Raw genomic sequence first — 135,424 nt, 5'->3', positions numbered from 1 at the left:
CTCACCCACCCAATCCCCCTCTCCCTCTCACCCTCCCTCCCTCACCCACCCCCTCCCTCTCACCTCCCAATCCCCCTCCCTCACCACCCAATCTCCCTCACCCACCCAATCCCCCTCCCTCACCCACCCAATCCCCCTCACCCCCACAACCCACCTCTCTCCCTCTCACCTCAATCCCCCTCTCTCACACCCACCCAATCCCCCTCCCTCCCTCTTTCTCACCCACCCAATCCCCCTATCTCTCACCCACCCAATCCCCCTCTCTCCCTCACCCACCCAATCCCCCTCTCTCCTCTCACCCACCCAATCCCCCCTCTCCCTCTCACCCACCGCAATCCCCCTCCTCCCTCTCCCCCTCCCTCCCTCCCTCTCACCCTCCCTCTCCCCCTCCCTCCCTCTCATCCTCCCAATCCCCCTCCCTCTCACCCACCCAATCCCCTCCCTCTCACCCACCCAATCCCCCTCCTCTCACCCACCCAATCCCCCTCCTCCCTCTCACCCTCCCAATCCCACTCCTTCCCTCTCACTGACCCAATCCCCCTCTCACCCTCACACCCCTCCCACACCATCCCCATCCCCCACCCTCCCCTCCCTCCCAATCCCCCCTCCCTCCCTCACCCACCCAATCCCACCCTCCCTCTCACCCACCCACCCCCCTCCCTCTCACCCACCAACCCCCTCTCTCCCTCACCCACCCAACCCCCCTCTCTCCCACTCACCCCCCAATCACCCCTCCCCTCCCCACCCACCCACCCCCCAACCCCACCCACACACCCACCCCACCCCAACACCCACACCCCCCCCAACACCTACACACCCACCCTCCACCCCTCTCACCCACCCAAACCCCCCCACCCCCTCACACCCACCCAATCCCCCTCACCCTCCACCCACCCAATCCCCCTCTCCCACACACCCACCCCAACCCCCTCACACCCACACCCTCCCAATCCCCCTCTCTCCCTCTCACCCACCCAATCCCCCTCACTCCCTCTCACCCCCCAACCCCCCACTCCCACCACCCCCCATCCCCACCCTCCCACCCTCCCACCCCCCCCCACACCCCCCACCCCCACCCTCCACCCCCAACCCCCTCCCTCACCCACCCACCCCCCCCCCACCCACCCAACCCCCCCCCTCACCCACCCAATCCCCCCCCCTCACCCACCATCCCCCCCCACCCACCCAACCCCACCCACCCCCACCCACCAACCCCCTCCCCCCCCACCCACTCAACCCCCCCCTCACCCACCCAACCCCCTCCCCCCCTCACCACCACCAACCCCCCCCCCACCACCCACCCAACCCCCCTCCCCTCACCCCACACCAACCCCCCCCCACCCCTCACCCACCCAACCCCACCCTCCCCTCACCCACACCAACCCCCCCCACCCCTCACACCCAACCCCACCCCCCCCCACAACCCACTCCCCCCACCCCAATCCCCCACACTCCCACACCCCACCCAATCCCCTCTCACCCTCACACCCACCCAATCCCCACCCTCCCTCTCTCACCCACCCAATCCCCCTCCACCCCTCACACCCACCCAATCCCCCAACCTCCCCACCCACCCACCCATCCCCCCTCCCACCACACCCCACCCCAATCCCCCACCCCCACCCACCCACCCACCCCCTCCACCCCACCCCCACCCAACCACCCCCCCCCCACCCCAACCCCCCCCTCCCCACCCACCCCCCCCCCCAACCAACCCCCTCCCCCCACCCACCCCCCCCCCCCACCCAATCCCCCCTCCCACCCCAACATCCCCCCCCTCCCACCCAATCCCCCACCCTCCCAACCCACCCCCCCACCCCCCACCCACCCAATACCCCTCCCTCCCACCCAACCAATACCCCCCTCCCACCCACCCACCACCTACCCCTCCCTCCCACCCAACCAACCCCCCTCCCTCCCACCCAACCAATACCCCTCCCTCCCACCCAACCAACCCCCCTCCCTCCCACCCAACCAACCCCCTCCCTCCCAACCTCCCACCCAACCAATCCCCTCCCTCCCACCCAACCCATCCCCCTCCCTCCCACCCTCCCACCCAACCAATCCCCCTCCCACCCTCCCACCCAACCAATCCCCCTCCCACCCTCCCACCCAATCCCCCTCCCACCCTCCCACCCAATCCCCCTCCCACCTCCCACCCAATCCCCCTCCCTCCCACCCTCCCACCCAATCCCCCTCCCTCCCACCCTCCCACCCCAATCCCCCTCCAAATCCCCCTCCCTCCCACCCTCCCACCCAATCCCCCTCCCACCCTCCCACCCAATCCCCCTCCCTCCACCCTCCCACCCAATCCCCCTCCCACCCAATCCCCCTCCCTCCCACCCTCCCACCCAACCAATCCCCCTCCCACCCTCCCACCCAACCAATCCCTTTCCCTCTCTCCCTCTTTCTCACCCAACAATTCCCCTCCCTCTCTCCCTCTCACCCAACCAATCCCCCTCCTCTCTCCCTCTTTCTCACCCAACCAATCCCCCTCCCTCTCTCCCTCTTTCTCACCCAACCAATCCCCCTCCCTCTCTCCCTCCCTCTTTCTCACCCAACCAATCCCCCTCCCTCTCTCCCTCTTTCTCACCCAACCAATCCCCCTCCCTCTCTCCCTCTTTCTCTCCCAACCAATCCCCCTCCCTCTCTCCCTCCCTCTCTCCCTCCCTCTTTCTCACCCAACCAATCCCCCTCCCTCTCTCCCTCTTCTCACCCAACCAATCCCCCTCCCTCTCTCCCTCTCACCCAAGCAATCCCCCTCCCTCTCTCCCTCTCACCCAACCAATCCCCCTCCCTCTCTCCCTCTTTCTCACCCAACCAATCCCCTCCCTCTCTCCCTCTTTCTCACCCAACCAATCCCCCTCCCTCTCTCCCTCCCTCTTCTCACCCAACCAATCCCCCTCCCTCTCTCCCTCTTTCTCACCCAACCAATCCCCCTCCCTCTCTCCCTCTTTCTCACCCAACCAATCCCCCTCCCTCTCTCCCTCCCTCCCTCTTTCTCACCCAACCAATCCCCCTACCTCTCTCCCTCTTTCTCACCCAACCAATCCCCCTCCCTCTCTCCCTCTTTCTCACCCAACCAATCCCCTCCCTCTCTCCCTTTTTCTCACCCAACCAATCCCCCTCCCTCTCCCTCTTTCTCACCCAACCAATCCCCCTCCTCTCTCCCTCTTTCTCACCCAACCAATCCCCCTCCCTCCCTCTTTCTCACCCAACAATCCCCCTCCCTCTTCTCACCCAACCAATCCCCCTCCCTATCACCCAACCACTCCTCCTCCCTCTTTCTCACCCACCCAATCCCCTCCCCTCCCTCTTTCTCACCCACCCAATCCCCTCCCTCTTTCTCACCCACCCAATCCCCTCTCTCACCTAATTCCCCTCCTCTCTCACCTTTCCTCCCCTCTCACTCACCCACCCAATCCCTCTCCCACACTATAACCAACAAGCTTAAAAGGAGGCAGTTCCATCAAGGACAAAATGTGCTAATGCTGGTGACCTATTTAAGAGGGGATATCTGAATGATTGACATTGACACCTTTTTTGTTGTTATACAAAAATCGGACACCTATTAGGTATGTTTGTTTGTAAACATGTTGAGCGGAGACTTGGAAGGGCTTTGATCTCCTCTGGCTACTCCCTTCTGTCTAATGTCACTGTGTGTGTTCAACAAGATCTTGCAGGGTCAAAGCCCCCTCTCTCCCCTCCCTTTATCGTCTCTCTCTGATAAGGACAGGGTGAGCTAAGCATGAAGAATACACTTCATTGACAAAGGTTTCCCAATTCAGAGGCCCCTAAGAAATACAATTTGCAATTACTTTCCCAGAGAAACAAAAGAAGCCAAATCTTTGCTTTTACTCTGGTTAGATTAGTTCAGAATGTAGCAATCATATTGGCTTCCTCAAACGAAATGCTTTTTTCCCCCCTGGCCTGCTGCGTGGGATTGCACCTTTTTAATATGCTGATGTCTGCAGAAAGATAACTAGTGTCTCCCTCTCATTTCCCACAGGAGAAAACTCGGACACGAGGAGAGCATTGTGAAACTGAATCAAGAGGTAAGAACTCCTACTCACTGTCTAACCCTGGGGCGGCCAGCTCCACTCCTCAAGGGCCAGCACCAGGTCAGGTTTTAAGGATATCCCTGCTTCAGCACAGGTAGCTCAGTCGTTGGCGCAACCACCTGTGCTGAAGCAGGGATATCCTTAAAACCTGACCTGGTGCTGGCCCTTGAGGACAGGAGTTGAGCGCTCCTGCGAGTCGAACCTAATAAGTATTTGCAGGTTTTCTAGTGTGTGTTATACTATAAAACATTAGCACGTGCAACCATTTTCTTTTATTAACCTGTGAATTATATCCACAACCGTCATATTTTAGATGTGCAAAGTTGCATCACAAGATCAGAACAAACTTGCCTTGAGATGTTGCAAACCTTACATCCAACTTTGTGAAATTCACCGAAAGCCAAACTTTTTAGTCATGTTTTTTTTTTTCTCTCTTATCGACCCCCACATATTTGAGGGTAGATTCTTCTCTGGCGAAGTTTGGTCAAATTCACCCAAAAAAGTTTAGATGGAAAAACTTTTTTTAATTTGTAAAACGTTGGAGAGAGACGCAGGCAAGGCGAATATAGGATAGTATTGGGGTAGCAGTACTTTTGTTTGCAAATCCAAATGACTAACGTTTTTGAACAATTGTATTCATATTTAAAATAAGTAGGATAATAATGCAGAACATTAATAACTTAACCTTGAAGATATAGGATGAAATCTACAAACTAAATCTAGTATAAGTATATACATTTTGAATAACTACCAAATGTTGCCGAAATTAAAACTGCATTCCACAACTTTTGTAACTTAGTTACTGTAGTAAGGAATGCGATCTGAAAAACCCTTTTCTTTGAATGAATAGGTACATTGGGAAATGACCATTTCAATTATAATGTAACAAAAGGTTGAAAGAGTTGGCCTATTTTCTAACCTAATCTACTATGTTACTCTGTTAAAGCTGCAGACCAAGCAATAGCCTACGTGTGTTTAAAAAAAAAAAAAAAATCAGTTCTGTACTATAAAAAATACTTGTAGCATTTTTAAAAAAAAAAAAACTTTGAATGACGTTTTTAATGTATTATAATGTAACAAGCATTTTGTTTCTATAGCAACAATTTACAAAGTCACATCTCCTTCCCCTTCGGAAACAGGCTCTGGCACACCCATTTTTGAGCCCTGCCCTCTCTCTAGCAGTGCACCAATTGTATCTAGTGACTGCCTGGTCACATGATCTTCCCCACAGAACTTTGCTTCTTTGGTCCTCTTCTGCTGCACTGACAGCCATATAGTGAACCCCCGAGTCGAATCTTCGCCGATCGATCGGCAACTTAACTAATTACTTATTGTTTGGATTGTATTGATGCGCATATTAAAGTGGGAAAATGGCAGGTTGGACTGCTACTTTAAGTCAGGAGAGTTTCTCCCATCAATGATCAGTATTACAGTAGTATTTCAGGTTATAGAATTTCTTGTCTGGTCGCCTTCCAACGTGCTGACTTTTACCTTTGTACGGTCCCTTACTCTCAGATGACGAGCCTCTCCCAGCAAGTCACACAGCTGAGCAAGGACCTGAATGAGATGCTGCAGCTACTGAGGCCTGTGCTGCTTAACCAGGCCTTTATCCCATCACCCTCTGCTGGGCTCCTCACCCCCAGTCTCAACAACACTTATAGCAACAGCAGCGGTTTCTGCAGCGGCCTACAGTCCCAAGGAACTATCCCTAGCCTGGTTGGGCCTGCCTTCACCACGCAGACACCGGCAGGCGTGACAAAGTCCAGCAGCACGTGGTTGGAGGCCTTTTCTCAGCCCTCTCCACCTGCACAACCAGCTGAGTTACCAACCGGAACCCCGGGCAGCAAGAACGTCCACCCATCCCTCTCCTTGGACTCATTCCTCAGACATTCGTGTCACCACCACCTGCCCCACCGAAGTTGTGGCCCTGTGACTGTGAACCAAACTCTGTCCCCTTGCCATAGTTACTTACCCCAGATGCAACTCAACCACATGGGCCAGGTTCCCCACAGCAAGTCATCCCCAGTGATGGCTCCTCATCCCCCACCCGGGCGGCAGGATGAGGCCCGGGCCAGCCCTAATTTACCATCCACAAGGTCATTCTGCCGCCCTCCAGACTCTGATTCCTTAAAGGACAAAATGGCTGATTTCTTGGGACTGGTGTCAAGGGACTACAGAGAGACATCTTCTCCCGCTGCCCTGGAGCTTGTCCGGAGTACATCCGGCGACTCACAGGGCGACATCATCAGGTTTATTGATGACGAGGGTACCAACGTATAGGTTAGGGTAGGGATGGTGAAGCCAAAGCACTGAGAGATGGGATACAGTGTTTACCAAAGGGAACTTCTCCAATGCTGGACCATACTGTGACAAAACTGTAGGCCGATGACAAAATGTCTTGTTACTACCGGATTTCCATTCTCTCTGCCATAGCGTGACTTTATTAGCACCAGGAAATCCATCAATCTGTAACATTCCAGCACACACAGGAACTTGTTCATTCAAGTTGAAACCATTTTTTAGGTTTCTTAATCAAAAGTACTGACCCCCAATGCAAGGAAATTGAAGAAAATTGGTAGCAAAAGACACCCAAGTTTAAGCCATCCTATTAAGTTAGCCCACCCGGCCCCCGAAAGAGTTAAGGGGAACAAAAGCTATTGCTGTGTATTTTCAGAAGATTCTAAGCGCATGAAACATTATTTTTTTTTTTAGCATGATCTTAATATTACAAACCATTTTGGTGGAGAAAATACACAAATCGAGCCAAAAAAAAAAAAACTAAGTTTAAAAAGGGAACATTTCTGGATGGTTTAAATGTTTTTTTTTTCTTTTGCAGAAAAAAAGGATCTTATTTTTCTATATTTGCTACTTGAGGGTTTATACAAATCATTTTTTTTCCTTTTGTTAACAAAAAAAAGCAAACCGGTTTATTTAAGGATGAAATGAAGGATGGGTATCAACTTTATAGATGCATGCTGTGCGCTGCATGTAGCATTATCTGGGAAGAGGGATTCCTGGGCCGCTGGAAGAATCTGTTTTATTTTGCTTTAATAAAGAAAATGTATTAAAAAAAATGATGTTCCTGTAAAGAAACAACCTGCAGTAAAGTTACAGACACTTTAATTCTACAGACTAGGTGTTGTAGGAGCTTATTTTACGATATGGGAAGCCTGGGAGCATCCTAGTGCCACTGGACTTCCAGGATCACGACCTGTGATCGCGTCTGTGCCAATCAAACCCCCCCTGCTCCTCGGTGACCCAAGCGGAGGGGGCTCTACCTTCGTTCCAATTACCCTCGAGCGGTGAACACGATCTGCCCCTAGAAAACAAGCAAAAAGAGGCCCAAATGGCACAAGGGCCCTTGGCGACCATACCCTTCTGGGTACTTCATAAGCCAGTGAAAAGGTTAATATGCTGTGAAGCCACTTGTTCACTATGGAGAATATTTTAGTCCCATTCGTTTAAATGGGGCTGAACTCTTCTCAGCACAGGAAAGACATATTTATAGTTTATGGAATTGGAGTCGTAAAGTTTAGTATGAAAATTAGATTTAAAAATGGTTATAGAGGGCCACATTTACTAAACACTAAGGGGCCTATGCAGAGAGCAGCGCTATTTCGAAATTCGCCATTTTTTGGAGAAAATCGCGCAGAAAGCAGCAGAAAATGGCGAGTTCCGAAAAACGCGCCAATTTTTCTTTTCTATTTGTAAAACTCGCCTCGCGGCTGGCGAGAACCTCAATCTCGCCAGTTTTAAAAATATCCTAATGCAGAGAGGCGCGAACGGCATCTAGCGGCTGTTCGCGCCAATAAAATGGCGCGATTGTCTCCTTTTTGCCTCGCCAGAAAAAATTGGCAAGAAGCTGCCGCTCGCGGCCATTGCAAAGGGAAAAAAAAGGCGCGAATTTGTTTTTACACGTTTCTGAAGCGCGCATCTCGCCAATTTAAACTCGCCACACGCATCCATGTTAAACATAGCAGAATTCGCACTTTTCTGCATATGGAGAATAAAACTCTCCAAAAAAGCTACTTTTTAATAAATTCGCCAATTTTAAAATTCGCTGCTCTCTGCATAGGCCCCTTAGCAGTTAAACAGAATTAAATGGACTAAGCGTTAGCACCATTGAGCAAATCTAGGCTTGAGTGTGTTACATCAATAATGTTATGAAATCGGAACAACTGTGATTGTAAATGAATACAAATATCTATACGTAGAAGAGAATAACAAGGTGGCCTGTTCCTATTATAAATGCTCAATTCCACGTGGAGGCATTCAGCTAAACCCTGTAATTACAAGGAACTTCTTAAAAACGACTTGGCAAACTCCCTTCAGGGCAAATGCTCGCACGGCCTATGCTACTCTATTTTCCATACGTATCTTCTAGTGAGCCAAATGAGACCGAATGTACATGATACACTGCGATGGTAGCAAAATAGATTAACGACCAGAGAAAGGAAGCACTCACACTGTTGTAAGATAAGTGGTTACCTTTTTTTTTTTTTGGTTCAGGAACCATATTATAAACTTGTGAAATTCTGCAGGGAACCCCAACCCTCTCTAATAGCACGTCTGAGATCAGATGCATTGTAAGGAACCCCAACCCTCTCTAATAGCGCGTCTGAGATCAGATGCATTGTAAGGAACCCCAACCCTCTCTAATAGCGCGTCTGAGATCAGATGCATTGTAAGGAACCCCAACCCTCTCTAATAGCACGTCTGAGATCAGATGCATTGTAAGGAACCCCAACCCTCTCTAATAGCGCGTCTGAGATCAGATGCATTGTAAGGAACCCCAACCCTCTCTAATAGCACGTCTGAGATCAGATGCATTGTAAGGAACCCCAACCCTCTCTAATAGCGCGTCTGAGATCAGATACCTTGTAAATTCTTCAAATGACAAATTGCAAGGAACCCTGGTTGAAAAACATTGCTGTTGATATACTGCCACGGATGCATATCAAGATCAAATCCATAAGTCAGAAAAACATGTAAACATCGGGAAAAGATGTTTCGGACTTCAATTTTATGCAAAAAGAGCAACGTTTCCGCCCAACCACGGACCTTTGTATCTTGACCAAGGTCCGTGGTTGGGCGGAAATGTTGACCTTTTAAATAAAAATTTTTTTGCATTTAAGACACCTTTTAATGGGGCAGTCCCTCCCCCGGACAACAGGGAACTCATGGAACGTGGCATATTAAATAGGTTAAATCGAGACGAATTACAGCACTTCTTTCACCCCCAAAAAATTCAGACAAATATTTTTAGATTCATTTTTAATCGTTTCACATTCCCACGGTAAACAAAAGCTTTGAATGTTTTTTTTTTTTTTTTTTACAATTTCTAGCTACTGTTTTTTTGATAATAGGACTGTCATCAACGTGTTCTTGTTTTCAAAGTAATTATGAGGCCATCAGTATTCAAAGATAAAAATAGGTAACCGATGTGCTTCAATCCAGCAGGCCCAGGGAACAGCAAAATCATTCATTTGTCATAAGGCACAAACAAGGAAAACAGTTACTTCATAGGAGATTGAAGCCAAGGCAGATAATTACTCCAATGTTGTTTGAAAGAAATGTGTTGGATTTATCCGCTGCATGGTACAGCTCCTAGTAGCAATCTTGCATTCTAAGGCCTGGGACATAGTGGTGTGAGCCGTGCTGAGCCGCGCTCACACTCGGCACTGAGCTCCTGCAGCCGCAATGAGAGCGGCTTTAGCAGGGGCTCACGCACGCGTCCGCACGCTTGCAGAAGCGCGTCTCACCAAGTTTTCAAATTTGGCGCTCGCCGGTGCGCAGGGCCAGTCACGTGAGTGGTTCGCCCAATGAGGGCGAACCAGCTCCATGACGTCACTGGCCCGCCCCCAGACACGCCCACGGATGGCGCGCTGTGTAAGGCCAGGGAAAACACCGCTTTCCCTGAGCCTCAGCGCGCCTCCGCACGGACAAAATGACTATGTCCCAGGCCTTATGGTTAGGGATGGGAAGTAGGGGGTTTCAGGAGTTTAACTGTGTTCATTTCAGTTCCAGGGACCACCAGCTTCCCGAGATACCTCCCGTAGGGGGTGCCAGAAGCCGCTCCGGCTGGACTGTGTGGGGTTATCAAAATGGCGACTTAAATGTCCTATAGGCCAATAGGAAGCAGTGATGTCATCCCTTGCAGTTTCCTCTTGGCCCGCGTGACCAGGACCTTTAAACCTGTGGAACAGCTGCCGGCACCCCCTAAGTATCTCCCGGGGGCAGAGGGTCCCTGGGGCTGAAATTAATGGGGTTCAGCTACAGAGACCCCCTGCTTCCTAAGTATTTATAAAAAAATTGTTTTGCTTCTTTAAAGCAGAAATCTGTTGTGTACAACATCAATAGATCTCGTTCCCCCCCTCCCCCCCCTCCCCCCATTTTAAATGTTTTTTTCCCTGCTTTCCCCTCAAGGCGATGAGGCCCCCCTCAGACAGCAAAATACCCGATTGTTCCTAGGTTACCTTACTAAAGAAAATGCTGCACCGATCCCAACGACGCACGAGAGAACAGCTGCTAGAGCTACTTACCCTACCACCAACATACTATCCATTTACAACTGTGCAGCACCATGGGGTCCATTTCAGTGAGACCCCTGAAATTATTATTTCAGACGCTGGCTGTGTAATTCCCCTGAGACCCGGGCACAGGGGAGGCAGCGACCAGAACACACAAACAAAAAGAAAACATTTCTCATTAATCGGATTCATGCTTTTTGCCAGAGTAAGATGGGACTGGGCTTTTAAAGGGACTGATTCTGTCTGCCAAAGCGGATGACCTGGCCGTTTTCGGACGAAATTCCCCATTAACTCCAGTGGGGAATTTCAGCCAAAAATGGTTCGGTCTGCTGATAAAGAATAAACCCAGAAATGTTCAGAGAGGACAGAGGAACGTGATCTTGAACCCCCTCGCACTTTTTTTTTTTGTTGGAAAACGTACACATATTTGGCAGATCGTATATTGAATGAACATTTTCATGGCTATTTGTCCTAAAGAGAAATCACATCAAGATGGTCTACACCATGTCGCTCTTAGCGTATGATCCACGTTTAATGGCTTAGAGGTAACAGACATTGATCTGTGCCACGCTGCCCCTCCTCGTCTTTCAGAAACGGCTCCGACGGCGATTGCTCTTCTGCATGAGGTTAAAAACACTCAACCGTTCCCTCTGCTTATTGATCCCGTCCTTCCAGCACCACCTCCTCAAGCAGAGAGAGACCTTATTTCCTCCCGGCAATGTGAATCAAGCTTTTTCCAGAAGATTTATTTCTATTACGGAGACATGTTACCAGCAGGTCGACATGGAGATGTGCCTCTTGTTTTATAATAATTCCAAGGAGCCATAGGCATTTTGGCCATCACCATAACACAGGCAGGAATTAAACCTACAAAACGCGTATTTAAAGCGGCAATCCCGCCCCCCCCCCCCCCCCCCCGAAGCCCTTATGGGATTAACTCATTTTAATATCTTGCCCTCTGAGAATGTCCACTTTTTTTAAACTGTTAAAAATCATAACTTACATAGAGTCTCATAGTAACCTTCATTTTAACCTCCAGGACAATTAACCTCTTAAATAGAACACCAGGAGTTAAAAGATCTCCTCTTGCCCATTCAAACGCTTTATTTATTTTTAAAGTAAAATGCAGAAAAAAACAGCATGGACTGCTGCTTTAAGGCCAACATGTTATCAACAAAGCCACACTCCCTTCAAATCCCTAGACCAGGGGTGGCCAGCTCCAATTCTCAATGGTCATCAACAGGTCAGGTTTTAAGGATATCCCTGCTTCAGCACAGTTACTGACATCCACCAGAGCTGAAGCAGGGATATCGTTAAAACCTGAACTTTCGGTGGCTCTTGAGCACCGGAGTTGGTCATCCCTGCTCTAGATGCATTAAGGCCAACATATTAATCACGTGGTCACATTTCCTTCAACCCCTGGACATGGCTGAATTTAATTAACTGAATGTACACTTAAACATTAGTTTAGTTCACTCGATGGGGCAATAGACATGCAACAGCACAGTCTTTGAAATGGGGGAGCCTAGTTTTGAGAATCCGTATTCACTTCTCCTTAACACAGCAAAATGGATTGAGCCAAGCCGCCAGGATGAACCCGCCAGCTGATTGAGGCCAGGCGTCATTGTGCAAGTTACAGAGTGGTTGAACAAGTCACTTCTATTATTGCACTGGCAGTAGATGGAGCATGCTTTGTACAAGCAGAATACTCCATGTTTAAGAAGTTTTGTCAAACAACCACAGGGGATTTGCTGATCGTGAGAGAGTGTTAGGAATTCGTATCCATCAATGTGTTTCTGTGTTCCATAACTCGGCCGTCCCATGCTTGTCCACCGTGTAAACTGTGCACAAAACAGAGATCTGTCAGAGGTGCCTGCAATGCATTACAACGTCCCACTTTTCAACTATTACTTTTGGCAGGGAGCAGCTGAACGTGGGATATTTTAGGTGGCGATGCAGTAACCAGATGAAACTTGTGTGCAGAACACTTTGTAGTCCAAGGGTATTAACCAAATGTGTTTGTAATCCATTGGGAATTGAGGTTTTCCAGCTTGGGGCATCAGATGCTAGCTACATAGAGAAGCAAAGCTAAACAACTTATGAAAGCAACTGGCTTCCTTACAACAAAAACTGTATATAAAGTGAACATTGTACCCACCAAAAAGGCACAAAAAGATGTAAAGATCACAACCAACTAAATCATTTACATATAATAGAAATATAAAATGGAAGTGATATTAAATGCTTATACCCGTCTGCTTTTTATTAAGCTAATCACAGCTGTTTGATCTGCGCATCTCCATATGGTATTACTGCCATTAGTTTCAATTAATCCCACATAGGACTGCTTCTGTAACTGACAAAGCACTACATACAGCCACACACCTGTACATCAAGCAAATCAGCACTCTCCAAATTCACTTCCCTGGACATGTAGATTTCCTAATGTTTTTTGTCTGTCAAACGAGCTGGGAGAGGGAGCGGCTCAGTGAGTAACTGGCACCGAGTGTGAAGCAGGGGAACCTGGTTCAATTCCTGGTATCGGCTCCTTGTGACCTTGGGCAAGTCACTTTATCTCCAGGCACCAAAAACATAGATTGTAAGCTCCACGGGGCAGGGACCTCAGCCTGCAAAATGTCTCTGTAAAGCGCTACGTAAAACTTGCAGCGCTATATAAGAACATGCTATTATTATTATTATTTTATTAGACTAATATACAGGTAGAAGGAAAAGGGATTCTCCAGTGAAGCGACTGCTCCACCTACAGGTGACTAGGGGAAAAAATGATGGCGTACAATAGGGAGAGCAGGAAGACAGATCAGGATCTACTAAAAAGATATTGGGGACTTCAGCCTATAGCATAGAACCCAAAAAACTCCACGCACACAGTCATGGATACGTGTTAATCTCATCAATACAAATCATTTTATTGAGCTATGCCAGCCAGCGTTCTGATGAAATAATGCATCATCAGTCAGCTTTGCTGAAGATGCATTATTCCATCGAAACATTAACGGCTATTGCACAATTTAATGATCTGCTGGTGTGATTAAATATTCTTGGTTATTTGCGTTTTTATGGATTGTTTTTTTACCAATACGAGTAAAGCTCTGCTCCAGACATTGTGTCATCAACCACGAAGCAGTCATTGCAACTACACTGAAACCGAGGAAATAGAAGTCTTATTGCAGAACTGAAACACAAGAGCCATTGTAAAGCTGATTCAATCTTGACTCATCTGCCGCCATATTGTTTGAGGTCAATGGGGAGATGTGTACATACAAATGGTTTAGACAATGCCTCTGCATAGTAAATCCGGTGTACCCTTCTACTCCCAATGGATGTTTCCCAATGAAATAGAACGTGTAGAGTTATAATGTGTGATCATTGTTCAAGTCCAGTTAAACAGAGAGATACAAGACTGCAGGTGCTAAAGAAATTACAACGGCAAATACTTACAATTGTAAGTTCTAAAGATGGAAAAAGACCACAGAAAATAATGTTTGGTTTTGCCACATTTTACAAAATAATCCAGAAAAAGTATGTTAAAAAAATAATAATAATGTTTTACTGAATTCCACTTCCTTTTAACAGGCAATCACCTATAGATCTGTAGAAAAACAGGAATATATACAAGACTCACTGCAAAAATGCATATATTTTACTTACAAATATCCATACGCTCAAAAATTTAACATAAACTTTAGGGGCACTTTTTGCGCATGTGTATATATATATATATATTTATATTTATACATAGAGTTTTTTGTTTTTTTTTTAAATAACATTTTACAAACTGTATCGAACTTGCAGGTTTTTCCATGGTATAGATTCTTTGCCCGGGGAAACTTATAGAGGGGGAGGGGGAAAACAAAATGATTGCAGGTTCCACACGCTTGTGTATAAATCTCAGAGGTGGAAGTAAAAAGAAACACGGGGAGTTCGAGGTATGTAGCTACTCACACAAAGGAGCTTGCAGCGAGGGCGTACAAAATTCATAGTAGCTCCGAAAAAATCCATAAAATGTTAAAAAAAAAACAATTAATACTAATAACCCCTTCAGTGGTGGAGGGGTTATAAAAAAGTAGTCTTTTTAGTTTTCTGCGGTAGGCTTGAAGACTTTACAAAGTCCTCCTCCTTGCAGCTTATTTACTGCGCTAGACCGCCGTGTGGAGCAAAAACCGTCCAAGGTGACTTTGTGCAATTACTGGGAAACCAGGCGAACGTCCTGCTCTTCCGTAGCCAAAGTGATGGGGTGGTGGGAGGCGAGGATGGGGGAGGGAAGGTGATGTGGGAGGGGTCCATTGCATCTTTTCCCCCCCGAGATCATGCAAAATATTGCTGCAGTGCTGTTTTCGCCCTGGGAGGGGGAAGCAGGAGAAAAGAAAGGGTTTGGTTTCGCCGTATTTGGAACTCGCCATCTATTGTAACCATGCCCGAGCTAAGGCAGCAATCCCACCACAATGTTCATTTGATTTTTGCTTCCATAACAAAAACACAAAACCCTGGTTCCCGAGATACTTCCAGTTTTAGGTCCGTTATCCACATGGCCGCTACATCGGCCAATAGGAAGTAACTACTGATGACGTGGCAGGTTTCCTATTGGCCACAGGACCTGCACCATTTGGTGGCTATGTTGATTTCCCGGTTGGAGAGGAAAACACTGACACGGAAACCTTATTCCAGAACCGGTGGGTCTCCGGAGCAGAAAATGGCAGGGTTGTGCTCAGAGAAGCCCCCAGTTTCAATGATGTTAACACAAAAAGTCCAGGAGTGACTGTTGCTTTAACATTGTAATGTGTGTTATTATAGCACTGCACGCAAACACACAAGCCAGATAAAAACACCTTTGCCCAGCCCGTGTGCCCATTTTTCGCCCATGATGTGAAGCCTCAGATGTCATTTCAACTCTGGCTTATATTCCCCATACTGAAATGTGTCTATCCTACCCATTTTTCAAACTCCTCTGCTATACTGTGCCTCCATTAACGCTGCTGGGAAACCGTTCCATGCATCTACTACCCTTTCACTAAAGAGGGACTGTTTCAATTCCCCTCCAAACTGACTTTTCATGGACCCATGTTCTAGCAATTCTCCTCTGAATCATGCACGGCACAGATACCCTGAAGGTATCTGGAAGTCGCCTTCCATATCCCCCTTTGCTCCTAGACTATACACATCGATGCGCTTGCTTCCTACTCACTTGTCGCACAGGTTTGGATCTGCTGACTGGCTCAGTTTGTGTAGGATGTCCACGATCCCGATCTCCCGTAGCTTATCTTGACGCCCTTGTGAACCTTAGGAATCATGACACAATGTTGGGAAATGCACAGGGAATTCAGAGACTGAACAAAGCTAATCTCTACTGTCTATAACAGGGGTGGCCAACTCCAGTCCTCAAGGGCCACCAACCGGCCAGGTATTAGATATCCCTGCTTCAGCATAGACCGCTCAATCCGTGGCTCAGTGATTTTGATAGAGCCACCTGTGCTGAAGCAGGGACATACTTAAAGCCCTTGAGAACTGGCGTGGGACACCCCTGGTCTATAATGACACAGTGAGGCACAAGACACCACACTGCAGGAGCCTACAGCAATCGTCCCCATTTAGAATACAGTGGCTCCTATTCTACAATAGGAAGAGCGCTGATACATGAGCAGGAAATCCATTTGTTGGCCCCCACTGCAGAAATGGGATACAGGGTTATCTTCAGGTGTCTGGTTCCTATCTTATTGTTCCAATGAAGAGATCATTGTACAGATCCAGCCAACTTTCTTGCAACCCGTGGCATGCTGCAGCGGGACGTACACAACCCACAAGGGGGAGAAGCGGACGTTTTGAATCAGTCGCGTACGAGAAGGGGGCGGGGCTATTGCACTATTACACCCTCGGGAGCTCGCTATGGTTGCAATAACAATGGCTACATCTGACCAAAGATGATCCACTCGTCCCTTCCCTGCCAGAGAGGTCATAGAGAGGTCTTTGTTCTGTCCGTTTTGTTGGCACAGGCTGCAGTGTCTGCACATAATCCTCAAAATATGCCAAAAACCTACATCCCACTGGACCTCTGGCTCTGGTTCTTATTAACTGTTTCCACCTACCTATACCAAACATTGTTAAACTAGTCTGCTGTATTTAACTTGACAGATAAAGGAGGTTGCTTCAAGAATCTACTGCCCTACCATATCTCCCTCCACCTTCAATGAATGACCACTTGTGCTACAGGTGTGAAACAAGAGTTTTCACATTATTGTAGCTCCTAAATGCCATTTGACACTTTAGTTTAGTGGTTACACTGTGATGTGACCCAGGCAGAGCAGATACATACAGATATAGTAGTGCTAGAAATACCATAGGTGCAGCCAGTTCAGCTGCACCAGAGCTCACAACTGTTATAGACCCAATCCTCATACGTGCCGGAATGGCGTTCTGGCACTTATATGCACCGACGGCATTCCAGCAGTTCTACATGCCCCCCTCTCTCTCTCTCTACCCCCCTTGGCTCTGTGTCAGTCTGTGCCGTGCCAGAGGGGGCCAGCCCCGGCGGCCCAACACGGGAGGACCCACCGGAAATTTGTCCCAACTTCCGCAATCCCCACCTGGATGGGCTCCCTCAACTGCACTGCTCCATCGGTAGGGCCCGGAGGGGGTTATTATTTTTTTTTACTTGCACAGGGGCCCACAGACTTCTAGTTACACCTCAGCGATGTATTCAACGTTACTGCAACCAAAAGGCCATATTTTTGGATCAGCTGCAAGCAACACGTGCGCATGGATATCGCACCATTTTACTGCGGCAGCGCTCATGGGTCGCAATAATGTTGGCTGCAGTCTGTACTGCAGTGTGCATGAGATGGAGTGAGAAACCCCTTACCCTCATCTTCATTCCACGTGAGGTTTGCTATGCAGAACATTGCAGCCAGCTGGAGCTTCAGGTTACAATGACCCTGGAAGGGGAAACAAAATGACCGAAAGCGAAGACTGCAAATGCAAAGCCAAGACTGAGGTGGGCCAACATTGCCTTAAATGGGAGGGTTACTAAACAGGGACGCTTGGGTCCAAGTCCTTGGGGCAACACAGGACCCGACAGTGCAAAAATTAGATTGCAGGCTCTTTGGGGCATCTGCGTCACAGCATGAAACTGCGTGCACAGGCCGTTATATATCAAACTCTACTGTGGGAATGTCTGGCAGTAAGGCGGGCCCAGCAAAAAGGTACGATCAAGGATCCCCCATGAGTAAGACTTCTACTTTCAACAGAGGAGATGGATCAAAAACTCAAAGTGTTTGCATACCACATAATACTTTATTTTCTGCAGGATGTCATCGTTCGTCATGATAAGGTCTTTTGCCGTTGTTCCGTCTGCTATGTTAGCGAGGATGCACAGCGTCTGGGAGGTACAAAACAACAAATATTTGGAGACCACCCAGTCTAGCCCACCCAATTTGTCTATTTTCTACGTACTCTAAACCGTATATGCAGTACATGACCCTGGGAAATGCTACATAAGGCCAAAAGCAAACAGTTTATATCCAATACTACTGAACTACTACTACTTCTGCGCCTGGCTTCGCCACCTCTGCTGGGAAGCTGCTCCATGAATGCACCACTATATCAGTAACAAAGCACCAAATGGATGGTGTGAAATGGCTAAACGCTTTTCACTTCATTGTGGTCCCAACATATACTGTACGTTCCATGCGGGACCCAGGTGAACCACCGCAGATCTGGCGATGGGGAATATCTTGGTGACTGATCTCTTGTTTTTTTGGAAAGACAAGCATTTTTTTTTTTAAATTACTTTTGAAAATATCTTTTGCAAACGTTGTATTAAAAAAAAAAAAAGTAATAATTTTTCCCCCGCTCCTCTTAAGAGCCCATCCTTAAAAAGAAATACTTTCAAAATCAAAAATTATTTCAATGTCACGACTTTTTTCTTTACCTCTCTTTGTTACCAAGTGGAAGACACACACAGACCCCTCACGTCAGCCCTATTAAATATTCTCCATTGATTGGAAGTGCTATTCTGCTATTCGTTTGCACCTCCCTGGAAATGAAATGGCTACAAGCTGCCTGCCCAGTGCTACTTGGCCTTCTCCTCCAGGCCCATAAGGTCACCTCAATGCATTGTGGGTTTCCTCCAGCAGTGAAAGAGGTCACAAACCTACCTGCTCTTTGACTTCTATGTTATGTTCCCCTTCAAGGATGAAAGTCACTGCCTGCATGATCTGCTTCCCGTGGGTGCTCATTATCTGGTCTATGTGCTTCCAGGGCGAGAGGAGAAGAGGGTGAGAGAGAGAGGGGGGAGGTTACTGATAAAGCAGCAAAACGTGCGGAGCGCTGGTGTACGTGGATGGGAAGCAGAGTGGGTGTTTGGGTGCAGTAAAAGCAGAACGGCAAACGACAGAAATGTCGAATTACAGTGCCGATACAGAGTATCCTCCTTCACTTCTAAAGTGCTCTATACAAATACACTCATAGCCCAGTCGCTGCCAGAGGGGCCGGCGACGTATTGCCAGATAGTTAGAGCACCTGCCGTAGCTTGTACACATACATCCTGAGGTTGCCCTGCCGATTCTGCGAGGTGCCTCCTCCCGGATGCAGGTTACACCCACACCAACCACCATTGGGAGAGGGCAGTAAAGGGTTAAGTAGTCACACAAACAACCAGCGATTTGGCCTTTCACTTAAGTGGCCATCGGTCCCAATCCTACAGAGACTTTTAGCCTTAGTTATAGCCCACTGGTAGTCTTCACCATGCAAGAGGAGCCATTATATAGGAAGGCCCTTTTAGACATTGGCTTGGGCCGTCTCTCAACCTGGAGAGCCAAGGTGACTTAAGAAAAGGGTCCAGAGTGACCGGCAGGACATGTACACTGGGAGATATGGAAAGCGACAAAGAAAAAGGAGGACGGAGAATGACAATTACATAGAAGGCAGTTTCCTGGCATCATTTACCCAATTAAAATATTCCATTACGTTGAACAACAAGATAACATAATGAGAACGCATGTCACGTCACATTTGAGACTGTACATTGTATTCCTGGGTAAGTATCCCTCCCCCTCTCTCTGTATCACATTCTCAGTGCTGTATTCTTTATGGTGCGCCTCTTTAAAACATCTATACTGGGTGCACAAAACATGGCGAGACCAGGACACACCAGAACACACCAGGACACACCACAGTGCAGAATTCAGTGATTCTTCACTTTACTTCTCAGAATAAAACTTTTTCATATGATTGACACATGAGGCTCCCGAAAGCTGTACCAATAATTAATTCCAGTGGGATTCTTAGAAAACTGAACCACTTATTTAGTACACCGTGTTATAATTAATTACACGGATATAGCAATTGGACTCGTAAATGAAATGTGTAAAAAGTATCCTCATTTATTTACGTCTGCGCCCGAGAAGATAGTATGGTCTGTGTGTGCAGAGTCCCTCAGACGAGTCTCGCTCGATTTAGGGCGACCCGCTCCCATTTTACTTACCGGGCGTGTTGACAGCAAATTCCGGAGGAGCCCCAAAGTCTTCATTAACACGTTGACGTCGGAATCTGACAGCAGCCGGAACAGCTGCTCTGTGCTCAGACCTCTCAGTATATCCGTCTTTATCTTCTGCTCGGCCTGAAACGCCATGTTCTGTGAAGCGGAGGAACAGTGGCAAAGATGGGACAAGTATTAACCACGATACCATTTTTTTTTCCTGCGTCTAATCCAACTTCGTTGGCAGGAAGATGTAACCCTTTTGTTGCCAGAGGTACCTGCAACAAATTGTGCAGCAATGTAATGCACCGATTTGCTGCAGGTCTCCCAAGCGATTGTTAGCTCTGCGGGAGAGGAACTATGTAAGGATGCACTTTATCTGTATTTATAACGTGCCACCTATGTACGTAGCGCTTTACATCAGCAACGCACGCGGCAGAATAATAGGAGAAATAATGGGAATAACTGTTTCAGACATAAAAGCAAAGATAGAAATACCACTTGTGAGCACATTCACATGTCTCAGACAGACAGATCTCCAACACTGCTCTTCACCAAAAAAAAAAACAGATTGTAAGCTCCACGGGGCAGGGACCTGTGCCTGCAAAATGTCTCTGTAAAGCGCTACATAAAACTAGCAGCGCTATACAAGAACATGCTATTATTATCTCTTAGCATACAATGCTTCCAGCCAGGGAGGACATGTTTCAACCTTTTACATCTCATCAGTGTGAGGAAAAGGAGTTCCTGCCCCAAAAGCTTACAATCTAACCCTCACTCTGTTTCATCGATGTTCACATGTTGCGTTGTCCACATTACTGCTGTAACATGCAGTGTAGAGAGTTGGCAAATTATTAAAAATAATAAAGGGCTTTAACAGTATGCCAAACAAACATATGATAACGATACCCCTGGCACTTCTCACAGGCTGCCACTGATTTGGAAGTAGGCCACCAAAATTAAACTCGCAACTTTAACAAAACAGCCATGCCAATATTTTGCTGCAAGCTGGAGGCTTTGCTTTTCAAAAATGCATCCCAGCCAACTGCAGTCCTCAAGAGCTACCAACAGGTCAGGTTTTCAGGATATCCCTCATGCAGCACAGGTGGTTCAATCAGTGGCACAGTCAACGTTGAAGACTGAGCCACCTGTGCTGAAGCAGGGACTGATTGAGCTTCCTGTGCTGAAGCAGGGATATCCTGAAAACCCAAATTGCTGGTAGCTCTTGAGGGCTGCAGTTGGCCCCTCCTGCTCTAGATGGTTCCGGAACATTCCCAGCCCTGTTTTTAGACGGAGAGCTGACTCCGTGCGGTAACAGCACAGATACCTTTAACCCTCCCTGTGCCCGGGGCATGACATGGTACTGCAGAGCAAAGCGTGGAAGGCCTGTGTGGGACAAAGAGACAGATGGAACAAGCCCCCTAAATCTGCCAAGATCAGGAACTACAAGTCTGGGTCGCTGTCCTCATGTCGCCCATGAGCTAATAAGAGGGGTGTGAAAACAGTTTGCCCTTACAGTACTACAGCAGTGTTACAAGGCAACTCTCGGGTAAATGCCTACCATTAGAGCCCAGATCCCATTCACCCGCAGGGCAGGGTTTTCACTGAGGGTCAAACTACACAGCAGCTCTACAGCTCCCGATTCCAGAATAGGCTGCGGGGAAAGAGAGGCATGGAAACAGTCACAAAACCACGTTAAAACATGGCGTCCCGGCGACCCAGTCTGCTTTATTTACACGCGTGTAAAGCAGTCCATGGCCACTTCTACTAGCGTTATTCATTTCACAATGCTAGAACTAAAGGAAATCCCATCATAACATATACAAGCGAGGTGGCAAGGGAGAGGAAAGGCGATTAAAAAACAAAACAAAACACAGGACAGAAGTGGTAACCACATCAGGACGCCAAAAACGCAGATTATTTATAGGACTCGATTCGACTGCACCTTCCCAATAAGATGAGTGGAGAAATTGAAGGGGGGGGAATTCTTGTTACATTTTTTTATGACTTGAAACCTATTTTTTTTTTTACTGAAAAATACAAACGCTCTTAAAAAGGTTATTCTGCGACAATTAATTTTTTTTGGCGAGCTCAAGCTGCGTCAAAGTCTTTAGGTGGATATTTAATGTGAGGGTCCAGGTCCTGGCCCTCTCTCCGCACTCCCATCACACGGTGTCTTAGACTTGTAGTCAGCGACATTTTAATGCACAGACTGTGAAAAATGTTTTTTTCGCCTCTACCACAGCCCTTGTGTGAGCACCGGTCATACTGTCTCCCCTGTATTGGTTTTTCCTTTTTCGATTTCTGTACCCCATTGAAACGGCAAAATAGTTTTAAAAAAAAGAAATAAGATGACGCCGCCTGCACAGCACAACTCGTACAAAAGACACGCTCCGTGGCCTGCGCCCAAGCACTCGCGCGTTCGTCACACACGTACACTGGAACGTTCTAAATACGTGCCAGTGTAAGATACCGATTTGGCTGCCAAGCGGGTAAAGTAGCCAAGGACAAAATGAGCTGCGGGCAAAGGCATGTTTAACGTGGAAAAATAAAAACCATTGGAAAATCATTTTGAAATATTGTTGAAACATTTAAAACATGTGCTCAAGAGCAGGGGAACGTTTTGGCCCTGCGCCCCCCCTACCTGCTTAGCCTCCCAGTGCTCTCGCCTGGTATCTAGCGTCATTTGACGTCACGTCGCCATGGCAAAGCGGCGTCAAATGACGTGACGTCACATGATGACACGTTGCCCAAAGCCGTTGGAGAGAAGGTAAGTAATACAGAGGCCTCACACACTCCCCGGCATTTCATTTAACCGCTTGCGGAAAAGTGCAGGACCTCTGTTACCGCTGCGCGCCCCCCCCCCAACCCCAAAACACACACCCCTGCTCTAGAGGTTTTTTTATAGTTATAAGACGGTTTGCCAGTCTACAAAGCGCCAGGTAATTGCGCATAGTTGGTCCTATGGCAGAGGTCCCACAAGCAACACTGTCACGGGCAAATACTCTTTCATTCCTCTGATATCTAGATCGCAATAGCCATCTGCCCTGGAAGATGAGCAGCAAGCCCCTGACATGGCAATTATGACATGGGATCTGTGGGAGTCCCAGACCGCATGTCATGGGGGGTGACGCATTGGGGGAAATCACAGGGTTAATCTCCAATTCAATATGCTGTGAAACCCCTTACTTGGGAAAATGTAAGTCTCATTCAAATAAATAGGAGTTGAAGGTATGTATTCACTTAGAACCAACAATGCACACAAGCGCACCACAGATTAATATAAAATACGAGTATATATTAATATAAGGTCAAAAGACCACACACAAACACAAATGACAATTACACAAACACATCAAACGTTTAAAAATACATCCGGTCACTTTGTGTGTGGTCTTTTGACCTTAGATTAAAATATACTCGTATTTTACATGAATCCGTGGTGCGCTTGTGTGCATTGTTGTTTCTTTGTCTGTTGGAGGGCTCCTTAGGGAGATCCCCTTAGTTAGGAGCATTTGAGGAGTGGCTCCTTGCATACACAGCTGCCAACGGATTGTAATTAATATTAGAGGAGAGCGCGAGCGCAGAAACCTTTCTTCAGTCCATATTTACTTACTCGGAACAAACAAAAAATGTACAGCCATATTTATAATGCGGTGCTATTCTATTCAAATGAATGGGCCGTGTGGGGTCTTCCAGGATTGGAATGTCTTCTGGAATAGCACTGCTTTCCGAGGAGGGGGAAGATTTCTGCAGAACACACTATCACATCGCTGTGCCATCTCATTGAGGACACAGGTGGCGAGCAATGGGTACAGTTATACCAACCTCTTTACTGGGAGAGAACTCAAGAAGCAGGTTGCACAACGTTGATGAAGCCACCACCAGGATCTCATCGGGAGCATTCTGCAACACCTGAGAAGGTAGAGGACAACGGGATGATACTGTAAGTGAGACTCTCCCCAATTTTATAGCTCATCGCCCAATTCTTTATCGCCCAGCACCAACAAAGCAATTACAATTGTTTAAAAAAAAAAAAAAAGTAGATTATATCTAAGTTTAGGAATATTCTTAAGTGAGTCATACATGGAGATGCAACAGTTCTGAGCGAGGCGCCATTGCACGGTCACTCACACTTAAAGTCACTGGGAGTTTCCATAGGACAGTGCATCAATCTGCACTACTGCAGCTTAATGAGTAACTCCCTCAGAGTGTAGTTTAGGAAAAGGTTTCAAAGCTCTCAGGGTTGAAATAGCCTGTATGCCTAATTGGAAAGCCAGTCATACAAACATTTTAACTCAGAAGCAACAATAAATAAGGGCAGCAGAACAATACTATCAGATGAGGATATTTTGTACTTTTTAAAGGTTCCAATTGTTACTGTAAACCGCAATAAAAAGGGAAGGATACCGTATGTAGGTGCTGTACGCATTTTAAATGTCCACTGTTGCTCTAAACGCATTTGGAAATTAAATGCAAAATTGCTTCAAATATTGATGGATTTCTCCAAAAGGTTTTCACAAGAATACAGGGATCGGAGGAATTTGAATATACTGTAGGAAGGAATCTGATTGCCATTGCTGGGGTTAGGAATGGGTTTCCCCTTTTGAGACAAAGCACGTTTCACTGAGGTTTCTAGTTTGTTTCTTCTGGATTAATGACACTGTAAACATATGACAAGTATTTGGCTCTATTAGACTGTCACACAGGTTGGACGCGATGGGCATTGGTTACTGTGCAAGGGAGGGGTGCAATTCCGCGGCTTCCTGGTAGAATTTAAATAAAATGGAATAAAAACAGGAAGCCTGCCCCCCTAACCAAACCCAGGCTCCCTACCAAAAACTGAGATACCAAACGCACTTACCCGTCCTCACGTTCTGCATGTCTCCCAACACAACAATTACAGCGGAAGTGCTCAAGGAAGGAGGCCCAGTCCATATGTGTCTGCTCCTTGTACTATAATTGATGGGATCTACACAGTTGCATGCAGCACAATTGCTGCTAGAACAACAATACGGATAAGGACTGTTACCTTCATAAGGGGCTTCCATACAGTATGATCTTGAAAGCTGGTCCGGAGCTGCTGCACAGATCGGGACAAACTGTGTAAACATCTAGAAAGAACGACGTAATTAGGTAACCGGGCGGGAGACACTTGGTGATATGCGCTCTGATAACTAGACAGCAGAGATGGCACTCAGAAAAAACCAGCAGATGTCTGGGCACAGAGGTATATTGAACCCTTCCCATGTATTGCAGACACCTCCAGCAGCCCAGGGATTACACTGAAAGTCCAACTTTTTTTATTGAGGAACTCAAAACAATGCGACTTCTGCATTTCCTCTTTATGTTCATCACAGGCAACTAGGTACTAAAAAGCAATATCTTCATCATAAAATGAAATGCAGAATAGCACAGTTCTTTTGAACAAGGGCTACAAAGCGTTGTGGATGTCAGTAGCTTATAGTACATTTGTACGACAAGAACAAAGAAGGAGATGCGCTTTTTAAAAACAGATCTCAACACAAGTATGCTCGCTACCATCACACGTTTGACCACGTCACACGAACACACAAGAACGTACTGTACGATCCGTGTCTGGCTATCTCCTTAACATGTTCTGCTGCACGGAAATAATGAGCAAGGCTAAGCAGGACAGGCATTGCAATGCAGCTCCATCCCGTTAAAACGTGAGCACTCTGGAGAAAGGTCACAGCGGCTTCTTACTTCCATGGATAAGAGGGCACGGAGCATGCACTATCATTGCAATGATTACTTAATTACAAGGGGGCTACGTCGTTTTCAGCTCTTAATGGTCCGAGTGCGAAGGTAATGTTTCCTCGTCCCACAAACAAGTGGGCTAGAAAATAACAGGGCAGCACTCTCAGAACATTTCCCAAGGATGGTGGAGATCTTTCAGTTGCTTTATATATGTCAAGTGACATTACTGCATGATGTAAATATGTATTCATAGTCCTGCAGAGTTGTTTACTTCTTTAACTACTTGCAGTGCTGAAGGGGTCAGCAATAGACTCTTCCAGCACCGACGTTAAAGAAAAACCCTCAGTGAGAGAGATTGCTTTGCTTCTCCGGTAAAGAAGACAGGGGTGGTGGGGGGGGAGGGGAGGAGGCAGTGGGGAAAGATTGGACTATAAACTCATACCTGACTGCAGCTAACCGCACCTTGACACTAGTCTCAGACAAGCCATTCACAATCCGGTCCATCATATGCTCAGCCTCAATGATCTGGTGAGAAAGGTTAATGCTGCATAAATAACATCACGGAGCCCACGGCCACTTGCCTGATTCCTGCTTATAACAATAGTAATGCACATTATTTACCACTGAATACTGCAGAATATACGTCAAGTCTCCCTGCCCCAAAGGGCTTACACTCTAATGGTTCCGTTCCTAAGGATAGAGGGCATGACATAGCCTGGCATCTGCAAATGTCAGGTCAGTTAGTGTCGCTTGCCAGCTCACACTGATGACCATCAATAGGGATTTAAACATTTAAATACCTGAAGCAACAGATATTAAAATTTTCGCTTTTTGGAGGGGAAAAAAAGCCGATGGGAGATTAAACTAAACAGGTAGGCTATACAGTGTGTGTGTGTACACACACACACACGTATATATATAGCACACACATACATACGTGAATGCATTTTACAGATGATACATACAATTTCATTGTTCTATATGATATAGTGCAATGTTATACATTATAACATTGTAATTACTTTAATATTAGGCAATAGAATTATTTTGCACAGAGGGCGATAACAGCACAGGCGACAATTTAGTTGTAGATCAACGGTTCAGTACCAACATGACCCAGATCCATAAGACCATGCGAGTGCCGTTGTCATCATACTCCTAGACGTATGTGTAACCTGTGGCAGCCAACCCCACGGGTGCATAATCTGATCTATCCCAAAGTAAGATAATAATCATTGCAAAAGATTTTTTTAGATGCCAGGTCCTTAAATCAGGAAGCACTCCTCCTGTAAATGCCCTTACGTGACGTGGTCAGGGTAGTAGAGGTAAAGTGAATATTGGTCAAACTTGCAAAAGCATTACATGCTCGAACAGCGAGTGTTTGTAAAGCGAATCGTTGCAGCACCAGCAAAGATTCTAGAACAATAGGACTATTGCTGTAGTGTTAGATGAATGCTGGTTATCTTGCATAACATACCTGTCACACACCCGATTAAGACATCACAATGTCTTAACTTTGTACCGCAACCCCCCCCTCTCCCCTCCAAAAACCTATAAAACTTTTCCCTGTGCTTTGAAAATTGAGGAGATCTTGACACCTCCCCCCTCCCCCCTCCCTCCCTTTGCATGAGGGAAGTTCCTGAAATATCTTGTTCTGCAGACTCCCTTTCAGTGATGCTGTGGGTTCTCATGTACAGTAGTGGTCTGGTATCATTATTACATGGTACTGGAAGCCAAGTGTACAGGAGATTAGACATTTAGAGGCTTATTCTATACGGTTCTCAGCTGGCTTGAATGGCAGGTATCGGCTGATCACAGCGCGATTGGTCACTTCGGACTATATAGAATAGAATATAACAGTTATATAGAATAAGCCCCTTTGTTTCAAGGGGCTTCCAAAATGTTCCCAATATCACCGTTGTACTTTGCCGTCTTGTTGACTTTGGTAAAATAAATATGTGAGAAGCCTGGTTGGGCCATATTTACCAAGTGGTGCCAATCCGTAGGGTTTAGCATGGCTTAGCAAATGTGGCCCTTTTGCAGAGATGCGATAAGCTGTGATGCAGGGTCTCTCCCCGGGATCCTGCATTAACCGCCATAGACTTGAGCAGCAGTTAACACCGTGCCCGGGTGAGATACATCGCAACTCATTGAATCGCGGCCTGTGTGTACAACATGGTTTCCAAACATGTATGTTTTGCCTTCAATACAGAATCCGGAAAAAAACAAAAAACAAAACATCGTCTTTACAATATTCAGCTCTGTCTTTATTTGGAAAGTTATCCTGAGGAGAGAGGGGAAAAAAAAGGTACAGTACGATGCACATTTAAAAATCAATGCACAAAAATACAATTAATTTCTACAGGAAAAATTAGTCGTTATTGTTGACATTTTCCAAATTTTTTTTTTTTTTTAAATACAAGCAGAAATCCCATGGCGGCCACAGAATAAACAAGGAAATAACCATAAAATAGCTCGGTAAAAATACCATCAAGGGGAAAAATGGTTGACTGGCACTAAAATGTAGTCAGATTTGTGTTGGACTTTTGCAATACCAGAAAAACGTAAACTTTTGTGTCATTCTGTATTTTTATTTCAAAACAAACCCTGGCACCGTGACTGGGAACTTCTTTATAGGAATCTCCCCACTCCCATTTCTCCTCCCCACTCCCATCTCTCCTCCCCACCCCCATCTCTCCTCCCCACCCCCATTTCTCCTCCCCACCCCCATTTCTCCTCCCCACCCCCATTTCTCCTCCCCACCCCCATTTCTCCTCCCCACCCCCATTTCTCCTCCCCACCAGGTTCTTCTTGGACCAACAGTGTTTGGGCTAAATAAGCGACTGTGCCCAATTTCAAACGATTATTGTCCCTCGACATTACTGATCTCCAGAAGCAAAAAGGGCGTTCATTGAAAAATAAAGCACATTTTATTTCTAACACATGAGCTCGGCTTTCAGACGTATTCAAAATGAATATATATTTTTGGGAGGATAAATATTGCTAAATTTCCAACACTTTGGGGCTTATTCTGTAAGGTGTGATAAGCACAGATGACGCGAGATTGCATGAAAAGGCCTATTAAAGTCAATGGACTTTTCATGCGATAGCGCGTCATCCTGTGCTTATCACACCTTATAGAATAAGCCCCTTACTGTTTTACATCTCCCGTTCGGACTACATCAGTTACACATCAAATAAGAATGAACACAACTTTTTTTTAAAAAAATTAAATAAAATACAGCTGGGGAAAGGAAGAAATAAAATTAACGATTTCTAAAAAGCAAGAATTCGGAAACTCGGTAGCTTTCATGCGACTGTATTTTCAGTGTGTAATAAGGGAGGGGCGGGACAAAGCTAGATGCTGATCAGTGGGCATCTTTAGTAAATCAAGAAAAGTCATACTTACCTATCCTATTATTGGATGACAACTGTAAATGATATCTTGTAATAAACATGTAATTTACTTTTTTTTAATATATATCTATTATGAGCTAAAAATCTAAATGACCACATTGTCAAGACAAAAAAAAAAAAGATAGGAAGAAAATAAAAAAAATAAAACAATGGTTTATGTGCTAGCAAAATAGTCCACACAATCTATACTGTATACACTGCGGACAGGTGTTCGTAAAATTTTTTGGTCACTGAAGCTTTTTAAAATCCAATTTCAGCAGCTTTCTGCTGCGGAGCTTTGTACATGCTCCATCATTACTAAAGGCTGTATTTTTAGATAACTAGTATATAGATCTAGATATATACATACTGATGAACAGAGCTAAGTGTGTGTGCATGGTGGTCCTCCAAATGATTAACAATTAAGTGGTCCATGATGTGGAAACCTTCGACTACCCCTGCATTAAGGTACCATAAGACTTACAGTTAATACTTTGCCTGCCAGCAATGTGTTATGGGCCCAGAGCGGCTAAAGTGTTAACAGGAGAAGATTTCAGTAGTAGACTGAACATTTGAAACTACAGTACCATGACACAAATAAATATAACACCTTGGGGGTTATTTCTTCAACTGCAGTAGGGCCAATTGAGCCACCATAACATGGGAACCACCATTGATTGTCGCAATTTAATGAACCCCCTTTATTTTTTTACATTTGTAGAGACCTACATATATTTTTGGTCCACACAGTTTAAACAACGATAAGACCTGTGACGTATGGAAAGTTCTGTACACATTATTGCATTTATGAAGGTCCTTTTTGATTTTACATTAAAAAAAGGTATCAACCTACAATGAATAAAATCACGGATAGGGAGAAATATTCTAGGATAGATCGTGATGATATTTACACAGAAACAATTAGAGGTTCACCAAAGCCCCAAAACGAGTTATTGGATCACTATAGTGTGTGTTACCTGCCTTTGACTCGAAAGGCAGATCATTTGGGTTTGTAGGGTCATAACCTGTATCGGATTCATTAGTGAACCCATGACGTGTATGATGTCCACAAGCCATTTATGGATTGTGACTGGCTATGGATACCTGTGGGTTAGATGTGAGCCCAATTATTTATTTTTTACCAAAAAGCTCACAATAAAGAACCAGCAAAATGGAGTTAAGTCAACCAGATTCCATACGTCATTAGAAAAGCTGACCGATGCCAACTAGAAGTGAATCTGCTCTTTAAATACGGATTCCCTGTTCTCTCGAATGGAAAAATCGGACATTTCGTTGTCTCGTGACATCACTAGAAATAATTCACTGCAAGCTTGGCATTTCATTTTCAGGGTACAATAACCAATAACCATGTGTACAAACTGTAATCCATTCAAATGTGTAGATAGACGTAAGGTAATACTCTCAAATACATTCAGATCTCATGTTATAATGGCTTTACATTGGAGTCTCACGTCATTTTAATCAAATGAATGTTGTTCTTTCCATCAAAACACTTCTGCCTTCCTTTATGGAAAACCATTTATGGCATATTTCTGTCTCCCACAGGTCCAGCGGCTGTCAATGAATCTTTAAATGAATATACGGTCTTCTTGACTGGAATAATTGAGCTTCACTGTAGATTTTTTTTACAAGACTTCCCATCACATATGTAAGGTGAATTGGGCGAACAGATTTATCTTGTTTTTACCAAAATAAACTTGTTTGATTGTTTGGTTTCTTAAAATCAATTTTTTAACACAGTACTTACATCTTGGTTCTCTTTTTGTAACACGTTATATAATTTTGGTTTAGGTTAGAACAGGGGTTCTCAACGCCAGTCCTCGAGAACCCTGAACAGGTCAGGTTTTAAGGATATCCCAGCTTCAGCACAGGTGGCTCAATCAGTGGCTCAGTCCAAGAGTGAGCCACCTGTGCTGAAGCAGGGGTATCCCGAAAACCTGACCTACTGGGGGCTCTTGAGGACTGAAGTTGAGAACCCCTGGGTTAGAAATATAAGAGAATAGTAACCCTCTTGTATCTTCGCATAATGGTTATCTTTTAGCAGAACCCAAGGGCAAGAAAGCAAAGTTACATTGACATCAATTTAATGGAGAAACAACTCACAAGAGGAGCATTACCAACCATTCTGTCCCCAAGCATGCATGTTCTTGTGGTATGTTACACAATACACAGACATGAACTTGATTCTGTTGTTCACATTGGAAAGGGTATTAAAGTCATGGTATTTTCGGCCGCACTGTCCCTGGTTTGTAAGCTCCTTGGAGCGGTGTTGTCTGTACCTACTGTAGCAGTGTTAGAATGTAGTATTTTGTCTCATAGCCCATTGTATTGCACTACAGAATATGTCCACACGCTATAAATAAATATCACCTGTGAGCACATTCACATGTCTCAGATAGGTAGGCAACCATGCTGTTCCCCATTATCCCCTAGCATTAAGTACTTCCACTGCAGCAAGGGATTCTGGGAAATGACATGCAAATAAGCACACCGTGTCACCTTTTGCTTCAAATCCATGCTATACGGTGGAGTGTTTGTCATTTTTTTTTACCCACCATAACTTATTTAAGGTGCGGTTGAAACCTATCCCAGCTTCAAATTGCCACGCCAGTATAACCAGCCTCACCCTTATGAGACCCAAAAGGTTAAACCAGCGGTCTGTGAGCAGGTTTACCGGCTAACCAACCCAGGCTGTGCAATGATGCAGGCATAAGCTTATAGGGGGTCCGTGTCAAAATGAATTTGAATCAAAAGGTCACACTGCTTGTTTGCACGTCATTTCCCAGAATCCCTTGCTGCAGTGGAAGCACCGAATGCTAGGAGATAATGGGGAAAAGCAGGGTTGCAGACCTGTGAATGTGCTCACAAGTGATATTTTCATTTGCTGCATGCTGTATGTTGGAGGGTTTTTGTCACTTTTTTACCCACCATAACTTATTTAAGGTATGGTTGAAATAAATATTAGTAATTTACCTTCAAAGGACAGCACAGCCTCTAGAGCTACAAAGGATTTATTTGGCTGCTTGGCTAGCCTGTCTAATGGTACACACACATTCTGATCGTTACTTTTTTTTTTTTAATAGTGTATATTATTTTTTCCCTTTTTTTGTGTCATAAACCGATGGTTTGCAGTTTATCACCTCTTACAGTTTGCCTTATTTTGACATTTTTGAAAAATGAAATAAAATAGTCTTGGCTTAGAGCTGGATTCGAATGAACACGAAGGCCCCACAAAAAAATCTCCAACCTTTCCATCACTTTACAGCGCTTTTAAAACGAATTAGGCTGAAATGTACAATGCAATAAGGCTAGTCTTGTCATTCTGCTGCTCGGATTGCACTGCGAATGTTACCTGAATCAGATGGAATACTCCAATTCAATCGGAAAGGTTTACAGCAACTGACAAACATTTAGCAGACTTAAATCAATCAACCAACCATGCCACTTTCATCACTGGCTCCCAGAACACAAAGCAAGAGGCATAACATGTGATGTATATTTTAAGTGCCGAGTCTGAAATCTCATAACCACTTACCATCAAAACATCATTTACACAAAGCTTTATTCGCACATAAAATAATTAAAAAAACAGCACAATCCAGAACCAACCCGTGCCGAGCAGTTTACATTAAAACGTTGAGCTTTCTTAGCGCACATCACACAAAAAAAAAGCATTACCAGAAATGTATTTGACAGCACTGCTCAAATTGTACAAGGCCTTACATCTCACTGCTGGAGAGGTCTGCGAGCTATTGCATCGCAGACTCCTCCAGCTCTGAGGAGGATAAAGCTGCACTTTCATGTGTTGAGAACCAACCCTGCAAACAAAGTGAACATGAAGCGAATACTGTATACAACACCAATGAATATGGTTACATGCCACCAACTGTCCAAGGCTACATGTGCTTAGAGAACACACACAGATAGTATTACTGGAATCTTCCCTTTGCACCCCAAAAGCACAGCCATTGCTCATCACTTCCCACCATTAGCAATCTTCTGGTGACTATAGCATTGAGTTAGAGAACATCTTATCTGACGGAAACAAAATCAACATGATTGGAATGGGGGTTGTCTGTGTTTCCAAAATGCATGGTAAGCTATCACAGGCCGCACTCTCTTCCAGTCCATGGCTTATATATCCCTGCAAGGAGATCAGTATTGAAGGCTGATCTATAAGAGGCGACTTTTCAGAACTAAAAAGGAGGGGTGGAAGTATGCAGATGCTCAATTACATACGGTGCGGTGGCCAATCCAGCTGCCCCATAATCCACAGCAATATCCAACAGAAAGAACAGATTTTTCGATTGGCGTCTGGAGGTAGGCATTGCTGGTCACTGGCAAAGGGTTAAGAGTGGGTAGTGACTCGCCCACTGCAATAACTGGGAGCAAAGGTAAGCCATGTATATTATTCTCTGGGTCTCTATTCTCTAGTCATATGTAGTTTTGGACAGTTACAAAAGTTGTAGACATACTCACTATTACTTTATATTGCAGCACGTTGATATTTAAGGGTGGTGGGTTTCTGAACCTCTACATAAAGAGACTGCATTTGTTCAGAACTCATGCATACGGAATGTGCAGTACAAGAGCTGAACACAGGAAACGCCCGCGCGCGTTATTGGTCATCCTCTTACTGGCATGCTACGCTATGTTTCTAACGGCAAAAAAACAAAGCCAAAGCAGCGGCTCATTCAATCATTCTTCTGTTAACCTCGCTCAGTTTCTGCTTTGGCCTTTTAAACAAGACAGTCACGGTTAATTCTCTTCGTCGCGACTTTTTCAGGTGGGTGTCACTCCCTGTCTGCTGGCGGACAGGGCCGGGGGGCGACCCTCTCCCAGACTCACCTTCTTCCGGATGTCTTCGTCGTTGGCTCCCAGCGAGGCGTAGAGCTTGAAGGCGGCCTGGCGCAGCTCGTGGGCGTGCTTTAAATCGTGGTCAAGCTGGTGGGGGTCAAAAAAAGAAAAATGGAAGCTGCGAGCTCTGAGACAGAAGAGATTACATTCTCACAATGTTTGAGGATCTGATCAATGATAAAGCAAAAAAAGAGACAGGCTGATGGCCAAAGTGAACCCATTCCAGTGACAGGTTTAAGGAGTCCCATCTGTGTAACTCAGGGGAGTGCAATCTTTTCCCCCTGCGCCCCCGCCGGCTGTCCTGCTCTACGCGCGCCCCCCTCCCTCCCGCCTTACCGTGGTTCCCGGCGTCTGGGCGTCATAGCAATGAGACGTCACATTACCCCACGGCGTTATTTGACGCCACGTTGCCATGGCGACGCGTCTCCAGATGCCGGCTGAACCACGGTAAGTGAGGTTTACAGAGGCCTTCGCCGCTTCCCCGGCACTTCATTTAAGTGCCTTCGGGAAGTGCGCGGGACCTCTGTAACCCCCGCGCCCCCCGCAGTTAATCTCCCCCAGTTTGCGCACTGACAAATCTGACACCGATAAGTATCATTTTTTTTTTCCCCTTCGGGTGGGGAGACGGGAATCAAACCCCTCCCCAGTTTAACTTTGTTGGTTCTCTGATCAGGACAGGGTGAGATCAGGGTAAATAAAACATTTGATTGGCAAACACTTCCCCATTCAGTGGCTGCTAAGAAATGAAACTGGCCGAGTATGTGGGGTTGCACCTTTAGGAAGGTGGGGGAAAAATAAACGAACACGCCACTCGGCATGATATCCTCACCAGGGTGTGGGAGACGGTGCAACCGCGGCAGCTACACAGTGTCATTGGCTGTGCACCTATTTAACGCTGATACACCTTTAAGGCGAACGCAGCTTTAAGGCCCCTTTGCCTTCCTTCTCCTTACAGCAGGGGTGGCCAACCACAGTCCTCATGTGCCACCTGCAAGCCAGGTATTGGGGATACCCCTGCTTCAGCACAGGTAGCGCGGTCATTACGACAGCCACCTGTGCTGAAGCAGGGGTATCCCTAATACCTGGCCTGTTGGTAGCACTTGAGGACTGGAGTGGCCGCCCCAGGCTTACATATTTAAAGCATCATGTGTCTGACAGCAGTGTGTCTGTTTGTTAGGGATTGCAGGGGAAATACGTTCTGTATCTTTATACATCAGATTATAAAATGATTAGCAATTAGATGGAGCGGAAACACCAACATTTTTCTTAGGGTTCCGCCATCTTTTATACTGCAAAAATCCAGCGGTATGTACATGCAAACACACACACACACACACACACACACACACACACACCTAGAGAGTGATAAAACAATAATATGACAAAGATATCCTCACCTTCTCTTCAGAAGTCAGGAGGGAGCCGTGTTGTGTTTGCGATGTCATTAGAGACATTGGAAGAATTAGAGAGGCTGCAGTGCACTGGGATTCATCACTAGGCCCTCTGGGCTCTGCCTCTCCTGGACCAGCGTAAGCCTGTCCTGTTCCTCGGTGCTGCAGTGTAAAAACACCAGGGGAGGAAGAAGAGGGAGAAGAGGACAGGTTTGTGCTGATCTCAAAAGGAGCCCGAAGCCAAGGGGGGCGGGAGAGGAACCGCTATGCACTGCAGCCTCTGATATCAGAATTGCTTCATTGACATCATAAATCCAAGAGAGCTGCCTCCTGACCAGTCCATAGAAAATAAAGACCAGGGGATTCCCGACAACCTGGGTAAATCGACTCCTCAGGTGCAGTAATGGGGGGGAGGGGGGGTGGTAAGGGCTATAAACCAGCTCTTCTAAAATTCCTGCTGTGCTACATCACATAAGATGTCTACTGGTCTTTGGTGTAGGTTAATTTGGTCTGAAAGCCAGCACAACATTTTGACCTTTAAGCATAATCAATATCTCCCTGTGCCTCATGCACAACAAACATGTCCCGTTAAAAATAGCTGTGTAAGGCATTGTGTCGTCTGCACTATATATATATATATTACACACACAAGACTAGTTGCAGCTGTATATACACACACGTGCAGATCTAGCTCTATCTAAAACGTGTCATACACATACAATGGGGTTGGCAGTGCTGTGATCAGGGCAATAAGGGTGTGTTATACATAAAAGCCGTGTGCTGCTCGCGCGCGATATACACACCCTCTTGATGTCGGTGATGGCGCTGACCGAGCTGGGATACTTGAAGTAGTCGGCGAGCATGGCGATCAGGTGGTCGGTGATGCTTGCGATTCTCTGCAGCTCCACGTCGGGCTCTATCAGGTAAGCCAGGGTCTCGGCCCCTTCCACCCTCTCCTCCAGAAGCCGCTCCTTGTTGCACATGCGGACCAGGCATGGGAGGGTCTGATATAAGGGGGGGAGGGGAGAAATGAAGAGAGGGCAGTGTCTGCTCGACCTCCAAAAAAAAAAAAGGTCAGTCCCATTTATAACGGATTATGTTTGTAAGAATAAGGGAATGTTGGGGTCTCTCTGAAGACGAGAAGTGCATCCTTTCTACCAGGACGGGGGTCTTAAACTAGTTCTCCAAAAGGGTTGGATCACAAAACATTTTGCAATAGCAGTACATGTATCTATAAAGACGTTCTAATCATTTTAAAAAAAGACTTAAAAATGACTATATTTCAACATTTTACAAGCATTTAGAGACATATGTACCATATATATTTATGCATGACAAAGCAGCAATACAGGTTTCATTTATTGTTTTTTTTAATTATTATTATTATTATTACAGGATTGAAGCAGGGGGTCTCCAGAGCGGAACTGTGATAATTTTAGCTCCGTGGACCCCCTGCTTCCAGAGATACTTACATCCGTAGGGGGTGCCGGTATCAATGCAGGCAGGGAACGGTGTGCCTAACGCAATGGCGACTTTAAAAGCCCCGCTTGCCAATAATTGGCCCTCGTGACCGGGACATTTAAACTTCCCAGATAACGGCACCCCGTACGGACGTAAATACGTCCGGAAGCAGAGGGTCCCGGAGCTGAAATTAATGGGGGTTCAGCTCCAGACACCCCCTGCTTCAATCCTGTAATAAAAAATTTTTTTTTTTAAATTAAACCTGTATTGCTGCTTTAACTTACAAGTGAATTTCAGTGTGAAAAACAGCACTTTGCTGCCTAAGTCACTAGTATAAAATTAGCAGGAGCAGAGACTAAGGGCCACAGCAAGATCCTGCTCCTCTGGGCGCCAGCTGAAGAACCCTGCACTAGGGAATCATCACTGCTTTGCACACAGGTTCCTCCTCTTCTGGCTGACTTGGCTCCAAACCCATTGTGACACCCTTATACCGATATATAATCCTCCCTTGCTGTGAGGAGAAGACGAAAGGCACCTCGCCTTGGGATCCCAAGTCTACACACAGAAGGGCAGAGTCGAAGCTTGTGAAACCCCCTCACAGATTTCAGATGACAATGCTTACAATACTGAAACCCTGTTTAAAGACTAGTTCCATTGGTTTATTTAGGAACGCGTGGGTACTGCACTCAAGCCCCTTCATGACCTCGCCTACAAATGTACTGATCAGAATTATTCCTGCGGATCTGTGGGTGCTCAGGAGCCTTTAAATATATATTAGACTTAAAATGTAATATTTATTTATTGGGCCCTGTTGTGCCTTGAAACTCGTGATTCACTTGGGGTTGGCTAGGCCTACAACTATAGCTCTCCCATATACATATATAGCAAATACAGATGTATAACAAATTATGCCGCTTACTTTCAACACAATGCAGTTGTCATCAGTCCTAATAGATCCTGCTCTGCACATGTACGTTAAGCTACGACAAAGAAAACAGGGAATATTCATTAGCAGTGTAATATACACACACAGCGGAAGATCACGTTTACGGCCTGTAACCCAAGGGCTTTTGGAAACCGGAGTTATAAAAGTACCTGTACGTTTCAACAAATTCACACTGACTGCCAATTCTCTGAAGACTCACAAATATTGATTTCCATCACTATACGAAATGGACAAAGCGCGGGATCGTTTCACAATGAGCTCTGTGAATGCCATGTCAACAAGTGAAGGCAAAATAATGACTTGTTTACGGTTACTGAAACCGAGTCTCTTATTTAGTCGCCGGCTGGTGTTGAGAATATCATAGCTGCTCTTATGTGACAAGAGGAGCAAATTCTACAGCTTGTTGCCGCCTTCATTGCGGCTGTTAGCAGCAAAAGAGAGAGAAGGCGACATCAGAGCTCGATCACTGGTCATTTCAGAACATTGCTTGCTCTTTATGGAACCCAGCTGGGACACCAAGCTGCTGTTTAACAGGTGGTTTCAAAGTGAAAGAGACAGCAGTGACAGCTGTACATGGTCAGCTCACATCCCAGGGTCTCCTTCAATGTGACTCTTAGCAATCCTTTTTCTGTGTGTGAGAGAAATAGAACGGCTTTTAATTTATTTTTTTACGCTGCCTGCAATCGTGCCGACACTATGTATGTATGTCTATTTATATAGCGCCATTAATGTACATAGTGCTGTACAGCAGTAATACATGTGACAATCATATAAATAACAGATCATGGAAAGTTGTGCTTCAGCCATAAAAGTAACATTTAGAAAAAGGAGTCCCTGCTCCGAAGAGCTTACAATCTAATTGGTAGGAAGAATGTACAGAGACAGTAGGAGGGCGTTCAGGTAAGTGCGTCTGCAGGGGGCCAAGCTTTATGTATCGTGTATAGTATTAGCCACGATGCTACTCATTCTTCTTTAAGCAAGTGTGTTTTAAGGTGGGTCTTAAAGGTGGATAGAGAGGGTGCTAGTCGGGTATTGAGGGTAAGGGCATTCCAGAGGTGTGGGGCAGTCAGTGAGAAGGTTTTAAGGCGGGAGAGGGCTCTAGATACAAAGGGGGTAGAGAGAAGACATCCTTGAGCAGAACGCAAGAGTTGGGATGGTGCATAGCGAGAAATTAGAGCTGAGATGTAATAAGGGGCAGAAGAGTGTAAAGCTTTAAAAGTGAGGAGGAGAATTGAGTGAGAGATTTGATAGGAAGCCAGGAGAGGGATTTCAGCAGGGGAGACGCGGAGACAGATTTAGGAAAGAGTAGAGTGATTCTGGCAGCAGCATTTAGGATAGATTGTAGGGGAGACAGGTGAGAGGCAGGAAGGCCAGACAGCAGGAGGTTACAGTAATCAAGACGGGAGAGAATGAGGGCCCGAGTCAGAGATTTAGCAGTCGAGCAACAGAGGAAAGGGCGTATCTTTGTAATATTGCGAAGGAATACAGCGACAGGTTTTAGAAACGTTTTTGAATGTGAGAGAGGAGAAGAGTGTGACCCCTAAGCAGCATGCTTCGGCTACTGGGCGAATGACGGTACTTTCAATAGTAATGTGGAAGGAGGTAGAAGGGCCAGATTTGGGAGGAAGTATGAGGAGTTCTGTTTTTGCCATGTTGAGTTTAAGGCGGCGGAGGGCCATCCAGGATGATATAGCAGAGAGACATTCAGAAACTTTGGTTTGTACAGCAGGTGCAAGGTCAGGGTTGAAAAGTACATTTGTGTGTCGTCAGCATAGAGGTGATATTTAAACCCAAGAGATGTGGTTAGATCACCTAGAGTGTGTGTGTACAGAGAAAAGAGAAGAGGTCCAAGAACTGAGCCATGGGGTACCCCCACAGAGAGATTGATGGAGGAGGTGTTTGCAAAGGCACCGAAAGTACGATGGGTACTGAAAGTACGATGGGAGAGGTAAGAGGAGATCCAGGATAGAGCTTTGTTACAAATACCAAGAGTATGGAGAATGTGAAGGAGAAGAGGGTGGTCCACAGTATCAAATGCTGCAGAGGTGTTGAGTAATATGAGCAGAGTGTAATGACCTCCGTCTTTGGCAGCATGGAGGTCATTAGTTATTTTAGTGAGGGCTGTTTCAGTGGAGTGAGCAGTGCGGAAGCCAGATTGTAGAGGGTCCAGGAGAGAGTAGGTGTTGAGAAAATAGAGCAAGCGAGAGAATACAAGACATTCAAGATGTTTAGAGGCAAAAGGCAGGAGGGAGACAGGTCGATAGTTAAAAAGACAGGTAGTGTCAAGCTTGCTGTTTTTGAGTAATGGTATAACTGTTGCATGTTTGAAGGAGGAGGGAAAGGTACCAGAGTAGATGGAGGAGTTGAAAATGTGTGAACGTAGGGATTATAGTAGGAGCAAGAAGTTTTAGGAGATGGGAGGTATTGGGGTCAAAAGGACAAGTGGTAGAGGGAGAAGAGGAGATCAACAGTGACACATCCTCCTCTGAGACAGTGGAAAAAGAGTCAAGGAAGGCAGGAAGAGAGTTAGGAAGAGGTGTAGGATGGGAGGAAGAAACAGAGGGGATGTTCTGACGTATGGATTCCACCTTTTCCTTACAGGTGGCATCCTTAGTCCTTTCACACTAACTTTGTACTGTAGTGTAGATTTCTAGGGACAAGATACCTTAAAATAAAGAACATATATTGCTTTACGAAAGAACACTGGAAGAAACCTATGACGTTTTGAAAGCTCTGTACACCCTAATTTAATCTATAAATGTTGGTCTGCTAAAAGGTATCACAACCTACCGAACACACACACAATCTTTGTTTGGTGTAATTGGAGTCAAAGATAATGGACCAAATTTACTACAGTGATGCTATTCCAGAAGACACCTACAAGTCCATTAAATTGAATGGACCCTACAGTGTTTCGAGATGAAAGGTGTCTTATGTATAGCACCACTTAGTAATTACAGCCCAGGGGTCAGCAAGTCATAATAAAAGCTAACATTGCTTATTGCACGTAATCTGGGGTTTTATCATTTCATACTGTTATAGCGCGGACACTGTGCTTGAAATCCATAACCAATGAGAACACAGATAGCACATAGACACGAGAAATCAGCGTTATAATGCAGTGGTGCAGAACCCAAGGGGGTCAGCGGCAAATTTCTAGGGTTTGCCAAAACAGAGTATTAACCCTGCGGGGGTCCCAGCTTCTGAATGGGACCCCTGCAGCAGAAACGCACTTGTTCTACAGCAGCAGCAGTCTCTCTCCCGCCAGGTCTCCTTCAGCAGCAGTCTCTCTCCCGCCAGGTCTCCTTCAGCAGCAGTCTCTCTCCAGCCAGGTCTCCTTCAGCAGCAGTTTCTCTCCCGCCAGGCCTCCTTCAGCAGCATGTCTCTCCGGCTCTGTTCAGTCAGCCTGGATGACAGCGTGGATGCCAGGACTGCTGCTGCTGGGGGAGACACACACCAGAGACACTGGCTGCTGCTGGGGGAGACACACACCAGAGACACCGGCTGCTGCTGCTGGGGGAGACGGGGAGACACACACCAGAGACACTGGCTGCTGCTGGGGGAGACGGGGAGAGACACACCAGACACACCGGCTGCTGCTGCTGGGGGAGACGGGGAGAGACACACAAGACACACCGGCTGCTGCTGCTGGGGGAGACGGGGAGACACACACCAGACACACCGGCTGCTGCTGCTGGGGGAGACGGGGAGACACACCAGACACAACGGCTGCTGCTGCGGGGGGAGACGGGGAGAGACACCAGAGACACACCGGCTGCTGCTGCTGGGGGAGACGGGGAGAGACACACCAGACACACCGGCTGCTGCTGCTGCTGGGGGAGACGGGGAGAGACACACCAGACACACCGGCTGCTGCTGCTGCTGGGGGAGACGGGGAGAGACACACCAGACACACCGGCTGCTGCTGCTGGGGGAGACGGGGAGAGACACACCAGAGACACTGGCTGCTGCTGCTGGGGGAGACGGGGAGGGACACACCAGACACACCGGCTGCTGCTGCTGGGGGAGACGGGGAGGGACACACCAGACACACCAGCTGCTGCTGCTGGGGGAGACGGGGAGAGACACACCAGACACACCGGCTGCTGCTGCTGGGGGAGACGGGGAGAGACACACCAGACACACCGGCTGCTGCTGCTGGGGGAGACGGGGAGGGACACACCAGACACACCGGCTGCTGCTGCTGGGGGAGACGGGGAGAGACAGACCAGACACACCGGCTGCTGCTGCTGCTGGGGGAGACGGGGAGAGACAGACCAGACACACCGGCTGCTGCTGCTGCTGGGGGAGACGGGGAGGGACACACCAGACACACCGGCTGCTGCTGCTGGGGGAGACGGGGAGGGACACACCAGACACACCGGCTGCTGCTGCTGGGGGAGACGGGGAGAGACAGACCAGACACACCGGCTGCTGCTGCTGCTGGGGGAGACGGGGAGAGACAGACCAGACACACCGGCTGCTGCTGCTGCTGGGGGAGACGGGGAGGGACACACCAGACACACCGGCTGCTGCTGCTGCTGGGGGAGACGGGGAGGGACACACCAGACACACCGGCTGCTGCTGCTGGGGGAGACGGGGAGAGACACACCAGACACACCGGCTGCTGCTGCTGGGGGAGACGGGGAGAGACACACCAGACACACCGGCTGCTGCTGCTGGGGGAGACGGGGAGGGACACACCAGACACACCGGCTGCTGCTGCTGGGGGAGACGGGGAGAGACACACCAGAGACACTGGCTGCTGCTGCTGGGGGAGACGGGGAGAGACACACCAGACACACCGGCTGCTGCTGGGGGAGACGGGGAGACACACACCAGACACACCGGCTGCTGCTGCTGGGGGAGACGGGGAGAGACACACCAGACACACCGGCTGCTGCTGCGGGGGGAGACGGGGAGAGACACCAGACACACCGGCTGCTGCTGCTGGGGGAGACGGGGAGAGACACACCAGACACACCGGCTGCTGCTGCTGGGGGAGACGGGGAGAGACACACCAGACACACCGGCTGCTGCTGCTGGGGGAGACGGGGAGACACACACCAGACACACCGGCTGCTGCTGCTGGGGGAGACGGGGAGAGACACACCAGACACACCGGCTGCTGCTGCTGGGGGAGACACACCAGCCACACCGGCTGCTGCTGCTGGGGGAGACGGGGAGACACACACCAGACACAGCGGCTGCTGCTGCTGGGGGAGACGGGGAGAGACACACCAGACACACCGGCTGCTGTTGCCGGGGGAGACGGGGAGAGACACACCAGACACACCGGCTGCTGCTGCTGGGGGAGACGGGGAGGGACACACCAGACACACCGGCTGCTGCTGCTGCTGGGGGAGACGGGGAGAGACACACCACACACACCGGCTGCTGCTGCTGCTGCTGGGGGAGACGGGGAGAGACACAACAGACACAACGGCTGCTGCTGCGGGGGGAGACGGGGAGAGACACACCAGACACAGCGGCTGCTGCTGCTGGGGGAGACGGGGAGACACACACCAGACACACCGGCTGCTGCTGCTGGGGGAGACACACCAGACACACCGGCTGCTGCTGCTGGGGGAGACGGGGAGAGACACACCAGACACACCGGCTGCTGCTGCTGGGGGAGACGGGGAGACACACACCAGACACACCGGCTGCTGCTGCTGGGGGAGACGGGGAGGGACACACCAGACACACCGGCTGCTGCTGCTGGGGGAGACGGGGAGAGACACACCAGACACAACGGCTGCTGCTGCTGCTGGGGGTGACGGGGAGAGACACACCAGACACAACGGCTGCTGCTGCTGGGGGAGATGGGGAGAGACACACCAGACACACCGGCTGCTGCTGCTGGGGGAGACGGGGAGGGACACACCAGACACACCGGCTGCTGCTGCTGGGGGAGACGGGGAGAGACACACCAGACACACCGGCTGCTGCTGCTGGGGGAGACGGGGAGACACACACCAGACACACCGGCTGCTGCTGGGGGAGACGGGGAGACACACCAGACACAACGGCTGCTGCTGGGGGAGACGGGGAGAGACACACCAGACACACCGGCTGCTGCTGGGGGAGACGAGGAGACACACCAGACACAACGGCTGCTGCTGCGGGGGGAGACGGGGAGAGACACCAGACAAACCGGCTGCTGCTGCTGGGGGAGACGGGGAGAGACACACCGGCTGCTGCTGCTGGGGGAGACGGGGAGAGACACACCAGACACACCGGCTGCTGCTGCTGGGGGAGACGGGGAGAGACACACCAGACACACCGGCTGCTGCTGCTGGGGGAGACGGGGAGACGGGGAGACACACACCAGACACACCGGCTGCTGCTGCTGGGGGAGACGGGGAGAGACACACCAGACACACCGGCTGCTGCTGGGGGAGACGGGGAGAGACACACCAGACACACCGGCTGCTGCTGCTGGGGGAGACGGGGAGAGACACACCAGACACACCGGCTGCTGCTGCTGGGGGAGAGACACACCAGAAACACCGGCTGCTGCTGCTGGGGGAGACGGGGAGGGACACACCAGACACACCGGCTGCTGCTGCTGGGGGAGACGGGGAGAGACACACCAGACACACCGGCTGCTGCTGCTGGGGGAGACGGGGAGGGACACACCAGACACACCGGCTGCTGCTGCTGGGGGAGACGGGGAGAGACACACCAGACACACCGGCTGCTGCTGCTGCTGGGGGAGACGGGGAGAGACACACCAGACACACCGGCTGCTGCTGCTGGGGGAGACGGGGAGAGACACACCAGACACACCGGCTGCTGCTGCTGGGGGAGACGGGGAGGGACACACCAGACACACCGGCTGCTGCTGCTGGGGGAGACGGGGAGAGACACACCAGACACACCGGCTGCTGCTGCTGGGGGAGACGGGGAGGGACACACCAGACACACCGGCTGCTGCTGCTGGGGGAGACGGGGAGAGACACACCAGACACACCGGCTGCTGCTGCTGGGGGAGACGGGGAGACACACACCAGAATCACCGGCTGCTGCTGCTGGGGGAGACGGGGAGAGACACACCAGAGACACCGGCTGCTGCTGCTGGGGGAGACGGGGAGAGACACACCAGACACACCGGCTGCTGCTGCTGGGGGAGACGGGGAGGGACACACCAGACACACCGGCTGCTGCTGCTGCTGGGGGAGACGGGGAGACACACACCAGACACACCGGCTGCTGCTGCTGGGGGAGACGGGGAGGGACACACCAGACACACCGGCTGCTGCTGCTGGGGGAGACGGGGAGACACACACCAGACACACCGGCTGCTGCTGCTGGGGGAGACGGGGAGAGACACACCAGACACACCGGCTGCTGCTGCTGGGGGAGACACACCAGACACAGCGGCTGCTGCTGCTGGGGGAGACGGGGAGACACACACCAGACACAGCGGCTGCTGCTGCTGGGGGAGACGGGGAGACACACACCAGACAGACCGGCTGCTGCTGCTGGGGGAGACGGGGAGAGACACACCAGACACACCGGCTGCTGCTGCTGGGGGAGACGGGGAGAGACACACCAGACACACCGGCTGCTGCTGCTGGGGGAGACGGGGAGACACACACCAGACACACCGGCTGCTGCTGCTGGGGGAGACGGGGAGACACACACCAGACACACCGGCTGCTGCTGCTGGGGGAGACGGGGAGACACACACCAGACACACCGGCTGCTGCTGCTGGGGGAGACGGGGAGAGACACACCAGACACACCGGCTGCTGCTGCTGGGGGAGACGGGGAGACACACACCAGACACACCGGCTGCTGCTGCTGGGGGAGACGGGGAGAGACACACCAGACACACCGGCTGCTGCTGCTGGGGGAGACGGGGAGACACACACCAGACACAGCGGCTGCTGCTGCTGGGGGAGACGGGGAGACACACACCAGACACACCGGCTGCTGCTGCTGGGGGAGACGGGGAGGGACACCAGACACACCGGCTGCTGCTGCTGGGGGAGACGGGGAGGGACACACCAGACACACCGGCTGCTGCTGCCGGGGGAGACGGGGAGAGACACACCAGACACACCGGCAGCTGCTGCCGGGGGAGACGGGGAGAGACACACCAGACACACCGGCTGCTGCTGCTTGGGGAGACGGGGAGGGACACACCAGACACACCGGCTGCTGCTGCTGGGGGAGACGGGGAGAGACACACCAGACACACCGGCTGCTGCTGCTGGGGGAGACGGGGAGACACACACCAGACACACCGGCTGCTGCTGCTGGGGGAGACGGGGAGAGACACACCAGACACACCGGCTGCTGCTGGGGGAGACGGGGAGACACACACCAGACACACCGGCTGCTGCTGCTGGGGGAGACGGGGAGGGACACACCAGACACACCGGCTGCTGCTGCTGGGGGAGACACACCAGACACACCGGCTGCTGCTGCTGGGGGAGACGGGGAGAGACACACCAGACACACCGGCTGCTGCTGCTGGGGGAGACGGGGAGAGACACACCAGACACACCGGCTGCTGCTGCTGGGGGAGACGGGGAGAGACACACCAGACACACCGGCTACTGCTGCTGGGGGAGACGGGGAGGGACACACCAGACACACCGGCTGCTGCTGCTGCTGGGGGAGACGGGGAGACACACACCAGACACACCGGCTGCTGCTGCTGGGGGAGACTGGGAGGGACACCAGACACACCGGCTGCTGCTGCTGGGGGAGACGGGGAGACACACACCAGACACACCGGCTGCTGCTGCTGGGGGAGACGGGGAGGGACACACCAGACACACCGGCTGCTGCTGCTGGGGGAGACGGGGAGGGACACACCAGACACACCGGCTGCTGCTGCTGGGGGAGACACACCAGACACACCGGCTGCTGCTGCTGGGGGAGATGGGGAGACACACACCAGACACAGCGGCTGCTGCTGCTGGGGGAGACACACACCAGACACACCGGCTGCTGCTGCTGGGGGAGACGGGGAGACACACACCAGACACACCGGCTGCTGCTGCTGGGGGAGACGGGGAGAGACACACCAGACACACCGGCTGCTGCTGCTGGGGGAGACGGGGAGACACACACCAGACACACCGGCTGCTGCTGCTGGGGGAGACGGGGAGACACACACCAGACACACCGGCTGCTGCTGCTGGGGGAGACGGGGAGAGACACACCAGACACACCGGCTGCTGCTGCTGGGGGAGACGGGGAGACACACACCAGACACACCGGCTGCTGCTGCTGGGGGAGACGGGGAGAGACACACCAGACACACCGGCTGCTGCTGCTGGGGGAGACGGGGAGACAAACACCAGACACAACGGCTGCTGCTGCTGGGGGAGACGGGGAGAGACACACCAGACATACCGGCTGCTGCTGCTGGGGGAGACGGGGAGACACACACCAGACACAGCGGCTGCTGCTGCTGGGGGAGACGGGGAGACACACACCAGACACACCGGCTGCTGCTGCTGGGGGAGACACACACCAGACACACCGGCTGCTGCTGCTGGGGGAGACGGGGAGGGACACCAGACACACCGGCTGCTGCTGCTGGGGGAGACGGGGAGGGACACACCAGACACACCGGCTGCTGCTGCCGGGGGAGACGGGGAGAGACACACCAGACACACCGGCTGCTGCTGCCGGGGGAGACGGGGAGAGACACACCAGACACACCGGCTGCTGCTGCTGGGGGAGACGGGGAGGGACACACCAGACACACCGGCTGCTGCTGCTGGGGGAGACGGGGAGAGACACACCAGACACACCGGCTGCTGCTGCTGGGGGAGACGGGGAGGGACACACCAGACACACCGGCTGCTGCTGCTGGGGGAGACACACCAGACACACCGGCTGCTGCTGCTGGGGGAGACGGGGAGAGACACACCAAACACACCGGCTGCTGCTGCTGGGGGAGACGGGGAGAGACACACCAGACACACCGGCTACTGCTGCTGGGGGAGACGGGGAGGGACACACCAGACACACCGGCTGCTGCTGCTGGGGGAGACGGGGAGACACACACCAGACACACCGGCTGCTGCTGCTGGGGGAGACGGGGAGACACACACCAGACACACCGGCTGCTGCTGCTGGGGGAGACGGGGAGGGACACACCAGACACACCGGCTGCTGCTGCTGGGGGAGACGGGGAGAGACACACCAGACACACCGGCTGCTGCTGCTGGGGGAGACGGGGAGGGACACACCAGACACACCGGCTGCTGCTGCTGGGGGAGACGGGGAGGGACACACCAGACACACCGGCTGCTGCTGCTGGGGGAGACGGGGAGATACACACCAGACACACCGGCTGCTGCTGCTGCTGGGGGAGACAGGGAGAGACACACCAGACACACCGGCTGCTGCTGCTGGGGGAGACGGGGAGACACACCAGACACACCGGCTGCTGCTGCTGGGGGAGACGGGGAGACACACACCAGACACACCGGCTGTTGCTGCCGGGGGAGACGGGGAGAGACACACCAGACACACCGGCTGCTGCTGCCGGGGGAGACGGGGAGAGACACACCAGACACACCGGCTGCTGCTGCTGGGGGAGACGGGGAGACACACACCAGACACACCGGCTGCTGCTGGGGGAGACGGGGAGACACACCAGACACAACGGCTGCTGCTGGGGGAGACGGGGAGAGACACACCAGACACACCTGCTGCTGCTGGGGGAGACGGGGAGACACACCAGACACAACGGCTGCTGCTGCTGGGGGAGACGGGGAGAGACACACCAGACACACCGGCTGCTGCTGCTGGGGGAGACGGGGAGAGACACACCAGACACACCGGCTGCTGCTGCTGGGGGAGACGGGGAGAGACACACCAGACACACCGGCTGCTGCTGCTGGGGGAGACGGGGAGACACACACCAGACACACCGGCTGCTGCTGCTGGGGGAGACGGGGAGAGACACACCAGACACACCGGCTGCTGCTGCTGGGGGAGACGGGGAGAGACACACCAGACACACCGGCTGCTGCTGCTGCTGGGGGAGACGGGGAGAGACACACCAGACACACCGGCTGCTGCTGCTGGGGGAGACGGGGAGACACACACCAGACACACCGGCTGCTGCTGCTGGTGGAGACGGGGAGAGACACACCAGACACACCGGCTGCTGCTGCTGGGGGAGACACACCAGACACACCGGCTGCTGCTGCTGGGGGAGACGGGGAGACACACACCAGACACAGCGGCTGCTGCTGCTGCTGGGGGAGACGGGGAGACACACACCAGACACACCGGCTGCTGCTGCTGGGGGAGACGGGGAGACACACACCAGACACACCGGCTGCTGCTGCTGGGGGAGACGGGGAGGGACACACCAGACACACCGGCTGCTGCTGCTGGGGGAGACACACCAGACACACCGGCTGCTGCTGCTGGGGGAGACGGGGAGAGACACACCAAACACACCGGCTGCTGCTGCTGGGGGAGACGGGGAGAGACACACCAGACACACCGGCTACTGCTGCTGGGGGAGACGGGGAGGGACACACCAGACACACCGGCTGCTGCTGCTGGGGGAGACGGGGAGACACACACCAGACACACCGGCTGCTGCTGCTGGGGGAGACGGGGAGACACACACCAGACACACCGGCTGCTGCTGCTGGGGGAGACGGGGAGGGACACACCAGACACACCGGCTGCTGCTGCTGGGGGAGACGGGGAGAGACACACCAGACACACCGGCTGCTGCTGCTGGGGGAGACGGGGAGGGACACACCAGACACACCGGCTGCTGCTGCTGGGGGAGACGGGGAGGGACACACCAGACACACCGGCTGCTGCTGCTGGGGGAGACGGGGAGATACACACCAGACACACCGGCTGCTGCTGCTGCTGGGGGAGACAGGGAGAGACACACCAGACACACCGGCTGCTGCTGCTGGGGGAGACGGGGAGACACACCAGACACACCGGCTGCTGCTGCTGGGGGAGACGGGGAGACACACACCAGACACACCGGCTGTTGCTGCCGGGGGAGACGGGGAGAGACACACCAGACACACCGGCTGCTGCTGCCGGGGGAGACGGGGAGAGACACACCAGACACACCGGCTGCTGCTGCTGGGGGAGACGGGGAGACACACACCAGACACACCGGCTGCTGCTGGGGGAGACGGGGAGACACACCAGACACAACGGCTGCTGCTGGGGGAGACGGGGAGAGACACACCAGACACACCTGCTGCTGCTGGGGGAGACGGGGAGACACACCAGACACAACGGCTGCTGCTGCTGGGGGAGACGGGGAGAGACACACCAGACACACCGGCTGCTGCTGCTGGGGGAGACGGGGAGAGACACACCAGACACACCGGCTGCTGCTGCTGGGGGAGACGGGGAGAGACACACCAGACACACCGGCTGCTGCTGCTGGGGGAGACGGGGAGACACACACCAGACACACCGGCTGCTGCTGCTGGGGGAGACGGGGAGAGACACACCAGACACACCGGCTGCTGCTGCTGGGGGAGACGGGGAGAGACACACCAGACACACCGGCTGCTGCTGCTGCTGGGGGAGACGGGGAGAGACACACCAGACACACCGGCTGCTGCTGCTGGGGGAGACGGGGAGACACACACCAGACACACCGGCTGCTGCTGCTGGTGGAGACGGGGAGAGACACACCAGACACACCGGCTGCTGCTGCTGGGGGAGACACACCAGACACACCGGCTGCTGCTGCTGGGGGAGACGGGGAGACACACACCAGACACAGCGGCTGCTGCTGCTGCTGGGGGAGACGGGGAGACACACACCAGACACACCGGCTGCTGCTGCTGCTGCTGGGGGAGACGGGGAGAGACACACCAGACACACCGGCTGCTGCTGCTGGGGGAGACGGGGAGAGACACACCAGACACACCGGCTGCTGCTGCTGGGGGAGACGGGGAGACACACACCAGACACACCGGCTGCTGCTGCTGGGGGAGACGGGGAGACACACACCAGACACACCGGCTGCTGCTGCTGGGGGAGACGGGGAGAGACACACCAGACACACCGGCTGCTGCTGCTGGGGGAGACGGGGAGACACACACCAGACACACCGGCTGCTGCTGCTGGGGGAGACGGGGAGAGACACACCAGACACACCGGCTGCTGCTGCTGGGGGAGACGGGGAGACACACACCAGACACACCGGCTGCTGCTGCTGGGGGAGACGGGGAGAGACACACCAGACACACCGGCTGCTGCTGCTGCTGGGGGAGACGGGGAGACACACACCAGACACAGCGGCTGCTGCTGCTGGGGGAGACGGGGAGGGACACACCAGACACACCGGCTGCTGCTGCTGGGGGAGACGGGGAGAGACACACCAGACACACCGGCTGCTGCTGCTGGGGGAGACGGGGAGACACACACCAGACACACCGGCTGCTGCTGCTGGGGGAGACGGGGAGGGACACACCAGACACACCGGCTGCTGCTGCTGGGGGAGACGGGGAGAGACACACCGGCTGCTGCTGCTGGGGGAGACGGGGAGAGACACACCAGACACACCGGCTGCTGCTGCTGGGGGAGACGGGGAGAGACACACCAGACACACCGGCTGCTGCTGCTGGGGGAGACGGGGAGAGACACACCAGACACACCGGCTGCTGCTGCTGGGGGAGACGGGGAGACAAACACCAGACACAACGGCTGCTGCTGCTGGGGGAGACGGGGAGAGACACACCAGACATACCGGCTGCTGCTGCTGGGGGAGACGGGGAGACACACACCAGACACAGCGGCTGCTGCTGCTGGGGGAGACGGGGAGACACACACCAGACACACCGGCTGCTGCTGCTGGGGGAGACACACACCAGACACACCGGCTGCTGCTGCTGGGGGAGACGGGGAGGGACACCAGACACACCGGCTGCTGCTGCTGGGGGAGACGGGGAGGGACACACCAGACACACCGGCTGCTGCTGCCGGGGGAGACGGGGAGAGACACACCAGACACACCGGCTGCTGCTGCCGGGGGAGACGGGGAGAGACACACCAGACACACCGGCTGCTGCTGCTGGGGGAGACGGGGAGGGACACACCAGACACACCGGCTGCTGCTGCTGGGGGAGACGGGGAGAGACACACCAGACACACCGGCTGCTGCTGCTGGGGGAGACGGGGAGGGACACACCAGACACACCGGCTGCTGCTGCTGGGGGAGACGGGGAGAGACACACCAGACACACCGGCTGCTGCTGCTGGGGGAGACGGGGAGAGACACACCAGACACACCGGCTACTGCTGCTGGGGGAGACGGGGAGGGACACACCAGACACACCGGCTGCTGCTGCTGGGGGAGACGGGGAGACACACACCAGACACACCGGCTGCTGCTGCTGGGGGAGACTGGGAGGGACACCAGACACACCGGCTGCTGCTGCTGGGGGAGACGGGGAGACACACACCAGACACACCGGCTGCTGCTGCTGGGGGAGACGGGGAGGGACACACCAGACACACCGGCTGCTGCTGCTGGGGGAGACGGGGAGAGACACACCAGACACACCGGCTGCTGCTGCTGGGGGAGACGGGGAGGGACACACCAGACACACCGGCTGCTGCTGCTGGGGGAGACGGGGAGGGACACACCAGACACACCGGCTGCTGCTGCTGGGGGAGACGGGGAGATACACACCAGACACACCGGCTGCTGCTGCTGCTGGGGGAGACAGGGAGAGACACACCAGACACACCGGCTGCTGCTGCTGGGGGAGACGGGGAGACACACCAGACACACCGGCTGCTGCTGCTGGGGGAGACGGGGAGACACACACCAGACACACCGGCTGTTGCTGCCGGGGGAGACGGGGAGAGACACACCAGACACACCGGCTGCTGCTGCCGGGGGAGACGGGGAGAGACACACCAGACACACCGGCTGCTGCTGCTGGGGGAGACGGGGAGACACACACCAGACACACCGGCTGCTGCTGGGGGAGACGGGGAGACACACCAGACACAACGGCTGCTGCTGGGGGAGACGGGGAGAGACACACCAGACACACCGGCTGCTGCTGCTGCTGGGGGAGACGGGGAGACACACCAGACACAACGGCTGCTGCTGCGGGGGGAGATGGGAGAGACACCAGACACACCGGCTGCTGCTGCTGGGGGAGACGGGGAGAGACACACCAGACACACCGGCTGCTGCTGCTGGGGGAGACGGGGAGAGACACACCAGACACACCGGCTGCTGCTGCTGGGGGAGACGGGGAGAGACACACCAGACACACCGGCTGCTGCTGCTGGGGGAGACGGGGAGACACACACCAGACACACCGGCTGCTGCTGCTGGGGGAGACGGGGAGAGACACACCAGACACACCGGCTGCTGCTGCTGGGGGAGACGGGGAGAGACACACCAGACACACCGGCTGCTGCTGCTGCTGGGGGAGACGGGGAGAGACACACCAGACACACCGGCTGCTGCTGCTGGGGGAGACGGGGAGACACACACCAGACACACCGGCTGCTGCTGCTGGTGGAGACGGGGAGAGACACACCAGACACACCGGCTGCTGCTGCTGGGGGAGACACACCAGACACACCGGCTGCTGCTGCTGGGGGAGACGGGGAGACACACACCAGACACAGCGGCTGCTGCTGCTGCTGGGGGAGACGGGGAGACACACACCAGACACACCGGCTGCTGCTGCTGCTGGGGGAGACGGGGAGAGACACACCAGACACACCGGCTGCTGCTGCTGGGGGAGACGGGGAGAGACACACCAGACACACCGGCTGCTGCTGCTGGGGGAGACGGGGAGACACACACCAGACACACCGGCTGCTGCTGCTGGGGGAGACGGGGAGACACACACCAGACACACCGGCTGCTGCTGCTGGGGGAGACGGGGAGAGACACACCAGACACACCGGCTGCTGCTGCTGGGGGAGACGGGGAGACACACACCAGACACACCGGCTGCTGCTGCTGGGGGAGACGGGGAGAGACACACCAGACACACCGGCTGCTGCTGCTGGGGGAGACGGGGAGACACACACCAGACACACCGGCTGCTGCTGCTGGGGGAGACGGGGAGAGACACACCAGACACACCGGCTGCTGCTGCTGCTGGGGGAGACGGGGAGACACACACCAGACACAGCGGCTGCTGCTGCTGGGGGAGACGGGGAGGGACACACCAGACACACCGGCTGCTGCTGCTGGGGGAGACGGGGAGAGACACACCAGACACACCGGCTGCTGCTGCTGGGGGAGACGGGGAGACACACACCAGACACACCGGCTGCTGCTGCTGGGGGAGACGGGGAGGGACACACCAGACACACCGGCTGCTGCTGCTGGGGGAGACGGGGAGAGACACACCGGCTGCTGCTGCTGGGGGAGACGGGGAGAGACACACCAGACACACCGGCTGCTGCTGCTGGGGGAGACGGGGAGAGACACACCAGACACACCGGCTGCTGCTGCTGGGGGAGACGGGGAGGGACACACCAGACACACCGGCTGCTGCTGCTGGGGGAGACGGGGAGGGACACACCAGACACACCGGCTGCTGCTGCTGGGGGAGACGGGGAGAGACACACCAGACACACCGGCTGCTGCTGCTGGGGGAGATGGGGAGACACACACCAGACACACCGGCTGCTGCTGCTGGGGGAGACGGGGAGGGACACACCAGACACACCGGCTGCTGCTGCTGGGGGAGACGGGGAGACACACACCAGACACACCGGCTGCTACTGCTGGGGGAGACGGGGAGAGACACACCAGACACAACGGCTGCTGCTGCTGGGGGAGACGGGGAGAGACACACCAGACACAACGGCTGCTGCTGCTGGGGGAGACGGGGAAAGACACACCAGACACAACGGCTGCTGCTGCTGGGGGAGACGGGGAGAGACACACCAGACACACCGGCTGCTGCTGCTGGGGGAGACGGGGAGACACACACCAGACACAGCGGCTGCTGCTGCTGGGGGAGACGGGGAGGGACACACCAGACACACCGGCTGCTGCTGCTGGGGGAGACGGGGAGGGACACACCAGACACACCGGCTGCTGCTGCTGGGGGAGACGGGGAGGGACACACCAGACACACCGGCTGCTGCTGCTGGGGGAGACGGGGAGAGACACACCAGACACACCGGCTGCTGCTGCTGGGGGAGACGGGGAGACACACACCAGACACACCGGCTGCTGCTGCTGGGGGAGACGGGGAGAGACACACCAGACACACCGGCTGCTGCTGCCGGGGGAGACGGGGAGAGACACACCAGACACACCGGCTGCTGCTGCCGGGGGAGACGGGGAGAGACACACCAGACACACCGGCTGCTGCTGCCGGGGGAGACGGGGAGAGACACACCAGACACACCGGCTGCTGCTGGGGGAGACGGGGAGACACACACCAGACACACCGGCTGCTGCTGCTGGGGGAGACGGGGAGACACACACCAGACACACCGGCTGCTGCTGCTGGGGGAGACGGGGAGACACACACCAGACACACCGGCTGCTGCTGCTGGGGGAGACGGGGAGAGACACACCAGACACACCGGCTGCTGCTGCTGGGGGAGACGGGGAGACACACACCAGACACACCGGCTGCTGCTGCTGGGGGAGACGGGGAGGGACACACCAGACACACCGGCTGCTGCTGCTGGGGGAGACACACCAGACACACCGGCTGCTGCTGCTGGGGGAGACGGGGAGAGACACACCAGACACACCGGCTGCTGCTGCTGGGGGAGACGGGGAGAGACACACCAGACACACCGGCTGCTGCTGCTGGGGGAGACGGGGAGAGACACACCAGACACACCGGCTACTGCTGCTGGGGGAGACGGGGAGGGACACACCAGACACACCGGCTGCTGCTGCTGCTGGGGGAGACGGGGAGACACACACCAGACACACCGGCTGCTGCTGCTGGGGGAGACTGGGAGGGACACCAGACACACCGGCTGCTGCTGCTGGGGGAGACGGGGAGACACACACCAGACACACCGGCTGCTGCTGCTGGGGGAGACGGGGAGGGACACACCAGACACACCGGCTGCTGCTGCTGGGGGAGACGGGGAGGGACACACCAGACACACCGGCTGCTGCTGCTGGGGGAGACACACCAGACACACCGGCTGCTGCTGCTGGGGGAGATGGGGAGACACACACCAGACACAGCGGCTGCTGCTGCTGCTGGGGGAGACGGGGAGACACACACCAGACACACCGGCTGCTGCTGCTGGGGGAGACGGGGAGAGACACACCAGACACACCGGCTGCTGCTGCTGGGGGAGACGGGGAGACACACACCAGACACACCGGCTGCTGCTGCTGGGGGAGACGGGGAGACACACACCAGACACACCGGCTGCTGCTGCTGCTGGGGGAGACGGGGAGAGACACACCAGACACACCGGCTGCTGCTGCTGGGGGAGACGGGGAGACACACACCAGACACACCGGCTGCTGCTGCTGGGGGAGACGGGGAGAGACACACCAGACATACCGGCTGCTGCTGCTGGGGGAGACACACACCAGACACACCGGCTGCTGCTGCTGGGGGAGACGGGGAGACACACACCAGACACACCGGCTGCTGCTGCTGGGGGAGACACACACCAGACACACCGGCTGCTGCTGCTGGGGGAGACGGGGAGGGACACACCAGACACACCGGCTGCTGCTGCCGGGGGAGACGGGGAGAGACACACCAGACACACCGGCTGCTGCTGCCGGGGGAGACGGGGAGAGACACACCAGACACACCGGCTGCTGCTGCTGGGGGAGACGGGGAGGGACACACCAGACACACCGGCTGCTGCTGCTGGGGGAGACGGGGAGAGACACACCAGACACACCGGCTGCTGCTGCTGGGGGAGACGGGGAGGGACACACCAGACACACCGGCTGCTGCTGCTGGGGGAGACACACCAAACACACCGGCTGCTGCTGCTGGGGGAGACGGGGAGAGACACACCAGACACACCGGCTGCTGCTGCTGGGGGAGACGGGGAGAGACACACCAGACACACCGGCTACTGCTGCTGGGGGAGACGGGGAGGGACACACCAGACACACCGGCTGCTGCTGCTGGGGGAGACGGGGAGACACACACCAGACACACCGGCTGCTGCTGCTGGGGGAGACTGGGAGGGACACCAGACACACCGGCTGCTGCTGCTGGGGGAGACGGGGAGACACACACCAGACACACCGGCTGCTGCTGCTGGGGGAGACGGGGAGGGACACACCAGACACACCGGCTGCTGCTGCTGGGGGAGACGGGGAGGGACACACCAGACACACCGGCTGCTGCTGCTGGGGGAGACGGGGAGATACACACCAGACACACCGGCTGCTGCTGCTGCTGGGGGAGACAGGGAGAGACACACCAGACACACCGGCTGCTGCTGCTGGGGGAGACGGGGAGACACACCAGACACACCGGCTGCTGCTGCTGGGGGAGACGGGGAGACACACACCAGACACACCGGCTGTTGCTGCCGGGGGAGACGGGGAGAGACACACCAGACACACCGGCTGCTGCTGCCGGGGGAGACGGGGAGAGACACACCAGACACACCGGCTGCTGCTGCTGGGGGAGACGGGGAGACACACACCAGACACACCGGCTGCTGCTGGGGGAGACGGGGAGACACACCAGACACAACGGCTGCTGCTGGGGGAGACGGGGAGAGACACACCAGACACACCTGCTGCTGCTGGGGGAGACGGGGAGACACACCAGACACAACGGCTGCTGCTGCTGGGGGAGACGGGGAGGGACACACCAGACACACCGGCTGCTGCTGCTGGGGGAGATGGGAGAGACACCAGACACACCGGCTGCTGCTGCTGGGGGAGACGGGGAGAGACACACCAGACACACCGGCTGCTGCTGCTGGGGGAGACGGGGAGAGACACACCAGACACACCGGCTGCTGCTGCTGGGGGAGACGGGGAGAGACACACCAGACACACCGGCTGCTGCTGCTGGGGGAGACGGGGAGACACACACCAGACACACCGGCTGCTGCTGCTGGGGGAGACGGGGAGAGACACACCAGACACACCGGCTGCTGCTGCTGGGGGAGACGGGGAGAGACACACCAGACACACCGGCTGCTGCTGCTGCTGGGGGAGACGGGGAGAGACACACCAGACACACCGGCTGCTGCTGCTGGGGGAGACGGGGAGACACACACCAGACACACCGGCTGCTGCTGCTGGTGGAGACGGGGAGAGACACACCAGACACACCGGCTGCTGCTGCTGGGGGAGACACACCAGACACACCGGCTGCTGCTGCTGGGGGAGACGGGGAGACACACACCAGACACAGCGGCTGCTGCTGCTGCTGGGGGAGACGGGGAGACACACACCAGACACACCGGCTGCTGCTGCTGCTGGGGGAGACGGGGAGAGACACACCAGACACACCGGCTGCTGCTGCTGGGGGAGACGGGGAGAGACACACCAGACACACCAGACACACCGGCTGCTGCTGCTGGGGGAGACGGGGAGACACACACCAGACACACCGGCTGCTGCTGCTGGGGGAGACGGGGAGACACACACCAGACACACCGGCTGCTGCTGCTGCTGGGGGAGACGGGGAGAGACACACCAGACACACCGGCTGCTGCTGCTGGGGGAGACGGGGAGACACACACCAGACACACCGGCTGCTGCTGCTGGGGGAGACGGGGAGAGACACACCAGACACACCGGCTGCTGCTGCTGGGGGAGACGGGGAGACACACACCAGACACACCGGCTGCTGCTGCTGGGGGAGACGGGGAGAGACACACCAGACACACCGGCTGCTGCTGCTGCTGGGGGAGACGGGGAGACACACACCAGACACAGCGGCTGCTGCTGCTGGGGGAGACGGGGAGGGACACACCAGACACACCGGCTGCTGCTGCTGGGGGAGACGGGGAGAGACACACCAGACACACCGGCTGCTGCTGCTGGGGGAGACGGGGAGACACACACCAGACACACCGGCTGCTGCTGCTGGGGGAGACGGGGAGGGACACACCAGACACACCGGCTGCTGCTGCTGGGGGAGACGGGGAGAGACACACCGGCTGCTGCTGCTGGGGGAGACGGGGAGAGACACACCAGACACACCGGCTGCTGCTGCTGGGGGAGACGGGGAGAGACACACCAGACACACCGGCTGCTGCTGCTGGGGGAGACGGGGAGGGACACACCAGACACACCGGCTGCTGCTGCTGGGGGAGACGGGGAGGGACACACCAGACACACCGGCTGCTGCTGCTGGGGGAGACTGGGAGGGACACCAGACACACCGGCTGCTGCTGCTGGGGGAGACGGGGAGAGACACACCAGACACACCGGCTGCTGCTGCTGGGGGAGACACACCAGACACACCGGCTGCTGCTGCTGGGGGAGACGGGGAGACACACACCAGACACAGCGGCTGCTGCTGCTGCTGGGGGAGACGGGGAGACACACACCAGACACACCGGCTGCTGCTGCTGCTGGGGGAGACGGGGAGAGACACACCAGACACACCGGCTGCTGCTGCTGGGGGAGACGGGGAGAGACACACCAGACACACCAGACACACCGGCTGCTGCTGCTGGGGGAGACGGGGAGACACACACCAGACACACCGGCTGCTGCTGCTGGGGGAGACGGGGAGACACACACCAGACACACCGGCTGCTGCTGCTGGGGGAGACGGGGAGAGACACACCAGACACACCGGCTGCTGCTGCTGGGGGAGACGGGGAGACACACACCAGACACACCGGCTGCTGCTGCTGGGGGAGACGGGGAGAGACACACCAGACACACCGGCTGCTGCTGCTGGGGGAGACGGGGAGACACACACCAGACACACCGGCTGCTGCTGCTGGGGGAGACGGGGAGAGACACACCAGACACACCGGCTGCTGCTGCTGCTGGGGGAGACGGGGAGACACACACCAGACACAGCGGCTGCTGCTGCTGGGGGAGACGGGGAGGGACACACCAGACACACCGGCTGCTGCTGCTGGGGGAGACGGGGAGAGACACACCAGACACACCGGCTGCTGCTGCTGGGGGAGACGGGGAGACACACACCAGACACACCGGCTGCTGCTGCTGGGGGAGACGGGGAGGGACACACCAGACACACCGGCTGCTGCTGCTGGGGGAGACGGGGAGAGACACACCGGCTGCTGCTGCTGGGGGAGACGGGGAGAGACACACCAGACACACCGGCTGCTGCTGCTGGGGGAGACGGGGAGAGACACACCAGACACACCGGCTGCTGCTGCTGGGGGAGACGGGGAGGGACACACCAGACACACCGGCTGCTGCTGCTGGGGGAGACGGGGAGGGACACACCAGACACACCGGCTGCTGCTGCTGGGGGAGACTGGGAGGGACACCAGACACACCGGCTGCTGCTGCTGGGGGAGATGGGGAGACACACACCAGACACACCGGCTGCTGCTGCTGGGGGAGACGGGGAGGGACACACCAGACACACCGGCTGCTGCTGCTGGGGGAGACGGGGAGACACACACCAGACACACCGGCTGCTACTGCTGGGGGAGACGGGGAGAGACACACCAGACACAACGGCTGCTGCTGCTGGGGGAGACGGGGAGAGACACACCAGACAACGGCTGCTGCTGCTGGGGGAGACGGGGAAAGACACACCAGACACAACGGCTGCTGCTGCTGGGGGAGACGGGGAGAGACACACCAGACACACCGGCTGCTGCTGCTGGGGGAGACGGGGAGACACACACCAGACACAGCGGCTGCTGCTGCTGGGGGAGACGGGGAGGGACACACCAGACACACCGGCTGCTGCTGCTGCTGGGGGAGACACACACCAGACACACCGGCTGCTGCTGCTGGGGGAGACGGGGAGGGACACACCAGACACACCGGCTGCTGCTGCTGGGGGAGACGGGGAGAGACACACCAGACACACCGGCTGCTGCTGCTGGGGGAGACGGGGAGACACACACCAGACACACCGGCTGCTGCTGCTGGGGGAGACGGGGAGAGACACACCAGACACACCGGCTGCTGCTGCCGGGGGAGACGGGGAGAGACACACCAGACACACCGGCTGCTGCTGCCGGGGGAGACGGGGAGAGACACACCAGACACACCGGCTGCTGCTGCCGGGGGAGACGGGGAGAGACACACCAGACACACCGGCTGCTGCTGGGGGAGACGGGGAGACACACACCAGACACACCGGCTGCTGCTGCTGGGGGAGACGGGGAGACACACACCAGACACACCGGCTGCTGCTGCTGGGGGAGACGGGGAGGGACACACCAGACACACCGGCTGCTGCTGCTGCTGGGGGAGACGGGGAGAGTCACACCAGACACACCGGCTGCTGCAGCTGGGGGAGACGGGGAGAGACACACCAGACACACCGGCTGCTGCTGCTGGGGGAGACGGGGAGAGACACACCAGACACACCGGCTGCTGCTGCTGGGGGAGACGGGGAGAGACACACCAGACACACCGGCTGCTGCTGCTGGGGGAGACGGGGAGGGACACACCAGACACACCGGCTGCTGCTGCTGGGGGAGACGGGGAGAGACACACCAGACACACCGGCTGCTGCTGCTGGGGGAGACACACACCAGACACACCGGCTGCTGCTGCTGGGGGAGACGGGGAGGGACACACCAGACACACCGGCTGCTGCTGCTGGGGGAGACAGGGAGAGACACACCAGACACACCGGCTGCTGCTGCAATGTAAGTTAGTTTCTGTAGTTTGAATCAGAAGATTAACGCTGTGGGGGTCCCATTCAGAAACAGGGACCCGTGCAGAGTGAATCCTTCCTATTTTCACTGCCACGGGTTGTGGGGGCTCACGCAGTGGTCATTTAAATGTAGGGGTTGCGGCAATAAAAAAAAAAAAGTTTGCGCACTACTGTTATAAGGGAAGGAGAAAATGAGGCTGCAGCGGAGTGGTGTTTCAGAGCTGCACTATAGGGAACAGGTTATTATATGTTACACATCAGAGCTGCACTATAGGGAACAGGTTATTATATGTTACACATCAGAGCTGCACTATAGGGAACAGGTTATTATATGTTACACATCAGAGCTGCACTATAGGGAACAGGTTATTATATGTTACACATCAGAGCTGCACTATAGGGAACAGGTTATTATATGTTACACATCAGAGCTGCACTATAGGGAACAGGTTATTATATGTTACACATCAGAGCTGCACTATAGGGAACAGGTTATTATATGTTACACAGTCCTCTGGCGACAGCACTAGAGAGAGATTCCTGTCTGGGAGAGTTGGGATTACCATTTGGCAGCGGTCAGCTGCATCTCAATGGGTTTATCTCTCTGTAGCATCTTCATGAAGATCTGTGGCAGCAATTCCCCATCGACCAGCACTGCGGAGAAAACAAACCAGGCCGGTGTTCAAAGCAAGGCAGTAGACCCAAACAGCCCAGGCACCCGTGTGACTGCCCGCTTCCAGATCACCAAGGGCGGGCTGGGACAGCATTTATACAGGGGGCACCCGACTCGATTGGCAGGAACTGCCTTAAAAACAGCTTGCTTTACATGGCCTATCCCCATCAAAACTTTTTAAAGTCCCAAACCATGGAAGTGTTTTTTGTACAGATTAGTTTGTCATGTTTAGATATTTGCACATTATCTTTTAATGTAAGATGGGCTAATAACAAACGTTTAAAAAAAAAAAAAAGTCCGGACATTTATCCTGATTCCTTGGATCATCCCTGACAAAATATGATATAATTCCATGTATTTTTTCATATATCTTATGTTGGTTTTGTGTTGACGTGTTACTAAACAGGGAGAGATGTTGGTGGGTTGTTACTGTACATACACAATAGACCACTACACAACTTTAACATGGATTAAATATTCCCACGCCGTTGAGGGCTGCTTTGAGATACATGGAGTAGGCCAGCAGCATTTCTTGTTTTGGCCGAGATATTTATTATACCGACCTCTCTAACAGGTTTGCTTCTGCGCCGAGCATTGCTCAGACAGGTGCACGGCCAAGGCTAGGTGAAGAGGAGCCAGGTAAGCGTCAGGCACTCAAACTATAATGCCATGTTATTGGGTTGCCGCATGTGCTTGGAAAAGGCTATAGGTACTACAGGAGCTTGGTTACTACAGCTAAAAATAATGATCGCATCTAGCCTTGAAAGCAGCCGCCATGGCGACATTCATTGTTTTTTTATTTTAATCCCTTGCTGAAATCTTACAGGGCATTTTCTATTTTGCTGTAATCATTATAAAACATGTTTTAGGGGGGGCCATACAATGGCACTTAGCGCTGACCAATGCAGCGTTCCTCATTTAGGTGCGAGTGTGCCGGGCACATTCCCTGACATCGTGCAATTTAAAGCCGGAAAGGCACAGTAACGAGACATTGTAAATACCTCAGATCCTAAAACAGATATGTTATTAGGGAAGTTGGCCTTCATTTAAAGGGGCAATCCTCCCACCTGGGACCAAAGGGAACTAATTCCAGTCACATGTTTAAGGGTTCTCCTCTGGGTAATTGATACCTCTTTATTGCCCCAAATCAGGTATATCCAAGTATTTTGTGGTTTTTTTTGTTAGACTGCTTCCTTCTGTGTGATGTCACTGTGTGATGTCACTGTGTGATGTCACTGTGTGATGTCACTGTGTGATGTCACTGTGTGATGTCACTGTGTTTTCAGCAAGTGCTTGTGCAGATAGCGTCCCCCCTCCCCACATCATTTTTTGGCCTCTGATAAGGACAAGGTAGGATAAAGGGAAAGAAAACACACTTACACACTTCTCCATTCGGAGACCCCTAAGAAATTCAACTGGCCGAGTATATGGGATTGCACCCCCAATAGCACATGGTGAAGTTGGAATGCATACTTAGCTTAATTAAAGTGTTAGTGGATATATACAGGGCTATGCTTTTGGGTCATTCTGCTTTTAACCCAAGCGTTATACCTGGGAACCAGGTCAGGAATAACTCATCTTTCAATGATACTTCACCCCACAAAAATGAAACAAAATGTACCCGACCTCCTCACCCCTCCGATTCGGGAATTGTGGCCGGGAAGGCATGTTTGGTGGGAATGTGGAGGGGTCAGGAATGTATGGACCCAGATTAGCACCATCTCTGGTGGGACCGAGCTTGACCCGCAGCCCATTGATAGCTCTGTCTCACACACCTATTTTCAGCCACCACGTGTATGACAGCAACCAACTGGAAGCAACCAGCTCCTGGGGTCTCCCCGATTATTACCAACATGTGGAAGATTATGTATAGGGAGAAGATGTCAGGGTTCCTCCATGGCTCACTATCCAACATTACAAACACTGGGGAACCTTGGTGTAATATGTACCCCGATTCCATGTCCTTCATACATTCCATGACAATATAATGAATAGTTTCAACCTCGCAGATGAGACAGAAAAAACTCTGAAGATCGCCTCTCACGACGCAGTCTTAGGCCGCGCTTACAGTGCTGGCGACGTCGCCCGAAAACAAATACATTGCCGTCGCGTGCGCTTATAGTGCACGCGACGGCGACAAGCAACGTCGCCACATCGCGAAAACCTGAAGCCGGCAAAATTTGATTTGTCAAGGGCCGTCGCGTCACGTGACGGCCCTTGAACAAATCAAATTGCCAGAATCCCGCAACGCCGCCGCCTGGCAAAACATAACTTTCGCCGGTGGCGACGGGTGACGTCACCCGTCGTAGCCATTGACGGCACTTTAGGCACGGCCTTATTGTCTGACCAACCGACCTGCTGATCATGTTTGATATTGATAATATTGTAAAACTTGTGAACCATCTGCCAATTCCAGTCAAGGGCCACCAGCAGGTCAAGTTTTCAGGATATCCTTGCTTCAGCAAAGGTGGCTCAGTCAGTGGCACAGTCAGAATGACCTGTTGATGGTCCTCGTGGACTGGAGTTTGTCACTCCTGCTGCAATCGCTCCCACTCTCCCCCCCCCCCCCCCTCCCTAAATATGTGAAACCATCAATAAAAACAGTTTAAAAAAAAAATAGGTCAGGAATAAAATAGGAAATGTATTTACTCACCATTTACAAGGGTCATCGATACCTGTGGATTGTCAAATGCTAGAACTGAAAAGCATTTTAATGCTTGCATGCGCACCTAGGAAGAGAAACAACCCTGCGTTATCAAAGGATGCTGTCTGCCAGCAAGAGGAAACATTATTACTAACGAAACCCAGGCCCATTCCTTCTTGCATGTGTTCTGTCTGGTTATTAACCTCATCTATGCTGGAGGGCTGTGCTGGGCACCTACACTACATTGCAGGTTCAGCTTTATCTCCGCAGAAACGTGATCCGACGCGGGGATATGCTGAGCCGCGATACGGGGTATCGCGCTGTTATCCAGGATTAACTGCCGCAGACTTCAATGCCCTTTTCCGCAGGATCGCTGTGCGGTTCCCACGATTGGAGCTTCGTGAATTCTCCCCCTAAAAGCAATTCTCTCCCTCCCCCCCTCGTCTATCTAAATCCTCAAATAGTACGTAACAAAAACATGCCGGAAGTCAAGATGCGTGTGGTTCAGTTTTAGGAATTCTCTTTCCCTTTCAGCATCGGTTTATCTCTAGGCCTAAAGTGACTAAACGGTGCCAGGCTGTACCGCCCACTTATCTATTTAAAGAGGCAAATCAAGAACTTTTTTTTAAATTTACTCAGGACTCCGGAGCTGAACCCCACTAATTCCAGCTCTGAGTACCCCCTGCCTCCGGAGATACCTCCAACAGGGGGGCTGCTGGCATCTGGGCTTTATAAAGCTCGGCGCAATGTACGCCAACAGGAAACTGCACCGGGTGCGGCACGGCTTCCTTTCAAAAGCAGCCATGATGTGAACCCTGGTACCCAACTGGAGCCGCTAACGACACCCACAACAAAAGCAAGTATCTTGGGAAGCAGGGGGTCCCCAGAACTGAAATGAGTGGGGTTCAGCTCTGGAGACTCCCTGCTTCAATCCTGTGTGAAGTGGGTGGGGGGGGGGGGTAACCACAACAAAAACGCTTGGATTGCCTCTATAAATGAGACTTAGAATGTGCCACGGCTCGGCATAGTCTGGTAACTTTGGGCCTAGTGCCTACTTGTTTTGTAAAGCTGCAACACTCAAGTAATTAACGTATTTCTATTCACGAAGCATTTTGCAACCTGCCGCTCCCTGCTGCGCACTGCGCTGACGTCCCCTGTGGCAGTGATGGGGTGAGGGCTTGAGAAGCTGGACAAGTGCTAAATGGCAAAGACAGAAGCTGGCGGCTTACTTTGTAGGACACGGATGTTAACAAGTGGGCGATATTTTGGACCACTCCGTGGTTAAATAAAATAGTCTGATGATCAGGAGCCTGCAACAAATAAAATGCGGAAATAACAGCAGAAATGCACATAGATACAAATAGATGTATATGTCCATCATACTAAACCTATTAAACCCAACGGGCAGCAGTTATTACCCATTCCTAACAGCAATTCATGACGGTTAATGTCTTTCACACTTCAGTCAATAATCCCCAAGATATCGTGCCCTATATAAATTAAGTTACTAATTCTATATGTGAAAATAGAAAATTGTTCCACAGACGGCATCTAAAATGAAGAAAGCCTGACATATTCATGCAAAACTAGTCAACGAGAGCGCGGCACGTCACAGGGTTACTCGGAGTGAGCGAGTGCGCGGCACGTCACGGGGTTACTCGGAGTGAGCGAGTGCGCGGCACGTCACGGGGTTACTCGGAGTGAGCGAGTGCGCGGCACGTCACGGGGTTACTCGGAGTGAGCGAGTGCGCGGCACGTCACACGGAGTGAGCGGCACGTCACAGAGTGAGCGAGTGCGCGGCACGTCACACAGAGTGAGCGGCACGTCACAGCACCCAGTTACTCGGAGTGAGCGGCACAGCACCCAGTTACTCGGAGTGAGCGGCACAGCACCCAGTTACTCGGAGTGAGCGGCACAGCACACGGTTACTGGGAGTGAGCGGCACAGCACACGGTTACTCGGAGTGAGCGGCACAGCACACGGTTACTCGGAGTGAGCGGCACAGCACACGGTTACTCGGAGTGAGCGGCACAGCACACGGTTACTCGGAGTGAGCGGCACAGCACCCAGTTACTCGGAGTGAGCGGCACAGCACCCAGTTACTCGGAGTGAGCGGCACAGCACCCAGTTACTCGGAGTGAGCGGCACAGCACCCAGTTACTCGGAGTGAGCGGCACAGCACCCAGTTACTCGGAGTGAGTCGCACAGCACACGGTTACTCGGAGTGAGCGGCACAGCACCCGGTTACTCGGAGTGAGCGGCACAGCACACGGTTACTCGGAGTGAGCGGCACAGCACACGGTTACTCGGAGTGAGCGGCACAGCACACGGTTACTCGGAGTGAGCGGCACAGCACACGGTTACTCGGAGTGAGCGGCACAGCACACGGTTACTCGGAGTGAGCGGCACAGCACGCGGTTACTCAGAGTGAGCGGCACAGCACACGGTTACTCGGAGTGAGCGGCACAGCACACGGTTACTCAGAGTTAGTGAATGTATAGAAGCTGTATAACAGAAAGAGGAGGATTCCCGCTTACTTTGCAGCAGTGGGCGAAAATCTGGCATATGTACTCCTGAGCATACAGAGATCTGCTGAGCAACAGCATAAGGTGTGGGATAACTGTAGCATCCTACAAGGAGAAAGACAGGAGAAGGGGGTCACAGACAAATTCATTACTACAATCGTCGCTAGGAAAAGTCCTGTGTATACATGTATATATATATATATATATTATCTGCAAGATCAAAAGTAAAGATTTTCAAGCGAAATTCATTTTAAAGCAGTAATTCCCCCCCTTAGAAGACTATATGAGTGTACCTCAAATGTTCATATCTTGCTCCTTGAGCGTGCTCTGCTCTTTAACCCTTTGAGTGCCCCAATACATAATTACTATGTCATGCCCAGGGAGTATTGCTTCTGTCGTTATATCCCATGGAGCACAGGACGCTATCTGCCTTGTGAGGAAACGGCAGAAGAGGTCACCTGAAAAATGGCTGCCGCAGCCACGTGACCTCACTTGTGCCCCGGCGGGGACGTGGCACTCGGGTACCATGACCCCTCGGGCACTCAAAGTTAAAAAGGTGCATTCCCAGTTGAATACACACTTTGTATTTAATGTTTATTTGCATGGTTGGGAAGCAGGTGGTCTCCGGAGCTGATGCTGCTGGTACTTCCTGGTTGTATAAATGCCCTGCGTCACGCCGGCCAGTAGGAAGCTCCGACGAATGACATAACGGATTCCTATTCGTCCGCGGGACGCAAGAGATTTCAACCTTCCTACCGGTAAGTATCTCGGGACCCAGGGTGTCCCCCACAGCTGAAATGACACTGTTCAGCTCCAGCAACTCCCTGCTTCCCACATGTTGGGGAAAGAGGTGGGGGGGAGGGGGGGAATAAAATCGAAATAATAGTTTATAGTATTAGAAAAACATGATTTTCCTCAATCTCTCGTGTCTGCGATGACCATGGTGACCTGTAGGACTGCAATAGGGTCTTGGGAACACCAAATAATTTAAAAGCTCATCTCATGAATAAAGCATCAGGTTTAATTTAAAAAAAAAAAAGCTTTGGAAAGAGCGATAAAGCGCTTCACACTTAAACAAACAAAAAGCCCCCACAAAAATGTTACAATCTGCCCAGACTGCTGTTCTAATCACGCCGGGTGGGATTCGGAGAGTTTAAAAGTGTAGATACTCAAGCAAAAAATGTATAATATTGACATTTTGTTTCTCATGATGAAATAAAAAGAAAATGATTTTTTTAAAATATTTTTATTTATTTTTTTACATTGAAAAACAAAATGATCATTACACAAGGCTTCATTCCTAGTACAGAGTGGGCAGGAATTTGCAGGTCAAAATACATTGGTGTGTGTGTGTGTGTGTGTGTGTGGGCGCGCGCACACACACACACACACACACACACACACACACACACACACACACACACACACACATACACACACACACACACACACACACCGGGAGGTCCAATTATGATGTCATAAGTAACCACATGAGCTCATCTCTATATTCAACGTATGATTGAAAGACACTCACCCTTATGCACTACTGGCTCTAGTGACCAGAAAGATGCATTGCAACAGGAAATGTATTCAATGCGTTTGGTGCGGTCAGAGCAGGCCACATGAAACATTGAGACTCAAAAGAGCAACAGTGTAAATACTGCTTGATTATGGCCGGTTTAACATGGAATAGGTTATTAGAACGGAAGAATGATTCTTACAGATACATTGTTTCCCGGAAACCCCCCATGGTAGCCCTGTACAGTCCAGTAAGCTTCCCCCCCCCCCTCCCCATAGTAGACATAAAAACACACTCCAAGGTACATCAAAAGTGCCTTGTAGCGGGTTATCTCTGCCTTATAAGTTGAATAAGTGAGAAAGAGTGTATGATTAATGGAGCACGGAGTAGAAGTACAGGCTGTGTAGTTTATGTTCTGGCACCAACTCCTGAGCAATGTTCTGTATTAAACAAAAGCTATAAAAGAAACTTTTCGGAAAATTGTTACAGTACAAGTTGTGTATACCTATGAAAACCAATAAAAATTTTGAAACAAAAACAAAAAAAAAAGTGCCTTGTAGCTTCTGCTTCCATTTTTGGTATTACCCCAAAGTGGAGATATATACTACACTATGTCTTTTTTTCCCCCTAAAGCACAGGCGTCAGTCAACAATATTTTGTAAAGGTATAAGGACAGGCTCACCCCCACTGCTTTGTACAGTTCTTCTATTGAAGATTGTATCGTTTTCTAAATGTTTTGGTTCCGTTTCAATGTACATTAATACTTTCACCAGATCAAACTGATTCAACCACTGTTATTTGGGTGTTGGAATGGACAGAATGATGGAAGTATTAGCTCCTGACGGACATGAGATTTTTTTATACAACCTCTGGAAGAAACTATGGATCCGTTCTGAGAACCACCTGGTCAAACTTCAAGAAAGGTTCTTTACAGGATCTTGGCTGAATTTCTTGCACTCTTCTGGCAGATGGAATTGCCACAAAGAAAATCCACCTTAAAATGTGAGAAGTCTCAATGATATACCTTTATGGGGTTCAAATGTTGAGTCCATCAGTGCTTCAAGGAAAGCGTTACAATCCCAAGATGTAACACAAGGTCTTAGTTGTTGTCTCTTTACTGCACAAACAAAGCGATTAAATTGATGATTTGCCCATTTGGCGTCTCTAAGAACCCCAAAGGCTGCTATCTGGACTTTGAGTGTTCAGAGATGATCCTTGCTGCAGAATATCCAGAATGTGAATAATTGTTGGTGAATCTAGTTCTTCCAAACCCTATAATGAACTGGAATATGTTCTCGCTTTTAAAATGAGACGTATAATTACATCTGAGAACCCTTTTGACTTCAGCATTCATTCCCCTCTCAATTTCCAGCCGTTAATGCCAATCTTGCCCGATTTGGATACAGGACTGGGACCCTGTGAAAGCAGGTCTTCAACTTCTGGAAGGGGCCAAGAGAGGTCTACGGCCAGATGAACCACATCTGCCTACCAAGCTGTTCTCTGACAATCAGGTATCCCAGTCCCCCATGCCTTTTCCCTGCATTCCCTTCTGAGTACTCTGACAATTAGAGAAAAAGGAGGGCAGCAGTAGCAATACAACCGCTTAGCCTAGCAATGGGCGTATCTACTTATGCTACATCCAAAACTTCCATTTTCAAAATGAAATGGGTATATCCGCACAAATTGCCTGGATGTGCACTGTACATCAGGCCGCACCCATTCTGTAGCCATATCATTTTTTGCTCTACGAATGTAAAACAGGGTACTTCTTTTGCGAAGCCTCACAACAAACATTTTTTTTTTTGCAAAAACCTTTGTCCACATCTTCAATCCCCACCCCAGATTTTATCATAAGATCTTTAGTGTGAAATATCTAAGGTCTTTCACATTAAAGGCTCACTCCTTCTGAGATCTGGCTGTTCTGAGTCAGACACCAAAGTATTCTTGGTCTAAAAACCATGGGGAATTCTCGCTCGGAGGCCCCTAGAAAATCCTCTTCCAGGTCTAAACTTGTTGGGGAGCTTGAGCTAATGTTCACAGACAAAAATATCTGCTAAAGGCAGTCAACCCAATAAATCATTTCCACTACATGTTCAGGTGGAAAGAATTTTTTGTTTTGTTTAACCCTTTTACAAAAATCGGAGAAAAAATTAATCAGCATATCCATCACGTAGCTTCTGATCTCAAGCGCCACGCACCGTCTCGTCACCGTCGTAGAGGTAAAACTTATTAAAGCTGCAGTTCAGTCAATATCCTGCATGTGTGTTTTTTTTTAATAAATCAGTTCTGTAGTAAGAAAAAATACTTTTAGCATTTTCTGTTTTTTAAAAAACAACTTTGAAAGACCAATTTTCTTGTATTCTATTTTTAACAAGCATTTGCTAAGGCACTGCCCCTTCATGTCCTGTCACAAGCCCTGGCACACCCCTTTGTCAGCCCTGCCCTCCCTCTAGCAGATGTCAGTGCAGGAGTGCTCATGAATATTCATGAGCTTCCGCTGACGGACTGAAGCAGAATATAAACAGATCCCTTCACTAATTATGTCACCAAATGTTGCCGATCAATACATGGAGAACGAATTGACTGGCAGCTATACAGTTCTTTAGGTAATTAGAGATTGCCCACATGAAACTATTGAAGTAAAAAAATTAATTAAAAAAAAAAAAAAGACTGAACTGCAGCTTTAAGTGCCTTTCTGGCAAAAACCTCACTAAATGCCCTTCCCGGCTTGAAATGTTCTTGATATTTCTAATGAAAAACTCATTAAGTGCTTATTTAGTCATAATTACCAAAACATAAAACTGATTAAGTAGGATTATGAAACAAATGTCAAAAAGAACATTTTAAATCGCCTTTTCCGCAGTACTTAAAGAATGTAGCAATGACTTTTACATCTACGATGATTTGTTTCTACTTTCTTAAACCTTTTTAAAAAAGGTTTCTCCTTTACAAAGATTTTTTGGGGCAAGAGAATTCCCCATAGAATCTGGGAAGCTAGTAAACAAAAACCACAACTAATACATGCAACAAGAAAACAATATAGGAAAAGAACAAGAAAATAACACGCACACAGGAAAAAGGTAATCAAGGCTTACTAAAGTGAGGCAAGAGAAGAACACGCCCAACAGACTCCTCCGGAAGTACTGCAGGAAATCGCTGCAGTCAAAATCACATCAGCAAACTGCGTTCCAGCGCCATATGCAACCCGTAAGTGCAACGACACGCCCACCACATGGTGACTGCTGACAGGCCAAGGAGCCACATACCACATGGAGTTCCAGCAGGTAAAACCCTGGGCTTACCGCTCATTCGGTGCCTGACCTAAATGGGACCCCACAGATTGTGCCACCCACAAGCCACAGCTCCAGTGTTTGGAAGCGAGAGCACTCAGTAATACATCTTGTTTTCCTGCCCACTCGTCTAAGGGGAGGCGCTTACCCATGGGCACATGCCACAGAGAGGAAAAGGAAAATGTGCTATTACACAGAAACAAGTGTCTCAGCACATCTGTCGGACAACACTAATACCTAAATTGCATACAAAAAAGCGTTTAAACCGGAAAAAAAAACGGGAAAAAAATAACCTGTGTGCCTGCTGCACTAGTAATTACAGTAAATGTGCATACAATGAATAATATTAAGCACTAATAAAGTGAAAGTATCAATACAGTGATGATTCCCTGGAGTGGTGTAAACCTCTTAATAGGAATGACAGCCATGGGGAAATGATACAAGTTTTCCCAAACTTGTTACAACAACTGATACACAACAAAGCTGATCCCTGGCGCAAAAAGATACTGTATTATGTACCAGTGCCAAGAGTCCATGAAATAGTCCATAGCCAAACAAATGTAACAGGTTTTCCCCCACCCTCTGGGAGATTACACTATTACAGGGCGTCATGTGCTGGTTACCTGCCGGTTCACAGAAGATCAGAGGTATCGCTGTTAGTGGGGATGACAGGACAGGCTTTTGGGGTGATGGTTCATTTCTTCCAACAGCAGACAGCATACAACTGGTACAACTCTGTTCCTTTCTCCGGATGGTCCCTGGAATCAACCCTCGGGCATGAGGCTCCAGAGCCTATGCTCTGCTCTTCCCTCTCCCCCTTGTGGGATGAGCGGTAGCTGTCCCACTCCCCTAAGAAACACAGTGGGGACAACTTTAATAAAAAAAACGCAAGACCAATTTAACACTTATTATGTGACAAGATCTGGCCCATGGTCAGTGTTAAATTGGTCTTGTGTTTTTTATTAAAGTTGTCCCCATTGTACCACGCTGTTTATGTCATTATTTTGGGGTAATACTCGCTGGTGACTGGTGAGAGGGACTACATTGAGGATCATTGCTGGGAACCACGTGGGATTCGTGGAGTCAGCCAGACGACCGGAGGTTAAAGCACAGAGAATATCCACTGCACCTGACCCCTGTGCAAATATCCACTGCACCTGACCCCTGTGCAAATATCCACTGCACCTGACCCCTGTGCAAATATCCACTGCACCTGACCCCTGTGCAAATATCCACTGCACCTGACCCCTGTGCAGCTGTAAGTAGCATTTCAGAACCGGGTGGGAATTTTTTTCCGCTGACAGTGATCCCTGCGCAATGCTCTGTTTTCTCTGTTTCAAAATCGTAGGAGAATCCCCTCTGAGAGGACACACAGTACCAGGACACGCTTTTCCTTATTTGACTACGGACTATTTCATGGACTCTTGGGACTGGTAATACAGCATCGTCTTGCGCCAGGATCTGCTTTGTTGTGTAACATCTGTGGTACACAAATTGTTTTTGAATCTAGTAAAAGAATAAAATCTTTAGAAATGTTTTTGGACATACTCTATACGTCATTAGGACATTCTTAAAACCATATTATGGAATAAGAAACCCCAGACACTATGGTGGTTAGGAAACGTGATACATTCCAGGCGCGTACAGAAAATGTGATCAAGCCGTGCTGACATAATGATTACTTCACAATGAATGTGTGGCTAAAGAATAGAAATGTTGTGTTGTCTAAATCCTGCAACACAGTCATAAGGAAACATTATATATGGAACCCCTGATGAAGTCATCTTCAAGAAGAAATATTGTTTCACACTTTTTATATAAGTTGTAATTAGGTATGTGCCCAACACACGTAGCCCCACATTGAGGGTGCATAAATCTCTATTGCAGTAACCGTTATAACACTGGATTATCCAGTGTGAGTGTGTGCAGAACTGGACGGACGCGGCTCTTACTGTGTATAGAAGTTCCACTGGTGTGACTGGGCTGGTGAAGACAGTGCGGAGACACCGCAGACACGCTTCAATATAACGGAGATCTGCCGACAGCAACCCTACGGATACACAGCGAAGGAAAACCTAAGACGTCAATGCGCTAACTAAGAGCTGCTCATTCTAGTGAAAAGCTGCGCTACCTTGCAGCAGGGCTGGGATGATGTGGCAGTCTAGAAGGGACTTGACGTTGTTTTCGGTGCCCATGGCGAGGCTGCCCAGCACTACTGCACATTCGGTCTTCAGCTCTGTGCTCGAAGTCTCTTGCTGGAGCAAATACAATAATCTGGCAAGGAAGATGCCGGCATTAGAATGTACAAGCTCAACCGGGGGAGCAGGCGGTGGGCTGAATAGCTCCTAGCCCAGGGGTGGCCAACGCCTGTCCTCAAGGGCCACCAACAGGTCATGTTTTAAGGATACCCTTGCTTCAGCACAGGTGGCGCTGCCACCTATGCTGAAGCAGCGATATCCTTAAAACATGACCTGTTGGTGGCCCTTGAGGACTGGAGTTGGCCACTCCTGCGCTAGAGTAGGGTACACAGCGCACAGTCTTCTATCCATTTGCATTTTTGAGGGGTTCTTGCCCTATTCTGCCCTCGTCATCATTTGTATCCTTTTCTGCAGTAAACATATTAAGTCTCCGGATCCTCTAAACCTGGGGTGCGCAAGATTTTTTTGGGGGGAGGCGCGGGCGGTTGCAGAGGTCTTACCCAAGGCAATTAGATGAAATGCCGGGGGACCGCACGAGGCCTCTGCAACCAACTCTAATTACCGAGGCTCAGCCGGCTTCAGGACGTGTGACCATGGTCATGTGACGTCACGGTTGACACAGTAACGTGACGTCAAATGACGTTGCGGGTCATGTGACGGCACATGACCCCGCAGCGTCATATGACACCGCATGAGGTAAGGGACAGGGGCGCGCCGACAGAGGAGAGCAGGCAGGGTGGGGGGGCGCAGCAAATAAAGTTTGCGCGCCCCTGCTCTAAACCTCTCTCCCACTCTAACCTCTATTCCCTTTATCTGCTTCCAGCGTCACTTTTCCCCTGTTTCCAGTACATGGGAAGCTGATCTCTCCTAATTAACTTCAGGCACTGCTTTTAGCTTCCTAGAGTAGGGTTAAAGCGCACTCCGTACATATCTCGAGTTGGCACATGTTCTAGAGTCGCAAAGAAAAGTAGAAGTAGACGTTCCATAAACCCACCGGTGAGTACTGGCCCAACAAACACCGCTGGCAGATTGTGGGCGCTGAGGATTTTTTTCAACATACCTTGGCACCGCCCCCAAAACGATCAGGTTGGCTTTCTGTTTGTTGTTTCCAATCACTGCATTTTTCATATCTCTGGTAATGCAAAAAACAAACAAAAAAAAAAAAGAGAGTAATATTTGAGGAGGAAAAAAAAAATGTATATGTAGATTTCTTGGTTTTGTAATCTTTTTTATTTTTTTTAACCCACTTAGGTGGCACAATTTGCACACCATATTAGAAGTGTCTGATCTGTTACAATGTTCCTTAAGTATAACTCGTGTTCTAATAAAATGTAAAAAAAAAAGGCAGCATAGTGTCTGTAAAAACCCTATGTTCAGTGCTGTGTATGGGGCGCTATAATATAATTGTGAAGCGCTTTGAGTCCCATCGGGAGAAAAGCGCTCTATGAAATAATCATTTTTTTTTTTTTTAAAGGATTTATAGACCTATAAAAAAGATTGTTGTTAAAGGCAGCATGCATCCCTGGCATCAGTATGTGAATGGCACACAATGTGAATTATACAACAACAAATGATCTAAGTAGCTTCACACAATTAAATCAGACAAGATAATGTTACTTTCCCCCTTAAAATCTGGAGGTAGCCATCCCTGACACGGAAGTGTGTCTCGGCTGCAAAACCAGTACAAAAAAATTAAAATTAAATAATATATATATTATTATTTATTTTTTTGCACTGGTTTTGCAGCTGAGACACACTTCCGTGTCAGGGATGGCTACCTCCAGATTTTAAGGGGGAAAGTAAGATGTGCGGTGTCGCACCCCCCTTGAGAAAGGTTCCACTCTGGAACCGAAACGTCGGATTGGGCGGCCTGTTCATTTTGTATTGATGCCTAATACAGACTTTTTTTGCCTATACTGATCTGAGTGCAGTCTTCCTTTACCGGACGTGAGAATGGTAATGTTGTTCTATTATTATTATTATCATTAGACTGGCACCTGTTGATGTTTTTTAGTACATTGAGTGCAAGCTGAAATTAGTGACGAAACCCGTAGGGCGTTTCCTAAAGTAGCGAGCACGCTAGCTAGTACTCACGAGCAGAGAGACTACCTGTGTGGTTATTGTGGACTGCATTTGGATTGCCGATTCCCCCATAACTGCGGTTTGTGCAGTTTTTCATGTTGGCTATTACCAGCAGAAAGTGGTGTTAACAGAGGGAACCTTCAAAGAGACGCTGAGTGATGACATCATCCTCTTGAAGAGTGATCGGTTACAGCAGAGGAGGCACCTAAGGAACGGCTGGCGTGGAACCCTGCAGTCTATGGCGATTTAGTATATCTCATAAATGCTTGATTTTATGCTCTGTTTGTGAGTGCGCTTTTTATATGTTTTAGTCCTATAAAATATTTTTTGTATTTTATTACACTTTTTTTTAAGCCTATAGGGAACCATGTTAAAAATGGTTTTGAAGCAAAAGGTGGCACGGTGTGCTCATTTGCATGTCATTTCCCAGAATCCCTTGCGGCAGTGGAAGTGCTGGGTAATAATGGTGAAAGGTGGGGTTGCAGACCTGCCTAAGACATGCAAATGAGCATACAGTAATATTTCCATTTGCTATATGCTTTGCTGTGGAGGGTTTGTCACTTTTTTTACCCACCATACAGTAACTTAACTAAGTGTGGTAAAACCTATCCATTGCTTCATTTTTGCATAACCAACCCCACACTGAGGAGACCCATGAAGGTCGAAACGGCTGTCTGTGGGTGGGTTTACTGGCTATGCATCTCAACCCAGGCTGTGCTATATCTTTATCTATATATCTCTCTCTCTCTCTCTCTCTCTCTCTCTCTCTCATCGGCAGTTTTGATAAATCTGCAAAGGAAGCCAGACTCTAGCAGTGCTATGTAATCTGTCTGAAAGCAAACCTGATGCTGCTTTGCAATACAAGCGAGAAAGCAGGAGCGTGACATGCATCAGGCTCGATACGAACCTCAGCTATTCCATTCCATCTGAGCCCTTTCCTTGCAGCAATGTTTACTTGTAATTGAAGTCGGCATGATGTTGCTTTACAAGCCTGTCCCAATTACAACAATCCGCTTAATGAACAAGTAACTAATTAACTGTCGCTTCTTTGCCGCTTCCGCAGGAGTTTACCGACTGGAAAAATGATATGCAAACATACCATTTTTTAAACTATGCATTGTTAATACAGATTTTGAGATGAAATTACAGCAAATAAAAATACCCCTTGTGAGCACATTCGCATGTCTCAGACAGGTCTGCAACCCCCTGCCTTTCCCCATTATCTCTTAGCATACAGTGCTTCCACTGCAGCAAGGGATTCTGGGCAATTAACTTCTCATATAGAGAAGGTGCAGACTAAAGGCAAAGTCGATTTTCTTTGAAGTGGGTAAAAAACATGTGACATCAGGCAATGTACACAAGCCACCACAACATTAAGAGCGTAAGCTCTTCAGAACAGGGGCACATCGCCGCACATCTCTTTACACACGGTCAGCCTGATCGATCATAAGGTTGTGTCCATTTAACATGTTTGGTCATTAATAAACAATAACGTGTTTTTTTTTTTTTTTTACAACTTACAGGACGCCCTGCAGAACTTTTTGCGGATCTGGGTCAAAAAGCCGGTCCACATAATGGCGACTGCTCGCTGTGACTTCCTAAAAGTGTGGAACGGGAGGGGGAGAAGAGGGAAGAAAAATAGATACGTCTTTCATTATTGCTTAATTACCACACAGCAACCACACACAAAAATGTAACACAACAGGGGTGTGTTTTTGGAAAGTCATATATGACGACGTGTTATCATTTTGAAGTATTCTTGGTAGGCCGTGACATTTGAGGTATATTTACAGCGCGATGCTATTACATAAAATACACTTTCCAGCAGCGAAGACACATTGTAACCCATTCACTACAGTGGTGCTAAAAAGGTGTCTCATGACCAAGCACCACGTTAAAATACAGGCCTTGATATTATATGTTGTAATACGTGATAAAGACAAACAAAAAGTGCGCTCAAAATTATAACTGGAATGCAAATTCAATCTTCAAAAGTGCAAGAATTCTACTTAAAGCAGTGTTAATAATAATTAATAGTGAAACGTGATAATGACAAAGAACTGCAATTAAGGCTATGCAGCTGACCAGGTGGATGGCTCGAAAATCACAAACTAAAAAAGGTAGGGAAAAAAGGGAAGGGTGGGGGAAGCGCAAAACACTGATGGTGTAGTATTGGATTCAATTTAGTGATCTATAAAAGGGGGGTAATGTACATACAGAAAAAGGATCATTATAAGTATGTAGGTATAAAAGCCATAAACATGGACATCGGGGTCGACTTCCAGCCTTGTGAGGAGGATAGCGGAAGGCAGGCAAACTTGTAGTCACCACCGATGGAGCACTGGATCCAGCGCAGATAGTCCCAGTCCCCGTGGAGCAGACTATCACCACGACACCCAGCCAGGGTTAGCAGAGACAGCGGACAAACCGGTCACCGTGGTGCTTGTTACAGAGTTTCCGTCTCTCCTCCTCAGAGCCCCAGGATGTCTGTGTTCCTGGTTCACACATAGGTTCTAGCACCACGGTGATCGGCTTATCCACTTGTCCGGTGTCCCTGCTAACCCTGGCTGGGTGTCGTGGCGAGAGTCTGCTCCACGGGGACTGGGACCATCTGTGCTGGATCCAGTGCTCCATCGCTGGTGACTACAAGTTTGCCTGCCTTCCTCTATCCTCCTCACAAGGCTGGGTGTCAGCGTGAGGACTCGCCTTCATGTCCACAGTATGAGTTTTATACCTACATGCTTTAAACTGTGTTATTTTTTGCGCGTGCATACTGTACATTACCCCACTTTATATATCACTAAATTGAATCCAATACTACACCATGGAGGGTTTTGTGCTCTTCTTTCTTTTTTTCTATGTTATAATATGTGCAAACACAAGGGAAACGACTCATTGTCACAGTCATGTATTCATTATTTGCTGCTACTGTAGTTTGAGGGATTGTATATCTGTAAACTGGTGATAGTGTTGCAGCCATTCCAGGCTGATGAGATCAGTGAATGGATAATTCCTTTTACTTTGTAGATGTGGCTTTGGGATGTGAAGGCCACAGTGCAATCATCCACTTTGGAGCTTATTGAATGAACCCCTTTTGATTCTTTATTTTAGGCTAAACGCAAGTTAAATGGACAATACCAACTGGGCACCTAAAGTACAATCCAAAACATGCAAAGCCCTGTTGGATTACATAAGGTCATAAGATTTCCCTTAAGCAGATCATCATGTGACTATTACAGTGGTATTTATTCAATCTTACGCTTAAAGTTGGAAGTGCAATTAGAATAAACAAACAAGATATGCATATGAGGAGTTAAACTCAAAAACCCTCCAAAAGAAACAAAAACAGTGTTGAGTGGCAACAACAGTGTTCAACCATTCAGGTGTTCATTTGAAAATACAGAATTGTTTATGTCTGTGCCGAGTGGTATTTAGATGTCTGGAATAGTGAAGACAATCAAAAAGGAAAGCATGGCACACCACTGGTCTTTAGTCAAAAATATAAAGGGTTTAAATGGACAGGAAGATCTTTTGTCAAGATAAAAGGTCCTACTGAGGGCCGGGACTGTCCAATAAAGCCTGACGAAGGACCAGTGGAGTACCATGCTTTCCTTTTTGAGTCACACCACGAACCCTCCCTGCCCATGGTTTCAGCTGGATAGGCACCCTGGCAGCTTACTGCAGTATCACAAGTGCTCCTGTTACAAACATGGAACAGAAAAGAAACAGGATGTGAACACTTTACTCTAAAGAGATGGGGAAATGGTATAGGGATGCCCGCTGCAAGCTATTCACCATGGCAATAATGATCTACTGGCCTTTCAAAACTTTGAATGACAGTGGCAGGAGACCAGCCACTGAGAGGTCAGATAATGCTGTAACAATAATGCAAAATAAAGGGAACAAAACAACAGGCGCATACAGCATGTAAAAACCGTGTGATGTAAAGAAATCAAATGTACACATGCAAACAACATGCCGACAAGAGAGAGGGAACCGTGTTTTAAAGACGTAAAACCCGCACCGGCACAGGAAGTCAGTAATGGTGAATAAGAGTAATGCTGCATAATACAAAAGTCTGGGCTTCAAGAATTGGCCAGGCTTCTGGTGTTAGATACTTGGAACTTCAGTCAATACCGTTATTATTGAAAACAAGAACTCCTGCGCTGCGGCCAAATTGACTTGCAAATTTTTTGTGACATTTCTACATTTTGAACCGGTCTAAAAACAAAAAGGAGCCATTTAGATGCATCGGTTGATCAAAGCATAATTCCAGCTCGCTAACCCACTCAAGGTAAACTCCAAATATAGCAGGTACCTACACTCAATGAATACAATTTCTTATTGTCCTATGGAGTAAACGTGGTGTAATATGTGAAAGTGCCCAAACGGTTAAATAAATGAGTTTGTTTTCCACTATAATTATTGTATTCAGTTCAATTTCACCCCTAATCCCACCCCAGACACATCGGTGCAGCCACCTCTTGGGTGGAATTCCAGCAGCCCATTTAATGCACTCTAGTCTGCAGAACTCCAAATGCCACAGGAATATCACTACTCAATTAAACTTTGATCACTAGATACTGTATATAGCGATATGTTTGACGTTAAAATTAAGGATATGCAGTATATTTAAAGATGGCAGTTGGTTTGGTAGGGAGCAGAAATTGGAAGTTATCTTACAACCGGATTTTAAAAAAAAGGAGAAATTGCCAGGTAGTAAACAGATTTACACAACAGCAACTAATTGGGTAGAGATAAAACATCAAAGTGGAAGAAACACTCATCTCATTTTGTACAAAATCAAATTAAAGATTCCCCTAATGGTGGAACAAAGATGCCATCATTTCACCTTTAGGAAATCCTGTCAAAGAGGATGTCTCTAAATCATTGATCTATTTACATCTTCCACTCTTATGGGTCCCACATAATTACATTTTGTGCTATAGGATCTAAGTGTGCTACGGTCCTAAACAATGGGACATTGATCTGTCTCCTTGCTTTACAGTTACAGGAAGCTTATAATTTCATTTTGTGCAAACCAACATGAATGAGCGAACGGCGTCTTCCCTTCCAAATCAACAAGCAATCAAAGGTCTACGCTAGCGATAGTCTAACTGGGACTGGGAGTACCAGTCCCATTATCTGGAAGTGACCAATGACAGCAAGCATTGCGCAAACCTCGTCACTCTGTCGGGCAATTTCAGTACCACTGGCTTAAAAAAGCTAGCTCAACTAGGAAAACAAAAGCTCAGGTCATTAAAAAAAGGGCAAATTAAGGGAGGGAGACACCCTGTCACAATTATATATAATTAACATATTTACACTTCACTTAGCGGATGGGGCGGAAAGATTCCTGGGCAAAATATGCTGATGCCGACAGAAATCTTTCATTTAGCAAATGACAAAATTACAGGTGTGGTCGGTCTTTCTAGAAGGGCAGGTTCGTGTTATTGAAAGTAATATCCGAAAATAAATAAGAAACAAAATGAAAAAGAAAAAAAAAAAAACTAGTCCCACGTTATAAGAAAGAAGGGGATTACTGAGGGGAGGTAGCACTTCGAACTACCCTCTAATACAGGGATGCGCAAACTGAAGGGTGCAAGATATTCTGGGGGGGGGGCACGGTAGTTACAGAGGTCCCACGCTCTACCCCAAGGCATTTAAATTAAAATGCCGGGGGACCGCGCAAGGCCTCTGTAACTAACTTACCTTGGCTTCCAGCGACGCGTCGTCACGGTAACCCGGCATTGTAACAGGTCTCAATGTTATATGGTGCAGCCTTTAACTGTGCAAATGATACTATATTATTTAAAGGAAGCACCTAGAAAGGTCCCTTATTTACTAAGCAGTCCTATTCCATAACACCCAGCACTGGAAGACACCTGATGGCCCATTCTCTTGAATGGGCTGTTAGGTGTCTTATGGAATAGCACTGTTTAGTAAATATGGGCCGAAATGACACCAAATTACAGCTCGACCAACTACTGTAAATACAGAGATTGAGAAAACAGAAAACTGTAACTAAACTATTATAAAAATAAAATGATTACATAAATACATCAAAGCAACGAGGACAAACGAGAGGAAGACTTCAATTACGTTTCAGTACAAATTCTGTCTCTAACAATGAAATACACCTACAGGGCAACAACCTGCCACGCCAGGGCTCTTCAACTGGCAGCCAGTGGGCCAGATCCGACACCTGGAGGGGCTTAGAGGGGTCTCTGGACTGTCCGCTCCTGCTTATTTCATTGTAGTTGCCTACGTAACTTTGTGCAATGTTTACACACTGAAACAGACTTGTTCGTTAAAGCAGCAATCCCCCCCCCCCCCAGAAGCCTACATGAGTTTCATTCATGTTAGTATGTTTGCTACCTGAGCATATTCTTGCCTCTCTCTCCCCCCCCCCCCCCCCCCCAGTGTTTAAGAAAACAGGATTTGCTTAATGTCTGGCTTCTGAGGTTACCATGGCAACCTTTACACTCAAATAGGCTCTAGGGCTGTTTAGGGCAGACTGGTGCTTGCAGGGGTGTGCAAACTGGGGGGGCGCGGCGATTACAGAGGCCCCACGCTTCCCCAAGGGCATTTAAATTAAATGCCCGGGATCACGCGAGGCCTCTGTAACTTTACTTATCTTAACTTTCCAGCGACGCGTCGCCATGGCACCGGGCATCATTTGGGGTCACGTGACATCGCGTTGCCATGGCAAAGTGATGTCGCATGATCCTAGCGGGGGCAGTGAGAACTGGCAGGGGGGCAAAAGGAGAAGAGATTTCGCACTCCTGCTTTAGGGGAATGTAAAAATGTGATACAAGTGTCATCAGTTCTTCAAAATGTCACATTTACATTCTAAATGTATCCAAAATTACATGACAAGTCTCTGGTGGCCCTTCTGATCTGCCCTCTTTGGGATACTAGTTGGAGAGCCCTATACTCAACACTGATGAGTGGTCCATTTTTTCATAAATCAGTGCCTGCACCCCATGGTACAATAATGGCAGCCTATTTGTGGCTTACTGGTCTGCATACCACCCCCAGGAACGTAAAGTAATTTGCTTAAAATCAGAGACAGGTATATTCAAGACCAAAACACCTCCCCTCCAGACAGCCAGGCCAGAGGAGCTGGGTTAACCTCAGTTTAGTATTACTGTAAAGGAGTCATACATTAAATGCACAAGACCACTCATGATCTGGATGAAAAATCAGATATTTGGTAACTGTCCCCGCACCTTCTCCCCCTGACAAAAGCACAAAGGAACTGGTAAGAGATCATATCAGTGGTTTCCAACTTCTTGGGGGTTAAAGCACTATATAATTATATTGTAAAATAATGCGAAACCCCAACCCTCTATAATAGCGCGTCTGAGATCAGATGCATTGTAAGTTTTTCTGTATTTGGTACCATCTTCAAATAATAAGAAAATTACAGGGAACCGTTTAGGGATGCCCAAAGGTTTCTAGGAACCCCTGTTGAAAAACACTGGATTATATAAATATATTATAGTTCATATAAAAAACATAATCCATTGTCAGCAGCTGTTGGGTGACCACCATTTATTAATCACTCCCTACAGATTATTTAATGGGTATTAGCATTAAGGAATAGCAGCAGATATCGATTACCCCACAGATAACCCAAATACCCCACTTGGGTATAAGCACTTTGGAGATAGGTGACCATCATATATTAAATAAATGTATATACTTTACTCAACCCCTCCAAGGTTATTGCACAGAGTAGCTGGGTAACCAGATGGTATTTATGCCATTAGATAACAAATACCACCCAGAACATTAGTATTCAGGAGTTTGGTAATCGCCATATAGTAATGACCCCATTGCTAGTAAAGATACCCCTTCAACGGGTATTAGCACTTAGGAGTTTGGTTATCATAATAAATTAATTACCCCATGAGAGACATAAATACCCACTCCATTGGCAGTAGAATTAAGGAGTTGGGTAAGATATTTTAATGACCCCCACACAGATTTCATTTACCCCTTCAGGCATTAGCAGTGAAGAGTTTAGTGACCATGAATTGAGTACCCAGTGGAAAACCTAGATATCTTTCTTGGGGCATTAGCACAGAGTTGGCCGACAATAAATATGCCATTTTTCAGGTGTATCGCGATCACCATTCAATATATTAGCACGGTGTTGAGTAACCAGCTTTTTTTTTTAATTGCCCCATACATAACAAAAATACCCCCCTTTGGACATTCAGGAGTTTGATGACACCAATATATAAATTACCCAGCAATAATATAAATACCACCATTGTCATTAGCACTGAGGAGTTGGTAACCAGCTAATAATAATTACCCCATACATAACAAATACCACCTTTGGGCACTAGCATTTATCTAAAAAATGAATAGACGATACCATTATGTGGCTAACGAAATGCTTTTATTTGTGCGTTTCGTTAGCCACAGAACGGTATCGTCTCATATACTCGTACTGTATACTCATTTTTGATTATTAAAGCTCAGCTAACACGACACTGACACCTCTAAATATATATAATACCCCATCTATGGGCATGAGCTCTGAATTGGGTTGGGTAGATAGCTCTTGGGAATTATCCTTCCATAACATAAATACCCCCCAAGGGTACTAAGCAGTTAGGTGACCCGCATATAATTACCCCACGAACAATTGTTAAAAAAAATGCCTGCATGGGCATTAGCGCAGTACTCGGTACATATCAGTTACCTCTAACCTCCCCTGTGGGCATTAGCTCTAAGGAGTTGGGTGACCACCAGGCCTGTCCATCCAGGGTGATGGAGCCCGCTGACCCCTGAGAGCCTAATTGCCCCCACACGGGGTAAGTAGGAAGTGCCCCTATAACCCCCACCCCTCATTTTGCGGAGGCCCATCCTGCTCCCCACCCCCGGCGGGCTCGGCCTGCTCCCAGCCCCGGGATGTGTGCGGCCCTCCCCGGGCCGGGTACTCACGGACAGCACGCTCATGCGGAGCGGGGTCTCCAGGAGACACGCCATCTTGGTCATCCCTCCCACGCACGGCACTTTCCACAAACGCACACAAATACATATACCTCCGAGGGGAAGGGAAGAGGGGGACAGGGGGAACGGTGGGGGGGCAGAGGCAATAATCAAAAAAATAAAGCAGGATATTAATGGAATAAAAAGAGCCCGGAGAACAGGCGGCGGGCAGTCAGCGGGAGAGGAGTGTGGAATGTGCGGACGGGAAACGGAAGCTGGATCTACACAGAGTGACAGCTGAGATAGTAGATACACACAGGGGGTGTGATATTGTAGGGAAATACACACGGGCTGTGATATTATTGTAGGGACATACAGGGAGGGGGTGTGATATTGTAGGGAGATACACACAGGGGGTGTGATACTATTGTAGGGAAATACACACGGGCTGTGATTTTTTATTGTAGGGAAATACACACGGGCTGTGATATTATTGTAGGAAGATACACACGGGGGGGTGTGATGTTATTGTACGGAGATACACACAGGGGGTGTGATGTTATTGTAGGAAGATACACACACGGGCTGTGATATTATTGTAGGAAGATACACACAGGGGGTGTGATATAATTGTAGGAAGATACACACGGGCTGTGATTTTTTATTGTAGGGAGATACACACAGGGGCTGTGATATTATTGTAGGAAGATACACACGGGTTGTGATGTTATTGTAGGGAGATACACACAGGGGGTGTGATGTTATTGTAGGGAGATACACACAGGGGGTGTGATGTTATTGTAGGGAGATACACACAGGGGGCGTGATACTATTGTAGGGAGATACACAGGAGGGTGTGATGCTATTGTAGGGAGATACACACGGGGGGGTGTGATGTTATTGTAGGGAGATACACACGGTGGGTGTGATGTTATTGTAGGGAGATACACACAGGGGGTGTGATGCTATTGTAGGGAGATACACACGGGGGGGTGTGATGTTATTGTAGGGAGATACACACAGGGGGTGTGATGCAATTGTAGGGAGATACACACGGGGGGTGATGTTATTGTAGGGAGATACACACGGGGGGGGTGATGTTATTGTAGGGAGATACACACGGGGCGTGATGCTATTGTAGGGAGATACACACGGGGGGGGTGATGTTATTGTAGGGAGATACACACGGGGGTGTGATGTTATTGTAGGGAGATACACACGGGGGTGTGATGTTATTGTAGGGAGATACACACGGGGGTGTGATGCTATTGTAGGGAGATACACACAGGGGGTGTGATGTTATTGTAGGGAGATACACACAGGGGGTGTGATGCTATTGTAGGGAGATACACACAGTAGGTGTGATACTATTGTAGGGAGATACACACGGGGTGTGATACTATTGTAGGGAGATACACAAAGGACGCGATATTATTGTAGGGAGATACACACAGGGATTGTGATATTATAGGGAGATACACACAGGGGGTGTGATACTATTGTAGGGAGATACACACAGAAGGTGTGATACTATTGTAGGGAGATACACACAGAAGGTGTGATACTATTGTAGGGAGATACACACAGGGGGTGTGATGCTATTGTAGGGAGATACACACAGTAGGTGTGATACTATTGTAGGGAGATACACACAGTAGGTGTGATAGTATTGTAGGGAGATACACACAGTGGGTGTGATAGTATTGTAGGGAGATACACACAGGGGCTGTGATATTGTTGTAGGGAGATACAGGGGGTGTGATGCTATTGTAGGGAGATACACACGGGGGTGTGATGCTATTGTAGGGAGATACACACAGGGAGTGTGATATTGTAGGGAGATACACACAGGGGGTGTGATACTATTGTAGGAAGATACACACAGGGGGTGTGATACTATTGTAGGGAGATACTGTGAGGATTCGGGGATTGCGTCCCTTGCGGCGCAGTTCCTCCTCTTTACATAACAGTACTGCAGCGGCTGCTGCCTCCGATCTGCCCCCCGCTGGTGAGCGCACCCCCGCCTGGTTTACAGAACGCGTGCGCACCCGCGCCTCTTTTACCAGGTCACAGACCTTAGCTCCGCCCCCTCAGTCACGCCGCACCTCCGCTGTGCGCGGCGTGCACGCGTGACGTCGCGCAACGAGCCCCAGCTGCGAGTCAAGATTGCTGTGAGCCCTTGTCTCCTGCAGCCTATCCTTTGCATCTGCAGAGGCTCCGCCTCCACTCCGCCCCCTTTCCTACTGGTTCCTGTCTCCTACAAGAAGCTTCCTCTTCCTGTCATACCTTGCTGAACATAACCTTGTGTAGCCTTTGCATGTACCTGTCTTGTCCAGCCCAGTCTTGTCTTGTTCTCTGCAGTTAACCTCTCGTGTACCGACCTGGCTTTGCATTTGGATTCTCTCTGGCTCCTGACCCCTGGCATATGGATAACGACGACGAGTACCTCTCCAACCCCAGACCACAGGCTTACGGACTCCAACTACGTGTACCTCTCCAACCCACGGACCCCGGCAAGTATTGGATTAACCCTTTCTACATACCCAGACCTAGCAACGCTACAAACCACCTTCTGGGCTCGCCCCCGCTACTGTGGGTGTGTGGCACAGTCCTTCCCACCTCAGTGCCGGGGTCAGGTCTTGTTTGTGGGCTCGCGCAAGCGTTACAGTATGTTCAGCCCAACAAACATTGATCCCCCTGAGGTGGCCCAAACCACAACTGTTGCTACTCTAGTGGGAAACATACCCCAGGAACCACGTCTTCCGTCACCCAATCGGTATGCGGGTGAACCCCTAGGATGCCGAGGCTTTCTAAACCAATGTGATGTCCACTTTGAATTAACCCCTTCTCGCTTCTCTACTGATAGGTCTAAAGTGGCTTATATCTATTCATTTTTAACCGGAGATGCACTGGCCTGGGCAAATCCTATCTGGGAGTTAATGCCTGAACTCACGCAGAACTTTATTTCTTTCAAAAAAAGGTTTCAGCAGGTTTTTGACACTCCTGGCCGCAAGGCGACTGCGGCCTCTTCTCTTTTCCATATCACTCAGGGCCACCGGACCGTCGCGAAGTACGCTCTTGAATTTCGGATTATTGCAGCGGAAACCGGTTGGAACAACGAGGCTTTAACTGCAGCCTTCTGGCATGGCCTCTCTGACTCCGTGAAAGATCAATTGGCTGCATGTGAAAGACCCACTGCCCTGGAGGATCTGATCTCTACATGTAGACGGGTGGATCAACGCCTCCAAGAGAGACGAAGTGAACGCCGGATTACACGTACGCCGGTACCTATACCTATCTCTCCTACTCTCTCTCCTTCTTTTGTTCCAGTTCCTGAAGCACCAGACCCCATGCCGCTGGGTACTCACCATTTGTCCTTTACAGAAAAACAGTGCCGGAGAAGCGAGGGGCTATGTCTTTATTGTGGCCTAGCTGGTCATTTGGCGTACCGCTGTCCTACACGTCCGGGAGAACGCCAGCGGCCTATAAGGTGTGATGGAGTTGCTTTGGATACAATATCTTCTTGTTCCTCTTCCAAGGAAAGTATGCCAAAAAGGATCCTTCTACCTATCATAATGGAGGGTACGGACTTTCATATTTCTGCACTTGCCTTCATCGACTCTGGGTCTGGAGGAAATTTCGTGGAGCAGAATTTTGCAATAAAACACCGGATCCCACTGCTTAGGAAGTCCACTCCCATAGGACTCGAAGCGATAGACGGTCGTCCACTCCAACCTGCCTTTATCACCCTGGAGACCGTGATCTTCACCCTTTCCACCAAGGATGGACACAAGGAACAAATCTCGTTGGACGTCATTCATTCACCATCTGTACAGGTAATCTTGGGTCTCCCCTGGTTACAACTGCACAATCCCATGATTGACTGGACTGATAAACAACCCATACGTTGGTCTACCCCATGTGCCATTCCTTGTGCTCTCACTTCACTCTCTCTTGCCGACTTAGAGACTGCGGATCCTTCCAAGGGGTCCCTTCCAGAAGTCTACCATGAATTTATTGATGTTTTCGACAAGGTCCGGTCAGAGACTCTTCCTCCACATCGTCCCTTCGATTGTCCCATAGATCTGATTCCTGGTGCCGTTCTGCCTAAAGGCAAGTCCTACCCCCTGTCCCTTCCTGAGTCCCGAGCCATGTCCGAGTATATCCAGGAGAACTTAAAAAAAGGTTTTATTAAGAACTCCACCTCTCCTGCTGGGGCAGGGTTCTTCTTTGTAAAGAAAAAGGACGGATCTCTTCGCCCCTGCATAGATTATAGAGGCTTGAATAAGATAACACAGAAGAACCGTTACCCGTTACCACTCATATCTGAATTGTTTGACCGTCTACAAGGTGCCTCCATTTTCTCCAAACTTGATCTCCGGGGTGCCTACAACCTGATACGCATAAGGGAGGGAGACGAATGGAAAACGGCCTTTAACACCCGCGACGGCCATTATGAGTACCTAGTAATGCCGTTTGGACTCTGTAACGCCCCTGCAGTCTTTCAAGAGTTTGTTAATGAGATTTTCCGTGATGTTCTCAATTTATTCGTCATTGTATACCTTGATGATATACTAATTTTTTCCAAATCCTTGCCTGAACATATCCAGCATACCAAGCTAGTACTCTCTCGGCTTCGTCAGAATCATCTGTATGCCAAGATGGAGAAGTGTATGTTTCACCAAAACTCTACTTCCTTCCTGGGTTATATAATCTCCGAGAAGGGATTTTCCATGGATCCTGAGAAACTAAAGGCGGTATTAGATTGGCCCCAGCCCACGTCGCTTAAAGCCATCCAGCGATTCCTTGGATTTGCCAATTATTATCGTAGGTTCATCCACAAATTCTCCACACTGGTTGCTCCTATTACCGCTTTGACCAAGAAAGATGCTGATCCTTCCTCATGGCCACCGGAGGCTGATCTTGCTTTCGAGTCTTTAAAGAAGGCCTTCACCACCGCCCCCATTTTGCATCACCCTGACACCTCCCTTCCCTTCACGTTGGAGGTCGATGCTTCGGATATTGGAGCCGGAGCAGTGCTCTCCCAAAGACGTTCTCCTCAAGATCACCTGCATCCATGCGGCTACTTTTCCAAGAAATTCTCCCCCGCGGAGATCAACTATGATGTAGGTAATAGAGAACTTTTGGCTATCAAACTTGCACTCCAAGAGTGGAGACACCTTCTTGAAGGTACCGAGAAACCGATCCTTATTCTTACTGACCACAAGAATTTATTGTATATTGAAGGTGCTCGACGCCTTGGTTCACGTCAAGCTCGCTGGGCTCTTTTTTTCTCAAGATTCAACTATGTAATCTCTTACATTCCTGGTACAAAGAATTTGAAGGCCGATGCTTTATCCCGTCAATTCATTTCCGGAGACCGATCCGACGACCTTCCTGAGACTATTCTTCCTTTAAGATTGATCATTGCAGCAAATTCCTTCGATATTTTGGACAAAATTCTGGACTCTCAAACCCAGATTCCAGAGGGCCTGGAGGTACCTGAAGGCTGCCTATATGCGGCAACCAAATTCCGTCAAAAAATTCTGGAGTGGGGTCATGCTTCCAGGTCGGCAGGTCACCCTGGGATCAGCAGAACCACCGATTTAATCAGACGTACTTTCTGGTGGCCAGAGATGTTGAATGACATTAAGGAATTTGTTTCATCTTGTTCCATCTGTGCTCGTAATAAGTCCGTCCGAAAAAAGCCTTCTGGTCTGCTACGACCGCTCCCCATTCCTGAACGTCCCTGGTCCCATTTATCAATGGATTTTATTGTGGAGCTGCCCATTTCCAATGGCATGAATACCATCTTGGTCATCGTGGATAGGTTCTCCAAGCAGGCCCATTTCATACCCCTCAAGGGCCTCCCTAACTCTGCAACTCTAGCTGATATCTACGTCAAAGAAGTCTTTCGTATACATGGAGTTCCTGTTTCAATTGTGTCCGACCGTGGATCCCAATTTGTATCCAAGTTTTGGCGAGCTTTTTCTCAAAGACTCAATATCTCGCTTCTTTTTTCTTCCGGGTATCACCCGCAAACCAATGGACAGACTGAAAGGGTAAATCAATCATTAGAGCAATATCTAAGATGTTTTGTTTCTGATACACAGGATAATTGGGCTGATCTCTTACCGTGGGCTGAGTTCGCACATAACTCCCTTAGAAATGAATCCACCCAAGAGTCGCCCTTCTTCATCAATTACGGCTACCACCCTAACTCTCTTCCCATTTCTTCTAATACCTCTGGAGTCCCTGCTGCTGATGCCAGAATCAATGCTCTTCAAGAGTCATGGAATAAGATTCGGAGAACTCTCCAGGAATCCGTTCGGAGACAAAAGACCCAGGCGGATCGATTTCGTCTAGAGGCGCCCAGGTTTAAGACAGGAGACAAGGTATGGCTCTCATCAAAGAACATCAGATTAAAGACACCTACCTTAAAATTGGCTCCCAGATTCTTGGGACCATTCAAGATCCTGGAACAGGTTAATCCTGTGGCGTACCGCCTGGACTTACCTCCCTCTATGAAGATACCATCGGTGTTCCATGTCTCTTTTCTGAAACCTGTCAAACAGAGTTCCAGGTATCCTGATGTTGTTTCCCCTCCTCCTCCTGTGTTGGTGCATGGTCAAGAGGAATTCGAAATCCGCTCTGTCATTGATTCAAGAATCTCCAGAGGGAAGGTGCAGTTCCTTGTACACTGGAAGGGTTTCGGTCCTGAAGAACGTTCTTGGGTCTCCTGTGACCAGATTCACGCTCCCGGCTTGCTCAGACGCTTCCACGCCAGGTACCCAGACAAGCCATTTATGGATCGTCCGGAGTTCGATCCTCAAGGGGGGGGTACTGTGAGGATTCGGGGATTGCGTCCCTTGCGGCGCGGTTCCTCCTCTTTACATAACAGTACTGCAGCGGTGGCTGCCTCCGATCTGCCCCCCGCTTGTGAGCGCACCCCCGCCTGGTTTACAGAACGCGTGCGCACCCGTGCCTCTTCTACCAGGTCACAGACCTTAGCTCCGCCCCCTCAGTCACGCCGCACCTCCGCTGCGCGCGGCGTGCACGCGTGACGTCGCGCAACGAGCCCCAGCTGCGAGTCAAGATTGCTGTGAGCCCTTGTCTCCTGCAGCCTATCCTTTGCATCTGCAGAGGCTCCGCCTCCACTCCGCCCCCTCTCCTACTGGTTCCTGTCTCCTATAAGAAACTTCCTCTTCCTGTCATACCTTGCTGAACATAACCTTGTGTAGCCTTTGCGTGTGCCTGTCTTGTCCAGCCCAGTCTTGTCTTGTTCTCTGCAGTTAACCTCTCGTGTACCGACCTGGCTTTGCATTTGGATTCTCTCTGGCTCCTGACCCCTGGCATACGGATAACGACGACGAGTACCTCTCCAACCCCAGACCACAGGCTTACGGACTCCAACTACGTGTACCTCTCCAACCCACGGACCCCGGCAAGTATTGGATTAACCCTTTCTACATACCCAGAGCCAGCAACGCTACAAACCACCTTCTGGGCTCGCCCCCGCTACTGTGGGTGTGTGGCAGTCCTTCCCACCTCAGTGCCGGGGTCAGGTCTTGTTTGTGGGCTCGCGCAAGCGTTACAGATACACACAGTAGGTGTGATACTATTGTAGGGAGATACACAGTAGGTGTGATACTATTGTAGGGAGATACACAGTAGGTGTGATGCTATTGTAGGGAGATACACACAGTAGGTGTGATGCTTTTGTAGGGAGATACACACAGGGGGTGTGATGCTATTGTAGGGAGATACACACAGGGGGCAAGTGCGCACGCGGCCCCAATGCCAAGATAGGCTCTATGGGACTACAACTCCCATGGAGCATAGCAAGGGAGGCACCAGGTGCCTCATAGAAGCCAATAGGGCTGCAGGATTGCGCTGGCAAGAGAAGGATACATTTCGCGCGCTTAGCCGACGGTGGAAGTTGGAGTCGGAGCTGTGAGGGAAGGAAGGGTGCGGGGAGTGAGTGCAGCTCCTGCACCCAGATAGGTACCCACACCCCAGGTAGGCCCCAACTCCCCACTAGGTTAGTGGGTAAGTGCTGAGGGAGGCCCAAGATAGGGACGCTACCCTTAGTGTAGTGCTGCCTTGTCAGAGTCACGGCTGTCAGTGCTGTGAGGTCTGACAGGCAGGCACCTTGTTGCTCAGCACTTTGGCTGCGAGCATCCAGTGGGTCATAGCTTGTTGCTGCAGGCGCTGGGATAAGTTAAGTAGTAGTCATGACTGGGAAGAGTTAAGGGGGTGGGGCAGGTTATTAACCCCTGTAGACCCCTAGGAGTTTCCCCCAAAGCCATTACAGGTTGCTGTGCTGTAGGGACGGCCTATAGTATAGCGCGTGTCACGTAGTGCTGTAGGGACAGGCCCTATGTTAGGGATCCTGTCACAGTAGGGTAGATTAGATAGGGACACAGCGGACGCTGCGGTTCCTGCTAAGAGGTTCGGATCCAAGTTGGGGTCCTCAGAGACTGTTTCCAGGTTGGGATCGCCCCTGGCGGTCCGCGTGCAAGGAGGCCGGTTGGGGATCAGATGACGTCATCCTACGACTGATCCTTTGTGAAGTTGTTGCTGATCCGAGCACCGGAGTGCTCGGCAGGTACTATACATTCATAAGTGCACCAACGGGCCCTTAGTGTAATAGTGACTGCGCAGTCACCCATTGCCTCTCTCTGCAAGAGTGCGGGACATTGGGTGGGGTTCTTTGGACACTGGGTGGGATCACCTGGTGTTGGGGAAGCGTCCTGCGGGACGTCGCAGTGAGTGTCTCCTCGAGAGAGGGACACCTGTTCTGATATGTTTGTATGGTCTTGTGTTATATGCTGTTTTCAGTAAATGGTATTAGTTAATATATATCACTGTGTGCGAGTATTGATTATGTGTAGGTGTCCTGCGAGGAACCACTCCCTCTATGGTGGAAGCCATCGCAGGTGGAGGCGCTGAATTGAGTAAGTGGTTACCCCTAGTATATATTGCCCCAGGTTCCCCGTGGCGGAAGCTAAGCCCTCCTGTGAGCCAACAGGTAACGCACCACACCCATGGTAACACCGTATGTTCCTCCGCACCTACAGTATAATCTGCGATTGGGGGGGGGGAAACCCGTTACATGTAATAGCCAGGGTGCTACTCATATGCTTCTTTAAGTGTCTTAAGGTGGGTTTTAAAGGGTGATAGAGAGGGTGCTAGTCGGGTATTGCGGGGAAGGGCGTTCCAGGGGTTTGGGGCAGTCAGTGAGAAAGGTTTAAGGCAGGAGAGGGCTTTAGATACAAAGGGGTAGAGAGAAGACATCCTTGAGCAGAATGCAAGAGTCGGGATGGTGCATAGCGAGAAATTAGGCCTGAGCTGTAGTGAGGGGCAGAAGAGTATAAAGTTTTAAAAGTGAGGAGGAGAATGGAGTGTGAGATGCAGGATTTGATAGGAAGCCAGGAGAGGGATTTCAGGAGGGGAGACGCGGAGACAGATTTAGAAAAGAGTAGAGTGATTCTGGCAGCAGCATTTAGGATAGATTGTAGGGGAGACAGGCGAGAGGCAGGAAGACCGGACAGCAGGAGGTTACAGTAATCGAGGCAGGAGAGAATGAGGGCCTGAGTCAGAGTTTTAGCTGTCGAGCAAAGGAGGAAAGGGCGTATGTTTGTAATATTGCAGAGGAAAAAGCGACAGGTTTTAGAAACGTTTTGAATGTGAGAGAGGAGTCGAGTGTGACCCGTAGGCAGCGTGCTTCGGCTACTGGGTGAATGTTCATACTTCCAACAGTAATGTGGAAGGAGGTAGTAGGGCCAGGTTTGGGAGGAAGTATAAGGAGCGCTGTTTTTGCCATGTTGAGTTTAAGGCGGCTGACGGCCATCCAGGATGAGATAGCAGAGAGACATTCAGAAACTTTGGTCTGTACAGCAGGTGTAAGGTCAGGGGTGGGGTCGGGCTGTGGACTCAGGTGTGGGGGAAGTGGCTCCCCACGGGGGGAGCATTGTTGGGGTCAGATACTGAGCCACCTATCCCTTCGGGGGTGTCACGGGAGACCAGGCATTTACACCTATTTAACCGGGATCACAACATTGAGCAAAACAAGAAGGTAAAACAAATTGTCATGTATTCCTTAGAAACAGACATACACACAGTGGAATACAATATACAAGAGAAAGACACACTTGCTGGGGGTCTGGGTGAAACATCTAGCCTTTCCTAGCTTCTACAGTCCATATAACAAAGTTTGTAGTTGACCGGGACTCAGCCTGAAAAGTTCTGGAACTCCAATCGGCAGGTAGTTCCTACCGCCACCGCTGTATCTGCTCCAGAGATGCCAAAATCCCTTGACCAGGAGATAGTACCAAACGTCCTAGTACTCTTTTCGGCGTGTAGTTCCAGCCGCGACCGCTACGTTCTCTTTTCAGAACTTGGTCCCGAAAAGTGTGAATTTCTTGCCTTGAAATTTCTGAAGCCGGCTCTCGTCAATTTCTCCCAGAGCATCTTTTGGTGGTGTAGCCAGGTCCCCTCTGGCTCCCCAGACATTCGGTTCTCTCGCTCTCACCTGCGACAGCGTGAGGGCAGTTGCAGGGGTGATCGCGTCACCAGGGGCTCCCGCCGACATCAGCTACAGGGCGCCGCCATCTTGTGTGCGTTTGCGCATACGCGGAAGCTCGCGCACGCGCAGTATAGCCTCAGATGCGATATGGCAGCCATTACAGGGAGTGAGAAGAGGCGCTCCATATATCAGGGACATCCCCCAGTTCGCACATGCGCAGTTAGCGGCGGCGGCGGCCATTACACAGCACGCACGAGGCCCCAATGTTACAGAGAGCCAGCAAGGACTACAATTCCCAGCAGCCTCTGGGGACTGCACTTGCACCCTGGTCACAGGCAGCCAGACAGCCAATAAGGCTGACAGATTCTCATGCTGCAAAGTTGCAACAATGTTGTGTGAAGACAGGGATTGTCAGTTAGGAGCTGGGACAGAGAGAGGGGAGGGTGTGTTTGTGCAGGGAGGAAAGTAGCCTCCTGCACAAGGCCAGAAGTCTCCCCTTAGCCCACAGCTAGGCCCTACTCACCTCAGCTTGTGAATACTACAGGGACTCCCCTTAGACTAGGGACAGGGTCCTGTAGAACCTAGACAAGTGAGGGTCCAGCCAGGAACCGTGACTATCCTGGCAAGTGCTGTGAAGGTATAACATCCTCTGCGTTAGCAGAGATAAGAGACATTATAAAGGTGGATCACTCCATGCGGGAGCCACCCACCGTTGAGGCGGAGGCATCTTGGATCATCTCCTGGAGCAAGGGATTCCAAGCAAAGGTCAACTGTGCACCCGGTAGCAGGAGCACCGGGCAGGTATTATCCAAGTCACCAAGTGCACCACCTATACACTTCATCTTAGTGGGCAGCGCTGTTTCACACATGGGTGGGGTTGTGGGACTCTTGGGACTTTGGGTACAAGGACTTTGGGGATACTGTGTAAGGAGGTTATAGCCCAGTTAGTGGCAAGGTTATAGCTGCCAGCTAGTGGCAGAGGGTGGCATATATATCGTTGTGCATACTTATGATGTTGCACTGTGAAAGTATGATACTCTGTGTTTTGTTGCTATACAGTATGATGTGATGTGATTGTGTTATTTGCTCGTTCAGTAAACCTTTTAGCCATAACCCTGGTGTATGTGGTTTCTGGGTGGGTTCATATGCTAGGCCCATTCTACATTCCTATAGAATCCTACATAGGTGGAGGCGCTGACCGACGAGAACGTTCCAGAGATTCACCCCAGGCTCTCACTAGCGGAGGCTCAGGCCTCCTGTGAGCCTGACAGGTATAACGCACCACACCTGGTAACATTAGGTTCCCACACACACTATATGCAATTGGGTGGGGGGGAATACCCATTACAGTGGTTTCAAATTTGCCGCTGCTGTCTTGGCGCTTACAATCTGAGGACCGGATTGACTGCTGGCTTTCTTATAGTATTTTAGTCCCATTCATGAAATACTCCAGCCAATCAGCGACTTGCCAGTCTCCTGAAGCCGGGCAGGGATGGATTCGAAATCTGACAGGGGCATGCGCCAACTTGGCACCTCTGCCACCCGGGAGTCAGAAGCCACCCGTGGAGTTAGGCGCCTCAAGGTCTGGGCTGGGCAAATGGTCGCCTGATGGCTTCCATTCAGCCCAGGACGAGGGTACTTGATGCTAGCTCCTCCGCCCAAATGGCTTTCACACCTTGGCAATCTCTGTGGCTTTCAACTCCGGGACCCGAGCAGACTTAGTGGCACCAACTTGGTAGCCAACTGGTCTCCCGGAACCACGGACTTGGAAATCCCCCGCTCATATATAGTGCATACACATTTACCATTACACACAATGTTCAAATAAAAATATTTCACAATTTCTTCTACAGCCCTCGTTTACTAGGTTTGACTAAAAATATGCGCACGTTCAGTTTCAGCGCTCGTAGACCTTTCTATAAGAAAATGTTTTAAAAGCTGAACGAAATAACGCTTAGGTTCAATCTCAGAGTTACTTTTCTAAACACATAGGAATTTGGACTAAGACATGAAATCAGCCTTGCAACCTTTTCGATGGTTGAAGCACCCCAGAACCTCTATACTTGGTTCTTGTGATCTGGACATTTACTGGGGGACCCCCATTAACCTAGGGACCCCTGACTGTACCCGGGATACACATATCCCTATGCCCCATTTACCTTTCTGGTATGTGCTGAAGCAGGGAAACCTGGCGGTGAGTCACGCAACTGCTTTCCAGGGAAGACTTTGACCGGAGTGATGTGTCTATATGTCCCCGGGAATCTGACCTGATTCCAGGACACATTTTTGGGGTGGCCAGCAACTCTGGACCCCTTCTACCTAGACACATTCTGACAACACTTTTACTGCAAAGTCCCCCCTGAAACTCATATCCTGAGAATCTCCACTGGGTAGCACTCCTGGAAAGGTAAAAACATACATAAATCTTTTATTGCAATACAATTACATACATTGCAGGTACCATACACGGGTTCAAGAGCTGACACTCTAACTAGCCAATATGGCTCAGAGGTAACCAGCCTGGCATAATACCTTTATTAATGGCCTGGTTACCCCCTCACCGTCACAGGGGGTATTGAGAGCACAAGGGGAACCATTTCCGGGACTGTGCTCAGTAGGCATGATTCCCATTGGTCCGTTCAAATGCCCCGCTCGACTTAAGCCAACCCCTGTGGGCTGTCCTGGAACACTGATAACCTTCCCTCACTGAGGATTGGTCCAATACAGGTGAGCCCTCGCTCGCTGATTGGACCCCGAAGACAACCCGCTATGGAATTGTTTGGGCTTCCGTCCTCCATGCTTGTGGATGGTGACCGAGGGCTATATCAGCAGGAACCTGGATTTGGTTCCAGAGAATTGTTGTGGAATGTTTGGAGAGTCGAAGTGGACCTTTTAAATATATGAAGTCATCCAATGGTGTTCTGAAGACTTTCGGAGGAGATAGGAGGAAACCGACAGTGGGGAATTTAAAACTGCGGACTAGCGGAGAGCAAGGCAGTGCTGCCCATACTGTCGATGACAGCGGCGCAAATTGGGAACACGTATTGGGGGGAAACTTGAGGACAGCGGTCCCCGCACCAAGGGCTCTAGGTTGTTAGCTCAGTTGGGTGAGTTTGTGTGGGTCTTATGTACTGGAGGTTTGTAGAATGCTTTTTTCAATAAATTCACTTTTGTTCATCACTGCAGTTCTGTCTAGTGTATTGATCTCTGGTGTAATTGTCCTGGGAGATACAGTGGCGTGATATTATAGGGAGACACAGGAGTGAGAATATTATAGGGAGATACACAGGGATTGTGACAATATTATAGGGGGATACACAGGGGGGTGAGAATATTTTATATAGCGATATACACAGGGTGAGAAATATAGGGAAATACACAGTGGTGTGATATTATTACAGGGAAATACACACAGGGTGGGAATATTATAGGGAGGTACACACAGGTGTGATAATATTATAGGGAGACACACATGGGGTGTGATGATAATATAGGGAGACACACATGGGATGTAATAATATTATAGGAAGATACACTCAGGGTGTGTGATAATAATATATGGAGATACACAGTGGTGTGATATTATTACAGGGAAATACACACAGGGTGAGAATATTATAGGGAGATACACACAGGGTGATAATATTATAGGGAGACACACATAGGGATGTAATAATATTATAGGAAGATATACTCAGGGGGTGTGATAATATCATAGGGACATACACACAGGTGTGATAATATTATCGTGAGATACAGACAGGGGGTGTTAATATTATACAGAGCTACACATGGGGTTATACACACAGGGGTATCATAATATTATACTCTTTGACAAAGTACCCTGCGCGGTACGAAACGCGTCGGAGTTTAGATTGGTTCTATGTGTTTTTTGTCTAGGTTTGACTAAAAATACGCGCACGTTCAGTTTCAGCGCTCGTAGACTTTTCTATAAGAAAATGTTTTAAAAGTTGAACGAAATAACGCTTAGGTTCAATCTCAGAGTTACTTTTCTAAACACATAGGAATTTGGACTTAGGCTAAGGCCCCGCTCCCAGAGTCAGCGCACCTGCGCTGCTGACAGGCGGTGCGCTGAGATACACAGACCGCGATCTGCGGTCTGTAGGGAGCGGGAGCCGGAGCGGGAGGTGGGAGGTTTGATCGGGAGGTGGGCGGGAGGTGGGCGGTTTGACAGGGAGGGGGGGCGTGGCTTGAGTGGAGGGACTCGCTACTCTCCCCCCCCTCCCTCCACGGACTCGGGCTGGAGCTGGAAGGTAAGTTTAAACACACACACGCAGGCACTCATTCATACACGCGCACACACACACACAGGCAGGCACTCACGCACTCATACACACACACGCGCGCACACACAGGCAGGCACTCACGCACTCATACACACACACACACACACAGACAGAGGCAGGCACTCGGGCACACACACACACACACACACACACACACACACAGACAGGCACTCACGCACTCAGACACATACACACACAGACAGGCACGCACGCACTCAGACACACACACAGAGAAAGGCACTCACCTGCTTTCACTCCACACTCCTCCCCGCTCCCCGAAGCCTCTCCTCCTCCCGAAGCCTCCCCTCCCCATTGGCTCACAGCCACACACGTCACGCGTCAACGCTAGGAAACACCATTCTCTGGTGTCTCCAGCGGCTGACGCGCGACAGCGTGTAGTCAGCTGTGCCGCCAGTGGGGACCGGGACCGGCTCGCGAGGATTCCCCTGCTGGTGGGGAACTCGCGACATTGCCGCCCGCGCCAACGAGCGCAGCGGGACCGAGGCCTAAGACATGAAATCAGCCTTACAACCTTTTCGATGATTGAACCTCTATACTTGGTTCTTGTGATCTGGACATTTACTGGGGGACCCCATTAACCTAGGGACCCCTGACTGTACCCGGGATACACATATCCCTATGCCCCATTTACCTTTCTGGTATGTGCTGAAGCAGGGAAACCTGGCGGTGAGTCACGCAACTGCTTTCCAGGGAAGACTTTGACCGGAGTGATGTGTCTATATGTCCCCGGGAATCTGACCTGATTCCAGGACACATTTTTGGGGTGGCCAGCAACTCTGGACCCCTTCTACCTAGACACATTCTGACAACACTTTTACTGCAAAGTCCCCCCTGAAACTCATATCCTGAGAATCTCCACTGGGTAGCACTCCTGGAAAGGTAAAAACATACATAAATCTTTTATTGCAATACAATTACATACATTGCAGGTACCATACACGGGTTCAAGAGCTGACACTCTAACTAGCCAATATGGCTCAGAGGTAACCAGCCTGGCATAATACCTTTATTAATGGCCTGGTTACCCCTGTTTTTTTCTGATTTGATAACATTTGTTTTGTAAAGATTGCGTTCAGTTTTCACTGAGAGGATATCAGTGCACCATACCTTGTTCCCCCTTACCATATTATAGGGACAGACACACAGGGGGTTTCATTTTATCACACAGGCCCAGGGGTGTTCTGTTACTGCACTTGGACACACAGAGGGGGTGTGACGTTCGTGTGCTGGGATACATGGGCTGTGTTATTATTGTGCACACTGGCATTGTGTTTTTGTGGTGCTGCCGGGTTGCTCAGAGACCTTGGTGAATTTCACTCATATGTAAAAAGTCTGAATTATTAAGGAAAAAAAGTGGAAAACTGTTAGCGACCGTAATCACATGATCTGACAGGGAACCCGGTCAGTAGTGCTCCCGACATGTATTCCAGAGCTCACACTCTACTGTTGTATAACTATTTCAGTTTGAAGGATTGACGCTCCATAAGGAGGACTCTGTCTGCTATTTCATTTCCCAGAATCCTCTACTTGCTTTTGGATCATTGTTCTATTGGCTTCTCTCTCCCAAGTAAGGGCAGGGACATGATCAGACCGTTATTAAAGCTTCACCCGATTCTATCTGTCCTGCTGTTCTATCCCATGCAGCAAGGACTTTATTGCTTAGAAAGAGCCAATGAGGATGTGGAGCCGGCAGATGACCTTTCAAACGGTTACAAAAAAAGTATTCATGATTATGGTAAAAGTCAGTTAAAGCAGCAGTCCAAGCTGAGGTTTATTTATTTATTTATTTTACATTTCTTCCCCCCCCCCACCCCCCCTTTAATATGTGCATCAGTACAATCCACACAACGATAAGTAATATTAGTAATAATAATAATAATAATGTTGCAGATCAATCCGTTGTCCTGTGATCGATCGACGAAGATTTGGCTCGGGGGTTCACTAAATGGCTGCAGAGGAGTATTCTGCAGTCAGTGGGATGCACTTGCATATTAATATGACAAAGTTCTATGGGGAAGATCATGTGACCAGGCAGTCACTAGATACAATTGGTGCACTGCTAGAGAGAGGACAGGGCTCAAAAAGGGGTGTGCCAGAGCCTGTTTCAGAAGCGGAAGGGATGTAAATTTGTAAATGGTTGCTATAGAAACTACAAATGCTTGTTACATTATAATACATTAAAAATGACATTTACAGTTGTAGCATTTTTTTTGCTAAGTAAGTTTTCTCATAGTACAGAACTGATTTATATAAAAAAAAAACACATATAGGATACTGCTTGGTCTGCAGCTTTAAATCCCCAATACTACATTCACCCTTTTATTTTAATTTAATGTGCCTTATTTTAATAAGTAAAGCATGTGGCAATGTATAAGGCCTTGCCCCCGCTGCCTACTACAGCGTCCGCTGTGACGGACGCTGCGCGCACAAGAATCCTCCCCTCAATGGCGCCAGGCCCGCTGCGAGGGGGGGCCGCAGCGCTCGCGCGAGAGTTACTCCTGCTCTCAATAGAATTGATACGGCACGCCCCCCGGCGGTTCAGCCAATGAGGGCGAACCTGCTGGGTGACGTCATGGCCGCGCCCCCGTCATTCCTCTGCCACGCCCCCCCCCCCCCCCCGTCTCTCCTCCTGCAGTGAGCTGCAGACCGGGGAATCGGCTGAACGCGCCGCCAAAAGCGCGGGCGCGCGTTACAGCGGAGAGACCGGGGCCTTAGCCTTAGTCTACATGCTTAACTAAGCTTGCAAACGTTTGGTGTGCCCGTTATTATTCTGTAACAATCCTGATTATGTGCCTACGGCTGAGATTAAACTCAGTGCGATGGCGTAATCCCTATGCAGCCGCCCCTAGTGCTCCCGCCACAACGGAGCACAACCGTGTTTTGAAAAGGCAACAAATTTTGTCTTTTCAAGCGCAGCCGCGTGATGTCAGCGTCATGTGAGCAGTTCAGCCAATGAGGGCGAACCAGCCTGGTGACGCGTCCGCCACGCCTCCCCAATCGCTTGCAGCTCAGTGCACACATCGCTGGGGCTGCGGGCGTGCACGTGGCCATGTGGCCCGACGCACACGCGAAAGTAAGCTCTATAGTATCAGCCTGAGGCTGCGACCATAGTACAGGAGACAAACACTAGGACGCCAATGTGTAGGCCTATAGTGCGCAGGCACAAGCGCGACAGGGCGACCAGTGCTTGGCTCGACAACAACGTTTGAATTTCCCACGCGACGGCCGGGTCACGTGAGCGGTTTGCCCAATGAGGGCGGTTTGCCCCCCGACACCCCCCCCCCCCCATCGCGCAAACATGCAGGCCACGAATCTCGGCAAGTACAGGCGTGCGTGACGTCACACTATTGGCCGCGAGCCTGCATATGTCTGAGGCCTAACAGTTTCAATCAATCCTTCAGACAATGTAACTTAGCAGCTACATCGTATCCTGATATTACTAAGGTAATATTGAATATTCTTATAGTTTACAGCTCAAACTGCTGGGAACATTGGCAACAAATGATCACAAACAGAAAAGTGTTACAAAGATCTAGCACTGCTGGGGAGGTGGGCTAAACCTGCTATAGAAATCAAAGGATACTCAGTATATTAAAATTAATTAAAAAGAGCATTGAGTTGGGAAAAAACCCACAATCACTATTATCTAATACTACAGAACTGATTTAAATAAAATTTTAAAAAAAACACCCATATAAGATTTCATGTTTTCCGGCTTTAAACTGTAACAGGCAGTATTGTATTTCTCTACTGTGGGATGTTAGTTTCACTTCCTGGTAAACAATATATCAACAAATGAATGGTTTGTTACCACGTGGGGTGAAAGACGTCACACAATGTAGCACAGGGACATTGCGGTGTTGTGTAAATTGTAGGGAGATAATGAGAAGCTGCCATAGATCCTATAAATAGAAGATAATTGGGAGTGTTAAATGTTCCTCTGTGAAGCACTCTGCCCTCCTTACCGGTCTCAGCTGGGAACTCCGGTAATGTTCCTCTGTGAAGCACTCTGCCCTCCTTACCGGGCTCAGCTGGGAACTCCTGTAATGTTCCGCTGTGAAGCACTCTGCCCTCCTTACCGGTCTCAGCTGGGAACTCCGGTAATGTTCCTCTGTGAAGCACTCTGCCCTCCTTACCGGTCTCAGCTGGGAACTCCGGTAATGTTCCTCTGTGAAGCACTCTGCCCTCCTTACCGGTCTCAGCTGGGAACTCCGGTAATGTTCCTCTGTGAAGCACTCTGCCCTCCTTACCGGGCTCAGCTGGGAACTCCTGGAATGTTCCTCTGTGAAGCACTCTGCCCTCCTTACCGGTCTCAGCTGGGAACTCCTGTAATGTTCCTCTGTGAAGCACTCTGCCCTCCTTACCGGTCTCAGCTGGGAACTCCTGTAATGTTCCTCTGTGAAGCACTCTGCCCTCCTTACCGGTCTCAGCTGGGAACTCCAGTAATGTTCCTCTGTGAAGCACTCTGCCCTCCTTACCGGTCTCAGCTGGGAACTCCGGTAATGTTCCTCTGTGAAGCACTCTGCCCTCCTTACCGGTCTCAGCTGGGAACTCCTGTAATGTTCCTCTGTGAAGCACTCTGCCCTCCTTACCGGTCTCAGCTGGGAACTCCTGTAATGTTCCTCTGTGAAGCACTCTGCCCTCCTTACCGGTCTCAGCTGGGAACTCCTGTAATGTTCCTCTGTGAAGCACTCTGCCCTCCTTACCGGTCTCAGCTGGGAACTCCGGTAATGTTCCTCTGTGAAGCACTCTGCCCTCCTTACCGGTCTCAGCTGGGAACTCCGGTAATGTTCCTCTGTGAAGCACTCTGCCCTCCTTACCCGTCTCAGCTGGGAACTCCTGTAATGTTCCTCTGTGAAGCACTCTGCCCTCCTTACCCGTCTCAGCTGGGAACTCCGGTAATGTTCCTCTGTGAAGCACTCTGCCCTCCTTACCCGTCTCAGCTGGGAACTCCGGTAATGTTCCTCTGTGAAGCACTCTGCCCTCCTTACCCGTCTCAGCTGGGAACTCCGGTAATGTTCCTCTGTGAAGCACTCTGCCCTCCTTACCCGTCTCAGCTGGGAACTCCGGTAATGTTCCTCTGTGAAGCACTCTGCCCTCCTTACCCGTCTCAGCTGGGAACTCCGGTAATGTTCCTCTGTGAAGCACTCTGCCCTCCTTACTCGTCTCAGCTGGGAACTCCGGTAATGTTCCTCTGTGAAGCACTCTGCCCTCCTTACCCGTCTCAGCTGGGAACTCCTGTAATGTTCCTCTGTGAAGCACTCTGCCCTCCTTACCCGTCTCAGCTGGGAACTCCTGTAATGTTCCTCTGTGAAGCACTCTGCCCTCCTTACCGGTCTCAGCTGGGAACTCCTGTAATGTTCCTCTGTGAAGCACTCTGCCCTCCTTACCGGTCTCAGCTGGGAACTCCGGTAATGTTCCTCTGTGAAGCACTCTGCCCTCCTTACCGGTCTCAGCTGGGAACTCCGGTAATGTTCCTCTGTGAAGCACTCTGCCCTCCTTACCGGTCTCAGCTGGGAACTCCTGTAATGTTCCTCTGTGAAGCACTCTGCCCTCCTTACCGGTCTCAGCTGGGAACTCCGGTAATGTTCCTCTGTGAAGCACTCTGCCCTCCTTACCGGTCTCAGCTGGGAACTCCGGTAATGTTCCTCTGTGAAGCACTCTGCCCTCCTTACCGGTCTCAGCTGGGAACTCCGGTAATGTTCCTCTGTGAAGCACTTGCCCTCCTTACCGGTCTCAGCTGGGAACTCCGGTAATGTTCCTCTGTGAAGCACTCTGCCCTCCTTACCGGTCTCAGCTGGGAACTCCTGTAATGTTCCTCTGTGAAGCACTCTGCCCTCCTTACCGGTCTCAGCTGGGAACTCCTGTAATGTTCCTCTGTGAAGCACTCTGCCCTCCTTACCGGTCTCAGCTGGGAACTCCGGTAATGTTCCTCTGTGAAGCACTCTGCCCTCCTTACCGGTCTCAGCTGGGAACTCCGGTAATGTTCCTCTGTGAAGCACTCTGCCCTCCTTACCGGTCTCAGCTGGGAACTCCGGTAATGTTCCTCTGTGAAGCACTCTGCCCTCCTTACCGGTCTCAGCTGGGAACTCCGGTAATGTTCCTCTGTGAAGCACTCTGCCCTCCTTACCGGTCTCAGCTGGGAACTCCGGTAATGTTCCTCTGTGAAGCACTCTGCCCTCCTTACCGGTCTCAGCTGGGAACTCCGGTAATGTTCCTCTGTGAAGCACTCTGCCCTCCTTACCCGTCTCAGCTGGGAACTCCGGTAATGTTCCTCTGTGAAGCACTCTGCCCTCCTTACCCGTCTCAGCTGGGAACTCCTGTAATGTTCCTCTGTGAAGCACTCTGCCCTCCTTGCCGGTCTCAGCTGGGAACTCCGGTAATATTCCGTTCCTCCACGAACACCTTCATGTTATCCCTTCCCCTGCATTACATTGAATGGTCAAAGAAATACATTGTTTTTTTGTGAAGTTCATGCTGTATTTAAGGCTGCGTGGAAAAGTGAAACCCCTTTTTGTACTGTCAACCCGCCACTGTCTAAGACAGGGGTGTGCAAACCGGGGGGGGTGCGCCCCGAGATTTTTTTTGGAGGGGGGGCGCAGCGGTTACAGAAGTCCCGCACTCTGCCCCCAACGCATTTAAATTAAATGCCGGGGGACCGCGCGAGGCCTCTGCAACTCTCTTACCGTGATTCAGCCGGCTTCGGGCGACAACGCCGCGGGGTCATTTCCTGCCGGCACGCAGGTAAGGGGGCGGGGCGCGAGCACTGGGGGAGAGCAGGCAGGCACAGCACCAGAAGTTTGCACACCCCTTGTCTAAGAGAGCCAAAATGCGCAAAATTTGAGGGTTCTGGGTAAAATATTCAGATTTTAATACTCATTTTGCATATCATTACCCAGAATCCCTTGCTGCAGTGGAATCATATGTTAAGAGATAATGGGGAAAGGCAGGGCTGTGGACCTGTTTGAGACGTGAATGTGCTCACAAGTGAAACATTTTACATAGTTACATAGTTACATAGTAGATGAGGTTGTAAAAAGACATAGGTCCATCAAGTTCAACCTATGCTAAATTTAGACAACAGATACTTTATCCTATATCTATACTTACTTATTGATCCAGAGGAAGGCAAACAAAAAACCCCATTAAGGGGAAAAATTAATTCCTTCCTGACTCCAAGAATTGGCAATCGGATTAATCCCTGGATCAACATCCTTCCCATGTATACTTATTTGGTATATCCCTGTATACCTTTCCCATCTAAAAAGATGTCCAACCTTTTTTTGAACAAATCTATTGTATCTGCCATCACAGTCTCCATGGGTAATGAATTCCACATTTTAACTGCCCTTACTGTAAAGAACCCTTTCCTTTGTTGCTGGTGAAATCTCCTTTCCTCCAACCTTTAGGGATGGCCCCGAGTCCTTTGTACTGCCCGTGGGATGAATAGTTATTTTGAAAGCTCCTTGTATTGTCCCCAAATATATTTGTATATAGTTATCATATCCCCTCTTAGACGCCTCTTTTCTAATGTAAATAAATCTAATTTAGCTAGCCTCTCCTCATAAATTAAATTGTCATCCCCTTTATTAATTTGGTGGCTCTTCTCTGCACTCTCTCTAGTTCCATAATGTATTTTCTAAGGAGTGGTGCCCAAAATTGTACTCCATGTTCAAGGTGTGGTCTTACTAGTGCTTTGTAAAGGGGCATAATTATGTTTACATCCCTTCCATCCATTGCCCGTTTAATGCAAGATAAGATCTTGTTTGCCTTTGCAGCTACAGCATGACATTGGGCACTATTGCTAAGCCTGCTGTCTACAAGCACTCCTAAATCCTTCTCCATCAAGGATTCCCCCAATTTATCCTCATTTTATTTATTTATTTATTATACACGTGACGCGTGTGCACCTCTCCCAAGCTGCGTGTCAACTCTCCTTATCATGCCCACCTGTCTCCTGTGTCTCTCCTCCTATCTGTGCCTCCGCAGAAGCCAGGCCTCCACTTCGCCCCCTCTCTCATTGGTCATGCTCTCCCATATATGCCTCTTGCACTTTGGCTGAGCATAGTTCCAATTAGCACTGTTCTTCCACATCCTGGTTCCTTGTCCTGTCTTGTCTCATTCCCTGCTTCTTTGCATTCAGATTGACCTCCTGTGTACCGACCCGGCTATCTCCTTGGACTCCGCACCTTTGGCTTACCGACCCTGCTTACTTCTGACCTTCCGCATCTCTCCAATCCTGACCATGGCAAACGGACCTCTACACTCCTACTGGCTCCAACCCCTGACCACGACAAAACGGACACTGACTATTCTACTGACTCCTACCTCTGACCTCGGCAAGTACCCTACTATTCTACTCTCTCCAATCCTGACCCGGCTGCCCGACCATCCACATTCCAGATGTGTCCCCGTGGCTGTGGGTGGCGTTATACCCATTCCCACCTCAGTACCGGTGTCCCGCCTTGTTTGTGCACAGCGTTACAGGGTCCACTCTCCCAGGATACATTTCCCACCAGGAGCCCCCAATATAGGACACGGACTTAAATTCACAGTGAAGGGTAAGCACGCTCTCTGGTATCTTGTCATCAGGGTATGCCCCAATACTGGTGGAAAGGGAAGGGTTCAGGGATCTTTGTCTCTCACTGTCAATGGCCACAAGGAAAGTCTCCCCCCTTCCCTGCACAGTCTATGTGCTAGGTGCCATGGGGCTCCCCACAGGGCATGATTGTTACGCCGGTGCTGCCCGCAGACCAGACCCGTCCCCTGAGCTGAAGGGGGAAGTGGTAATACACGCACACGCAGCAAAGGGAGCGTGTCCGGAGTGTGGTATGAAGCGTTGCCAGGCCAGGTGTAGTAAGGTAGACAATAAATGCCGGTACCGGTTGTAGAGATAGAGTGAAGGATGCCTCGCCGAAGTCAGGGAGTGGAGAGTGGAGATAGGTCGTTGTCCAAGCCGTGTTCAAGGGGTTACCAGAGTGAGCGTTGTCCAAGGAGTGCCGAGATCGAGAGCGAGAGGGGGTAGTCGTACAAGCCGCGTCAGAACCTGTGAAAACACTGAGAGAATCCAGAAGTACTTCCATACAGAGACTATGTCGAGCAAAGACTGAGAGCAGAGAGGAGCTAGATAAAGCAGGAAGGTTCAATTAGGAACGGAGGCGGGACAGGAAGAGCTACAGGGAGACACTGCAGATTGGTGCAGGCATAACAGGCCAGGTGAGTCTTGTTGGTAACCTGAGTATGCCCGTGCAGTGTGCGGGGGCGGAGCCTGAGGTCCGGGGGACGGGAATAAGAGTGTGCAGACTGAGCGTGCTCCGTAACTCGTGTACGCGTGTGAACCGAGCCAGTGGATGGTGCAGGTGTGCATGCAGGAGGGCGTGGGCGCGCCCGGCGCTGAGCAGAGAAACCGCCGAGGGGAGTGATCCCGCGATGGCGGAAGAAGGGAGTGTTTTGTGTGTGGAGCGTGGAGAACGCCGATTCCTTACAGTACCCCCCTCTTCAGGAACGGCCTCAGGACGATCCAAGAACGGTTTCTCTGGAAACTTTTTCCTGAAGGACTTAAGAAGGGCCGGGGCATGAATGTCCTTTGAAGGTACCCAGGATCTCTCTTCAGGGCCAAAGCCCTTCCACTGCACCAAGAACTGGAGCTGACCCCTGGAAAGGCGAGAATCCAAAAGAGAGTGAACTTCGTATTCCTCGTTATTTTGTACAGTAATGGGATCCGGTTTACGAGTCTGATCCGGAAAGAAGTGACTGGATATAAATGGTTTTAAGAGGGTCACATGAAAGACATTGGGAATCTTAATACTGGGTGGTAGTTGGAGCCAGAATGCCACGGGATTGATTTGTTCACAAATAGGGAAGGGACCCAGGAACTTAGGTGCCAGTTTAGGAGATGGTACCTTGAGGTGGATATTCCTAGAGGATAGCCATACCAAATCCCCTGGTTTGTAACTGGGCGCCGAACGACGACGACGATCGGCCTGTAGTTTCGATCTGCGGGAGGAGTTGAGAAGAGTAGACTGAATCCTGGACCATGCGGTTTGGAGGGAAGAAATGCGTTCATCTACGGCTGGTACTCCAGAAGGAATGTTGGGGATGGGAAGACAGGGAGGGTGGAACCCATAATTTATAAAGAAGGGCGACTCCCGGGTGGACTCGTTTTTTGCAGAATTGACAGCATACTCTGCCCAAGAGAGGAGTTGAGCCCAATCATCCTGGAAATCGGATATAAAACATCTCAGGTACTTCTCCAGGGATTGATTGATTCTCTCCGTTTGTCCATTGGACTGAGGATGATAGGCGGAAGAGAAAGAAGAAGAGATGCCCAATCTCTTCGTGAAAGCTCTCCAAAATTTGGATACGAACTGAGAACCTCTGTCAGAAACAATGGACGAAGGGATCCCATGTATCCGGAAAATCTGCTCCGTAAAGATATCAGCAAGGGCGGGGGAATTGGAGTGACGAATACAGCCTTTCTTGAGATTGTCCTGGATATATTCATCCATAGCGTGAGATTCTGGTAACGACAAGGGGTAGGTCTTGGACTTGGGTAGGGAGTAACCTGGAACTAGATCGATCGGACAATCGTAAGTCCTGTGTGGCGGCAAGAGGTCTGACTGTACCTTATTGAAAACGTCCCGGAATTGATGGTAAACGGAAGGTAGAATAACTTCGGGAACAGAGGTATTGGCCAGCAGTTGATGAGTCTCGCCTGACCTCGGCCTCCAGGAAATGGGAGCAGAGGAAGTCCAGTCAATGAGAGGATTGTTAAGCTGAAGACCAAGGGTGATGGGTATCCCAGGAGCGTGAATGGCATCGAGTACTAAGATCTCCTTGTGCAGATGTGAGGACAGAAGCAAGGGAGCCGTCTCTAAGGAGATGTGGGCCGGGGTAAGAGGACGTCCATCGATACCGACGAGTGCGATGGGAACCTTCTTTCTCACGAGTGGTATGCGGTTTAACCTGGCGAATTCAAGATCCACGAAGTTTCCTCCAGCTCCTGAGTCAATGAAAGCGGCGGTAGAAGTCTTGAACTTATCGCCTGAAAGGGAGAATGGAAATGTAAGTTTCTTAGGGAGTTCACCTTTAGAAAGGTGACGTGGAGACATTACACCCAGAGAGAGCCCCTCTGTACTCACTGGGTGTTCCCGTTTCCTGGACGCAGTAGACACTCCCGAACCAGATGTTCCATGGATCCGCAGTAGAAACACAATCCCCCGGCGTGGCGGAACTGCCGTATCGGTGTGCGGATGCGTTGTACCCCCAATTGCATTGGCTCTAGCAACTCCAGTGCAGGACGAAGAGGTATGGTAGCACTTGGGGAAGCAGGAGTGTTGCTGGGAGTACTGGAGAACGGAACTTGAAAGTTATGGACGCGAGTGTGCTGACGCTCTGAGCGGCGTACCTGGATACGTTGATCCACTCGGACAGCCAAATCAATGAGGACCTCCAATTGATCCGGCCTGGATTGGTGAGAGAGTTCATCCTTGATGGGATCTGCCAGGCCTTGCCAGAACACGGAGACGAGAGCCTCATGTCCCCAGTTAGTCTCGGCTGCTAGAGTCCGGAATTCCAAGCATACTGCGTCACCATTCGCCGTCCCTCAGTGATCTGGAGGAGAGAAACAGATGCCATCTCCCGACGAGTGGGAGAATCGAATACTTGTTGAAACTCGGCTTTAAATGCCGGGTAATCTTGGGTAAGGTCAGAACGTCGCTCCCAAACCGGGGAAGCCCAAGCCAGGGTGCTGCCAGTGAGGAGGTTATAAATGTAGGCTACCTTCTTGCGATCAGTATTGTAGAGATGGGGGGCCATTTCAAACTGCACCTCACACTGGTTTAGGAAACCCCTACAATCTTGCGGTTCACCTGCATAAGGCTTGGGGGGAGGAATCCTTACATCTGAGCTGCTAACTGCGCTTGCGGAGTGGGGGCTTACATCTAGCGGGGTCGCGGTCGGTACCCTGTCTGAGAGTACTGCGACCTGGCGTATAAGTGCCACAATTTGATCCGCCATGGCCTGGTTTTGCTGAACCAGATTGGAGAGAAACTGTTGAAGTTCGGTCTGTTCTTCGTCTTGTGGGCTCGACATAATGTTACGCCGGTGCTGCCCGCAGACCAGACCCGTCCCCTGAGCTGAAGGGGGAAGTGGTAATACACGCACCCGCAGCAAAGGGAGCGTGTCCGGAGTGTGGTATGAAGCGTTGCCAGGCCAGGTGTAGTAAGGTAGACAATACTTGCCTGTACCGGTTGTAGAGATAGAGTGAATGATGCCTTGCCGAAGTCAGGGAGTGGAGAGTGGAGATAGGTCGTAGTCCAAGCCGTGTTCAAGGGGTTACCAGAGTGAGCGTTGTCCAAGGAGTGCCGAGATCGAGAGCCAGAGGGGGTAGTCGTACGAGCTGCGTCAGAACCTGTGAAAACACTGAGAGAATCCAGAAGTACTTCCATACAGAGACTATGTCGAGCAAAGACTGAGAGCAGAGAGGAGCTAGATAAAGCAGGAAGGTCCAATTAGGAACAGAAGCGGGACAGGAAGAGCTACAGGGAGACACTGCAGATTGGTGCAGGCATAACAGGCCAGGTGAGTCTTGTTAGTAACCTGAGTATGCCCGTGCAGTGTGCGGGGGCGGAGCCTGAGGTCCGGGGGATGGGAAGAAGAGTGTGCAGACTGAGCGTGCTCCGTAACTCGTGTACGCGTGTGAACCGAGCCAGTGGATGGTGCAGGAGGGCGTGGGCGCGCCCGGCGCTGTGCAGAGGAATCACCAAGGGGAGTGATCCCGCGACGGCGGCAGGGGCGGGGAGCCGTGGAGGCCGGTAAGGCAGGATTGTTTTGTGTGTCCAGGGGCTCCCAGCGGGGAAGGAGTGCTCTGTGTGGGGAGCGAGGAGACCGCCGATTCCTGACACAGAGAGAGAGAGTGTGTGTGTGTGTGTGTGTGTGTGTGTGTGTGTGTGTGTGTGTGTGTGTGTGTGTGTGTGTGTGTGTGTGTGTGTGTGTGTGTGTGTGTGTGTGTGTGTGTGAGAGAGAGTGTCATATTGAGGGGAGGGGGAGAGTGTCATATTGAGGGGAGGGAGAGAGAGTGTCATATGGAGAGGAGGGAGAGAGCATCATATTGAGGGAAGGGAGAGAGCGTGTCATTGAGGGGAGGGGGAGAGAGTGTCATATTGAGGGGAGGGAGAGTGTCATATTGAGGGGAGGGGGAGAGAGTGTCATATTGAGGGGAGGGGGAGAGAGTGTCATATTGAGGGGAGGGAGAGAGCGTGTCATATTGAGGGGAGAGAGAGTGTCATATTGAGGGGAGGGGGAGAGTGTCATATTGAGGGGAGGGAGAGGGAGTGTCATATTGAGGGGAGGGGGAGAGAGTGTCATATTGAGGGGAGGGGGAGAGAGTGTCATTTAGGGAAGGGGGAGAGAGTGTCATATTGAGGGAAGAGAGACATGGGGGGGATGCTGACTTGTGGGGGGGATGCTGACATGGGATGCTGACTTGTGGGGGGCTGCTGACATGGAATGGGCTGGGGGGATGTGGAGGGGGTATTGTGTGTTTGATGTGGAGGGGGGTATTGTGTGTTTGATGTGGAGGGGGTATTGTGTGGGCGAGGGGGAGAGATGGGGGTATGAGAGATAGATGGTGAGTATCGTAAAGGTTGATAGTGAGGGGTTCTGGAGGAGATATGAGGATGATGATGATGATGATGATGATGATGATGATGATGATGATGATGATGAGAGGTGCTGGAGGAGAGATGATGATGATGATTTAACCCGTGCGGCCCAAATTTTTTTCCCTTGAAGCAGTTCGGCCCTTCTCACTTTACAAGTTGGGCAGGCCTGCTCTAAATTAACTGTCCAGTCATGAGTTTCATCCCACCATGTTTCAGTAATGCCTATGATATCATACTGCTCCCTTGCAGCTATTAATTCAAGCTCCCCCATTTTATCTGTCAGGCTTCTTGCATTAGCAAGCATGCATTTAAGTTTTTTTTCAGCCTGTACTATTATCTTATCTGCTCCTTCCTTTCTGCGCCCACTTGGTTTAGTCTTTAGAAGTTTTCTAGTATTATCTGTATTTACTATGGGTGTCTCACTGCTTGTCAAACTCGCACTTGCCCCCATTCTACCTCCATACCACCTTGTATCCTCATCTATTCCATTTAGTTAATTATCTGTTTCATTCCCCTCCCCCCTCCATCCTAGTTTAAAATCTCCTCCAACCTTTTTAGCATTCTCCCCCCTAGCACAGAAGATCCCTCTTCATTGAGGTGTAATCCGTCCCTAGAATATAGATGGCACCTCTCAGAAAAGGAGTCCCAGTGCTTCTAAAAACCCAAACCCCTCCTTCCTGCACCACTTTCTTAGCCATGCATTAACCTCCCCGATCTCTGACTGTCTCCCTGCGGTAGCACATGGCACTGGTAGTATTTAAGAAAATACTATCTTGGAGGTCCTTGCCTTAAGCTTTTGGCCTAGATCCCTGTAATCATTTTTTAGGACCCTCCATCTTTCTCTAACTTTGTCATTGGTGCCAACGTGTACCAAGACCGCCGGGTCAATCCCAGCCCCCCCCAACAATCTGTCTACCCGATCCGCAATGTGCCGAACCCGAGCACCCGGGAGACAACAAACTGTTTGGTTCATGCGGTCACGGCAACAGATTGCCCTATCTACCTTCCTAATAATGGAGTCCCCTACCACCACAATCTTTCTTTGTATCTGAGCATCCTGAGTCCCAACTGTGCTGGAGGAACTATTCCCCTGGCTGCTAGAGGAATTAGTCTCCCCCAGCCTTGCCATTTCTGCCCCGACATTCCCAATTTCTTCACTCAACATGGCAAATCTATTGGGATGTGTCAGCTCAGAAACGACCTGCCTCTCCCTATTGCCCCTGCTTCCCCTTCTAACTGTCAGCCAGCTACCTACCTGCTCCTCACTAATGGCAACCAAGCTACCTACCTGCTCCTCACTAACAGCACCATCATCTGCACCACTAGTCGAAGCAAGGGCCTGCTCAGTGAGCTCTAATTCCCTTTCAAGATTGCCAATGTCCCTCAATTTTGCAAGTTGCCTCGTCAGATCAGCAATCTCTGATTCTAAAGAGACCACCCGCTCACACCTCTCACAGCGGTATGCTCCTTGGAACAGCTGCTCCAAGTGCACATACATGTGGCAAGATGTGCATTGAGTGGCATTTTCAATCCTGCTCATTCTAGCAACTATGAAGTTTAGAAGTACTAACAGTAAACTGTACTTCAATATACTATACCCTGTTTAACTGCTTCTGGTTCTAACTGCACACACTTTAAACAACCAGCACTTCAAATCAACCACACGGATCAGTCAGTACACTCTTTACTGATTTCAATACTAATACTGCTGTGTAATGCAGCACTGAGTCTGAGCTGTACATAGAATTTTGCAAGTACAACGAGACACCTCCAAGTAGATTTGAACCAATGTTGTTACCCCTCACTCATCCTGATGCTTCGGTATAATAAGTGGACCCCGAGTTTGTTGCCTAGTTTGCGGATAGCTATAGCCACCTCGGTTCTGTAACAGAAATCCATGTTTCAGTCCTTTTTCCACTTTCTATTTACGCTCCAGCAAGTTACAGCCAAACATAATATGAATCGGTGATCCAGGACTGGATGCTTTGCTCCTCCTAGTGGTTTCTGTGTAAAGCTGCACACTATATAAATATACGGTGTTCTCTCTCCTTTCATTTTTCATTACATCCTATACACTTGTCGCTCATACCCCATGTAGATCTGCACAAGTGTAAGTCTGTTATGTAGATTGAGTCTATGCAAGAAGCACACTGTAGATCAGAGGTGGGGGGCACGAGATTTTCCGATGGGGGTGCGCAACTGTTACAGAAGTCCCACGCTTCCCCGAAGGCATTTAAATAAATGTCGGGATCGCGCTAGACCTCTGTAACTTTTTACTTACATTGGTTCCATCGACGCGTCTCCATGGCAACCGCGCGTTGGTTTTAATCTCATCTGAAACACTTCGATTGCTATAAAGTTTGAGTTCATAGTATGGTTCAGTGTGTGTTCAAAATGTCCTCCTACTGAAACGCACAAGTCCGAAGACGTAGAACGATTGCATAATCGATAAAGCATTGATCCAACTGCTCCCACTCCTGAACAATACGAAGTAGTTTTTACAGTCCTCCAAACGACCGTCCTTTATTAGGGGAACCTGGTTCCATTCCCGGTGTCGCCTCCTTGTGACCGTGGGCAAGTCACTTTATCTCCCTGTGCCTCAGGCACCAAAAACATAGATTGTAAGCTCCACGGGGCAGGGACCTGTCTCTGCAAAATGTCTCTGTAAAGCGCTACGTTAAACTAGCAGCGCTATACAAGAACATGCTATTATTATTATTATTATCAGGAAACACTTCTTTGCTAAACACCATTTCGTAACTATGCAGTTGACAACGTCATCATGCTGTGACCAATTCAAAGTAATATTAGATTATAATCTTAAACGTAATAGATATGTATTAAATGTAATCTACTGTGACAGGCCTATCATTGCTAACATTTTCATGAATGTGTAGTGATTTTTCTGCAAGATATGACAAAGTAAAAGGGGGTCATGTTTGTTTCTGAACAGTGTATATAAGCTTAGGGTCCATGTTAAAATAGACAAGCAAAAGATGGCACACTGTGTGCTCATTTGCTGGTCATTACCCAGAATCCTTGGCTGCAGTGGAAGCATGGTACTGCTGCGGCAGCTTCTAATCTAACGCTTGCCGGGAGCTGGCCGGGAGCGCCGCGGGTCTGCTCTCCGTTTAAAAACGGAGTTTCCCGCGCGGCGCCGCTTCAATAGATAAGCGCTAATGGCGCTTACTATTGAAAGCGCCCGAGGCGCGGGAAAACCGGCCGGTTTTCGCCGAAGATAAGCGCGCGCCGCCCGCGCTATTTTAAAAATGCTGGGGCAGCCGCATTAGGTTTAGCCCGGCCGCCACTGTATGGGGAAAGGCAAGGCTGCAGACCTGTCTGGGGAGAGAGGGGGGAAGAGGGGTTGGAGGAGAGACATACACACACACTCCCTTCTGCCCCCCAATCTGAAAAACAAACAAGTTTCACAGTATATTTATGGGGGGGGGAGAGAATCTCAATACTACTCCATAAAAAAGATCATTATGGAACTATAAAAAGTACAGGCATACCCCGGTTTAAGGACACTCACTTTAAGTACACTCGCGAGTAAGTACATATCGCCCAATAGGCAAACGGCAGCTCACGCATGCGCCTGTCATAACGTCCTGAACAGCAATACCAGCTCCCTACCTGTACCGCAGCTGTGCGCAAGCGGGGAGACTATAGAGCCTGTTACACATGCCTTATTTACATCAGTTCTGCACGTATATGACAATTGCAGTACAGTACATGCATCGATAAGTGGGAAAAGGTAGTGCTTCACTTTAAGTACATTTTCGCTTTACATACATGCTCCGGTCCCATTGTGTACGTTAATGCGGGGTATGCCTGTATAGAGAACAGACATCAAAATAAATAAAGGGAATGGAAAATCTGACTTATGACGAGGAGTTAGCTCAATTAGATTTCTTTACATTAGAAGAGAGGCATCTAACCGGGGATATGATAAATATATACATATATTGAAGATCAATACAAGGAGCTTTCATACAAACTATTCATCCCACGGGCAGTACAAAGGACACAGGATCATCCCTTAAGTTTGGAGGAAAGGAAATTTCACTAGCAACAAAGGAAAGGGTTCTTTACAGTAAGGGCAGTTAGAGTGTGGGATTCATTAGTCATGGAGACTGATGGCAGATACAATAGATATCTAAAAAAAAAAAAAAATGAATTAAGCATGGAAAGGACCTTGATCCAGGGAGTAAGTAATCTGATTGCCATCATTTGAGTCAATAAGAAATGTATTTCCCTCCCCTCTATATAAAAGATAAAGTTTCCCTGGGGTTTTGTGTTTGCCTTCCGCTGGATCAATATACTGTAAATACAAATATAGGATAAAGTATCTGTCGTCTATATTTAACATAGGTTGCACAGAGAGAGGAGAGCGACTTCTCCACAGAAAACAGATACTGCCAGAAACAGAAGAGTTAACTGATGCGCCTTTATGAAGCACAAAATATATAAATACCCATCTTAAAAACAAAAAACAAAAATTTAAGAAGGGGGGTGCAGCAACAATCTGTTTAAACATCAATGTCAAGCCACAGAATAAAATCCTTTATCCTTCAAATGCTGAGGAACCGTGTGTCATACGCAAGCCACGCCAAACTGCATCGTTCTGATTCACTTTCCTTTAATGTTACATTAAAAATCAATATTTAAGGAGTGGTTTCAAGTAAAATAATCTGAAGGTGCAAATACAAAATTCCATGTTCGGAGCCGGCTTTTGTACAATATCTTTTTTGTGTGTGTTTTTTTCTGTTTTTTTTTTTTTCAACAACGTGAAGGAAATAATTCACACCCAGGTGGCTGAGAGATCAATGTTTTGGGGGATAAATATAGAAACAGGGTAACTGAGGGCTGGCTAAAGTGCGACAAGTCCACAGTGCTTTGTTCTTCCACCTCGGGCAGGTCGGGGACCTCAGAGCAGCATGGAGAGGCTGAGGGGTGATCACTTCTGTAGTTTGATCGGCTAACAGAAGGAGGAGGGACAAAGGTTGAAATGCACACAGAAACGGCACCAGCGTGCCACACAATGGTTATGACACCACTTATGCCAGGTATTAAACCAGCTCAGCATCTTACTCCACCGTCCGTCAAAGTTCAGTTATGCACAAAGATTTCTCCTTAAAAAGGTTAACACATGGTGGGACCGCAGTGCGCGGACATCCGGAGATCAGCGTGGGAATCCGGAGATGACATTTCTAACTCTTCTTCCTTACTACAGAAGTTAAACGTGGACACCTAGCCCGTGAAGTCTAGGAGACGATAAAGAGAGCGACTTTTCAACAGCTGGCTCTTCACATTCTCCGACGCGTTTCAGCCAGTAGTCACCCTTTAAATGGTTATAATCAGATACGTAATTGACAATTTCTGCAAAATGTCACAGTTCTCTGCGTAGTTTTGGATTTCGGAGCGACAGAGATTGGACAGTTGTTTTGTTCTTTTCCCCTGGTTTTTAACACTGTAGGGTAAAAAGGAACAAGCTCCCCTTACCGCCCCCCACGCCCCCAAAAAAAGCTAAATCTAATTCCCGCCAGCTATAGACAATCAGAAGGCTGTGGCTGTAACAATGTCCACGATAATATCTGCAGGATATGCATACTGGGAAGAGCTTGTTCTTGTGTTTGCGGGGTTAATTCCCACAGCAGCCTTTCCGTGGCTGCTGTTCGGAGCCGTGGACGTGGACCCCTCGGTTCCGAGCGGCATGAGTAGGGTTTTGGGCATCGGATTTCGGCATTTTCTTTGCTGGACAGGGAAGAGAGCAGAGAATTAAGTTGCTTGCTGGTATACAGCGCCAGTCGTGTGTGCGGCGCGTCTCGACATGAACATAAACACAAGCTAGGAATGATGGAGGAGATGGAGGCGGGGCCGGCGTCAGTGCCAATGTAGCCATATGGGAATCTCTGTCTAGAACATCTTACAAGTGACAAACATAGAAACGGACAGCAGATTAGAACCACTTGGCCCACCTCTGCTGCGAGGCTGTTCCATGCCTCCACCACCCTTTCTATGCACGGGGAATCTCTGACATGTTCCAGGCGTGACCCCGTTCTAGCACTTCTCCTCTGAAAGAAGTTTCCCTCCTGTACTTTGTTGAAACCCTTGAGATCTTTGCAATAATTTTTTATCATATCCCTGCAGTCCAAGTTCGCTCCTCCTTCCATCCTTACGTTACTTCTAACCTCTAAATATATCCATCATAACCCCTTTCTCCATTGTTACTTTGTACATGTTAAAGGAGCAATTCATGCACTTTTTTTTGAATGATATTTTAACAGAGTTGATGCAACCCCCCCCCCCCGATCAAATCCTATGTTAAAAAAAAAAAAAAAATCAGTGTGTGTAGAGATATAAATATAATAAATATATATATTCTACATACACAAACACACACAGGAAATATTCCTGTGTGCTCATTTGCATGTAATTTCCCAGAATCCCTTGCTGCAGTGGAAGTGCTGCGTGATAATGGTGAAAGGCGTGGTTGCAGACCTGTCTAAGACATGCAAATGAGCATACAGTAATATTTCCATTTGAATATATATATATATATATATTTATATATATATATATATATATATATATTTTGTGTGTGCGTCTGTGTGTGTTATATATAATATATACATTCACACACAGTTTTGTGTGTATGTATATATATACTTAAATGCTACAGGAGTTTTATACATTCATTGTGTGTGTGTGTGTGTGTGTGTGTGTGTGTGTGTGTGTGTGTGTGTGTGTGTGTGTGTGTGTACTCTAATACATGTTTATCTACACTATCCTCATATTTCTTCTTTAAAATAAGGAGGAGTTACTGTTTATTTCTGCAGAGCTCCCTTGTCTAGGCTTTGTAAGATTGCCCGCCTCAATGTATGTACAAATGGTTGCAAACACACCTCGTGTAAATTTATTGGATTGTTGCCTGTAACCCTCCATGAAAACCAATAAAATTGTTTGTTAAAAAAAAAAAAAAAAAGAATGTATAAAACTCCTGTAGCATTTAAGTGATATATCACACCTGTAAGTGTTGTCTACACCTCTTACTCTGTACAGACCCAGGATAATAGCTACGGGCTCACACTGCCACATTATCTTCCCCAAAGCTTCTGCCTGATTCATAACGAACCCTCTGTATGTGACTCCGACAGGTGATTTTGCTGTAAACGTACCTATCGCTAAAAATAACTCGTTCACGTTCATGGCGGTTTTTGCCGAAGTCTCCATGAATAAAAGCCCCGTGTCTTCTGCGTAGGACTGCGCCTCCTGCGGAGAAATGAAATCCGGTTACTGTGGAAGATTCAAGGTCTGTACCGTAGAAAACACCCCACCAAGGACCAAAGGAAACTAATGCCAGGGATACAAACATTTGGCTATTTCGGTGTCTTTGCACATTAAAGGAGCAGTGCCGCCTCTTTCTTTTAGGGTGGGAACCACAGGTCCCCCCGCAGGACAGAAAATAGCAGCGTTTGGCCCCAGATCCCAATCGCTGAAGTTACCAGCTTTTTATCTTCTCAGGGGAAGCAAAATGGCTGTTAAATCTCGGGCATGTAGGAAGATGCGACATCATCGGCTGTGGCTTCCTATTGGATGCCCATTTAAATCCCTTTTAAAAACGAGAACATGTCACTCCCCTTAGCCCTAAAAGGGAATGCACCTTTAAAAAGAAGGGACTGATGCTCTGAAAATAAATAAATGACAGAAAATAAATATTCTGTTCATTATTGTCAACTTTGAATGTATCCCTGGTGAGCAGATGTTGCAGAACATCTGGCGATCAGATCCGTACTGCGATGGTCATAGTGAAGGCCTCGAGTACTGTACCTGGAACCCATTCGTTGGACCCCCAACGCCAGTCCCAATTGCAGCTAAACCAATGTAGAATCTCTGGGAAGCCCCGAAAATGATATTTACATTGGCGGCAGGAGGCTCCGGGCCCCCCGATATTACAGGGAAAGCGGTCTGCTGGCGTTTCTAGATGGTAAGCTCCTTGGGCAACGACCTCCTTCCTACTGACTCAGTTTGTCTTTAACATTGACGTACTCTTGTCATCCAATGGTATTGCCCCTCCCACGTTGTACTGCGCTATGGAATATGTTAGCCCCATACAAATAAGAGATAGTAATAATAATAAATACTGAGGGCAGCTGGGACGGGAACCAGAGGGAATCAACATTATTAAACACGTCGACAACCTGCACATTGTGTCAATGAAGATCTATAGAGCGTTATGTAATAAAGGGAGGCTGTGATTAGCAATACCCTGTGTCATTATACCATGTTCATCTTCTAAAAAGGGAAGCTGCATGGTGCAGTTCTTGCACTGGCCTCTTCCGCTGGGTAGTTATTCCATGCAGCCACTACCTTACAGGTGGGGGGATATAGTTTTTTTTGTTTTAAAACCCTCACCTCGTATTCCACCATCCTCTTTTCCGCCAGGTCGAATTTGTTACCAGCCAAAGCGATGACGATGTTGGGACTGGCCTGTCTCTGTAACTCCTTCACCCACGCCTTTGCCCTGTCAAACGTCTCCTGGAATGGGGGTAACACACACGTCAAGTTCAGCAGAAAGTCAGACTGTTACACAGAGAGGGCCGCAGTCGGGTGTAATGTCGGAGACTGGGGATATAACAGGACAGGCTTTAGCGAGTTGAAAGTCAGGAGGAATAATGATCTTTTATTCCATATATATTTATGTTAGAGCATAAAATTCAGTTCCATGGATAAGAGATAGATCTAGAATCCCTTGCTGCAGTGGAAGTGCTGTGTGCTGTGTGATGATAGTGAAAGGTGGGGTTGCAAATCTGTCTAAGACATGCAAATTGGCATACAGGAATATTTCCATTTGCTATATGCTTTGCTGTGGAGGATGTTGTCACTTTTTTTTACCCACCATAATTTAACTAAGTGGTGTGGTGAAACCTATCCCAAACTTTATTTTGCATAGCCAGTGTAACCAACCCCACACTGAGGAGACCCATTAAGGTCGAAACGGCTGTCTGTGGGTGGGTTTACTGGCTATGCATCTCAACCCAGGCAGTGCTCAAAAGCTTTGCAATGCAGCAAGCATAAGCTTATAGGGGACCATGTGATATGGTTTTGAAGCAAAAGGTGGCACTGTGTGCTCATTTGCATGTCATTTCCCAGAATCCCTTGCTGCAGTGGAAACACTGTATGCTGGGTGATAATGGTGAAAGGCGGGGTTGCAGACCTGCCTAAGACATGCAAATGAGCACACAGTAATATTTCCATTTGATATACATACATATCAGTATAGAAATGGATATGGAAATGATTTCTATGCTCCATCAAGGATATAGCCAATAAATGAGCATTTTCTTCCGCTCAGCGGCCTGCTTCTGTGACTCATCACTGAAGTATATATAAGCTTGTGCTACACATCGGCATTATATATAGGTGGATATACGAGGATGGTGTTTTGTGTTGTGATGCATACGCTTGTGTGTTGTGTAGACTGGCATCAGTCATTGCTCGGAGATTGTTGACGTTTAGTTATTAATATAACTTTGATATATGAAAAAGGATCATTATTCCTCCTCATTTCAACTCGCCAAAGACGACAGGAAGATGTCATTTAATGTCATTAAATCATGTAGCAGCACAGATACTTCAAAATACTGGTCACACTGCACATCACGGATACTGAAACTCAGCCCGACATGAAATCTTTATATTAATAACATCACAGGCAGAGGCATAAAACCCTCCCAGGAGGTGATAGTCTGAAAGCAGAGAGATGCAGAACACTGAATATGGCAGCGCACACAGGGAAACCACAAAACCCATTACTTGGTTACGTGTTTTCATTTATTTTATTGATAATTACACCTACTTCTATAATTGACAGTCAAAGTTATTACTTTACATGTAGGCATTCAGGCTAAAGTGGTGTTGCCTGTCTTTATACATATCCGTGTCCTTAGTTCACTTTGGTCCTAGCTGGGACTACACCTCTAAGCTGCTGTGTCACTTCCAATGTTATAAATCCATTGCTAAGCCCTCCATGCTGCAATAATAAGCTGTCTGGTGACACCAACCCTGGGAACCTCCCCGCCCTGCTACACCCGAGACTAAAATAGCCTGCAACAAGATCATGTGAATTACTGGGGCCGGAGCTCACAGCACAGGCGCGAGCGAGAGAAAGAGAGCGAGAGAAAGAAAGCGAGAGAAAGAAAGCGAGAGAAAGAAAGAAAGCAGAGAGAAAGAAAGCGAGAGAAAGAAAGCGAGAGAAAGAGAGCGAGAGAAAGAAAGAAAGGAGAGAGAAAAAGAGAGGGGGGGAGAGAGAGAAAGAGAGGGGGGGAGAGAGAGAAAGAGAGGGGGGGATAGAGAGAAAGAGAGGGGGGATAGAGAGAAAGAGAGGGGGGAGAGAAAGAGGGGGGGGAGAGAGAGAAAGAGAGGGGGGAGAGAGAGAAAGAGAGGGGGGGAGAGAGAGAAAGAGAGGGGGGGGGAGAGAGAGAAAGAGAGGGGGGAGAGAAAGAGAGGGGGAAGAGAGAGAAAGAGAGGGGGGAGAGAGAGAAAGAGAGGGGGGGAGAGAGAGAAAGAGGGGGGGAGAGAGAGAAAGAGAGGGGGGGAGAGAGAGAAAGAGAGGGGGAGAGAGAGAAAGAGAGGGGGGAGAGAGAGAAAGAGAGGGGGAGAGAGAGAAAGAGAGGGGGGGGAGAGAGAGGAAGAGGGGGGAGAGAGAGGAAGAGGGGGGAGAGAGAGGAAGAGGGGGGAGAAAGAGAGGGGGGGGAGAGAGAAAGAGAGGGGGGGGGGGAGAGAGAGAAAGAGAGGGGGGGGAGAGAGAGAAAGAGGGGTTGAGAGAAAGAGTATATATCTACACCTACACATACAAAATCAAACTTATCTTTGCCTCGATACAGAGTTCAATATATACAAGCTGAAAACATGTTCCTGTACCAAGGCCCATACTAAATATGTGGTGCAGCCGCTTCCCCAATGCTAAAGAAGATTTTAGTTCTATTTGTTAGAACAGAGCTGAACTCTTCCCTGACACAGGAAAGCAGGCCCCAATATACCGAGTAAGGGCACAGACGGTGAGCTAGATAATCACTGGATACATTAAGTGCCGCTGGAGCGGGGCGTTCTGTGCCCCCAGCACACACTGTGGAACGGGACATTAAGTAATTGGCGCTGAGCACAGTCTCACCGGTTTCGTGATGTCAAAGACCACGATGGCGGCCTGCGCGCCTCTGTAATACATGGGGGCGAGGCTGTGATACCGTTCCTGCCCCGCGGTGTCCCAGATCTCAAACTTCACGGTCGTGTCGTCCAAACACACGGACTGGGCCAGGAAGGCAGCTGGAGAGACATGGGAAGCGGGTCAAATCAACACAGAGCATGCAGCATGTGCAACCTCATACAGCAAGGCTTCAGTACACAGGCCACCCAGCCCTGCAAGGGGGCCTGGGGTGCACGGATAGGGCCAGGTCACAACCTAGGCTTTTATTTTAACCCCTTTGCTGCCAGAAGCGACTACAACGCAGGCCCTCCGGCAGCCAAGCGGCTAACCGAGAATTACCAGCTTTGAATACGTTGATCTTTAAAATGGGGCAATCTACATAGCCAGCCCCACTCCAAAAGACACAAGACGTTCTGTAAAGTCTAATTGCCTTGGCTTCCTTAAACAAATCTAACCGTGCTAAAAGGAACATTGTGGTTGCTTTAGTTTCTTTTATAATGCATTACAAACTACAACTCTTAAGGCAGGGGTACGCAAACTTTTTTTGTTTGCGCCCCCCCCTTGTCTGCTCTCCCCTTTGCTCGAGCCCCTCCTTACCTTTTCTCTGGCATCGGAGGCGTTATTTGACGTTGTGTTGCAATTTGACCCTGTGGCGTCATTTGACTCCACGTTGTCATGACGACGCGTCGCCGGAGAGAAGGCAAGACACATACAGAGGGCCTTGCGCGCTCCCCCCGGCATTTTATTTAAATGTTTGGAGGAAGAGCGCAGGGCCTCTGTAAGCACCGTGCCCACCCCAGAAAATGTTTCACCCCCCCCACCCCCAGTTTGCGCACCCCTATCTTAGAGGCCTCTGAATCGTGTGTTTTCTTTACCAGTAGCCCACCAGTGCGGGCTCTGCCTGTGCAAACTCCTGTTGAATACTCAGTGACATCGGACAAAAGGGTCAGAGGAAAGCAATAAAGAGACATGCAAATATCTGAAATCATTCTGAAAGCTTTTATTTATGGAGGAGATCCGAGGACGGTGATTCAGTTGGCCACGTGCAAATGAGAACATAAGATTTATAGACGCCCGCACTCGTCTCTGAACTGATTAGGAAGGGGAAGTAGTGGGGGAGGGGCGCGTTGCTTCAGCAAAATAAAGAAAGCAGAGATTTGCAGGCAACTCCGAGCCTCCACTTACACTGATCGCAAACATTTCCTATACACGACATTTATAAATATATGAACTAGATATTAAAATACTCACTTTGCTTTTCTCCTGAAAGGCATCAATGATAGAAAGATAACCTAACACACGTGTGTGCCATTTGTTCATTTGGCTCAAACACGGGACAGTATCTTTAAGGAGTTCGAGTGAACGAGCAGTACTGATTGAACTTACATAGACTTCCAGAACCAAGTTACCACCGTTAAAAACTATTCTTATTACAGCCCTGCAACAAATGACAGCTGGGTTTCCCCGTATAACTGCTAATCCTTTCCGAACACTCAATGTATGGAAACAAATATCCCCTTATGCGGTTGGCGAGTGCAATGTTTCCCCCTCCTGATGAAGGTTTCCCGACCACAACAGCTGAAAGATGAGCCGGGAGGCTCGCATATTCCTTACCTCCTATGGTCGTCTCTTGGAACTCATCAAACTGGCCCTTGACAAATCTCAACACCAGACTGGACTTCCCCACCGCCATGTCTCCCAGCAGCACCAGTTTGAACTGGCAGATTTTAGTCTGGCCGAGTCCATTAGCCCGTGTGCTCCCCCTGCTGGTCATGGTCTTTGGTCTCTTTCGTGAGCTCCTCGATCTTCTCCTTTCCGTCCGATGTGAAGCGATCCAAGGTCCGGTCACGTGAAGACCGACGGAACCCAAATCACAATCCCTTGGGGAAAGGAAATACATATTTAATGCTCCAGTCTACGGTCACACTAATGACCACGATAAGTGACTGGTGTCTTTCTTCCACAAATCTAACCAGAACAATGTGTTCAGATCTTTTTTTTCTTTCAACAGTCTCTGAATGGGAAAGTCAATCTCATGTCCTCCATGTTAATTATAAAACAAGATCCATTCCCTGTCCCACAAGCAACGACACAAAGAAAGAACATGAAGGGGATAGAGAGCAGCAGAACCAAATGAGCATTGATGTAAAGAAAAACATTTTCTTTATTAAAGAATGGCAAATACAAATATACACTTTTCCCGCCACAAAACAAATATCTAGTTTTAACCTATTAAAAACGCCACCGTCATCAGTTCGAATTGGTTCCATGTAAAATGAAGATTTGGTCCTATGAAAAACAGATGATAAAAGACAGTTTCATAGAGGGACTATATTGCACAATATAACGATCAGCAGTTAACTACAAGGATCAAGTCAGGAAAGAAGGTATGCTGGCGATGCCCAGCTAGAGGAAACAGATCTGGGCTGCCGGGGGCGATGGCAGTGGCTCTCTTCTCTTTTTGGGTGTGCCATTAAAGTTTTTGGTGCTATCAGCACCGGTAGTCCAGATCAGTTCTCTTTGGCTGTGCATCGCCAGCATACCTGCTTTCCTGTCATCTACACCGGCAACAGAGTGAGTATTCTCTACTCAATTACTGGATCCAGTTTCTTACCGATGTGGTTCCTTCTGATGTCATATGCGGAGGTGTGAAACGTGGGTTTTTGTCAAGACAATTTGGACATTCATTGCTAAGGGATGTGCTAAGGAGCGGGGGAAAGCCATAGCCCCCATTTTGCAGCATCCTCTAATCCCTGATATATTATATACCTCACAGAACATAGACAATTCTGCTACCGTGGTCTCAATTTTACACCGAGTACGTAGATACGGCACAGGAAGTTTTCCTCACATGAACGGACACTTGGAAGTCTCATTTGCACTTATATTTCAATACAGCCATTTCAAACAAAAAAAAAAGCAATGTTCAATACCATATGCCTGCCATATATCTAGATGCACTGTTGTGGAGTTTCTCCAACACACGGATCAAGTCAGACTTGTGTTGTATTCGTGTAACTGTGGCATCCAGTTATTTGGGGTTTAAATCTCTGGCAGCAGAGGGATTACAAAAATGAGATTCTCTTTTCCACAGATTTAATTAACACCACTGTACAAGAAGAACGCCTTCCGCCCCGCGCAGAAAGGATAGTTGGGAGAGCGAGAATGGAGGTGGGGGGTCTCTAGGGAGTCGGGGGAATTCATTGAGACTCAACTGAGATTTCTTAGGCCCGTTCTATAGTGCCTGCGCTTGCTGCGCCGTGCGCGCGGCATTTATGGTTGGCTGACGTTAGTCAACCTTTCTATAATGGCGCCGCGCGCGCACGGCAGGAAGCCAACCGACGAGGGAGAAGATGAGGAAATGAATGATTTCGAGCCGCTACCGGCACTGTAATGTGTGAGTGTGAGTGTATATAAGTTAAATAAATAAAAATTATTTTTATTACATTTTTTTATTTTAAAAATATCACAGGGCCGTACCTATGAGTATACCAAAAGAGCAGGACCCCCCCGGATGGGAAGGGAGGATCCCTAAAAACCAGATACACCAACATCACATATGGCCTCTAACGCCCCAGTAAAAATAGTATCGATCAACGTAAAAGGCCTTCAAAATAATAGGAAAAGGAGGCTCGCCCTCCAAGACATAAAACGGACTGGGGGAGACATCGTATTCCTGCAGGAAACCCACTTCACATCAGATGGCCCCCCAAATTTATTCAAAAAAGTGTTCCCAACATGCTTTTATGCATCATTTAGTAGTAAGAAGCGAGGAGTGGCTATCCTAATCAGACAAGGCACTCCATTCAATCATACCAAAACGACAATAGACCCAGAGGGTAGATTTCTCATGGTATATGGCTCTTTAGCGGGCTCAGCAATCGCCTTAATCAATGTATATGCCCCAAACGAAAATCAAATAGACTTCCTGAAAACAGTACTTGAGGGCATAGACCCGGGATATCTGTCTTCGATGATAGTGGGAGGAGATCTGAATATGGTCTTTAATCCCACCGAGGACAGATCGACCGTAACGGGTCACCCCCGTACAACCCACTCCCAAATCACCGGGAAAAGGTTCAGGGACTTAGCGGAGGAGTTCTCTCTAGTGGACGTTTGGAGATCACAACATCAGGGCCAGAGAGACTATACCTTCTACTCGACGCCTCACCAGACCTACTCACGCATAGATTACTTTCTGCTGACCAAGAACATCCTAGAGGCTGCCACGAAATCAGACATCGGCCCCATAACGTGGTCAGACCATGCCCCAATCACCTTGACCCTATCTACACCATTTGAAAAGACGTTTTCATACTCCTGGAGATTGAACGACTCCCTATTGAACCATCCCGAGATAGAGAGAGAGATCAGAGCCTCCCTTAAGGACTACTTCTTCTTTAACTCGGGGTCGGTGTCATCTCCGGCGATCCTATGGGAAGCCCATAAGGCGGCAATTAGAGGCAAATTTATCTCTATTGCCTCTCACAGGAAGAAAGTGAAACGCAAACTAATTCTAGACCTCACCGATAGAATCTCAAAACTTGAGCAGTCCCATAAAGCCAACCCTATAAAGAAAACATATAAAGCCTTAACAATAGCCAGGCAAAAGCTCAAAGAGACCCAAATGGAGAATGTTGAAAAAGCCCTTAAATGGACCAATCAACATTATTATGATAAGGGCAACAAGGCGGATAAGCTCCTGGCCAGCAGACTGCGTGGAATACAAAAAAGGTCCCAAATCACAGCGATTAAGAATAGATCTGGTGAAATACAATATAACGATAAAAAAATAGCGGCGGAGTTCACAAAGTACTATACAGATCTGTATAACCTACGATCCAAAACTGGTCGTGTAGATAAAACAAAAGCTTCAGAAGCGATCAAAACTTACTTAGACAAATGCCAACTCCCCACCTTGACTGATGAGGAAAATGAGATCCTCAACGCGGAGATCACGAAAGAAGAATTGGAAGAAGCGGTAAAAGCATTAAAGATCTCCAAGTCACCTGGCCCTGATGGCTTCACTAACGTCTACTACAAGCGATTCCTGCCCATATTATCCACGCATCTACTAAAAATGTTCAATCATTTTATGGAAGGAAATGCGATCCCCACTTCCATGTCCCTGGCCAACCTAGCTATAATTCATAAGGAAGGCAGAGACCCGATGCAATGTGGAAGCTATCGTCCAATCTCCCTACTTAACAACGACCTCAAATTATATAGCAAAATTCTAGCCAACCGATTGAACCCCATACTGCCGAGGCTGATTAACATTGACCAAGTCGGATTCATATCAGGCCGACAGGCTTCAGACAATACGCGGAAAATAATCAACATTATTGAGCATATCCACCTAACAGGTACCAAAGCAATACTACTCAGCCTAGACGCAGAGAAGGCGTTCGATAGGATAGACTGGCTATTTTTAGACCATACTATGCGCAAATTTGGCTTCCGAGACGCATATTTAGAAGGGGTCCGCAGACTCTACCAAGATCCATCCGCAGCGGTTAAACTACCGGGTGGTGACGCCCAGAGTTTTGGCATCCAAAATGGCACAAGACAGGGGTGCCCCCTGTCCCCCCTCCTCTTCGCACTAACAATAGAGCCATTAGCAGCAACGATTAGAAATAACATAGATATTCAAGGGATAAAAATTGGACGTTCCCACTATAAAATCTCCCTGTTCGCGGATGATATAATTTTAACACTCTCGAGACCCCAGATTTCCCTCCCGAATTTACAAAAAGAGCTTTCAGACTTCGGAGCGATATCGGGTTACAAAATTAACAACGATAAATCCGAAGCACTGAATCTCACCCTGCCAGAGCCAGAGATGAAACTTCTCAAACTAAATTTTAACTATAGATGGTGCTCCTCCTATATCAAATATTTGGGAGTAAAGATATCGAAGAACTACCATTCCCTCTACCAACACAACTACCCCGCCCTCTTACACAAAATAAAATCCGACCTCGATAAATGGGGTTCGTATCAAATTTCATGGATCGGGAGGATGATCTCGGTGAAAATGAACATCCTCCCCAGGTTATTATATTACTTCCAGACACTCCCGATCCACATCCCTGGCACTGAATTAAAAAACATCCAGAAGCAAATTTTCCACTTTATCTGGCAGGGGAAAAAAAACAAGAGTCCCACGTACGGTCCTGTTGGCTTCGAGGGGGAGGGGGGGCCTTGGGGTCCCCGACATTACGCGGTACTACCAAGCCGCCCAACTAAGACAGGTAGTAGTGTGGAATGCGGATCCCGGCCAATATTGCTGGCTAGATATAGAGATGCAATACGCCGGCACGCCTTCCCTGCCGACATGCCTTTGGTCACTGAACAAGGAGGATTTGCAGAAAAATAAATTCCAATTAGGACCAACGAGGCTCACATGGGAGATATGGACGAAATGCAAATTAAAATTTAAGCTCACAACCGCCAAATCTCAACTTATACCAATCACTCAAAATCCAAAATTCCCACCAGGTTGCGAGCCCAGACAATTTGATCAATTTACAACCAAAAACATTCGGACGATTGCTGACCTCCTGAGCCTTGGAGAGTTCCTGAGCTTTCAAAGGCTACGAAGCAAATACGAAATAAGAGGACTAAATGTCTTCAAATATCTCCAAATTCGGCACTACGCACAATCAATTTCCCCAACGTTGGAATTTCCCCCTCTCACAAGATTCGAAAGATTATGCAAAGAGACAGCACACCAAAAAGGTCTCATAACGCAAATATACTCAGAACTAGAACGAGCAACTGATGCTCCGGTTCATGACTACATGCTCCATTGGGCAGCAGAATTGGGCACAGTTATAGACCAAGAGGACTGGGAAAGTATTTGGGAAGCAGCCTCAGGAACCTCCATATGTACCACAATCAAAGAAAATGTTTATAAAATAATGTTCCGCTGGTATCTTACCCCAGTTAGACTAAATCAAATCTACCCTCTGGCCTCCGATCTATGCTGGAGAGGCTGCGGACAAAAGGGAGACATGGCCCATATATGGTGGTCATGTCCAGAAATTCAGAAATACTGGGAAACTATACAAACGCTAATCACAGAGGTCACAGACCTCACAATACCCATTGATCCGTTGACCTACTTGCTGGCCAGGCCAATCGAGCACATTGACCGCCCAACAAGTAAATTGATCTCCTTCATTCTCACGGCGGCTAGATGTGCGGTGGCCGCCTCATGGAAGAAAGTGTCTCCCCCCCCCTAAGCAAACGGTCAAAAAAAGGCTACAAGAAGTCATGCTAATGGAAAGGCTATCAGCCTTCCTCAAAAGGAAGACGGAGCCGTTCTATACAATATGGGATCCGTGGATAACCCACATGCGGGACTAAAAAAGATCGCCCTGTACCACAAAATAGGGAATACATAGCGGACTCCCATGTAAGACTAACAATTGCTACTCCACGCTATAGAAAACAACGATGATGGATGGGCAATGGGCCAAGGGGGAAGGATCCCCCCCCCACCCCGCAGCCCCACCCCCACCTTTTCTCTCTCCTTTCCCCCCCCATCCTCCCACACTCTGTTTCCACCCTCACGCCAACCCTACCGACCCATGTTTGAAGGTCGGGGGCGCGTTGAGCCTTTCCTTCTCCCTGTCTTTAAAAAAAACAAAGAAAACCTGTATTAGGCAACTTGATGTCTATTGTGTGTACAACGTATTATGAACAATGCCTAATAAAAAAACTTTGGAAAAAAAAATATCACACACACACACACACACACACACACACACACACACACACACACACACTATAGAACGGCCCTTAGGCGTGGGCGCTACGGAGTACATGGCGTCGTGCGGGCCCCTCGCCCAAGCAATGGGTGAACTCAGCTTCCAGCGATTGGGGAGGCGTGGCGGACGCGTCACCAGGCTGGTTCACCCTCATTGGCTGAACCGCTCACGTGACACGGCCGCCGCGCGAAAAGACAATAATTTGACTTTTCAAAAATCTGCAGCGCAGTCGCGCACATTATGGGGAATAAGTATGATAGGGAATAAGTATGTCGTTCTCGCCGCACGCGCCCCCGTCACGAGTACTATAATCTCAGCCTTAGTTATTTTCAGGCATAAATCAACTAGAAATGAGAGCATGATATGGGATTATTGTTTTTAATTATTATTGAAAACAAAAGTTGATTTTCCCTTCTACGGAAGTAAAAGCGGACACGCTGGCATTACAAGTTACTGTACATAAGAAAAACATTGACAGCGACCCGATTGATCTTTCCTGTTCTAATTGGGTCAGCAAGAATCCTGCTCCTTTAATTCCTAGCTTGGATGCATGGATTTCCTTTCCGACAGAACTGTGCATTAGTAAGCGGCAGGAAGGGGGCGGGGAGGAGATTTAATTAGCAATGTGCAGCACTTCCTTTTTCTCGTCTATAAATATTACCGCTCGTGTTCAATATTTCATCCAATGCTGAGAAATAACCTCTAGGATTAAAAAGAAGAGTTTATTAAATGGAATTTTTATGATGCGGACTAAAACGGCTCCGTGCAGCTTTATCTGTGTTGTCACTTTTATGGATGCAAAGTGAATTAAATGTACATGTCCAAAAAAAAATTAATGTATTTACATATTAATCACGGACTTTACTTTTCATTTTTGGTCTCTCCGATGTAACCCCTTTAACGTGTTCTTAATACACTTTTGGGACATCCCCCCTAGAATGAAATAGAACTCAAGAAAGTGGCGTGTTAAATTAAAAAGGAGTCCCCCCTACTCTGCATGTATAGGAAGCAGGGGTCTCCGGCACTGAAGTGTATACATTTAAGCTCCGGGGACCCCGTTCTGGAGATATATATTTTGGAACATGCCGCCAGTACTGACCACACCAGGGGAAACAAAATGGAGGTTTAAACTTCCATCAAGTACCAGCAGCACCTTCTCCAAATCTCTGGAAGCAAGGGGTCCCACGAGCTTAAATGAACACAATTTAGCTCCGGAGACCCCCTTTTTCCTAATAGGTTAAATAAGAGGAGGACCCGGAGGGAACTGCTGCTTTAAACTGATTAACATCGGGCAAGTATTTTTAAGTTTTTTCTTTTAACTTAACTTTACCATAGTAAGCAAAAGGTATGGCGAGTTTTAAACAATCTTTATGTATTGTCTTTTGGTGATAAGACTGTTTGTCAGCCCTCAAAACTAGAGGTGAAGTGTTGTCTTTGCTTTGTCTGTTTGTATATTAATTATGAAGTAGTCATTAATCAAAACAGAATCACAAGTAGCTGATCTGCTTTAATTCAGCAGAGGAAAAATGGAACCCCTTCTTAGGCTTGTCCTATAGTAGGTGCGCGCGTTTGCGCACGCTTTTTGTGTGTATGTGTGTATGTGTGTATGTGTGTATGCCGTGAGTATAGATTGTGTGAGTTAATAATGTATTAAATAATATTTTTAAAAAAAATGTTGCACAATAAAAATAATTTTTATTTATTCAACTTTGACACACACACACACACACACACACACACACACACACACACACACACACACACACACACACACACATTTCAGCGGCGGTAGCAGCACAAAATCTTTCTTTTCCCTGTCTTCCCCCGTCGGGCAGCTTCACGCTCACTGCCGCGCGCGCCACCATTATAGAAAGGCTGACTAACCACAGCCAATAAGGGCGGCCACTATCTAACAGCCCTTAACAGCACACAAAGAAGTACAATTGTCGGCTTAAGGGAGACTTTCTAAGGAATCTGATTACACTGATAAGTGGTTTAAAAAAATGTTTTATTTTAACCTACAAGAAAAGTTTTTTTTTTAAATAAATAATAAAGAAAGATTTTCTGCAACTTCTTGAGTGACCACTGCCTTCCTACCATTGGATTTATTTTAACCTACTACATGGCACTAAACATGAACCTCTTCAAAAGGCAAAGCTAAAATAATGCCTTCTTAATCAAATTAAATAAACATCCTAAATGTGACCACTTCCCCAAAAAAATGGTATATGTATATGTGCTGTGCTACTAGAGAATTATATATTGACGTTAGGTAAAAATAAGTACCCTGGCATGAATAGGGAGATGTGATTAACGGTCTGTTGTGTGTTAGACGAGGGACAGACTCATTCTGACACTTGGATGTGTTAAAACAAACCTCTTGGTTTTATCGGCCTT

The 135,424-nt window shown here is 49.6% G+C and overlaps 3 protein-coding genes across 4 annotated transcripts in view; 1 reads left to right on the top strand and 2 right to left on the bottom strand.

Annotated features, from left to right (window-relative positions):
• The window catches only part of LOC142498758 (voltage-gated delayed rectifier potassium channel KCNH8-like), a 375,271-nt gene extending 368,102 nt beyond the window's left edge, over positions 1 to 7,169 (top strand). Inside the window, exons 14-15 of the mRNA XM_075607124.1 lie at positions 4,032 to 4,055; positions 5,577 to 7,169. Of these exons, the coding sequence (XP_075463239.1) occupies positions 4,032 to 4,055; positions 5,577 to 6,341 (789 nt within the window). The 3' untranslated portion in view covers positions 6,342 to 7,169. The remainder of the gene's footprint in view (positions 1 to 4,031; positions 4,056 to 5,576) is intronic.
• Positions 7,170 to 14,136: 6,967 nt separating this feature from the next.
• On the bottom strand, positions 14,137 to 85,803 carry ARMC8 (armadillo repeat containing 8). Of its 2 annotated transcripts, XM_075607123.1 has the most exons (23): positions 85,539 to 85,803; positions 78,099 to 78,175; positions 75,556 to 75,627; positions 74,429 to 74,571; positions 74,250 to 74,347; positions 67,501 to 67,593; positions 66,192 to 66,272; positions 64,972 to 65,047; positions 62,209 to 62,299; positions 37,848 to 37,908; positions 36,271 to 36,471; positions 35,474 to 35,629; positions 34,068 to 34,163; positions 26,245 to 26,327; positions 25,114 to 25,195; positions 23,910 to 23,996; positions 21,643 to 21,735; positions 20,088 to 20,237; positions 18,760 to 18,855; positions 17,886 to 17,981; positions 17,466 to 17,538; positions 15,795 to 15,888; positions 14,137 to 14,951 (listed from the first exon to the last, which is right to left on the bottom strand). In XM_075607123.1, the coding sequence occupies exons 1-23, from the start codon at positions 85,590 to 85,592 to the stop codon at positions 14,918 to 14,920; spliced, it is 2,187 nt and encodes a 728-aa protein (XP_075463238.1). In that variant the 5' UTR covers positions 85,593 to 85,803; the 3' UTR covers positions 14,137 to 14,917. The 2 variants fall into 2 exon arrangements, with proteins under 2 accessions (XP_075463238.1, XP_075463237.1); XM_075607122.1 differs by lacking the exon at positions 35,474 to 35,629 and having other exon boundaries at positions 85,539 to 85,720.
• A 32,865-nt stretch (positions 85,804 to 118,668) lies between these two features.
• Positions 118,669 to 135,424, bottom strand: part of LOC142498755 (ras-related protein Rab-5B-like) — an 18,673-nt gene continuing 1,917 nt past the window's right edge. The window contains exons 2-6 of the mRNA XM_075607121.1: positions 126,867 to 127,132; positions 125,220 to 125,371; positions 122,462 to 122,584; positions 121,225 to 121,318; positions 118,669 to 119,800 (exon numbers count right to left, since the gene is read on the bottom strand). Coding sequence (XP_075463236.1) covers positions 119,688 to 119,800; positions 121,225 to 121,318; positions 122,462 to 122,584; positions 125,220 to 125,371; positions 126,867 to 127,026 — 642 coding nt within the window. The 5' untranslated portion in view covers positions 127,027 to 127,132 and the 3' untranslated portion in view covers positions 118,669 to 119,687. The remainder of the gene's footprint in view (positions 119,801 to 121,224; positions 121,319 to 122,461; positions 122,585 to 125,219; positions 125,372 to 126,866; positions 127,133 to 135,424) is intronic.

The sequence above is a fragment of the Ascaphus truei genome, chromosome 7, assembly GCF_040206685.1.
Source record: "Ascaphus truei isolate aAscTru1 chromosome 7, aAscTru1.hap1, whole genome shotgun sequence".
Lineage (NCBI taxonomy): Eukaryota > Metazoa > Chordata > Amphibia > Anura > Ascaphidae > Ascaphus > Ascaphus truei.
Note: the sequence above shows the minus strand (reverse complement) of the source record. Positions and strands in the feature narration are given on the sequence as shown.

Coding starts and splice junctions, on each gene's coding strand:
- ARMC8 (XM_075607123.1), bottom strand. CDS start 85,592: ATGACCAAGATGGCGTGTCTCCTGGAGACCCCGCTCCGCATGAGCGTG. Junction 78,176..85,538: donor TCCGCATGAGCGTGCTGTCC/GTGAGTACCCGG, acceptor CCACACTTTTAG/GAAGTCACAGCGAGCAGTCG. Junction 62,300..64,971: donor ATCGATGACCCTTGTAAATG/GTGAGTAAATAC, acceptor TTTTCTCCGCAG/TGCTGGTCGATGGGGAATTG.